The 135,150-nt window shown below is 51.0% G+C and overlaps 9 protein-coding genes and 1 non-coding gene across 19 annotated transcripts; 4 read left to right on the top strand and 6 right to left on the bottom strand.

Moving 5' to 3' along the window:
* Nucleotides 1–8,369: 8,369 nt before the first annotated feature.
* On the bottom strand, nucleotides 8,370–19,830 carry Spint1 (serine peptidase inhibitor, Kunitz type 1). 2 transcript variants are annotated; one of them, XM_070005827.1, is made up of 11 exons: nucleotides 19,600–19,830; nucleotides 18,876–19,403; nucleotides 12,336–12,463; nucleotides 12,004–12,142; nucleotides 11,738–11,908; nucleotides 11,576–11,602; nucleotides 11,204–11,329; nucleotides 11,050–11,100; nucleotides 9,520–9,690; nucleotides 9,294–9,341; nucleotides 8,370–9,108 (listed from the first exon to the last, which is right to left on the bottom strand). In XM_070005827.1, the coding sequence occupies exons 2-11, from the start codon at nucleotides 19,330–19,332 to the stop codon at nucleotides 8,903–8,905; spliced, it is 1,524 nt and encodes a 507-aa protein (XP_069861928.1). In that variant the 5' UTR covers nucleotides 19,333–19,403; nucleotides 19,600–19,830; the 3' UTR covers nucleotides 8,370–8,902. The 2 variants fall into 2 exon arrangements, with proteins under 2 accessions (XP_069861928.1, XP_069861927.1); XM_070005826.1 differs by having other exon boundaries at nucleotides 19,693–19,830.
* Nucleotides 19,831–25,210: 5,380 nt separating this feature from the next.
* On the top strand, nucleotides 25,211–32,733 carry Ppp1r14d (protein phosphatase 1 regulatory inhibitor subunit 14D). Its single transcript, XM_070005824.1, has 4 exons — nucleotides 25,211–25,632; nucleotides 30,496–30,579; nucleotides 31,038–31,070; nucleotides 32,568–32,733. The coding sequence occupies exons 1-4, from the start codon at nucleotides 25,387–25,389 to the stop codon at nucleotides 32,631–32,633; spliced, it is 429 nt and encodes a 142-aa protein (XP_069861925.1). The 5' UTR covers nucleotides 25,211–25,386; the 3' UTR covers nucleotides 32,634–32,733.
* Nucleotides 32,734–34,290: 1,557 nt separating this feature from the next.
* Zfyve19 (zinc finger FYVE-type containing 19) lies at nucleotides 34,291–39,853 on the bottom strand. The gene is made up of 11 exons (XM_070005818.1): nucleotides 39,672–39,853; nucleotides 38,333–38,454; nucleotides 38,068–38,118; nucleotides 37,733–37,851; nucleotides 37,462–37,607; nucleotides 37,126–37,234; nucleotides 36,258–36,467; nucleotides 35,784–35,863; nucleotides 35,095–35,193; nucleotides 34,877–35,013; nucleotides 34,291–34,795 (listed from the first exon to the last, which is right to left on the bottom strand). The coding sequence occupies exons 1-11, from the start codon at nucleotides 39,723–39,725 to the stop codon at nucleotides 34,717–34,719; spliced, it is 1,206 nt and encodes a 401-aa protein (XP_069861919.1). The 5' UTR covers nucleotides 39,726–39,853; the 3' UTR covers nucleotides 34,291–34,716.
* Nucleotides 39,854–40,050: 197 nt separating this feature from the next.
* Dnajc17 (DnaJ heat shock protein family (Hsp40) member C17) lies at nucleotides 40,051–72,796 on the top strand. 2 transcript variants are annotated; one of them, XM_070005820.1, is made up of 11 exons: nucleotides 40,051–40,138; nucleotides 60,707–60,776; nucleotides 61,048–61,082; nucleotides 61,318–61,405; nucleotides 64,224–64,309; nucleotides 64,456–64,552; nucleotides 65,045–65,088; nucleotides 65,781–65,858; nucleotides 66,408–66,488; nucleotides 66,939–67,049; nucleotides 72,620–72,796. In XM_070005820.1, exons 1-11 carry the CDS (start codon nucleotides 40,061–40,063, stop codon nucleotides 72,737–72,739), a joined length of 888 nt encoding a protein of 295 aa, XP_069861921.1. In that variant the 5' UTR covers nucleotides 40,051–40,060; the 3' UTR covers nucleotides 72,740–72,796. The 2 variants fall into 2 exon arrangements, with proteins under 2 accessions (XP_069861921.1, XP_069861920.1); XM_070005819.1 differs by having other exon boundaries at nucleotides 61,048–61,106.
* On the bottom strand, nucleotides 68,176–70,640 carry CUNH15orf62 (chromosome unknown C15orf62 homolog). Its single transcript, XM_070005823.1, has one exon. It carries the CDS (start codon nucleotides 69,996–69,998, stop codon nucleotides 69,471–69,473), a length of 528 nt encoding a protein of 175 aa, XP_069861924.1. The 5' UTR covers nucleotides 69,999–70,640; the 3' UTR covers nucleotides 68,176–69,470.
* Nucleotides 72,797–72,952: 156 nt separating the features above from the next.
* On the bottom strand, nucleotides 72,953–76,372 carry Gchfr (GTP cyclohydrolase I feedback regulator). The gene is made up of 3 exons (XM_070005825.1): nucleotides 76,268–76,372; nucleotides 74,580–74,674; nucleotides 72,953–73,377 (listed from the first exon to the last, which is right to left on the bottom strand). Exons 1-3 carry the CDS (start codon nucleotides 76,301–76,303, stop codon nucleotides 73,254–73,256), a joined length of 255 nt encoding a protein of 84 aa, XP_069861926.1. The 5' UTR covers nucleotides 76,304–76,372; the 3' UTR covers nucleotides 72,953–73,253.
* A 7,146-nt stretch (nucleotides 76,373–83,518) lies between these two features.
* Nucleotides 83,519–89,722, bottom strand: LOC138816214 (endogenous retrovirus group K member 24 Gag polyprotein-like). The gene is made up of 2 exons (XM_070005808.1): nucleotides 89,547–89,722; nucleotides 83,519–89,036 (listed from the first exon to the last, which is right to left on the bottom strand). The coding sequence occupies exon 2, from the start codon at nucleotides 88,780–88,782 to the stop codon at nucleotides 87,220–87,222; it is 1,563 nt and encodes a 520-aa protein (XP_069861909.1). The 5' UTR covers nucleotides 88,783–89,036; nucleotides 89,547–89,722; the 3' UTR covers nucleotides 83,519–87,219.
* On the top strand, nucleotides 89,543–108,107 carry Rmdn3 (regulator of microtubule dynamics 3). 2 transcript variants are annotated; one of them, XM_070005809.1, is made up of 13 exons: nucleotides 89,543–89,628; nucleotides 90,155–90,348; nucleotides 92,622–92,814; nucleotides 94,256–94,399; nucleotides 100,859–101,147; nucleotides 102,135–102,237; nucleotides 104,300–104,360; nucleotides 106,099–106,174; nucleotides 106,330–106,407; nucleotides 106,601–106,699; nucleotides 106,840–106,893; nucleotides 106,991–107,071; nucleotides 107,449–108,107. In XM_070005809.1, the coding sequence occupies exons 2-13, from the start codon at nucleotides 90,162–90,164 to the stop codon at nucleotides 107,500–107,502; spliced, it is 1,419 nt and encodes a 472-aa protein (XP_069861910.1). In that variant the 5' UTR covers nucleotides 89,543–89,628; nucleotides 90,155–90,161; the 3' UTR covers nucleotides 107,503–108,107. The 2 variants fall into 2 exon arrangements, with proteins under 2 accessions (XP_069861910.1, XP_069861911.1); XM_070005810.1 differs by lacking the exon at nucleotides 89,543–89,628 and adding an exon at nucleotides 89,880–89,934.
* Nucleotides 108,108–109,247: 1,140 nt separating this feature from the next.
* On the bottom strand, nucleotides 109,248–133,636 carry Rad51 (RAD51 recombinase). Of its 7 annotated transcripts, none has more exons than XM_070005812.1 (11): nucleotides 132,933–132,982; nucleotides 131,268–131,392; nucleotides 126,592–126,680; nucleotides 124,862–124,999; nucleotides 122,982–123,099; nucleotides 121,140–121,231; nucleotides 114,759–114,853; nucleotides 112,673–112,786; nucleotides 110,822–110,951; nucleotides 110,509–110,630; nucleotides 109,248–109,729 (listed from the first exon to the last, which is right to left on the bottom strand). In XM_070005812.1, the coding sequence occupies exons 3-11, from the start codon at nucleotides 126,676–126,678 to the stop codon at nucleotides 109,606–109,608; spliced, it is 1,020 nt and encodes a 339-aa protein (XP_069861913.1). In that variant the 5' UTR covers nucleotides 126,679–126,680; nucleotides 131,268–131,392; nucleotides 132,933–132,982; the 3' UTR covers nucleotides 109,248–109,605. The 7 variants fall into 7 exon arrangements, with proteins under 7 accessions (XP_069861913.1, XP_069861912.1, XP_069861918.1 ...); XM_070005811.1 differs by lacking the exon at nucleotides 132,933–132,982 and adding an exon at nucleotides 132,805–132,912; XM_070005817.1 differs by lacking the exons at nucleotides 131,268–131,392; nucleotides 132,933–132,982 and adding an exon at nucleotides 133,568–133,636.
* Nucleotides 124,412–124,549, top strand: LOC138816311 (U11 spliceosomal RNA). The gene has a single exon (XR_011368613.1). It is a non-coding gene; the product is annotated as a U11 spliceosomal RNA (small nuclear RNA).
* Nucleotides 133,637–135,150: the final 1,514 nt, after the last annotated feature.

The following is a 135,150-nucleotide window of genomic DNA, read 5'->3' as shown; positions in this document are numbered from 1 at the left end:
TAAGCGTGAGCCACCGGCACCCAGCTTGGGCCTGGGCTTCTGACCCTGAATCCGGGCTACTTCTCAAGGTTTTGCTTCCAGAAATGGGTGTCTTGGAGGGCAAGGCTGGAAGGCCAGGTTTCTGAGACAGACAAGGTTGTCCTTGGCTGGGAAGGGGGCCTGGCAGAGGTCAGCACTGAGCTCTGCTGGTGCAGTGTTCTGGGAGTTTCTCCTGTCACTGGGGCTAGAGGAGGGGCCCATAACTGAGTGACCACAGATTGTCACACTGCATGGGACAACCTGGGCTGGTGGCTACCCGACCCATCACCTCTTTGGAGGTGGATTCAGTTAGTCACCAGCTCCAGGCTTCCTGTACGCTGAGCGGCAATAATATCTCCCTGGGTGTCCAGTAACGAGGGGCAGCAGGCAAAGCCCCTGGGCTCCCCCGGGAGCAGTCATTGGACCTGGCAATGCAGACCACATCCACAGACCCCTGCCTGTGACTCTTCCTCTCTCAGACCCCAGTTCTCCATGGTCTGATTGCATTGTTCCTAGCAGCTTCCTCCACAGGCCCTGGCACCAGCCAGCAGCACCTGTCCCTGTAGGGGTGTCTCGGGAGGGGTGTGTGTGCAGAGATGGCTTCCCTTGTGAAACAGCAGACCTGAGATCTCCTGATCTCAGCCGGCGGGCGGGGGGGGGGGGGGAAGGGGGTGTGCTCCGCTGATGCCCCTACCACGAAGTCTGGGAGACAGCCCCATCCCGACTCGCTGGGTGACTTTAGGCAAATTACTGCCTTCCCTCTTGTCTGGGTTTCTCCCAGATGTGAAGTAGGGCTAATGCTCTCTGCCCCTCCCTGGCTGCCTGAGGACTTGCGGGGATAAGCAGCATAATAGCCAGGAACTGATTTGGAGGAAGCAGCCCAGTGCCAAGTGAGAGGTGCCTGTGTTTACATGGGTGTGGACCTTGGGTTCCCAGCCTCGCAGGCTTGGGACCAGTCCCGACAGCTTCTTGGCTCCTGGCTTCTTCATCCTGCTTTCAGAGAAGGGACAGAAACCAAAGCCCCAGCCTGGCAGTCAGGAAGAGATGCAGAATACTGTTAGGAGTGTAGGAACGTCAGTTTCCTGGTCTGATTGTGATCCTACACCCTGGCTGTGTGATCTTGGGCCAGTCACTGCCCTTCTCAGGGCCTCAACTTCTGACAGCCTCTCCCAATTTCTTTTCTTTTCTTTTCTTTTTTTAAATTTTTTTTGGGTCCGGTTGTGGACCTGAATTCTGGGCCTGGGCGCTGTCCCTCAGCTCTTCAGCTCAAGTCTAGCGCTCTACCACTTGAGCCACTTACAGCTTTTTTCTTTTTGCTTATGTGGTGCTGAGGAATCGAACCCAGGGCCTCAGGCATGCAAGGCAAGCGCTCTACCACTGAGCCACCTTCCCAGCCCCAGCTGGAAATTTCATCTCCAGAGCCTTTAACCAGAGGCTAATGTTATTGTGTGGGAACAGAAAGGATCTTGTCTGGCTTCCAATTGTGATCCTCAGATCTCAGTAACCTGGGCAACTGAGATCACAGCTGTGAGCCACTGGCAGTTGGCTCTTCTTGTTTTTAATATATCATATTTTATATATCATCTTTTTTTTTTTTTTTTTTGTCGGTCTTGGGGCTTGAACTCTGGACCTGGGCGCTGTCCCTCAGCTCTTCAGCTCAAGGCGAGCGCTCTACCACTTGAGCTACAGCGCCACTTCCGGTTTTCTGGTGGTTTATTGGAGATAGGAGTCTCACGGTCTCTCCTGCCCGGGCTGGCTTTGAACCGCGATCCTCAGATCTCAGCCTCCTGAGTAGCTAGGATTACAGGCGTGAGCCACCAGCGCCCGGCTTTATATATCATCTTTACGGCTTCTCTCTTTGGGGCTACAGACTGGCCCATGGCCAGCCTTGTTAACGCAGGACATAAAGTGGTGGCAGGGGGATCTTGTAGAAGAGGGTAAGGAGGTCAAAGCTGACCCCCACCCCCCCGGGAAGTTCATCCACGGGTCAGACACTAATACTTGGTTGGTGTTGAGTTCTCCCTTCCTTCCTCCCCTCTGCCCCCCATCTTCCTCCATTAATGTCCCTTAGCCTAAGCCCAGATAAGCCTCTCCACAGCCCTCCACAGCCCACTGCCATCTCTACAGCCAGTGCAAGGACTCCTCCCACCACGCTGGACTCCATGTCCCCCTTCAAGCCAGCCACCATGGCCAGCTACCTCCTGTGCCCAGCCTGGCAGGCCTCGATGCCTGGGGGTCCCTGGCCTTTGGCCTCATTGCAGCCCACCATGAGTCCTGATGTCCCTTTCCCCATTGTTCCTCCTTCCTGGACTGTCTGCCCGCTGTGTCTCCCACAGCCATTTCATCCAGTCCTCTCATTCACCCTCACATCGCCTCCTCCCAAACCCAGGGGACCTCGCTGGAGTATGCAGGCCTCTGGGGGAGACCAGCAGCGGGGCATAGTTGGAGCCCCCAAATGGCCTATGAGAGGGGAAAAATCCCTTGTGCTTTTACCTCTACCACTTGAGCCACAGCTCCATGTTGGGCTTTTTGGTGCTTAAATGGAGATAAGAGTCTCGAGGACTTTCCTGCCAGGCTGGCTTTAAACAGATCTCCTTCTCTTGAGTAACTGGGATTACAGGTGTGAGCCACCCTACAGGCTTAAAAGAAAATCTTCCTGCTTAGTAGTCATGTTATCTCAGAGTCCACAGGCTCTGTTAAGCTGCTAAAATCCTTCCCTTCTATCAGGCAAGGCATAAGTAAACAACTGAGCTTCCAGGAGACCCCAGTAAAAGGAATCAAACGGGTCTCCATTGGGAACATGGAGGCCCCTGCTTCTCCTGGAACTGCCCCTCCTGCCTCTGTCTGTGGGTGACCCCATCATGTAGCTTGGCTCCCAGGACCTGAGACCTGGAGGCTGTGCTGTCCTAGGGTGCCCCTCCCAAGAGCTCAGGGTCAGCAAGCCTCCCCCAGCACCATGAGCTCCCCTTCCTCTCCATCCCCACCTCTCTGCAGCCCCCCTTCACAGTGAAGGCTCTCTCTCTCTCTCTCTCTCTCTCTCTCTCTCTCTCTCTCTCTCTCTCTCTCTCTCTCTCATACATCTGAATACTTTTATGTTTTGCAGTACTAGGGTTTTGATTCAGAGCCTCAAGCTTAGTAGGCAGATGCTCTACCACTGAACTATGCCTTCAGGGCTTTTTTGTGCTGATCATTTTCTGAAATAGGGTCTGCCTTCCTTCCCAGGCAAGTGCTTGGTCTGTGACCTTCCAATTTTAGGTTTCATACTACAGCTGAGATGAAAGGCACTTCCCACCATGCCCATGTATTGGTTGAGAAGAAGTTTCTGCAACTTTCTCCCTAGGCAGGCCTGGAACTGAGCAGCAGCACCCAGCTTGAGGATTTTTTCTTTTTACAAAAGAAATAGATACTAGTGGAAAAATCAGAGAATGCAAACTAAAGGAGTGCACGGTGGCACACATCTGTAGTCCCAGATGCTTGGGAAGCTCAGACAGGATTGCTCGAACCCAGGAGTAGGGAGGTTAACCTGAGAAGCTGAACAGAACCCTACTCAGTGGGGCTTCTGGGTTTGGGCTTCTAGGTGGGGCTAAGGAACCCCCCTGTTAATTCCCCCCACACCCCAGGGGGAGCTTAAGCCTTCCAAGGCTTTAGAGCCTTGGGTGGGGATGGGAGTGGTTTTTGTGCAATAGAGCTAACCACTCCTAGCTCAGGACTGTTTGTTTAAAGGCATGGATGGCTTTGGTAGAAACTCCTGATTTTGTCAGTTTGTTTAAACTGAGGGGACCAATAGGTTTCAGAGACAAATGCCCACTGGGAAGGCAGGAGAGCTCTACCGTAAGGCTTAATGATAGAAGTACAGCAGTGGCTCAAATTGATAGAGCATTTGCTTTGAGCAAAAGAGCTCAAGGACAGCACTCAGGCCCTGAGTTCAAGCCCCATGACCAAAACAAGCAAAAAGCCCACTGGAAGTGGAGCTTCGACTCAAGTGCTAGAATGCTAGCTTTGAGCAAAAAATGGTGAGGGACAGTGTCAAGGCCCAGAGTTCAAGTGTGCGCACACTCACCAAAACCAAACCAAACAAAAAAAAGCCCACAACTAAATTATTTGTGCAGCTCAGTGACATTAAGTTCGTTCATGTTGTGTAATCATCACTGGCCACATCCAGAACTTCTTTTCACCTGGTAAAATGAAATATTATACACATTAAGCAATCCTCCCCAGCCACCGCCGTACTGCTTTGTGTCTCATTTTGACTACTCTATGTACCTCAGAGAAGTGAAATCATATGATGTGTCTTTTTGTGAGTAGTTTATTACATTTACAGTAATCTCAATGTTTATCTGTCTTAGCATGTCAGGATTGGCCTTTTTTTTTGTCAGTTGTGGGGCTGGGCTTGGTCCTTGAGCTCTTTTGCTCAAAGCTAGTGCTCTATCAATTTGAGCCACAGCTCCACTTCTGGTTTCTTTTTTTTTTTTTTTTTTTGGGGGGGTGCAGTCGTGGGGCCTGAACTCTGGGCCTGGGCGCTGTCCCTCAGCTCTTCAGCTCAAGGCTAGCGCTCTACCACTTGAGCCACAGCGCCACTTCCGGCTTTTTTCTTTTTGCTTATGTGGTGCTGAGGAATTGAACCCAGGGCCTCAGGCATGTAAGGCAAGCGCTCTACCACTGAGCCACCTTCCCAGCCCCTGCACTTCTGGTTTCTGACTGGTTAATTGGAGATAAGCGTCTCTTGGGTGACTTTTCTGGCTGGGCTGGCTTTGAACTGTGATCTTCAGATCACAGCTTCCTGGGTAGGCATGAGCCACTGGTGCTTGGCTAGGATTGCCCTTTTTCGGGGATCAGTTGTGAGGCTTAAACTCTGGGCCTGGGCGCTGTCCCTGAGCTCTTCAGCTCAAGGCAAGAGCTCACCATGTGAGCCACAGCGCCACTTCTGGTTTTCTGGTGGTTAATTGGAAATAAGAGTCTCACAGACTTTCCTGCCTGGGCTGGCTTTGAACCACGATCCTCTGATCTCAGCCTCCTGAATAGCTAGGATGACAGGTGTGAGCCACCAGCACCCAACCCCTAGGGTTCCCCTTTTAAAGAAAGACTAATAGTCCATTGTATGTATTGTATCAGTTTTGTTTTGTTTTGTTTATATATATATTTTTTGGGTCCAGTCGTGGGGCCTGAACTCTGGGCCTGGCCACTGTCCCTCAGCTCTTCAACTCAAGGCAAGCGCTCTACCACTGAGCCACCTTCCCAGCCCCATTTGTATCAGTTTTGTGAGTATAGGCATACCTCATTGAGACCCTTACCCATCTAGTTGATGCCTACTTGGCAAATCCACATCTTAACCTTCTTAATCTTCATGGCTTGACCAGCCTCTGCCACTTTGCCATAGCATCTGCTGGATAATTAGGAAACAGATGTAAATAAGACCCAGCCCTTGGCTCAAGGCCTGTGATGCAGGTGAGGCTGAGGGTAGACTCAGGCCCTGGTGTACATGTGCAGCAGGGCTGTTTGCAGTAGGGCTGCAAACAGTGTAAGCCAATGGACAGGACAACAATGAACTTGGGCTAGAGAGCCAGGAAAACGCTTTGTCACTGGACTGTGCATGGGGTGACATGAGAGCTTTCCAGGGGGCAAAAGGCATAGGAGGTAGAGATGGAGGCAGTGGCCTGTGGGAAGCATGAGGGTAGGCAAGAGAAAGATCAAGTGGGGGACAGAGCAGAAGATGGGGCCGGGGAGGTCCCATAGACAAGCAGCCAGCTCGCGTCCCAAATATTGGTACAGTATTTGCATCGCCTCTCACTGCACTGAAGTGTAAGCTCCAGGAGAGCGGGGGACGCTCCGCCCTCATTCCCACCCCCTGCCACCTGCCTGTGATGGGACTCCCCTTAGGTCCTTGGCAGGTAGAGAACCCAGCTGCCAGGAGTGGCGAGCGCGCCCCCTAGCGTCCACTGCAAGATCATCCCTCCCGCCAAAGCCTGCAGTCATCTAGAGGGCACCTGCCCTGGGAACCCGGCACCGCCTCTCTTGATCCAGCTCCTCCGCAGAGGATGCTTGCTCCAGCTAGCACTTACTTACCAAGCACATACTCCATGCTGGTCACTGTTCTACGGCATAGGGTGACAGAAGGAAAATCCTGGCGCCCCACGAGTGGAGCAAAGAGAGTGAGCCCCACCCTTGCCAGCCACTCAGTCATCACTGAACCACCACCATTCACTGAGGTCACAGAGATGACTAAGATGCCGTCTGTGGCCCCAGGAGCTCACAGCCAGCAGAGAGGAGACGCAAACAGAAAAGGGGTGCGCTGTGCCCAGGGTCCCGCTGACAGGACGGGGGGTGTGGAGCAGGGTGTGCTGGCCACTAGGGCAACCCAGTGGAGACAGAGTGAGCATAGGCAGAGGATGCAAAAGGGGCTCCTGGCAGACACATACCAACACATGACCAACTAAAGGCGGCTGGGCCTGGTGTGCGCGCTGAGCTGGCTTCTTCCATGCAGCGTGTGCGGCTGTGGGTGTCCACTGAGCTGTCCACGCAGGACTTCACATGTGCTTCTTTCTCGGTCACACTGGTTTATGAGCAACCCCATCCTGCTGGGATCCAGACCCAGTCCTCTCTTACCAGCAACTCTTAGGAACTCACCTTAACTGTCAGCTTTCCGGCCTGTAAAAGTGAGGCTCATCACATCACATCCTCCACATAGGGCTGTGTGCTGCTGCCAAGACAGGGGAAGCACTTCATCAGTCCCTCCCATCTGCCTAAATCTTTTTGTTGTTGATCTTGGGTCTTGAGCTTGGGGCCTGCGCACTGTCCCTTAGCTCTTCACCTCACAGCGAGTGCTCCATCACTTGAGCCACAGCTCCACTCCTGGTTTTCAGGTGGTTAATTGGAGATAAAGAGTCTCACTGACTTTCATGCCCAGGCTGGCTTTGAACTGTGATCCTCAGATCCAGTTTACCGGTGGCGTGAACCACCAGTACCCAGCTTCTGCTTAAATCATGACAAAGCCAAATTTCTTCCTTTTTTGTACGTGTGTCCATAGTGGGGCTTGAACTCAGGTCCTGGGCACTGCTCTTGTGTTTTTTGTTGTTGTTGTTGTTGTTTTTTGCTCAAGACTACTAGTGCTCTACCACTTTGAAACACAGGTCTATTTCCAGTTTTCTTGTAGCTAATTGGAGAGAAGAGTCACATGACTGCTGCCCGGGCTGGCTTCAAACCACAATCTTCGTATCTCAGCCTCCTGAGTAGCTAGGATTATAGGCGTGAGCCACCAGCACCCAGCTGACCAGGCCAAACTTCTAATGATTGGCATGTCTGGCCTATAGGAGCTCAGTATGATTTGTTAAATAAACAGATTGATTAGTTTTTTCACCAGTACTATCAGGCAGTTTGAACCAATGTAGGGGAAATAGTTTAGAGTGGGGTGCCTCAATCAGCTTGGGTGGAGAGTGAGACAACACCCCTCCCCTTCCCCCCACTACAGGAGGGGGTCGCTAGGCTTTGAGCAGGCCTGGTGAGAGGCTCCATGGGAAGCAGTTCTACACAGCAGCACCTCAGCCTCCCTGAGCCCCCTGCACCATGGCCCTTACCTTCCCCTCTGGTGGTCAAACCTGGCATTTCTCTCTATCCTCTGGGGCCAGGGCAGTTTCGGGGAAAGGTGGAAAGACCTGCTGAACAGGGTGGCTGCAGTCTGAACCGGTTGGACAGGGCAGTCCCATGCTCCCCCCACTCTCCAGCAACCTGTCCTCTTGGCCAACAGAACCCAGGTAGAAAACCCACAAAACAGGGCTTGGGGGATATAGCTGGGGACGCACTGGCCTAGCTTGTGTGATATCCTGGCTTTCACTCCAGCACTAAAAAGAGAAAAGAACAGGGAAACTAGCTGGACACTGGGGGTTCACACCTATAATCCCAGCTACTCAGGAGGCTGAGACCTGAGGATTGTGATTCAAAGCCAGCCTAGACAGGAAAGTCTGTGAGACTGTGGCTGAAGTGACTCAAGCGGAAGAGCTCTAGCCTTGCATAAAAGAGATTAGGGACAGCGTCCAGGCCCCGAGTTCAAGCCCCATGATCAACAACCACCACAAAAAAGAACAGGGAATGCCGGGCGCTGGTGGCTCACGCCTGTAATCCTAGCTACTCAGGAGGCTGAGATCTGAGGATTGCGGTTCAAAGCCAGCCCGGGCAGGAGAGACTGTGAGACTCCTATCTCCAATAAACCACCAGAAAACCGGAAGTGGTGCTGTAGCTCAAGTGGTAGAGCGCTCGCCTTGAGCTGAAGAGCTGAGGGACAGCGCCCAGGCCCAGAGTTCAAGCCCCACGGCCGACCAAAAAAAAAAAAAAAAAAAGAACAGGGAAATAGAAACCCCTACAAAACAAAACATTTTTATTTATTTTTTATTTCATTTTCATGTTTTTGAGGTGCTGGGGGTGAAACCCAGGACCTCAGAGTTAGGACCCCAGCCCTGAAAAAGCCATTTTCTTACAGCACAAACTACACAGGGAAGTGTTCCCTTTTTTAGCACTGGGCTGTGCAACGTGGGGGGGGGAGAGGGGGCAACGTGTGGAAGGCGTGCAGCTTCTGATGCCACCCGGAGTCCTTTTCCAGTGACATTGGGTGGGGGCGGGTTGCTGTGAACAGGACCCAAGAGTCCACCTTCCTCTGCACCGCAGACAGGCAGTTACTACTATGTACAGTCCTCCAGGCGGGAAGCTTTCCTGTTCCTCCCAGCCAGCCCTTTGTGTCTTTTCCACACACACACAACTTTGCACACACAACTGGCCTGTGCTCAGCTGAGCTGCAGGAGGGCTAGAGCCCTGGCTTCTGAGGGGAGCCGTGCGGGCCTGGGACACAGGCAGGAGTCTGGTCTGAGCCTCTTCCAAGCTGACCAAAGCCCCGGGCTCAGAGGGGCCTTGTGGTGTGGTTATAGACCAGGTGTTCCGTGTCCTCAGTGGTGGAGACGGTGGAGCTGGCCGGGGTAGGGGGAGGGTGGTGGCCGTGTCTGCGGACGCTTTTCCTCTGCTTCTTGAAGCAGCAGTAACCCAGGATGGCTAGCACAACCACGATGCAGGTGACCAGGATTGCGGCCACAGCCACTTCCACAGAGCCTAGGGGAAGAAGGGACCGAGGCAAAGGGAAACACAGAGCTACCCCGCTGCCCTGACCGCTCTCCCCTCGCTGTCCCCTCCTGCCTCATGGATGGCCCCTGGTGGCACCCTCCCTCTCTGTGGGTAACCTGGGCATCCTTCTCAGGCAGTCATGTGGAGGGGTGGCAGGACAGACCAGGACTTACCTATGTTGGGAATGGAACTTTCCCGCCGCAGACCAAACACATCCTTCTCTGCAAAGGGATGGGGAGAAACCAGTGGGCACTCAGGTCCCCAAGACGCACCTGGGCCCAGTGCCCCTGCCCCTCTCTGCCACGCTTTGCCACGGCCCCTGCGGGTACTCTGTACAGAGCAGTGTACGAGGCCTTCCCCACCAGTTAACGCCCCCCCCCCCCCAGCCCTATGGCTCACTGGAGATGCCACTGCAGGACTCGAGACACTGCTGCTCCTCCTTGAAGTTGTTCTTGTTGCCATAGCAACCACCGTAGGTAAAGCGGGCGCAGCGTTCAGTGAAGGGGTTGTAGTACCAGCGTGGGATGTTCTCCTGGCAGAGGCCAGTGTCCGGCAGGTCCACACAGTGCCCTGGGGGTTGGAGGGCAGGAAAAGGGGTGAGTGAACCCTCTGGGCCTCCCTGCCCACCCTATGGGAGGGAGGGCAGCCCTGGAAACTCCTGGTCCATCTCTAGTGCTGCTAGAGACAAGGAAGATAAATTCTGGATAAACCTCAGGCACCACGGGAAGTTACACACACTCAGCTTTCTTTTTCCATTTTAAATCTTCTGACTACGTCACAGTCTGTTTTCTACCACCGGTCAGTCTATTTTCCCCCCTTGTTCTATTTATTGGCTTCTTTCTTTCTCCATTGTAGGCCTTGAACTCAGGGCGTGGGCGTTGTCCCTGAGCCTCTTTGTGCTCAAGGCTAAAGCTCTACCATTTGAGCCACAGTGCCACTTCCAGGTTTTGAGTGGCTAATTGGAGATAAGAGTCTCATGGGGACTCTTCTGCCCAGGCTGGTTTTGATCCACATCCTCAGATCTCAGCCTCCTGAGTAGCTAGGATGACAGGCGTGAGCCACCAGCGCCCGGCTACTGGTTTCTTTCTTGAGACAGGGCCTTACTATGCAGCGTAGGCTGGCCTCAGATGCTCAAACCTCTTGCCTTACTTAGCCTCTGAAGTACTGGTATTATAGAGCAGCCCAATATTGACTTTTGCTAGTTTAAACTCAGGGCTTCAATCTTGCTTAGTTGGAGCTAGACCTCTAGTTCTGGCTTTCTGGTAGTTAACTGGAGGTAAGTCACTGATTTATCTTTCTGAGCTGGCTTTGAACTAAGATTCTCAGAGCTTTGTATATTGAGTCCCCTAGCATTATAGGAATGAGCCACTGGTGCCAGGCTCAGCTAAAATTTATTAATATTGGGGGCTGGGAAAATGGCTCAGTGGGAGAGTGCTCGCCTCCCATGCATGAAGCTCTGAGTTCAATTCCTCAGCACCACATAAGCAGAAAAAAGCCAGAAGTGGCGCTTTGGCTCAAGTGGTAGGGCGCTAGCCTTGAGCTGAAAAGCTGAGGGACAGCACCCAGGCCCAGAGTTCAGGCCCCATGACTGACAAAATTATCAATATTGTTTTGCTATGTTGTTTTATTATTTTCAACTTGTGGCAAGTCACAGTGGTTTTCTACTTAGGACCGATGTTATGATGGTAAACTTCCTTACCACAGTGATGTGGGGGGGTCATAAGGAAGTGATTTAAAGTGTTCAGCTCAGAGGATGAGAGACAAATGCTGGGTGGGAAGCAGAGCCACAGAAGAGCGCCCAGGGGCCAGCCAGGGAGCAGGCTGCTGAGCAGTTCCTGGCCTTGGCTCCTGAAGCATGGCCCGCAGAGCAGCCACGGGGGCTCTGCAGCATGGACGGAGTCAGGATGGCAGCGCTCCTACCTGACTCACCTTTGTCACTGGGGAAGTGGATGCTCTGGAGCTCGTCAAAGCCACTGGTGTCTGCAGGGAGGAAGCCAGAAGCTCAGGCCCACTGTGGGTCTCTTGAGGCGCAGGGCCGGGCCTGTCGCCCCCACCTCCACCCTGGGCTGGGGGGTGGTCTCACATTTTTCACAGGTGGTCTCGTCTGAGCCATCGGGGCAGTCTGCGGTGTCATCACACTCCAGGAAGCTGTCAATGCAGCAGCCATCCCTGCAGCGGAACTGGTTGGGCTGGCAGCTGCCGGAGCACACTGCATGGGGACACAAGGGCTCAGGCACAGAGCGGCTTCAAGGCTCTTCCCAACAGGTGCCTTCCTGGCCCCTTCCACCAGGCCCAGCTTTCCCTGCATGAAAGAAGCTGCGAGGGCCGGTGGGGTGCCTATGGTTCTTGTGCACTGAGGGGAGGGGGCTGGGCAGAGGCAGCTGGTGGGGGCGTGGTCTGGACAGGGCCGGAGACCTGGCAGAGTGGCGGGGATAGAGACAGGAAGAAAGCCCACCTGGATTGCTCCTTTCCATCGAGAGGCCTGGGGAGAGATGAGCAGAGTGAGCAGGGGCGGGGCAGGGAGACACCCACCGCCCACCTCCCAGGCCGGTGATGAGAGGCCACTCCCCCTGGGACCCCACCACGTGAGCCCCAAGGCTGCCCCTCAGAGGCCCACCTTGCACGTCCCGGCAAGCCAGCATGCATTCTTCCTCCCTCAGGTAGTTGTTCTTGTTCCCCAAGCAGCCCCCATAAATGAACCTCTTGCAGATCTGCTCGGTGGGGTCATAGTACCAGCGGGGGAAGGATCCCCGGCACCGCCCCACCTTGTTGGAGGCCAAGCAGTAGTCTGGAGGGAGGAGAGCGTGTGAGGGGGCTGGTGCGACCCATCCGTGGGGGGAGCGGGTGCTCAGGGGCCTCCGGCCCAGCCTCCCCGGCGCTCACCTTCTGTTTGCTTGGGGGACAGCACGGTGATTGTGACGTTGGCCGGACTCTCCGGCTGCGCCGAGTCAGCCAGGGTCAGCTGAAACAGGTAGCTGCCTTCCTTGAGTCCCCACAGCTCCACCTGGTCTGGATTGTTCCTCTACACACAGGACTGGTCATCAGGCGGATAACCAACCACCCCAGCTCCTCCCAGCCACCTGCCTACCCCCTGGGGAGAGGGAGAAGAGCATCTCTCTCCACCCAAGCCACCTGCAGCCATTGTGCAGCATATGGCCCGGGGTTCCCAGGAGGCGGAGGGGACAAGCAATCAGGGAGCCAGCCCAGAGTCTCACCTCTATTCTGACATCTGTGGCCCCCTCCAGAAGGTGCCAGTCGGTGTTGCCCACATCCTTTAGCACCAGAGGTTCCTGGGGCTGTACCTTCAAGTCTATGCCCACCCAGGACCTGGGGATCTGGGACCCTGCGGGGGAAGGTGAGGTAAGGTCAGCTTCCCGTGAGTGGAGGGGGAGAAGAGGGGTGGTGGATTATTGGGCATACCCAGCCCCGCCTGGGGCTCAGCACCCTGCCTGGGCACAGGTAGGAGGGAACGACAAAATCACCATTTTGTTCCCCATTCAGAGACAACCATGTACTTAGTACTTGTTAGGCTGGTGTTCTACCATTGAGCTATGTCTCCAGTCTGGCTTTTTGTTAGCTTTTTTTGTTTGTTTGTTTTTTCTAGTCCTGGGGCTTGAACTTGGCCTGGGTGCTATCCCTGAGTCTCTTTGTGCTCAAGGCAAGCCCTCCATCACTTGAGCCACAGTGCCACTTCCAGATTTTTCGAAACACTTTATTAGAGATAAGAGTCTCACAGACTTTCCACCTTCCCAGCCCTAAGGAAATAATTTTAATTTTGCATTCTACAATACGCAAGTATTTGTGCTAAGAATTTATATAGGTTAAAGTAACAAGACCCTTAGAAATCAAATGAGTGGGGCTGGGAAGGTGGCTCAGCGGTAGAGCGCTTGCCTTGCATGCCTGAAGCTCTGGGTTCGATTCCTCACCACCACATAAGCAAAAAAAAGTCCGAAGTGGCTCAAGTGGTAGAGCACTAGCCTTGAGCTGAAGAGCTGAAGAGACAATGCTCAGGCCTAGAGTTCAGGCCCCACAACCAATTAAAAAAAAAAAAAAAGTCAAATGAGGATGGAGGGAAAAGGGGGTAAAGTGAGAGAAAAAAAGAGGGAGGGGTAACAATGTTCCACAAGAAATATATTATGTACTCATTACCTTACTTATGTAACTGTAACTCCTCTGTATATCACCTTTACAATAGAATTTCAAAAAGTAGTCAAATGAAGAAATGGCTAGGTGCTAACACCTATAATCCTAGCTACTCAGGAGGCTGACATCTGAGGATGTGAGACTTTTTTTTTGGCCAGTCATGGGGCTTGAACTCTGAGCCTGGGCGCTGTCCCTCAGCTCTTCAGCTCAAGGCTAGTGCTCTACCACTTGAGCTACAGCGCCACTTCTGGCTTTTTCTGCTTATGTGATGCTGAGGAATCAAACCCAGGGCCTCATGCATAGGAGGCAAGCGCTCTACCACTGAGCTACCTTTCCAGCCCAGATGTGAGACTCTTATCTCCACTAAACTGGTAGATGCCTTGCATGCACGAGGCCCTAGGTTCGATTCCTTGACTCCACATAAGCAGAAAAAGCCGGAAGTGGCTCTGTGGCTCAAGTGGTAGAACGCTAGTCCTGAGCTGAAGAGCTAAGGGACAGCGCCCAAGCTGAGTTCAGGCTCCACCATCAGCAAAAAAACCCAAAAACCCTCAGGGACAGCGCGCTGGCCCAGAGTTCAAGCCCTGGGACTGACATACAAAAAAAGGAGGAAATATGTAAATGAAACTAAGTACCTCTTGGTGTGGCCTAGATTCCTCTGAGAAGCCTGTCAGAACCAAATCCTCAGAGTCCTTCCCCTCCCTGCCCCCAAGCCAACACAACAGGCCTGGGTACCCCTGGGTAAGTGACTAGGAATCAGTACCTGTGGGTCACCTTAGATTCTGCCTCAGGTTACAAGCGATCCCCAGGGAACCATGCCCTCCGTGGGCCTGACAGCCTGGTCTAGGCTTCCTCCAGGTGAGTTTGGGGTCAAGTGAGCACACACGCATAGCCCTGCCTATAGTGGGATGAATGGTATCCCCAGAAAGATGTCTCCTCAGTAAACCTCTGCTCCCTACAAGCCTTATTTAAAAAGGATCTTTGGGGGCTGGGAAGGTGGCTTAGTGGTAGAGTGCTTGCCTAGCATGCATGAAGCCCTGGGTTCCATTCCTTAACAGAAAAAGCCAGAAGTGGTGCTGTGGCTCAAGTGGTACAGTGCCAGCCTTGAGCAAAAGAAGCTCAGGGATAGCGCCCAGGCCCTGAGTTCAAACCCCAGGACTGGCCAAAAAAAAAAAAAAAAGAGAGGGGAGGGTTGTCTTTGCAGAAGTAATTATGTAAGGGACCCACAGATACGATCATTCTGAATTAGGTACGTAGGCCCTAGATCCAATGACAAATCTCCTTATAAGGAACAGAAGAGGGCTCAGTGTTGAGAGCATTTGCCTCGTGGGTGAGAGTGCACCCCCCATCCTGGGGGAGGGAGAGAAATCAAGAAACAGCCATGTGTGGCACACCTGTAATTATAGGGAAATTATAGAGAGACTGGGGCAGCAAGTGACTCACTCCAAGCCAGCCTGGGCTACATAGGGAGTACCAGGCCAGGTTGGGCTAGAGGTTGAGACCCTGTCTCTAAAAAGCAAATGAAAAAGGGGTGAGGAAGGAAGGTCAGCAGAGACTGAGTGGTGTGGCCTGCCACAAGCTGAGGAACACGGGAGCCACCAGGAGCTGCAAGAGGTGTGAAGGAGCGCCCCCTCTCCCCACCCCCAGAGCCTTTGAAGGCACTATGGCCCCGGTGACACTGATGCAAAACTTCCGGCTTCCAAACTGAGCAAGAATAAAGTCGCTTTTGTTTGATCGTGTTTGGTGATAGGGAAGAACACGGGTGTTGCAGTGGATAGTAGAAACCAGGAGAAAAGGAAGCGAGGAGTTAGAATTTGGTGCACAGTGAGACCAGCCAGCCTAGGACAGAACCTCAAAGCACCCTGCATGGTGTCTGGATATGACACTGAAATGTTTAAAGGCTAGTGGTACAGGTAGACACCCGTGGCTCGAGCCGTGGGGTGGAGTCCGGGACACCTCCATGCACCAGACATTGACCTCACCCCACCCCCCCATGACTGAGCTCCAGGAGTCCTAAGCCAGGGGGCCATGGAGTTCCTGCTCCACACGAGCTTGGACGAGTTTCTGTGTAGCAGCATGGGAGCAAGAGGGCACACTGGGGCAGGAACCCAGAGCAGATGCAACAGGAGTCAGCAGGGAGAACAAAAAGGTGGATGTGAAGAACACCAGGCTGCTGCTCACTTCTCAGAGGAGGCTGTGTGTGTGTAGACACAGAGGGAAGAGCATGGCAAAGGCAGAAGAGAAACGTGACTTAGGGGGAACGTGTGGGCTTATTCCTAGAGACACTGAATCTCAGGCAAGGAGGACCCCACGATCCAGCAGCAGTGGGAGATGGGTATGGGCACCAGAGGCTGGAGCCAGCCCCAAGTGTATTTAGGAAAAGGCTGTATCGCTTGTGTGTACTGGGCACCAGTGTGGGCATTTTCCCTGAAAGGCTGGTCTATGTTAGGAGCTGGCATACTGTGGGGTCTCAGGCTCTGGTTAGCCTCCCCCCCCATCTGTTATATTTTTGAATAGATGAAAGGAAAAACAAAACCAAAAATTATTTGACATGCAAAAGTATGTAAAATAAATTTGGGTGTAGCCCAGAGGTTGAGCACTTGTCAACAGCATGAGGCAATTTCTCTCTCTCTCTCTCTCTCTCTCTCTCTCTCTCACACACACACACACACACACACACACACACACACACACAGAGGTTCCCTCTTCTCCTTAATTTCAAGGTTCCTTACCCCAAAGGCATCCACTTTGACCAGTTTGCGTGTATGTGTGAATATTGTATTTGAATCACAGCATTCCTTCCTTCCTACTCACTCCATGCTGCCCACCTTAGGGTTTGTTATGGTTTATTATTATTCAAGCAGCATCACAGTGTTTGGCTGGATGCCATGTTGAGACTCAGCAATCGATCATGTCCAATTCATTAGTAGGAACAGCGCTACAGGGAGTGGCTGCGAAGCTGTTGTACCCACATGTAAGCCGAGCAGAAAGATGTATTCCTAGGGGGAACCGTGTCCAGGGCGATTCACGCAGACCAAGGCGAGGGAGGGTGGGGTCAAATGTAAAGAGTGCACAAAGAACAGGAGGTTAAGCGATAAGGACAGCCTAAGAGGCTGAGTCACAGGATTCCTCTTTGGTGAGGCAGAGAAAGCAGAGCCAAGGGGGACTCTGGAAAGTGGTCACAGAGAGGAGGAGCCCAGGATGTGAGGTATCAGCTGAGGGGCTGGCAGGGGCGAGGTCTCACAGGCAAACAGGTGTACACAGAGCTACACACTGACAAGAGGGATTCAGGGCAAAGGGAGGAAGTTAGGGCAAAGGGCACAGGGAGAGTAGGAATGGAAAGTGCTGTGTGGTGACAACATAGCCTCAGGCATGGCCTTGATCAGGTGAGAGGACCCCAGGAGGTAGGTCAGGAGGCTGGAGGAGCTGGCTGGACCTTGAGCTGAATCGAGACTCCCCCACCTCAAGGTATGTCTCACCCAGCCCCAGGACCAAGGAGCACAAGCTGCCCTACCACTCCCTTCTTCCCACCCCCAAGAGAGCAAAGGGCTAGAATGGCAATAAAGTCAGCCTCCGGGGCTGCCAGGCCTCACTCAGGACATCTCCAGGGAAACAACAAAGACTCCGCCTCCTGAGCCACTGCGAGGGGGGAGGGCCGGAACTGGGGGACCGGAGGCACAAGCTGCAGGGCCTCCAGCTGCAGGAATCTGGATTGGACTGGCCTAGCCACAGGCTGGGAAAAGGAAACAAACAAAGCAGCCATCCAGGGCAAGTTTTCTCTATCCTACACTAGAATCCACTCATGGCCACCTGTCCCACCTGTCTCATCTCCCCAATTCCGGCCCCAGCCTCCAGCTCGATTCAGTTGACCATGGATGCAGACACAGACAAACAGATGGACGGACGGACGGACGGACGGACGGACGGACGGACACACACAGACAGACAGACAGACAGACAGACACACACACACACACAGAGCTTCCCTCACTTCACAAAACTGCCGCACTGAGATGGCCTAGAATGCTGGGGTTCACCCAACCTTAGCCCCACCTGCTCCTTCCATGCCCCAGGAAATCCCTACTCCACCCTACGTTGGACAAGTGGGCCAGTTCTGGGGGTTGTCAGATGAGGAAGGCTAGACCCAAGGCCAGGTGGCCCTGATCTGGCTCAGCGACCTGACCAGACTTGAGTCTCAGGCTGTGGCCCAGGACTGGGACTCCACGCGCCGTGGAGAGCAGGAAGGGCACTGGCAGGCAGGCAGAGTCATCACCACCTACACTGCCTGCTGCTTCCTGGTGGAACAGGCTCCAGCCCTGGTCCAGGAGGACTCCAAGGCCCCAGGATGGTATCCATCCCTTTCCAGAATCCCCTCCCCCAGACATCCAGGAAGGAAAGCCACAGGAAGGCTAGGAAAAAGGAAGGACCCATAAGCTGGGAGAAGAACTAGTCCAGTAAAAAGCAGAGAGGGAAGTCCCTCCTCAGTTCCCAAATTGAGACCACTTCAGACTCAGCCACAGACAACCCTGACCCTGACTCCCACCCCAATTCAGTTTTCTGTTCTGGGTCAGAGTGCTAGGTTTCTATGAGAAAGGTGGTCCCATGTGAAGGACTTTTTGGGGACACTCCTGTGGGATGAGTCTTACCATTACCCTTTATGGACCTGTTATTCTGGGCAAATTATTTAATAACAATCAGTGCCTTTTCAGAGAGGGCTGGCATGAGGCCCCACCTGGCCAGAGCTGCAGGTGCTGAGGGGAGCAGGGAGGAGTATCTAGTCCTAGGAGGAAAGTGGGTGAGCCCTGGGCCCCCACTTCGCCCAGATCTCTGAAAGTAAACAAAGTGAGCAGACAGCCTGGCTGCCCATCCCGAGCCGAGGCCTGGCCTGGCTCACGTGGACGGGCGCACACACCTGCCTGGCCAGCTGACATCCCTCACCTACCAGACACACATGCCGGCAGGCTGACTCACCCAGCACCCTCCTCACCCCCACCCCAGCGCCTCCAGGCCTATGCCCCACAACACGGCGCCCAGCTCTCCAGGGGCTCGGCCCCAGCCTGGGTTTGCTCTGCAGTCTCTGGAGTCTCTGTGTCATAGTGTGTCCCCCCCCCCCCTCCACCAAGCTGTTGGGAGGGCGGGAGATGTGAACCAGTCCCACACCCGCCACTGGGGAAAGGCTATGGCCAGGTCCACCTGACAAGGCCAGTGCCAGGTCACCAGGCTGCACCCAGCCTGTCGGGGCTCCCACCAGCTCGGGGATTCTCCCTCCACAGTCCTGGGGTTTGAACTCAGGGCCTGGGTGCTGTCCCCTGAGCCTCTCTGTGCTCTAGGCTAGCGCTCTACCACTTGAGCCACGGCGCCACTTCCGGTTTTTCCTGCGTATGGGGTGCTGAGGAATCGAACCCATGCATGCTGGGCAAGCGCTCTACCGCTGGGCCACCTCCCCAGCCCCAGCTGTATTCCTTTGTTTCCCGTTTACATCGCCACTTCCAAGCGGGGGGGGGGGGGGGGGGGGGGGAGGGGAAGGACTCCGGCTCTCCCTCCTCTCCCTGCCGCCCGGGCCGCGGCGGCCCCGTCCATCCCGCACCACCCGCCCCCCCCCCGCCCCTCCTCACCGCCGAAGCCCAGCTTGCGCAGCTCGCGGTAGGCGCGGTACACGTCCTGCGTGAGGTAGTTGATGAAGCCCTCCCGGGCCGCGAACTTGCAGACGAAGTTGTGCTCGTAGAGGCAGTCGAGGAGGAAGCAGGCGGCGATGGCGTCCTCCCCGCCGTCGGCGCGCAGCTCCACCAGCGCCAGGTTGCAGCGCGCGGCGGCGCAGCAGGCGCGCACGCAGTCCCGGCCGCGCCGCACCTCGGGGGACCCCAGGAAGGTGGCGCCGCTGCCGACCGAGGCCTCGATGTCCAGCACGAAGGCGGGCACCCCGGTGGTGAAGCGCTCCAGGCAGGCGGCGCCGCCGGGCAGCTCGGGGGGCGCGGGCGGCAGCCCGGCCCCGGCGCCCCGCAGGCCCAGCGCGCACAGCAGCCATACGGCGACCGTCGAGGTGCGGGCCCCGGCGAGCCGGGCGCCGGCCATCGTCGTCGTCCTCCTCCCCGCCCCCGAGGGGCTCGGCCTCACCGCGCGGACCTCGGGGCTCCTCCGGTGACCTGGGGGGTGCGGTGGGGGGGGACGGGGAGGAGGAGACGCCCGGGTCAGCCGGGGAGGGGAGTGCGGGGATCCCCCCCCACCATGGAACGGGGCGCGCGGGCCCGGCCCCCCAGCGCACCCTCCCGCGACTCCTCCGCGCGCCGCACTCAGGACAGACGGACAGGCGGACGGGACGGACGGACGGAGCTCACGTACCCGGACACACGCACAGGCGCAGGACAAACGGCCAGACATGCTCCAAGCCCGTTCCGCCTCCGCCTCCGCCTCCGCGCGCGCGGCCCCGGTTACCTGCGCAGGTGAGTGCAGTGCGGTGGGGCCGGGCCTGCCGACGATCCGGGCCCGGCTTCCGCCCGTGCCGGCCGCGCAGGGGGGACGCCGCCGCCGCCACCTCCTTCCCCCTCTAGTTTCTGGTGAAACTGAGTCAGTGCGGGCGGGGCGGGGCGCACATTAACCCTTGCGCCGCCGGCCCCGCCCCCGCCCGGTGCGCCCCCACCCGCCCCGCCCCGCCCGGCTTCCGGGCCCGGTGCGCCCGGCCCCGCCCCGCTCTGACCCTGCGGCCGCCGCGGGCCCGGGCGCGGGGGGGGGGGGGCGGGGAGGGGGTCCTGTCCCCGCCTCCGGCGCTCCAGGCCCGGGGGAGGGGGCCCGTCTGAGGGGGCCCTGCGCCCCTAGCCCCGGAGGCCTGGACGCGGCGGGTCTGCGCCCTGGGACGGCCGCCTCGGGCCTCTCTTTCCCGTCCGAGCCCGCAGTCCCTGCCCCGGGCGCCGGGCATGCGGGGAGGGGACGGGAAAGGAGAGAAAAACTGATGGAAAGCGTGATCGCTGCCCCGAGGCAACCCTCGGGACATCATTTCCATTTCTCCGCGGCGGCGGCGGGTCGGGGACGCAGGAGCTGGGGGGCTGCACCTGGAATCTGCTGGGACCTGGGTGCTAGGTGTGCACCACTGGGCAGCCCTCCACAGAGGACCACGGTCAGAAACCAGGCAGGCTGGGCGCCCGTGCCTACGCCTGTCATCCTATCTACCCAGGAGGCTGAGATCTGAAGACCGCGGTTCAAAGCCAGCCCAGGGTGGGCTGGGAAGGTGGCTCAGTGGTAGAGCATTTGCCTTGCATGCCTGAGGCCCTGGGTTCGATTCCTCAGCACCACATAAGCAAAAAGAAAAAAGCCGGAAGTGGCGCTGTGGCTCAAGTGGTAGAGCGCTAGCTTTGAGCTGAAGAGCTGAGGGACAGCGCCCAGGCCCAGAGTTCAGGCCCCACGACCGGACCCAAAAAAAAAAAAAAAAAAAAAAAAGCCAGCCCAGGCAGGAAAGCCCAAGAGACTCTTTACCTTCAGGGAACCACCAGAAAACCGGAAGTGGAGCTGTGGCACCAAGTGGTAGAGCGCTAGCCTGGAGCAGATGGAGGTCAGGGACAGCGCCCAGGCCCTGAGTTCAAACCCTACGACGGCGATTTTCCCTGCGTCCAGTGTTCCCTTGGGTTTGAGACCCTCCCTTGTCTCGTATTAACGTTTGGGGGCCTCACCACTCACAGGTGAGACTCCTCTGGAGCTCACGTTCCCCCACTGTGGTGCCCATGGAGTGCTCCGCGTCAGGAACTGGCCACTCTCTCTCCAGTGACAGGCTCCACATGGTGGCCTGGAGGTTCCAGCACGATGAAGAGGCTGAATTAATGCCCTGCACAAACCATGCACTCCTGGAAGCCTTGCCACTCTTCCTGAAGGAAACCCTTAAACGACTCTTCTGTCCAAGCAGGATTTGCCCTGTGTATGGCACACCTCTCCTCTTCTGATGTCTTTGCTCCTGGCCCAATGGGAATACTCTCCCTTTCTCATCCAACCCCCCTTTAGCAAGGAGGTCTTCCTTCAGGAAGGGCAGCATCCCACCCCACCCCCCAGCTGCCCACATGCAAACTGGGGTATATCTCCTTTTTATGGATTTTCTAGGCTGTTCTGCAGTCTCTCGCATACTGGTGACCGACCCCAATGCTGGAAAGAAGCAAGCAAACATTGGGAAAGAAAGGGTTTGGGCCCATTTGAGTCCTGCTTCCTTTTTACCTAGAGGAGTCTTAATGAAATGGGAGACCAGCCACTTCTGGAAATGTTACAAACACCTACATCAGCTGGGTATCAGTGGCTCACACCTGTGAACCCTAGCTACTCAGGAGGCTGAGAGCTAAGGATCAAGGTTTGAGGCCAGCCTGAGCAGACAAAAGATTATTTCCAATTGTCTTCAGTAAAGCTGGCAGTAGAATGGTGGCTCAAGTGGTAGAGGGTCAGCCATGAACTGAGAAAAGCCAAGTGAGAGCAAGTCCCTGCTTTCCAGGCCCTGTACCAGTACCTAAAACAAAACAGCATTAAAACAAAACAAAACAGGGGCTGGGAAGGTGGCTCAGTGGTAGAGTGCTCGCCTAGCATGCGTGAAGCCTTGGGTTCAATTCCTCAGTACCACATAAACAGAAAAAGCCATAGGTCTTGCTGTGGCTTAAGTGGTAGAGTGCTAGCCTTGAGCAAAAGAAGCCCTGGGACAGGGCCCAGGCCTTGAGTTCCAGCCCCAAGACAGGAAAAAAAACAAAAACAAAAAACAAAAAATAACCCTACATGGACCAGTCACTGAAAAATCCAAACCAAGCACTTCCCACAATTACCCAATGTAATCAAGTCAAGTCAAGCTGAGGAAGTGTGTACTGTGTTTATTCCCACAATGAGTAAACAGACTTGGGTGAACTAACTGAGCAGGTCATCCAGCAGTTAAATGACAGAGCCAGGGCTGGAACCCCGGCAGGTCAATTTCTGTTCCTAAACCCTGGGCAAGGCAGGCTTTCAGGCGCTTCCAGTTCTGATTCTATCTGGAAGTTCCGTTCATACCTCAGATTCAACTTGCCAAAACCATCATTTGTGGGGACACCTGCTGCCACTGTTGGAGCGCGGCTGGTCCCTTCTGAAACCTGAGAGGAACGATGGTTGCCAAGCTGGAGTTTGGAGGTGGGGCCTTTAAGAAGCGATTAGGTCATTACTAAGGATTAATGCCTTTCTCAAGGACTGCATTCATTCTTGAGAGACTGGCTTGGTGATCCCCAGAGCAGGTTATTAGAGAGTAAGGCAGGAACTCCTGGCTTTCTACCTTTTCTGGAAACACCTTCTTCTTCCACCATCCAAGTTGAGATGGAGTTGTAAGAGGCCAGATGGGGTGCCAGATCTTAGACTTGTAGCCGCCAGAGGCACGAGCTAAATGTTCGTTTGTTTTGAGGGTCATGGGACTTGAACTCAGGGCCTGATCACTGTCCCTGAGCTTCTTCTGCTCAAGGCTAGCACTCTACCACTTGAGCCACAGCACCACTTCTGGCTTCTTGTATGTATGTGGTACTGAAGAATCAAACCCAGGGCTTCATGCATGCTAGGCAAGCACTCTACCACTAAGCCACATTTCCAGACCCCTGAGCTATTTTTGCTCAAGTCTAGCACTCTACCATTTCAAGCCACAACTCCACTTTTTTTCTGGTAAGAGTTTCATGGAAGCCGTGGCTCATGCCTGTAATCCTAGCTATTCAGGAGGCTGAGATCTGAGGATCACAGTTCAAAGCCAGCCCGGGAAGGAAAGTCTGTGAGAATCTTATCTCCAATAAACCATTAGAAAACCGGAAGTGGGGGGCTGGCAAGGTGGCTCAGTGGTAGAGCGCTTGCCTTGCATGCATGAGGCCCTGGGTTCGATTCCTCAGCACCACATAAGCAAAAAAAAAAAAAAAAAAAAAAAAGCCAAAGTGGCGGGGCTGGGAAGGTGGCTCAGTGGTAGAGCATTTGCCTTGCAATGCATGAGGCCCTGGGTTCGATTCCCCAGCACCACATAAGCAAAAAGAAAGAAGCCGGAAGTGGCGCTGTGGCTCAAGTGGTAGAGCGCTAGCCTTGAGCTGAAGAGCTGAGGGACAGCGCCCAGGCCCAGAGTTCAGGCCCCATAACCGGACCCAAAAAATAAGTAAATAAATAAAAAGAAATAAAAAGAAAAATAAAAAGAAAACCGGAAGTGGCGTTGTAGCTCAAGCAGTAGAACGTTCACCTTGAGCTGAAGAGCTGAGGGATAGTGCCCAAGCCGAGAGTTCAAGCCCCACGACCAACAAAAAAATAAAGAGTTTCACAGACTTTCTTGCCTGAGCTGGCTTTGAACCGTGATCCTCAGATCTCAGTCTCCTGAGTTGCTAGGATTACAGTTATGGGCCACTGATGCCCAGCAATATATTATTTATGCTGATACTGAGACTTGAACTCAGGATCCCACGTTCTTGCTTGGCTTTCTTTCCTTTTCCTCCGCCTCCTTCTTTCCTCCTCCTCCTCCTCTTCCTCCTCTTCCTCCTCTTCCTCCTCTTCCTCCTCTTCCTCCTCTTCCTCCTCCTCTGGCTCCTCCTCCTCCTCCTCCTCTTCCTCCTTCTGCTGGTACTGAGGCTTGAACTCAAGCCATGGTGCTATTCTTGAGTTTTTTCATTCAAGGCTGGTGCTCTACCACTTGAGCCATAGCTCCATTCAAGGTGTGTGTGTGTGTGTGTGTGTGTGTGTGTGTGTGTGTGTGTGTGTGTGTGTGTGTGTGTGTGTGTGTTTAATTAGAGGTAAGAGTCTATGGACTTTCCTGCTTGGACTGGCTTTGAAGGAACCACGGTCCTCAGATCTCAGTGAGGATTATAGGCGTGAACCACTGGCACCCAGCTTGCTCAGCTTTCTTGATTATGGCTGGTACTCTATCACTTGAGGCATGCCTACAATCACATTTTGCTGTTTAATCGGAGTTGAACTCTTGTTGACCTTTTTTGCCCAGGCTGACTTCTAACCTTGGTTCTCCAAACTCAGCCTCCTGAGTAGCTAGGATTATAGGAATGAATTCCTGGCCCTCCTGGCTACAGCCCCCCTTTTATAAAGGACTAAACAGCATGGTGGGTGTGGTAGTGTATGTCTTTAATCTCAGCACCTAGGATGCAGGTGCAATGAAACAGGTGGATGAAAAGTTCAAGGCTGCCTGGACTATGCAGTGAGACAGTGTCTCAGATAAATTAATTAAAAAAGCTATACACCTGGCATCCTAGCTACTCCGGAAGCTGAGATCTGAGGATCAAGATTCAAAGCCAACCCAGGTAAGAAAGTCCCTGCAAGTGGAGCTGTGGCTCAAAGTGGTAGAGCCAAGTGAAAGAGTTTAGGGTCAACACCCAGCTCCTGAGTTCAAGCCCCATGACTGGGAAAAAAAAAAAAAAAAAGCTTTGTCTGTGTAAACAAATAAATTTAAAACAAACAAACAAAATGCCCTCTGTTTAGAATGCACATATGTCCACACCTGGGCTGAGTCAGGTGGGCAGGATTCCTCCGGAGAGGAAGTAGTTGAATGGGGTAGGGTCACATGAGAACAAACATGGCTTCCAGAGCACTTGGTCTGGGCAACAGGCATGGTAGACCTGGCTTGACAAATTCTCCTTTACAAGCACACAGGCCAGGCTCACAGCACCTCAGCCAGCCACAAAGGGGCATTGCCACTAGGAGCTCTCCAAAGAAGAGACCCTGCCAGCCAGGCACTCGCCTGATAGCTGCAGGTAGGAGGCAGAGGGGTCTCAGGTGAGTGGCTCAGGTCCTGTCCCAGCACCGGCCACGGAGCAGGGAAGGGAGCCCGTCCTCACAGCACCCAGGGCCCCCTCAGCCTCTTCCCAGGCACGGCAGCCTCTTGATCTTTGTTTGCCTGTATTTTATGTTCCTGTGGGCCCAGCCGCTGCTGCCGAAAGGGCGGCTGGGGCCTGACTCTGGAGTGCCACTCACTGGGAGAGAAAAGCCAGCAGCCTGGCTTTCCCAGCACCAGACAAAGGCCTGCCTGTTGATCTTTGACCCCCACCCCTCCTAGGGAGCCTTGGCCCTCCTTCCACCTCCCTGCTTTCCTCCTGGCCTCACCCTCTGTTCTGCCATCCCTCTGCTGCCGCCCACACTGGCATTTTCCCCCGGTGCCCTGCTCAGGCCAACCCTTCCATGCTGTCTCCAAACCCTGCTTCCAGCCCCGACGCGGACAGCCCAGCCAAGAGGGTCCAGTGGGCTTCTGAGAAGAGGAGGAGGACGTCATCCTCAGACTCAGAGTCCAGAACCCACCTGGACCCCTCCAGGTTGCCCAGGTCTCGGAGACCCAGCCGGCTGACAGTGAAGTACGACCGGGGACACCTGCAGCGCTGGCTGGAGCTGGAGCAGTGGGTAGATGCCCAGGTACAGGAGCTCTTCCAGGTAAGTGGCATGGGTGCCCAACGGGGGCGCGAGGCCTGCTCAGAGACCTCCACAGGAGCTGGAGAGCTGATGTGAGGTGTTCCCAGAGACAGCAGACAGAGAGACAGAGAGACAGAGACAAAGACAGAGAAAAAGAGACAGAGATAGAGACAAAGAAAGAGACAGAGATAGAGACAGAGACAAAGACAGAAAGAGTGGGAGAGAGAGAGAGAGAGAGAGAGAGAGAGAGAGAGAGAGAGAGAGAGCGCCTAGAGAGAGACCTTTTCCTGAGGCTGGCCTTTTAACATCCTGAGACTGTCAGCAAATGGGGCTCCCAAGGTCTTATATCTCTTTGGTAGGATTTTTTGAAGCTGTAATGACATAGTTAAAGGGAAATGCTACTATAGGCTAGTTTGCTGTATTTTATGTCTGTCTTTTCTTTTCATTAATTGAAACAAAGTCTCACTGTATCCCCAGGCTGGTTTCCTAACTCTCAATCCTCCTGCCTGAGCCTCCCAAGTGCTGGGATTCCAGGTGTATACCACTACGTCTGACATTTTATGTCTTAATATATTCTTCTAGGCTGTGAATGTGGCCTAGTAGTAGAGTGCTTGCATTGAATGCATGAAGCCCTGGGTTGAATTCCTCAGTACCACGTACACAGAAAAAGCCAGAAGTGGGGCTGTGGCTCAAGTGATAAAGTGCTAGTCTTGAGCAAAAGAAGCTCAAGGACACTGCACAGGCCCTGAGTTCAAGCCCCAGGACTGGATATATATATATATTTCTATATATATTTCTATATATATACATATATATACATATATATGTATATATGCATATATACATATATAAAATAATATATTTTTTTGCTTAGCATATAGACTTGTCTAGAGCCATCTTGTCTAGTACTGTAGCTCTCAGCTCTGTGTAGCAATTAACTTTAATGAATTGGAAATTATGTAAATAGGAAAATTTGGGCCCCTAATCACACTAGCCACATTTTCAAGGGCTCCTGCTCCCATGAATAAATTGTCAGCACAAATGCTGCTGCTTCATTGACAATACCATCCCGTTCTCAGTCTCCTGCCTAGCTGGGATTACAGATCCAGTGCCCACCTAGGCCTGTGATTCTCTTGGGGGAGAGCTGTCAGCCTTTCCTTGGTGGGGGTGGGGAGGAATGCTGGATCATGGCGCAGTGTGTCTGGGAGTCTCCTGTGGCGTTCCAGGCTCATTTGTGGAGGGTAGACAGTGGGCAGAACTGGTGGAGAGGTAGACTTTCTTGACCTCTGTCTGCTCTGACCTCGCAGAGCACCTCTACCCTGCTTCTAGTACTGTTCCAATTGCAGGTTGTTTATTGAACACTTGCATGAAAAGCCTCATATTTCAGACACCTGAGAGCAACTCCGGCCAAGCCTCTGAAGGAGCGGGAAGGTGCACAATAACAAACCCATAACACTGAAAAACAGGCCAGGTGGGGGGACCGCTCCCAGGCCGTGGCGGGCATAAAACGCCCGGGCTGTGGTTGCCATGGCCGCTGCCCAAAGGTGCCAGGTGGCAGTTCCTCTCCCGTCCCTACGCTTCTCACCAGGAAGCGGCTAAGGGCTGAGGAACGCCATGGCAGCCGCTTGTCCTCTGCAGTTCTTCCCTCACCTCCTGCAGGCTCCTCCCCACACGCCGCCTCAGATGGCCCTGGGATGGCTGTGGGCACACGGCACTTGTGTGCTTCAAGTGGGACTCAATGTCCCTTGGTTGGAGGGTCGAGCTTTGTTTCCCTTAGGGACGCAGACCGTCTTGGGGTCTTCACAGAAGCCAAACAAACTCAGGAAAACTGGAGGGAGGTGGCTCAGTGGTAGAGCGCTTGCTTCGCATGCATGAGACCCTGGGTTTGATTCCTCAGCACCACATAAGCAGAAAAAGCCAGAAGTGGTGCTGTGGCTCAAGTGGTAGAGCGCTAGACTTGAGCTGAAGAGCTGAGGGACAGCGCCCAGACCCAGAGTTCAGGCCCCATGACCAAAACAAAACAAAACAAAAAAACAAACTTGGAGGGAAAAGAACTGGGGCTACCATTTGAACCCATATTATGCACATCTGACTGTGATAGCCATCGTATTTAGCATATATGTTGAATATCCCATTAATGGTATAATAATGATTTTGGAGGCAGAACTCATACTTTTTAGAGGCAAAGTTCTAATCTTTATACTTTATTTCTATTATTTTTCTCTGTACTGTTCCTCTTCTTTTTCTCCTTTTTTTTTTTTTTTTCCAATCCTGAGGCTTGGACTCTGGGCCTGTGTGTTGTCCCCGGGCTCTTTTTTTGCTCAAGGCTAGCATTCTACCACTTTTGCCACATGGGCATTTCCAGCTCTTTCTGTGATTAATTGGAGATAAGTATCCCAGGTAGCAGCACCCTGGTGGCTCACATCTCTAATCCTAGCTTCACAGGAGGCTGAGATTTGAGGATCTTGGCTCAAGGCCAACCAGAGCAGGAAATTGTATGACTCTTATCTCTAACAAACTACTCAGAAAAAGCTGGAAGTTGAGCTATGGCTCAAGTGGTAGAGTGCTAGCCTTAAACACAGAGAGACTCCGGAGCAGTGCCTAGGCTGTTCAAGTCTCAGGATTGGAAAGAAAGAAAGAGAGAGAGAGAGAGAGAGAGAGAGAGAGAGAGAGAGAGAGAGAGAGAGAGAGAGAGAGAGAGAGAGAGAGAGAGAGGAAGGAAGGAAATCTTATGAATTTTCCTGCCCAAGCTGACCTCAAAAGGCGATCCTCAGATCTTAGCCTCCTGAGTAGCTAGGATTGTAGGTGTGAGCCACTGGCACCCTCCCTCCCTCCCTCTCTTACAGGGAAGAAAGTCCAACATACACAGATAGTCTAATATAAAAAGATGGATTTATTTGAGGAAGTGAAAAGCTGACCGGCCAGGGATGCAGCTCAGACTCGGGAGCTGACACTGCGACCTTGAGCCGTCCTCAAGCTGGGGTTTTAAAGGCAAAAACACCCTGTGGTTGAGCCTGGCCATAGGCAGGTGGCGATGGCATTGCCAGACACACAGAGAGATTACATAATCGGTGGGCAAACGGTGGGGTCATCTTCCCGTAAGTCTCCCCAAACAGAGGAAGTCCTTTTCAGGAACAAGCTGGTCTGTTACTTTTTGTGTATGTGTGTGTTGTTGTTGTTGTTGGTCGTGGGGCCTGGGCGCTGTCCCTCAGCTCTTCAGCTCAAGGCTAGCGCTCTACCACCTGAGCCTCAGCCCCACTTCTGGCTTTTTCTGCTTATGTGGTGCTGAGGAATCGAACCCAGGACCTCATGCATGTGAGGCAAGCGCTCTACACTGAGCCACCTTCCCAGCCCTCGTCTGTCACATTTTATAATGCAAATGGTCCAGCAAGTCATACAATCTTATTATAGCAAGTAGAGGAACTTCCCAGTTTTAACATTCAGACATCAACATTTTAATTTTTAGTGGGGGTGGGTGGGAGGGAGAAGCTCCTACTATATTAGAGATGGAGTAAGTTTCTTTTCTTTTGGCTCCTCTTAACATCTCCCACCCTTCCTCCCTTCCTTCCTCCTTCTCTCTCTTCCTTCCTTCCCTCCCTCCTCTTTCTCCTTTCTTCCTTTTTCTCTTTCTCCTCTTCTTCTTCCTTCTCCTCCTTCTATAGGGGTTTTACTAAGGAGCCCAGGATGGCCTTGAACTCACGATCCTCCGGCCTTAGCTTCCTTCCAAGCCCATGAAATAGATCACTTTTTAGTAAATGGTTTCTCTTGCTTTTTTCAATCCATGTTGGTTGCATGAATCAGTGCTTCATTCCAGTTATTTATTATTTTTGGCCAGGGGGCTTGAACTCATGGCCTCAGTGCTGTCCCTGAGCTTCTTTTGCTCAAGGCTAGTACTCTACCACTTGAGCCACAGCACCATTTCTGGCTTTCTCTGAGTAGTTTATTGGAGATAAGTGTCTCCTGGACTTGTCCTGCTGGGGCTGGCAAAGATCTCTGCCTATTTAGTAGCTAGGATTATAGGCTATGGGCATTAGCCACCAGGACCCCACCAAACATTCTTTTTTTTTTTGGGTCCGGTCGTGGGGCCTGAACTCTGGGCCTGGGCACTGTCCCTCAGCTCTTCAGCTCAGGGCTAGCGCTCTACCACTTGAGTCACAGCGCTACTTCCAGGTTTTTTCTTTTTGCTTATGTGGTGCTGAGGAATCGAACCCAGGGCCTCATGCATGCGAGGCAAGCGCTCTACCACTGAGCCAAGTTCCCAGCCCATAAATTAATTTTATTTTTTTTTTTTGGGTCCGGTCGTGGGGCCTGAACTCTGGGCCTGGGCACTGTCTTTCAGCTCTTCAGCTCAAGGCTAGCACTCTACCACTTGAGCCACAGCCCCACTTCTGGCTTTTTTCTTTTTGCTTATGTGGTGCTGAAGAATTAAACCTAGGGCCTCAGGCATGCAAGGCAAGCGCTCTACCACTGAGCCACCTTCCCAGCCAAACATTCTTTTTTTAAAGAACTCCAACCCTGGGGCTGGGAAGGTGGCTTAGTGGTAGAGTGCTTGCCTTGCATGCATGAGGCCCTGGGTTGGATTCCTCAGCACCACATAAGCAGAAAAAGCTGGAAGTGGGGCTGAGGCTTAAGTGGTAGAGTGCTCGCCTTGAGCTGAAGAACTGAGGGACAGCGCCCAGGCCCAGAGTTCAGCTCCCATGACTGACAAAAAAAGAACTCCAACCCTTTCATCAAGTAGAACGTATGCCTGTTCTGATTAACAGGCGAGGGCTGAGCAGGGGAAATCAGAGGGAGACAAGGTTGGGATATGTCAGCCCCTGATACAACCTCTGCTCCAGCGCCAGCTGGGCAGACCTATCTGAGCGCCAGTTTCCTCCCAAATAGGACCATCCATCCCCTTCTGAGCCCGAGATTGACCTGGAGGCGCTCATGGAACTCTCCACAGAAGATCAGAAGACTCAGTTGGAGGTAGGTTGGAAGTTTGAGGTCAGGGCTTGGCCACTGGAAGCTGGGTTTAGACCAAGGGAAATCCAAGAACCTGGGATCTCCCTCCTTGGGTGGTAAGGGGAGAAGCATCCAGAGGGGAGAGAATTCTTTTTTTTTTTTTTTTTTTGTCAGTCGTGGGGCTTGAACTCTGGGCCTGGGCACTGTCCTTCAGCTCTTCAGCTCAAGGCTAGCGCTCTGCCACTTGAGCTACAGCGCCACTTCCGGTTTTCTGGTGGTTTATTGGAGATAGGAGTCTCACAGTCTTTACTGCCTGGGCTGGCTTTGAACCGTGATCCTCAGATCTCACCCTCCTGAGTAGCTAGGATTACAGGCGTGAGCCACCAGCGCCCGGCTAGGGGAGAGAATTCTTGGTTGACTAGTGGGGCTTGTGGGATAGCTCTGCGGCTTGGGGAACCTACTCTCTGTTCTCTTCTCCCCAGGCCATTCTTCAAAACTGCCCTCGCCCCACAGAGGTAAGAAAGTTCTGCTGGTCTGGGGGTAAGAGGAGACCCTGAAGAGGAGGGCCTCTAGTGAAGAGGAATATTTGAAAGAGAGGCTTGAGGTCAGACAGGGTGGCTCAAGCCTTTAATCCTTGTTTTTTGGGAGGCAGAGATCATTGGATCATGCTTTGAGGCCAGCCTGGGGAATAAAAAATTCCTAAGACTAGATTTTAAGAAATGTCTGGGCCAGGGGCTGGGAAGGTGGCTCAGTGGTAGAGCGCTTGCCTTGCATGCATGAGGCCCTGGGTTCGATTCCTCAGCACCACATAAGAAAAAGAAAAAAGCTGAAGTGGCGCTGTGGCTCAAGTAGTAGAGTGCTAGCCTTGAGCTGAAGAGCTGAGGGACAGCGCCCAGACCCAGAGTTCAGGCCCCACAACCGGACCCCCCCCCCCAAAAAAAAGAAAAAGAAATGTCTGGGCCAGGCACTGGTGGCTCACACCTGTAATCCTAGCTACTGCTACTAAGGAGGCTGAGATCTGAAGATCACGGTTCAAAGCCAGCATGAGCAGGAAAATCCATAAGAATCTTTTTCTTTTTTTGGGTCCTGTTGTGGAGCCTGAACTCTGGGCCTGGGCGCTATCCCTCAGCTCTTCAGCTCAATGCTAGCGCTCTACCACTTGAGCCACAGCGCCACTTCCGGCTTTTTTTCTTTTTGGTTATGTGGTGCTGAGCAGTCGAACCCAGGGCCTCACCCATGCAAAGCAAGCGCTCCACCAGTGAGCCACATTCCCAGCCCCTTTTCTTTTTTTTTTTTTTTTTGTCAGTCGTGGGGCCTGAACTCTGGGTCTGGGCGCTGTCCCTCAGCTCTTCAGCTCAAGGCTAGTGCTCTACCACTTTAGCCACAGTGCCATTTCTGGCTTTTTCTGCTTTTGTGGTGCTGAGGAATAGAACCCAGGGCCTCATGCATGCAAGGCAAGCACTGAGCCACCTTCCCAGCCGCCCCCCCCACACACACTTTTTGTCAGTTTGGGGGCTTGAACTCTGGGCCTGGGTGCTGTCCTCAGCTCTTCAACTCAAGGCTAGCACTCTACCACTTGAGCCACAGTGCCACTTCTGGTTTTCTGGTGGTTTATTGGAGATAAGAATCTCATGGACTTTCCTGCCCAGGCTGGCTTTGAACTGTGATCCTCAGATCTCAGTCTCCTGAGTAGCTAGGATGACAGGCGTGAGCCACTGGCACCCACTAAGTCTGGGAGACTCTTATCTTTGATTAACCAGTAAAAAGCTGGAAGTGGAGATGTGGCTCAGGTGGTACAACACCTGGTTAGCAAGTGCAAGGCCCTGAATGCAAACTCTAGCACTTTCAAAATTAAATAATAACACAAAAGTTGGCCCTGGATCTTTCTCCTCCCTGGCTCTGAGACAAGATCATAGAGGGATTTAGGAATGGCTGGGGGAAGAGGAAGAGAGAAGTGTGATGGGTGGGCATGGCATGGATTCTTCACCTCACTTTTATCTTTTCTCCTTCAGCCTTTTATCTCTGAGCTGCTCAGTCAACTCAAGAAACTCCGCAGACTCAGCAGGCCTCAGAAGTAGCCTGGAGATTCAACAGCTCGAATACCACCAGGCTTTCCTGGCGGGGTACCAGCTGGGAGGGAAACCGCTGTACAGGATATGGACGGAATGTGGAGGATGAGGAGGGACATTTGTATGTCCTGGAATATGTGCTGTCACAGCTAGATTCGATTGGCTGCGCTTCCGGGAACCATTGGCTATTGTCTAATGCATACCTTGGTAGCAAGTGGATAAAACTTTCAGGAATCCCAGCTAAATAGAATGTTGTACAGATCTGTGTTGAAGGGACAGCCGAAGGGAGAAGGTGAAGTGATACCTTGGAAGACCAATATCTAAGGCACTAGGCAGTACCCGCACACCTCACCCCATCCATCCATCCATCCATCCATCCACTCACCCATACATCTCCTACCCATCTATCCACCCACCCATTCAAATAAGTCTTAAAAATCCAAAAATGAGCCAGGTGCTGGTGGCTCACACCCATAATTCTAGCTACTTGAGAGGCTGAGAAAAATCACTGACAGAAAAATCATGAGACCCTTCTTAAACCACAGCTGGTTGCAATGGTACGAATCTGTCATAGGGCTATGTGGGAGGCTGAGATTGGGAGGTTCGAGGTTCTAGGCTAGCCCAGGCAGAAGTCTGTGAGAATCTTGTCTCCACAGAAGGGAAGCTAGAGGAGGTGGTATATGCCTGTGACTCCTGCTGAGAAGCCTAATAGGCTGATCACTGGTGGGAAATGAGTCCTCAGTTCAAAGTCTCCAGTGATCCCTCACCCCACAAATGGAATTCACAAGGGAAGTTCTCAGCTCTGCTTTAACATCATATTCTAGTAAGGCCCTCAGGCCCAATCTGGCTAAGATACACAGCATCCTGACATCATCAAGAGGAGTCCAAGTGACAAAGATGATTCTGAATCCTGGGGGCATCTGGGAAGGCTAATCCCTCCTCCACACACAACTGATGCAGGTGGCCTCAGGTGGGAGGGGGGGTCTCTCTCCCTCTCTTGGGTTGGCACTAGTGGGGGATGAAAGAACACAGAGGCTGCCAGGCGCTGGTGGCTCACATCTGGAATCCTAGCTACTCAGGAGGCTGAGATCTAAGGATCACAGTTCAAACCCAGTCTGGACAGGAAAGTCTATGAGACTGTTATCTCCAGTAAACCACCAGAAAACCAGAAGTGGTGTTGTAGCTCAAGTGGTAGAGTGCTAGCCTTGAGCTGAAATGCGCAGGGACAGCGCTCAGGCCCAAGTGCAAGCCCCATTATCGGAAAACAAAACAAAACAAAAAACTAGAGGGTATGTAGAGGAGTGTATGTGTCACAGGGCACTGGTCAGGACTTGGGTGAGAGTCTATGGTAGGAGGATTGGGACGGGAGCCCTGAGCGGAGCCCTCCTTGGTGAATAAGGAAGTTGCCTGTGAGTGCAGGAAGCAGTTTGGAGGAATGAATATTCGTATGTACTTTGCATGAGGCCCCTGGGGCGGGTGGGACTGTACCTGCTGGGAGGGGCTAGCGGGATGGCTCAGCCTCTCCTCTCATTCTGGAATTGTGCTTATGGCCTGCTCTGTTCTGCCTTTACCACCTCACAGGGCCAGAGAGGTCTAGAGATCTCAGTGTTCCTCAGTGAAAAATATATGCTTAGCACGTGTGAGGTTCTGGGCTCAAATCCCAATATCACTCAATGAATCAACAGACTTTATTAGATCCATAACATGTCAGGGTAGGGCCCTGGACCTTGAGTCAGGCTGCCGGCTCCTCCTCAGGAACAGCTTCCTCCTTAGGAGCCTTAGGTTCTTTCTGGTCTGGGGACCTGGCTCAAGCGGTAGAGCACCTGATTAGCAAGTATAAGCTCCTGAGTTCAAACTCCAGTGCTGTCTTCCCCATCCTAGCTCTCACTTTCATTCTAGGCTTCTTGGAGAAGGACCTCCTCTGCATCTCTTTCCCTCTGACTTCTCCAGGCATCCTCTCCAAAGGGACACTGAGGCTCAGGCTGTGGTGTGCCTGGTCCGCTGCCCCTGGTTGCTGAGATTGGCTCCGGAGGTAAGAGCCCGGCCCGCAGGCCGCCTGTATCCCTGCCTTCCCTGGAGGGCCAGGTTTCCCTCAGTGCTCATAGCTGTTTTGTGCTGGGTGGTAGGCGGACACTTGGTGCTCTTTAAGCTCAAAGGCATCATGGCCCTCCCTGTAGAGCAAAGGGATGCAGGTCAAGAATCACAGGCAGACCTCCTGCCCCCCGCCCCCCGAACATTCTACCCGCACGCACCGGAAGCAGCGGGCACAGTAGAGGTCTCCGTCGCAGCCAGCGCAGCGCAGTGTAGCGTCCTCATTGCAGATGGAGCACCAGGGCAGCTCCTCCTCCTCACACTCAGGCCTGGGAGCCACAGCCTGGGCCTTCGGGAGCTTGGGAACGTGGGAGCGGTCAGCCAGGCAGGGAGGCAGGCAGGGGGAGGCCCGGAATGTGTGTCTGGGGGCTTTTCTCACCTCAGACTTTGCCGAGAAGGGTTTGGGTCGGGAGTGGGGAGCACGCTCCTCAGGGATGTTGTAACCACTTGCCTCATCCAGGGCAGCTTCTTCAGAGAGCTACGGACAGGCGAAACGGTGCTACTCCCTGCTCCAGGTCAAGCTCCCTGTCCCAGGATTTCTGTGCTCTGGCTTCAGTCTCTCAATTCCTCATTTACCTCTTTTTTTTGGAGGGGTGGGTGGGTGGGAGACTGGTCACATGGCTTGAACTCGGGGCCCAGGCGCTATCCCTCAGCTTTTGTGCTCAAGGCTAGTGTTCTACCACTTTGAACCACAGTACCACTTCCAGCCATTCTGGTGGTTAACTGGAGTAAGAGCCTCACACTTTCCTGTCCAAGCTGGCTTTAAACCTCTATCCTCAGATCTCAGTGCGCGCGCATGTGTGTGTGTGTGTGTGTGTGTGTGTGTGTGTGTGTGTGTGTGTGTGTGTGTGTGTAGCTAGGATTAGGTATGAGCCACTGGTGCCTGGCTTCTAGTTTACCTCCTGCCTGCAGGTGCTGACTTCCCATCTCAAGGGAGCAAGGAACAGTAGGGTCCCAACTAGAACAGGAGCTACAGAATCACTGTCCATCCAGCCCTAGAGTGGAGGCCAGGCGAAGGGGGCCAGCAGTGAGGCAGGGAGGCGTGAATGGTGCCCAAGCCAGGCCCACCTGCTGCATGACTCTCTGGATAGCAGTCTCCTCATCCTCCTCGTCGTCACTGTCTGGAAGGCGACAGTCCTGCAGGGTCACTTGAATAAGGGAGAGAGGGGAATAGGAGGAGTGAGGGTGGGTAGTTTTACCTAATGGCTGTCCATTTGCTTCCACAACTGGCTCATTTCCCAGGAGTGCTTGTTCAGAGCTGAGAAGCCTCCTTACCCACCCTGATCACACCTTGTCCCTCCCTCCCCTACTCCTGCAGGACTGGGCCACCATCACTCAAGCAGCCCTAAGTGTAGAGTAGGAAAAGCAGCCTCAGCATCCCAGGGGATGGAAGGTCCCCCTGCTCTGGGATGGTCATGGCTCATGGCAAGGCTGGACACAGGGACCCCTAGTACCTGCCTCAGCCCTGGCAAGGAAGGTGGCCTAGGGCAGAGACTTGCCTTGGCCAATGGACACCAGTGAGTGGCTGGCTCCACCGTTTACCTTTGTCAGGGTCTTGTCCCCGCAGCACAGCTAGCCGCTTGGCTAGGGCCAGGATACGCTCCTGCCTGGTGTTCTCCTCCCGTAGCTCTACCGCAGCCTGGGCCAGCAGCCTGCTCTTCTCCTCCTCCAGGGACTGGCTGGCCTGCCCCTGGGAATTAGTACATGGGTTCCCAGCACCACCCTGGTTGAGGTCATTCTGGAGGGAGGCAGCTGGTAGGAGTAATGAAGTCAGGGAGGCAGAGGAAGCATTTGAAGATCCCACCCTAGACACCTCTAAGCCCATTCTCAACTGTGTGTGTGTGTGTGTGTGTGTGTGTGTGTGTTTTGTGTGTGTGCCAGTTCTGGGGTTTGAACTTAAGAGCCTGAGCACTGGTTCCTGAGATTTTGTACTCAAGTTTAGCATTCTACCACTTGAGCCACAGCTTTACTTCCAGCTTTTTGGTGGTTAATTAGAAATAAGTCTTATGGACTCAAATCTCAGATCCCAGATCCCAGGCTCCTGAGCAGCTACGATTGTAGGCTTGAGCCACCAGTGCCCAGCTTCTAGTAGAATTTTCTATGAAGAGACCACAATACTTACTATGAGCCAGACACCGTCCCAAGTACTTATTAGATCAGCTAATTTGCTCCTCTGGACTCCCTCACGAGATACCACACATGAAAAAGTGAGGGGCCACAGGCTGTGATAGGACAGGAATCACTGGCTGATTCTACCAAAAAACAGGACCACCAGGACTACACTGGCCCTCTTTGTAGTAAGTAAATGGTACCCGTTTCATATTGATCGCTATAGTCATCTCCCACAGGTGTACACAGTGGAGGAAGAGGCAGGGCGTATGACCCCCAAGGAGTGAAGTGCAGCGGTTACCTGTGCGCCCTTGTTCCAAGCTCTCATCGATAGCCCCCTCAGCCGCCAGCTGTGTTAGCAGATCCTGCGTCTGCTCAGCCATGGTCCTGGTATCTGCTGTCCAGCGTGTCTGTGCAGAGGAGGGCACCTCAGTGGGAGGTGGGAGTGTGGGAAAGGCCACAACCCAAGTCCAGGAGCAGCCTGGGTCAGGGGCGGATGCTGAGAAGTTCTCAAAGCCAGGGGAAAGGGATGAGTTCAAGGCTCGTACAACTGAGTGGACCTGGCAGTCCCCTCGACAGCACCGAGTGTCCCGTGGCCTGCCTGGCAGTGGCTGAAGGCTCAGGCCGCAGCACTCACCGGCTTGGGGGCCTGAGAAGGTGGAACCCTGCCCTGCAGTGCAGCAAGTCGAGTCTCTATCTCCTGGATGGAAGGGGTGGATCCCTGAAATTCATTCTTCAGTGCAGCCAGCCGCGCTTCTATCTCTGCCTGTGAGGGTACTGCCTCTACAATTGGTACGGGGTGAGGGTGAGGGAGAAGCTTGTAAGGGTCACAGAAATCTCAGTCCCAGGAGCCCCAGACAACGTCTGGAGGTCACCCCACCTGACCTCCCCCCCCCTTCCCCACTCACTGGGCTTGTTCTCCTGGTGGAGCCGTGCTAGGCGCTCAGCAATGACTTGGTCTTCTGGAGTCAGTCCTTGGTTCCAGGAAGTCCTAGACTTCTGCTTGATTTCCAAGGCTGCCACACGCCTGGCAGGATATAAGATGTCCCCCATTCAGATTATGCTAGGCAATCTTCACTGGCTGCTGCCCATGTGGTTGATGGGCTGTTTCAGAGCCCAAGAGGGCAGCTGGGGGCCTGAGAGTGGGCATACTCCTGGATCTAGAGTTGGAAGAGAGGCCTACCATGGTGTCCTTGTCTGTTCCCCTTTTCCATTTGTCCTTTTTTTTTTCTTCAGTACTCACTTCTTATAGTTCTGAGGTGGTGACCACTTGGAAGCATTGGTAGAAGACCCTCTAGAGAGAAGAAATTTGGTGTCAGAAGTCCTACTATGGCTGGGCTATAGCTTCGTGGTAGAAGATCTGAGTTAAGATTTCCAGCACCAGGAAAAAAAAAAAAAGTCCTGCTCTCCCACCAGTCAGCCCCCCTTCCCCGCTTCCGTCTGCAAACTGGTGGCAATTATGGCTACTGCCATGCTTGGCTGAACCCGTGTCCGTGCTGGTCTCTCACCTGGTCAGGACCCCGTGGCACTGCTTGCAGACTTTCTGTTGGGTGTTGCCAGCCCGAGGCACCACTGCACTGAAGCTCAGGCAGCCGGAACAGAAGGCCCTGCCACAATTCTTACAGCCATACTACAAGAAACATGAAGCAGGAAGGGTCCCACATCTCACCTCTGCTCCTCTGGGCTCCTCCCAGAGAGTAGACACCGAAGTTGTGAGTAGCTGCTGGGAAGAGCAAGAAGAGTGGGGTCCCTAGGGTCTAGGGAGAACTGGGCAGAGGTTAAAGCATCTCTTGGTATCTAGTCTTTTTTTTTTTTTGTCCATTGTGGGGCTTGAACTCTGGGCCTGGGTGCTGTCCCTGAGCTCTTCAGCTCAAGGGCAGTGCTCTACCACTTGAGCCGCAGGGCCACTTCTGTTTCTCTGGTTGTTAATTGGAGATAAGAGGCTCCTGGGCTGGCTTTGAACCTTGATCCTCAGATCTCAGCATCCTGAGTAACAAGGATTACACACGTGAGCCTTCGGTGCCTGGCTTCATCTAGCCTTTTATTTTAATCAAATAAAACCTCGTGTAACATTAGCATGCTTTCTACTATCTTCAGTTCCCTGCCATGGGAGTGTAGAAGACAGACAGGTAAAGCCCGGTGCTTCAGGCCCTTAACCCTTCAACAAAGGAGAATGGGAGAGTGCATAGCCCATGCCTTCTCTGCTACAGCAGAGATGCTGGACGTCTGGGTGAGGCATAACAATAGCCTCCATTTATTAAGTACTTCCCGCGTGCCAGGCACTAAGCACAGTACTTAAATTTCATCATCTAAATCCATCTCGTTATTTCACTTAACCCAGTTGTTCGTCATTATCCTCCCGATTTTAGCAGCAGGCACATGACCTGCACAACCAAGGTCACCCCATGAATAAGACAGCAGACTCAAATCTGAAGCCTGACCGCCCCCCCCCCCCAACCCAGGCTTCCAAGTTCTTGGTGGTTCAGCCTTTCTACAAGCCATGAATTCATCCCATCGGGTTCCCAGGATCTCCGGGTCACAGAAAGTCTGCGGTTCCTCAAGGGAGGGCGACGTGGGGTGTGGGTAGTGGATGGGGGGGGGTGGGAAGGCGGGTAACGGGGACGGGGCGCCGGGCCGCGCTCACCGGGGGTGGAGGGGGCAGGGCCGGGGCTGGGGGGGGCACACCTGCGCGGCGGGAGAGCTCTCCCCCCGCCACCGCCTCACCGGGAACGGTGACACCACGTTACAGAAATGGAAAACCACCGCAAAGCAGCCGCACAAGCCGGCCGTGCAAATGCGGGGCTGCTCCCTCCGCCCCGGTCTCCCCGCCAGGGAGGGTCCACCCACCTCCTTCTTGAAGAGGGTGAACCTGACAGCGCAGCCGTAGCACCTGCTCTCCATGGCGGCTCCCGGAGCGGCTGGACCCGCAGGGCCGCTTCGGGCAGGCGGGATCGCCCCCCGTGGGCTCCTCACTCAACCCCGCCGCCCTCCACACTCCCACTTCCCAGCTTCCGCGGGGACCCGGGGCTGACGGAGCGCGGCAGAGGCGGGCGCGGGGGCTGCCGGGAGTTGTAGTTCTCTTCTGGCGGCGCGCTACTGCCGAATCACTTAAACTGCACCCAGAACACGTCAATTCCCAAAAGGCTAAGCGCGGATTGGCTGGCTTGGAGCCGGAAGTCCCGTCACACGCTAGGACTCCTGGGAATTGTAGTACAAATCTAGCCGGGACAGGAACCATGGCGGTGGCCAAGGAGCTCTTACAGATGGACCTGTACGCTCTGCTAGGTATTGAGGAGAAGGCGGCGGATAAAGAGGTGAGGGCGGTGGCGAGGAGTGCTGACTTCGAGCGGACTAACGGCCCTCCCTTCCTATCCTGGCGCCTTGCCCGCAGCTCTCTTGGTTCGGCCGGGCTCTGGGCGGGAACGAGGGGCGACCGGACGGTGGGCTTCCAGAACTTTCCTGGGCGGTGTGAGGGCCTCAGGAGGAAGGAAAGCGCAGAGGCCTCCTCGGGCCGGCAGCTGGGCTTTCGCTGTGGTGCCAGTTAGGGAGCGGTCTGGGCTAGCCTGAGCGGGAAGCTGGCTTCGTCTGCCTGGCTGCCTCAGTGCGCCTGCGCAGCCTCAGTCTGGGATTCCCGCGACCTGACTGACGACCTGCCCCTCCCCTCCCCTTCCCTCCCCTCCCCTCCCCTCCCCTCCCCTCCCCTCCTCTCCCTTCCCCTCCCCTCCCCTCCCCTCCCCTCCATTTATTTATTTATTTATTTATTTCAAATGCTAAGTCTATTTTACAGGCAGATTTCTGAGGTTACTTCTAATTTGGGAAATGTAGGAAAATAAAGGTGCTTTTTTTATTTTTTATTTTTTGCCATAACTAGAATTCATGTTTTCTATTCGGACGATGAGTTCATAAGGATGAACTCGATGCAGAAGTCGCAGTTGCTAAAATTCATCGTGAGTCTAAGAATTGTTGGTTGCACCTTCTGTGTGTTGAAGATGGATAGCAATCATGACTGGAACGCTGGGCAGTTTTGGGAATTAAAACAATTTTAAAAAATTATTTACTTTTTATACCAATGCTGGTGCTCGAACTCAGCATTTAGCTGCTGTCCCTGAGCTTTTGTGTTCAAGGCTACCACTCTACCACTTGAGCTGCAGCTCCACTTCTGGCTTTTTTGGTACTTAATTGGAAATAAGAGTCTCAAGGGCCGGGTGCTGGTGGCTCACGCCTGTAATCCTAGCTACTCAGGAGGCTGAGATCAAAGCCAGCCCGGGCAGGAGAGACTGTGAGACTCCTATCTCCAATAAACCACCAGAAAACCGGAAGTGGCGCTGTAGCTCAAGTGGTAGAGCGCTCGCTGAAGAGCTGAGGGACAGCGCCCAGGCCCAGAGTTCAAGCCCCACGACTGACAAAAAAAAAAAAAAAAAAAAGAGTCTCAAGGATTTTCCTGCTTAGGCTGGCTGTGAACCAAGATCTTCATTCAGATCTCAGCCTCCTGAGTAACTAGAATTACTGTCATGAGCCACCAGCTCCTAGCCAATTTTGGGAATTGTGCATAGGCCTTTGTGCTCACTGGCAGTTATAGTGAAGAAACTGCACTTCTGAGTCAGACTGCCTGTGGACTGGCTCCATAACTTATCTAGTTGGTGGCTCTGAGAAAGTGTGTAACTTTTCAGTGCCTTGATTTCCCAAAATGCAATATGAGAATGTTGACTGCCCTCTTCCTTTGCCTGCATTGTGAGGCCTGATCCATCGAAGCACTAAGCTCTTAGCAACGCCTGACACAGAGTGAGCACTCACAGTGTGGTAACTCTTTTCATGTCATAGGAAGGTTTTAGTTTCACTCACTCATTCATTCATTCATTTGTGCTGCTACTGGGTTTGAATTTAGGGCCTGGGACCTGTCCTTGAGCTTTTTCTCTCAAGGCTGGGACTTTCCCATTTGAACCACAGCTCTACTTCTGGCTTTTTGGTGGTTAATTGAAGATAACAGTTTCATGGACTTTCCTGCCTGGGCTGGCTTTGGACTGATACTCAGATCCTCAGATCTCAAACTCTTGAGTAGCTAGGCTTTTTTTTTTTAATTTATTTTTTATTTTTTATTTTTTATATTTTATTTTATTTTATTTGAGAACATACTGTACAGAGGGGTTACAATTACATGGGCAGGATAATGCATACATTTCTTACCATAGTTAGGCTTTTTTAAAATTTTAATTTGTTGTTGGGGCTTGAATTCTGGGCCTGCGCGCTGTCCTTCAACTCTTCAGCTCAAGGCTAGTGCTCTACCACTTGAGCCATAGAGCCACTTTGGTTTTCTAGTGGTTAAATTGGACATAAGGGTCTCATGGATGTTACACTGGGCTGGCTTTGAACTGCGATCCTCAGATCTCAGCCTCCTGAGTAGCTAGGATTATAGGCATGAGCACCCCACTTTTTAAAACTTTTTAAAGGGGAGTTACCAGGATTTTGAATTCAGGATATCACATTTGCTGGACAAAAGTGTCTGTGCCTCCATTTCTCTGTGTGTGTGTGTGTGTGTGTGTGTGTGTGTGTGTGTGTGTGTGTGTGTGTGTGTGTGTGTGTGTGTGTGTTGTGGGGCTTTAACTCTGATCAAGTGTCTACGCCTCCATTTCTCTGTGCGTGTGTGTGTGTGTGTGTGTGTGTGTGTGTGTGTGTGTGTGTGTGTTGTGGGGCTTTAACTCTGGCCCTGGGTGCTGGCCCTCAGCTCTTCAGCTCAAGGCTCTACCATTGAGCCACAGTGCCACTTCCTGTTTCTTTCCTGCTCTGGCTGGCTTTGAACCTTGATCCTTAGATCTCAGCTTCCTGAGTAGGATTACAGGCGTGAGCCACCCGCGCGCGCCCGGCTTCGATTTTGTTGTCGTTGTTGTTTGTCTCATTATGTAGCCTAGGTTGCCTTGAGATCCTCACCTCAGACTTCTGAATATAGCACCGTACCTGGCTTTTTTTGCATTATAAAGTCAGATGTAAATCACCCACAACTTGAGGGTAAGGGTGTCCTCCACACTTAACCTTCTAACTCATTACAGTCCTGATAGATCAGTGCTGATTCACCTAACAACCAGTAATTCTCATTTGAGGTAGGAGCCAGGGGAGAAAGAGATAGGGAATCGGTAGAACAAAAGTGAGGGTTGCCAGAGTTCACTATTTAATTCAAATTAGAGTCATGGAGTTCATGGCCAGTCCATGTGGGTGTGGTAGGACTTGAGGACTAAATAAAGTATCACTTTTTTCTTGGAACTCACACAGTATAGTAAGCATTGAACTCAGAAATAAACTGAAAGACATTCAATAAACATATGAGGGCTGGGCGCTGGTGGCTAATGCCTGTAATCCTGGCTATTCAGAAGGCTGAGATCTGAGGATGACTGTTCAGAGCCAGCCCAGGCTGGATGTTCATGAGACTCTCTTTGTTTGGTTGGCTATAGGGCTTGAACTCAGGGCCTGGGCATAGCTCCACTTGTGGTTTTCTGGTGGTTAATTGGATATGAGAGTCTTGTGAACTTTCTTGCCTAGGCTGTCTTTGAATCTCAGTCCTCAGATTTTAGCCTCCGGAGTAGCTGGGATTACAGGCATGAGCTGTAGATGCCCAGTTCTTGAGATTATCTGTAATTAACCAGAAAAAAGCTTGAAGTAGAGCTGTGGTGGTAGAGCATCCGAGGAAAGTGAAAAAGCTAAGGGATAGTGCTCAGGTTCCTGAGTTCAAGCACAGTACAAACACACATACACACCAAATTGTATGCAGGGACAAGCCGTGGGAATGAAGAGAAAGACCTGATTTTTATGTTTCGGGATAGGGGATGACTTCCTGAGGAGGTGCTTTTGTTCAAGACCTCAGGGAAGGAAAGATCTGTAACTGCAGAATCACAGAGACTATTTACAGCCTCGGCTGCTTTTATCAAGCCAGAGAGGCTGTGAAATGCATCCATCTAATGTGTGCTCATTTAGTGAGTGAGCAGGCCCATACTCGAGCCCAGTTCAAATTCTTTCCAGTCTATATGTGCCTTTCTTTTTTGTCTGTAGCAGCCTTGTTAAGCAGGTGCTTAAATTGTGTGTGTGTGGGGGGGCTTTTCTGTTTATGTGGTGCTAAGGAATCGAACCCAGGGTTTCATGTATGCTGGGCAAACACTTTACCATTAAGCCATATTCAGCCCCCTTCTCCCTTCCCCCCTGAGTTTTTTTTGGTAAAAGCTAGTGCTTTACCACTTGAGCCACAGCTTCACTGCTGGCATTTTGGTGGTTAATTAGAAATAACAGTCTCACAGACTTTAGTGTTTTTTTTTTTTTTTTTTTGTCGGCCGTGGGGCTTGAACTCTGGGCCTGGGCGCTGTCCCTCAGCTCTTCAGCTCAAGGCGAGCGCTCTACCACTTGAGCTACAGCGCCACTTCCGGTTTTCTGGTGGTTTATTGGAGATAGGAGTCTCACAGTCTCTCCTGCCTGGGCTGGCTTTGAACCGCGATCCTCAGATCTCAGCCTCCTGAGTAGCTAGGATTACAGGCGTGAGCCACCAGCGCCCGGCGACTTTAGTGTTTTTGCTGGTCTTGGGACTTGAACTGGGCTGGCTATTGTCTCTGAGCTTTCTTGTTCAAGGCTAATATTCTACCAATTGAGCCACAGCTCCACTTCTAGCTTTGTGGTGTTTAATTGGAGATAAGAGTCACATAGACTCTTTAAGGGCTGGCTTCAAACTTTGATCATCAGATCTAAGCCTGTAAGTAGTGAGGATTACAGGCATCTGCTACTGAGCTTTTTTGCTCAAGCCTAGAATGCTGTCACTCGATCCACTCTTCTACTTCCAGCTTTTTGGTAGTTAATTAGAGATAAGAGGTTTACAAGCTCTTCCTGGGACTGGCTTCAAACTGCAGTTCCCAGATTTTAGACTCAGGGCCTGGGCGCTGTCCTTGAGCTTTTTCACTCAAGGCTAGTGTTCTGTCACTTTGAGCCACAATACCACTTTCAGTTTTTCTGGTGATTAACTGGAGATAAGAGTCTCACAGCCTTTCTTGCTCAGGCTGGCTTCAAGCTGGGATCCTCAGATCTTGCCTCCTGAGTAGCTTGGATTACAGGAGTAAGCCACTGGTGCTGGCTGTCTCAGAACTTTTGTGCTCAAGAATAGTGCTCCACCACTTGAATCATAGCTCTACTTGTGGCTTTTTTTTTTTTTTTTGGTTGGTTGTGGGGCTTGAACTCTGTCCCTATGCTCTTCAGCTCAAGGTGAGCACTCTACCGCTTGAGCCACAGCAGGACTAACGGTTTTCTAGTGGTTCTATTGGAGGTGAGAGTCTCATGGACTTTCTTGCCCGGGCTGGCTTTGAACTGTGATCCTCAGATCTCAGCCTCCTGAGTAGCTAAGATTACAGACATGAGCCATCGGCACCCGGCGACTTGTGGCTTTTTATAGTTAATTGGAGATGAAAGTCTTACGGATTTTCCTGCCTGGTTGGCTTCGAATCATGATTCTCAGATCTCAGCCACATTTTTTTGCCAGTCTTGGATCTTGAGCTCAGGGCCTGGGCACTGACCCTGAGCTTCTTTTTGCTTAAGGTTAGCACTCTACCACTTGAGCCACAGTGCTACTTCTGGCCTTTTCTGTTTATGTGGTACTGAGGAATTGAACCCAGGGCTTCATGCATTCTGGGCAAGCACATACCCAGCTCCTCAGATCAGCCTTCTGAGTAGTTATGATTACAGGTGTAAGCTACCTGTGCCTGGCTTTTTTTTTTTTTTTGTCAGTTGTGGGGCTTGAACTCTGGACCTGGGCACTGTCCCTGAGCTCTTCAGCTCTACTGCTTGAGCTTAATTAGAGATAAGAGTCCAGGCTGGAAAGGTGGTTCTGTGTAGAGTGCTTGCCTTGCATTCATGAGGCCCTGGGTTTGATTCCTCAGCACCACATAGCAGAAAAAGTAGGAGTGGTGCTGCTGCTTAAGTATAAAAGGGCTAGCCTTGAGCTGAAGAGCTGAGGGACAGTGCCCAGGCCCAGAGTTCAGGCCCCACAACGGACCAAAAAAAAAAAAAAAAAGTCTCATCTTTCCTGCCCAGGTTGGCTTTGAACCGTGATCCTCAGATCTCAGCCTCCTGAGTAGCTAGAATGAACAGATGTGAGCTACCGGCATCCAGTTAATTTTGATTTTTGAGACAGGATTCTTGTTGTATTCCCCACATTAGCCTTAAGCTTGTGATTCTATCAGCTTCCCAAGTGCAGGGATCACAAGTATGAGCTACTGTATCCAATTGATTAACTTTTTGAAAACCTAAGTTTTTTGTCTGTTATCAGGAAAGCAGCCAGGGAAACGGTGCATTTTTCAGGGAAGGAAGTTATAGCATTTAGGTTTAAGGAAAAAGCGGGGGGGGGGGGGGTAACATCATTGAACTTAGGGCCTGGGTGCTGACTCTGATCTCTTTTGTTCAAGGCTAGTGCTCTACCACATTTGAACCACTGTTCCACTTCTGGATTTTTTAGTAATTGGAGATAAGAGTCTCATTTTGCTGCCCAAGCATGCTTTGAACCAAAGTCTTCAGATCTCAGCCTTCTGGGTAGCTAGGATTATGGGTGTGAGACACACCAGCACTCAGCTAAGGAAAGGGTTTTATTAAATGTATGTTAGCTAATACATTTATTTAAACTATACATTGCTTTTTTTTTTTTTTTGCCAGTCCTGGGGCTCGAACTCAGGGCCTGAGCATTGTTCCTGAGCTGCTTTTGCTCAAGGCTAGCACTCTTAACACTTGAACCACAGCTTCACTTCCGGCTTTTTCTGTTTATATGGCACTGAGAAATCAAACCCAGGGCTTTGTGCATACTAGGCAAGCACTCTACCACTAAGCCGCTTTCCCAGACCTTTATTTACTTACTTATTTTAAAAATTTTATAGTACTGGCATTGAAACTCAGGCCCTTAAGCTTACTAGGTAGGGACTCTTTTTATTTACTTTTTTTGTTGTTGTTGTTGGTTGTGGGGCTAGAACTCTGAACCTGAGCGCTGTACCTGAGCTCTTCAACTTAAGGGGAGCACTCTACCACTTGAGCCACAGCTCCACTTCCGGTTTTTTGGTGGTTAATTGGAGATAAGAGTCTCACAGACTCTCCTTCCTGGGCTGGCTTTGAACTGTGATCCTCAGACCTCAGCCTCCTGAGTAGCTAGGATGACAGGCCCAGTGGGGGCCCTGGCTGGGCAGGTGCTTTGTCCCTTACATCCTAGCTCTTTTTTGCTTTTAGCTATTTTTGTTAGACTCTTGTGTTTTTGCCTGGGACCAGCCTTGGAACACCATTCTACCTAAACCTCCCATGTAGCTTGGATTACAAGCAGATACTACCATGCCTGGCTTGTTTGTTGAGATGGGGGATGGGGGGAAGTACCTCACTATCTTTTTATTTTCTGCCTCCCAAGTAGCTGAGATTATAGGTGTGAATTATTGTGCCTAGCCATAAATTATGTATACCTCTTATGTGTAAGAATGTGACACATCAGGGGCTGGGAAGGTGGCTCAGTGGTAGAGCACTTGCCTTGCATGCTCGAGGCCCTGGGTTCGATTCCTCAGCACCACATAAGAAAAAAGCCGGAAGTGGTGCTATGGCTCAAGTGGTAGAGTGCTAGCCTTGAGCTGAAGAGCTGAGGGACAGCGCCCAGGCCCAGAGTTCAGGCCCCATGACCGGACCCAAAAAAAAAAAAAAAAAAAGAATGTGACACATCAACATTGTTTCTTAAAAACTGAAGGACAGAAAACAGAAAAGCTTGAAAGCGCAGCTTGAGATGAAGGTATAGCAATCAAAGTGCCTTACAGAGCTGGGGGCTGGCAGCTCATGCCTGTAATCCCAGCTACTCAGACATTAAGAGCAGAAGAATCAATTAAAGGCCAGCCTGGACAAAAAAGTCTGTGAGATCCTATTTAAAAAAATAAAATAAAATAATTAAAATTTACAAACCCAGGAAAATAGTAAATCAAAACAGAACCTGAAAGCTGCAAGTGTGGCTTGTTTGGCTGAAGCCGGCCCAGCAAGCACAAGGTTCTAAGTTCAAACCTGTACCAAACAGAAAGGCATTGGGGCATCACCTAGAGTTTGTTGAAGTTGTTGCAGATGAACCAGGTTGTTTTCCAGATTCATCTGGAAAGGTGTTGTTTGGTCCCGTAGGTCCTGTCTTTGGGGGCATCTCAGGACCATTTCTGCTTTTGGAGATCGGGACTCAAACTCTGCTCCTGATGCTTTTGCTTATTGGCTGGCACTCTACCACCTGAGCCACGCCTCCAACCCCAAAAGGCTTGGTTCTCCTCCTCCCCCACCCCTCCCCCCGCCCCGCTCTGTCTGTCTGAGTTTGAGGTGTGCCTGGCTGTGTGTCTGCCAGTGAGGAGCCCTGTGCAGTCTGCTCTCTGCAGACCAGGTGCCGAGACCTGGGGACGGTGTGCCTGGCCTCCATGTCCTCCCGTTTCTGAGGTGGTTCGCTCACCCCTTGCTCACGCCGCTCACCCCTTGCTCACGCCGCTCACTCCTTGCTCACGCCGTCTGGCTTGAAGCTCTGGAGTTTTGAAGTTACTTGGCTGTGCGCTAAGTTAAAAGGAGTGATTCATTTCTGTTTGTACACTGTAAGCTATTTATTAGCATTCAAGATAATACTTCACATTTATATGATACCCAAGTGCTTTCACATAAATTATCTCATTTGATGTGCTCTTCAAAACAGGGCCGTGAGGTAGGCCAGAACTATTAGCTCCAGTTTATAGATGAGAAAACCGAGACTCAAAGAGTTTAATTGATTTGGCCAGCTAAAGTAGCTAGTAAACGCACAACCCCTGCCCAGACCTGAATTTCCTATTCTTCTTTCAGAGCCTTTTGCATGACCTGCTCTTCTGAGTAATTAGGGCAGCTAGATGGCCCGTGGGCCCCGAGAGCCGCAGACTCTGGTAGTGGCACAGGTAGATTTCACTCCGTGGGTAACGCTGCCTGACCTGGGCAAACCCAGCTGGCCTGGACTGGGATAGAAAGCGGGAGGAGTGTGTTACAGTTAATGTTAAGACTGCACAGTAGCCCAGCACTGGTGGCTTACGCCTGTAATCCTGGCTACTTAGGAGGCTGAGATCTGAGGATCACAGTTCAAAGCCAGCCCGGGCAAGGAAAGTCTGTGAGACTTTTATCTCCAATAAACCACTTGAAAACTGGAAGTGGCGCTGTGGCTCAAGCGGTAGAGTGCTCGCCTTGAGCTGAAGAGCACAGGGACAGCCCCCAGGCCCCGAGTTCAAGCCCCACGACCCAAAAGAAAAAAAAACAAAAACCTGCACAGTAAACTTCCCAGTCGGGCTAACGCAGCATTCGTCATATTTCTATGGGAATGGCTGCTTTCCCTAACTTTCCTGCTCCTGTGTAGTGCTGTTTACTTTCTTTAAACTGCAGTACATCTTTTTACTAACATGCATGTGGTAGTAAAGGAAACAAGAGCATGATGGTGACAGGGAGCACAGTGTTCCCGGGGGGGCGGCAGAGACTGGGTAATAGCAGGCAGTGGGCAAATCCAGGGGGTGGAAATCTACAACCCGAGAGAAGACTGAGAAAGGATTTAGGGTCTGAGCCTGAGATCGGGGTGCTTAGGACAAGGATGAGCAGGAGGTGAGACCCTAGAGAGAGTACTGGAAGTGAAGACTACAGTGGAGGCCAGATTCTGGGGGAGGGAGGCACTCCAGCAGCACTTAGGGATGGCCTGAGGACCCAGATCCCATGCGTCACAGGGGCCAGGCTTTGGGAGAAGCTTGCCAGACCCAGAACCTACTCCACGCGTTCCTGGCAGACTGTACGTGGAGCACGGTTCGCGGCTTGAGAGATGGTGTGCCACCCCTCTCCCCCCTGCCCAGAGTCAGGCTCACATTTGGGGTCATTGAGCTGAAGGGGATGGTCAGGGGGTGGCTGCCTCCCTGCTCTTTGTCTAACTTGGGCTGGGCCCACAGTCTCTAAAGTGCCCTGGTATTTGGGGATTTCTTGGAAGTATTGTCTCAGCGTGGGCCACAGATCGACAGGAGTGAAAGTGACTGTGTTTCAGGCAAAAGACCCTTAGATAAGTGCCCAGCTCTGTGTTCCCTTCTTGCCCGTGACTTTAGACAGTCCCATAACCTCTGGTGCTCCTGGAGGAGATGTCTGCCTCTCCCAGCCTGCGCTGGTGACTGCCTGGCCTCTGATTCCGGCAGTTCTCAGTCTGCCGGGGCCTGGCATGAATTCAGGATGATTCATTCACTGGATGCTGTGACTTTCCTGTCCCTGTGGTCACTCACATAGGGCTGCCTCCCTGTGTGTCCTTATCTGAGTCCAACCTATCTGCCTGACTTAAGAACTGGGCCTCAATGCACCTCTTACTTACCTGGCTCCAAGTTGTATTACAAGAAAGGACAGCAGCCTTTAAAAAAATAATGATCTCTTCTTTGTAGGGCACCTTTCTTTTAAGTTAATGATGGCTGTTTTCTATTTATTGGCTCCCTCAGCCCTTGCTTTTCTGAGTGAGTCACGAGTTTCTTCCTGCTGCCCTGGGGCAGAGCTCTGTGGAGGTGGCCAGGACCCGCCAGCCCCCTGCTCTGGACTCTAGTTACGGAGCAAGCGGTGGAACCAGTTCTGGAGCTGGGGGGTGGTGGGAGGCCGGCTGGTTGGCAGGTAACCCATTGCTCCAGGACCCTCAGTGATGTGATGTCCCAATGTTTAGTTCCCACTGTGTGTGTCCTGAAGGTCTGTTTTAGTGAGTTCCTCCCTTTTGCAGTCTTGGTGTTTCCAGTGGAGATTTTAGCAGCTAGAGTAGGGATGGTGAAGTAGGGTCAGAACAGCACCCATTTCCTTCTCCTCAGTGTACCTGACATACTTACGGATTCTAGTTACGTTTTTGTTGAGAGCAGATAAACAGTCGTCCCTTTTACTCAACAGCTATTTGTTTATCTGTGTGCCGTGGGACTTGAACTCGACCAAGGTACTGTCCCTGAGCTTTTGTGCTCAAGGCTCGCACTCTACCACTTTGAGCCACAGCGCCACTTCTAGTTTTTCTTTTTTTGTCAGTCATGGGGCTTGAACTCTGGGCCTGGGCGCTTTCCTTGTGCTCTTCAGCTCAAGGCGAGCGCTCTACCGCTTGAGCCACAGCACCACTTCCGGTTTTCTGGTGGTTTATTGGAGATAAGAGTCTCATGGACTTTCCTGCCCCGGTTGGCTTTGAACTGCGATCCTAGATCTTAGCCTCCTGAGTAGCTAGGATTACAGGCATGAGCCAACGGCACCCGGCTCTACTTCCAGTTTTATGGTAGTTAAGTGGAGAGAAGAGTCTCAAAGACTTTGCTGCCTGGGCTGGCTTCAAACCGTGATCCTCATATCATCCTCTAGAGTAGCTAGGATTGCAGGCCTGAGCCACCCCTGCCTGGCTTCAACAAATATTTACTGTCTGCCTACTGTCAGATGCTATTCAGTGCCTTTTTCTGAAACTTGGGGAGAGCAAAACTCCAGGCTCTTAAGCAAAGTCTTTAATGTGTTTCCAGTGGCTGGCCCATAGGCATATGAGACTATTGAATCATTTGATACATGACTGGACAGACAGACATGTGTGCTTCATATTGGCTGCCTGTGGCCATATGCCTGTGTTGAAAATTTTGTATGCCCGTGAATGATGTTATAAATACCCACGTGGCCCTTGGCAGAAAAAAAAAGATTCTTACCCCTCCAAAGAGAACCCGTGTGCTGTCACCCAGAGAAGAAACAGATTAGAAGCACATCTAGTCTGGCACAGTCTAGGAGAGGCTGACTAGCAAAGCTGTAGGAAGACGGTGAAAAGGAGTAGAATTTTAGATCGTTGCCACGCCACGATGCTCAGCAAAGCCTGACTTGGCTCTCAGAAGTGCTGGACAGTGTTAGAACATTCAGTAGTTGAGCTTGTGAGGCCTGGAAGACAGACTAAACTCACCTAGTGTCCTAGGGAAAAGAGGGTGCTGACAGGTGGTGAGGTTTTAGAAAGATGCCAGCAGAAAGAACAACCTCTGTGAGTCGGTTTTGCTGTACGTCTTCGGAGGTCTTGTCATTGTGGTGCTGTGCCTTGGAGAAGCCTGGTCGTCTGGAAGCCATGGTCTGGCCTGGTGGCCAGCGCTCACCCATCATCCTAGCTACTCAAGAGGCTGAGAGCTGGAGGAAAACGATTCACATTCTGCTCAGACAGAAAAGTTTGCCAGATTCCATCTCCAAATAACGAGAAAAGAGCAGGGCTCAAATGGGAGAGTGCCAGCCTAGTAAGTGTGAGGACCTGAGTTCAAACCCCAGTGCCGTGGGACTGGAAGCGAGGCTGAGTAGTAGAGTGCCAGCCATGAGCGTGGAAAAGCTGAGTAAGAGTGTGAGGCCCTGAGTTCAAGCCCCAGCACAGGCAAAACAAGCAAGCAAGCAAGTAAACACAGCTCCTTTTTGTGAAATCTGAGGAGTTCAAGCGCTTCCCCGTGCTAGAAGACCAGAGGAGTTAGGTGACACTTGCAGAGGAAGCTGAAGAGTTGCGAGAGTTGGGGGCAGTGTGGAAGCGTCAGCAAGCCCACCTCAGTGGCCCTGCAGACACAGCTCCTATTGGCGCGTCCAGCCTGGACTCCTGGGCTCCCAGGTCAACCTCCATTCTTTATATTGCATTTCTTGGTTTTCTTGAAACTTCCTCTTCTTTCCAATTAGATCATGATTTTAAAAAAATGGGCTGGTGGTGTGGTTCAGTGGTAGAGTACTTGCCTAACAAAGGCAAGGCCCTTGCTCAGTACCACCAGAAAAAATAAAGAATACTGTTTCACCTTTTTTTCCTATGATTTCCTTCCCTCCCTCCCTCCCTCCCTCCCTCCCTCCCTCTCTCCCTCTCTCCCTCCCTCTTTTCCTTCTTTCCTTTTTTGTAATACTGGGGTTGTGTGTACTAGGGAAGTGCCCTTAATTTTTAATTTTTAATTTTTTGGCTTCTGGTACTGGGGCTTGAACTCAGGACCTGCTCTCTCACTTGGCTGATGCTCTTCTTTTTCTTCTTTTACTTCTACTTATTTTGGTGTTGTATTGGGACTTAAGCTCAAGGCCTGGGTACTGTCTCTTAGTTGCTTTTTCATTCTTTCTTTTTCAAGGTTGGTGCACTACCACTTAAACCACAACTCCACTTCTAGTTTTTTGGTGGCTAATTGGAGATAAGACTCAAGTCATTCCTGCATGGGCTGGCTTTAAACCTCAGTCTTCAGATTGCAGTCTTTTGAGTAGCTAGAATTACAGACAAGTACACCTGGTTGATCCCACTTTTTTTGGGGGGGGTCGGTCCTGGGGCTTGAACTCTGGGGCCTGGGTGCTGGCCCTCAGCTCTTCAGCTCAAGATTAGCACTCTACCACTTGAACCACAGTGCTGCTTCCGGTTTTCTGGTAGTTAACTGGAGATAAGAGACTTTCCTGCCCAGGCTGGCTTTGAATCACCATCCTTAGATCTCAGCCTCCTGAGTATCTAGGATTATAGGCATGAGCCACTGGTGCCCTGCTGGCCCCATTCTTTTGTGTGTGTGTGGAGGGGGGGGGGTCCTGCGGCTTGAACTCAGGGCCTGGGTGCTGTCTCTGTGCTCTTTTGTTCAACACCAAGCACTCTACCACTTGAGCCACAGCTCCATTTCTGGTTTTTTGCTGGTTAATTGGAGTCTCGTGCACTTTCTTGCCCAGGCTGGCTTGGAACTGTGATCCTCAGATCTCAGCCTGTTAAGTAGCAAGGATGACAGGCATGAGCACCTGAATCCAGCCTCCTAACCTGCTCATAAGGCAGGGTTATTTCCTAATAAACAATATTGAGACCGCAGGCTTTTGAAAAAAGCCTTCTTTAGAATAGTTGTATTTATCTGAGGAGAAATCTTCAGGAAATAGTCACTCCAGGAAGGCTGAACAAAGCTGGAAAGCCAGTTTGTAACCAAAGCATTCAACTCCAAGCCAGTTGGTTGAAAGTCAGAGCTGGCTGTCCAGGCTCAAACCGAGAATGGCCCTGCCCAGAGCAGGCTTAGCAACTAAATATAGCAGTAACTAGTTAATCAAGATGGATGTACTTGACCAACATTCTTAGGTCGGTGGAATTGTGGTTTGTGGCCATGCTGTCTACCCAGCCATGCTCTTTGAATGAGTATATCAGAGACCTGGAGGCCAATCAAAGACTAAATTTTAGAACTGCCCCTAGCAGACTTGAAACTAACACTGTTCACCTAAAGAATTTGAATGGGGAGCTGGGAAGGTGGCTCAGTGGTAGAGCACTTGCCTTGCATGCATGAGGCCCTGGGTTCGATTCCTCAGCACCACATAAGCAGAAAAAAAAAAGCTGGAAGTGGCGCTGTGGCTCAAGTGGTAGAGTGCTAGCCTTGAGCTGAAGAGCTGAGGGACAGCGCCCAGAGTTCAGGCCTGATGACAGGACCCTCCCCCCCCCAAAAAAAAAAAGAATTTGAATGGGGCTGAGCTTGAACCAAAAGAGCTGACAGTTGTATTTTCACATTTTACAATATAAAAGAAAACTGTCCTTTTGTTGGCCTGCTCCTCCTCCAAACAATTTTCTTGATAAGAAAGGGCATCTGTGGCTCACACCTGTAATCCTAACTACTTAGGAGGCTGAGTTCTGAGGATCTTGGTTCAAAACCAGCCTGGGCAGGAAAGTCCAAACTAGCCTGGGCAGGAAAGTCCGTGAGACTCTTATCTCCAGTTAACCACCAGAAAACCAGAAGTGGTGCTGTGAGTAGTAGAGTGCTTGCCTTGAGCTGAAGAGCTCAGAGACAGCGTCTAGGCCCAGATTCAAGCCCTACAATCAACCAAAAAAAAAAAAAGAAGAAAAAAAAAGAAGAGGAATGAGAAACTCCATTAGCAGAGGCCTCTAACAAGGTGTCCTTTTTTTTGTTGTTGTTTTTGGTTGTGGGGCCTGAACTCGGCCTGATCGCTGTTCCTCAGCTCCTCAACTCAAGGCTAGTGCTCTACCACTTCTGCTTTTTCTGCTTATATGGTGCTAAGGAATTGAATCCAGGGCCTCATGCATGCAAGGCAAGCGCTCTACCACTGAGCCACCTTCCCAGCCCCTTTCCCCCCTTTTTTTAAAGCTTAGAATAAGATTCATAAAGGCAGCAACACCGCCTTGTGCTGTACTCGTGGCTTCCCTTACCAGGACCCTGATGAACCTCTCCCTTCTCCTTAAAAAAAAGGAGAAAAGCCATAACACACTCTCAAAAACAACAGAACAGAATGAAGCGTAGCCCTGGTGGTGTAGCAGGGCGCAGAGCCACTTCCAAGAAAATGAACAGGTGCCACATCTAGTCTGCTCACTGGTTCTTGTCACTCTCTCTGTCTTCTGCTACCCCTCTCAGATTTACAAAAAAAGACCTATGAACGGGACTTGGAAAGTGGCTCAGTGGTAGAGTGCTTGCCTTGCATGCATGAAGCCCTGGGTTTGATTCCTCAGCACCACATAAACAGAAAAAACCAGAAGTGGCGCTGTGGCTCAAATGGTAGAGTGCTAGCCCTGAGCTGAAGAGCTGAGAGACAGCTCCCAGGCCCAGAGTTCAGGCCCCACGACCGAGGGAAAAGAAAAAAAAAAAGACATGGACAACTTTAAAGGAGTTCTATGACCTTGGCAATGGCGGTGGCTCACGCCTGTAATTCTAGCTCCTCAGGAAGTTGAGAGCTGAGGATCACAGCTTGAAGCCAGCCCAGGCAGGAAAGTCCATGAAATTCTTACCTCCCATAAACCAGCAAAAGAGCCAGAAGTGGAGCTGTAGTGCAAGTAGTAGAATGCCAGGCCAGAGTTCAAGCATCAGTATGGCACAACAGCAGTAATGAAAGCCCCACGACACAAAAGAAGTGAAAGAAACTGTCTTGCAGGGTGTCCTGTGCTGCAGGCAGGCTGTCAGCCCTGTGCTGACAGCTCCCCTCAGGCTGAAGCTGTAGATGCTGGGGAGACCCATCACCTTGGAGATTAGCCCCTTCTCTTGGTCTTTTCTCCTCCCTCGCCCATCTCAAGTGAGGCCAGAACCCCCCCATCCCGGCTCCATGAGTGTGCAGGGGAAAGTGTGGGGGCACCACCATGAAGTCAATCTCAGAGCCTTGAAGAGAAGGCTGGCAGGTGGAGAAAAACATCTGTTTTAACTTTATCTTTTGTATTTTACTTATTGGAAAAAGCAAATGAGATCATAATAAATTTAAAGATGTTCATAAAGGTCTGAAAAGGAAATGGAAATGAGGCCACAGAAGAATTGAAAAAGAGCAAAAGGGATCCTTAATCTGGAGAGTAGAGATGGCGTTGTAAATTTAAGATTGTTTAGAAAGTTACCACCTCCCTTCCCTTATTATTGTGTGTGTGTGTATATACAAATACAGATACATCAATATATATTTTAGGTGCTGGGGTTTGAACTCAAGGCCTCATGTTTGCTATGCAGGTGCTGTACCACTGTGCTGTGCCATCGTTGTAACTTTTTAAAAATGCGTATGTGCTGGGCCTGGGGCTTGAATTCAGGGCCTAGGTGCTGTCCCTGAGCTTTTTGCCCAGTGCTAATACTGTACCTCTTGAGCTTTTGGTGATTAATAATTGGAGTCTTGTGGATTTTCCTGCCCTGGCTGGCTTTGGGGTCCGGTTCTGGGGCCTGAACTCTGGGCCTGGGCGCTGTTCCTCAGCTCTTCAGCTCAAGGCTAGCGCTCTACCACTTGAGCCACAGTGCCACTTCCGGCTTTTTTTTTTTTTTTTGTCGGCTGTGGGGCTTGAACTCTGGGCCTGGGCGCTGTCCCTCAGCTCTTCACCTCAAGGCGAGCACTCTACCACTTGAGCTACAGCACCACTTCCGGTTTTCTGGTGGTTTATTGGAGATCGGAGTCTCATGGTCTCTCCTGCTCGGGCTGGCTTTGAACCGAGATCCTCAGATCTCAGCCTCCTGAGTAGGTAGGATTACAGGCGTGAGCTACCAGTGCCCGGCTTTTTTTCTTTTTGCTTATGTGGTGCTGAGGAATCAAACCTAGGGCCTCAGGCATGCAAGGCAAGCACTCTACCACTGAGCCACTTCCCAGCCCCATGGCTTTGAACTGTGATCCTCAGATTTTAGCTCCTGAATAGTTAGGATTATAGGTGTGAGATGAGTTCACAGGTACTCAGTTTATTGTAAATTTTTTTTTTGCCAGTCCTGGAGCTTGAACTCAGGACCTGAGCACTGTCCCTGAGCTTTTGTTCAAGGCTAGCACTCTACCCCTTGAGCCACAGCGCCACTTCCGGCTTTTTCTGTGTATGTGGTACTAAGGAATTGAACCCAGGACTTCATACATTCTAAGCCACATTTCCCAGCCCTCATTGTAACTTTTTTAGCAGTGGAAAAAGGTAGGGCAGTGAGTCGGCAGGCCAGGTGAACACAGGTAGGCAATTAGAAAGGTGAGGATATAAGGAAATGAGTCTGCACACTTACAGTCCCTGCCCAAGGCCTGTGCTGGAAGGAGTTATTCCTGCCTCTGAGCTCAGTCAGAAACACCAGACTGGGTTTAGATTGCTTTGGCAGGTGCAGGTGTGGACTGGCATGGCCCAGTAGGTGGCAGCACAACTCCAAAGACGGGCTTGTAGGCTAGGTGCCTGACTCTCGAGGGAGGAGTTCAATCAGACACCTGCCAAGCAGGCTCTCCCCTGGTGAGATGCTGGCTGCTTGTCTCTGAAGGCCCGTGTTTAGCATGCTTGGTTGTAGAAGTATTTACCTTCCATCTGTGAATCCTGGAAAGCCAGTCTGCTTAGCTGTTCTACCCGGGAATTTGCACAGCGGTTAACTTGCACAGATCGTCAGAGCCAGAGGGGAAGTGGTGTTGTGGCTCAAGTGGTAGAGTGCTCACCTTGAGCTGAAGAGCTGAGGGACAGCGGCCAGCCCAGAATTTAAGCCCCATGACCGACAGAAGAAGGAGGAGAAGGAGAAGAAGGAGGAGAGGCAGAAGCCTAAAAAGCAGAGGCATGGCTCCAGAAAAAAGGATGAGGATAATATTTTACAGCTGTAATCCCAGCTCCTTAGAAGGTGGGAGATTAAGAGGATCATGATTTAGGAGAAAAATCAAGGGAGACTCCATTGTTTTTTTGTTTTGTTTTGTTTTTTTTGTCGGTCATGGGGCTTGAACTCTGGGCCTGGGCGCTGTCCCTCAGCTCTTCAGCTCAAGGCGAGCGCTCTACCACTTGAGCTACAGCGCCACTTCCAGTTTTCTGGTGGTTTATTGGAGATAGGAGTCTCACGGTCTTTCCTGCCCGGGCTGGCTTTGAACCGAGATCCTCAGATCTCAGCCTCCTGAGTAGCTAGGATTACAGGCGTGAGTCACCAGCGCCTGGCGGGAGACTCCATTGTAACCAACACACAAGTGGTGTCTATGGCTATGGTGCCAGCCAAGGGGAAAATTGTGATCTGAGGCTGAGTCTGGGCAAGAAACTGGAGACCCTGTCTGAAAAATAACTAAGGCAAAAGGAAAAGTAAAAATATGAAAATGGGGCTGAGAAGGTGGCTCCATGGTAGAGCGCTTACCTCGCATACATGAGGCCCTGGGTTTGATTCCTTAGCACCACATAAGCAAAAAGGAAAAAAGCCAAAAGTTGCACTGTTGGTAGGTTGCTAGCCTTGAGCTGAATTGCTGAGGGACAGTACCCAGGCCCAGAGTTCAGCCCCTGCTACTGACCAAAAAAAGAAAAAAAGAAGGGCTGGGAAGGTGGCTCAGTGGTACAGCGCTTGCCTTGCATGCATGAGGCCCTGGGTTCGATTCCTCAGCACCATAAGCAAAAAGAAAAAAGCCGGAAGTGGCACTGTGGCTCAAGTGGTAGAGCGCTAGCCTTGAGCTGAAGAGCTGAGGGACAGCGCCCAGGCCCAGAGTTCAGGCCCCACGACTGGACCACCCCCCCAAAAAAAAAAAAGAAAAAAAGAAAAAAGACTGTGAAAATAAGCTGGGTGCCTATGACTCATGCCTATAATCTTAGCTACTCAGAGGCTGAGATCTGAGGATCACAGTTCAAAGCCAGCCCAGGCCTGAAAGTCCATGAGATTTTTTTTTTTTTTGTCCAGTCGTGGGCCTGAACTCTGGGCCTGGGCGCTGTCCCTCAGCTCTTCAGCTCAAGGCTAGCGCTCTACCACTTGAGCCACAGCGCCACTTCTGGCTTTTTTTCTTTTTGCTTATGTGGTGCTGGGGAATCGAACCCACGGCTTCAGGCATGCAAGGCAAGCACTCTACCACTGAGCCACCTTCCCAGCCCCATTCCATGAGATTCTTATCTCCAATAAACTACTCAAAAAAAGCTGGAAGTGGTGCTATGGCTTAAGTGGTGAAGTGCTAGCCTTGAGCAAAAGAAGCTCAGGGATAGCACCCAGGCTATCCAGAGTTTGAGCCCTAGGACTGGCAAAAAGTTAATGAAAGTAAAACAGATACTCTATAGATGGTGGTATATACCTGTAATTCTAGCTTCTAAGGAAGCCAAGGAAGGGGGACTGCAAATTCAAGGCTTAGCATGGGATAGACTGAGACCCCATCATAGAGGGAAAACAGAAAGAGAAAAGAAGTATCAAGAATGTTAGAGAGATAGAAAGCTGAAAACAAAGTCGTCCATCCCTTCCTCACCAAGGTAAACCCTGCTGACAATCTTAAAAGAAGATAATAAAAGAAGGCCAGTTTGAGGTCTTGATGTGGAACTTGTGGCTTCTACAAAAGTGTAGAATAAAAAGTAAATCCTTCCTTCTTCACCTCTGCCCTTTCCAATGGATAGCACAGCTGATTTCTCACATACTTATTTACTTTTGTTTTTAACCTCCCAGAGGCTGTTCCCAAGGCTGCCTCGGGTACTTTGCTTCCATTACCCTCAGGGCTCCGCTCTGAGTCGAGACCTGGATTGTCATACTTTTGGGCTATTTTGGAGACAGGGTTTTGCTGTGTAACGCAGCTGGCCTGTCTCATAATCCTCCTGCCTGCTCTGTCTTGTCACCACTGGGTGGCAAGCTATGGGATGTTGTTGTTTTTTGTTGTCATGGCCCTTGAACTCCAGACCTGGGCGCTGTCCCTCAGCTCTTCAGCTCAAGCGCTCTGCCGCTTGAGCCACAGCTCCACTTCCGGTTTTCTGGTGGTTCATTGGAGATAAGAGTCTCATGGACTTTCTTGCCTGGTCTGGCTTTGAACTGGGATCCTCAGATCTCAGCCTTCTGAGTGGCTAGGATTACAAGTGTGAGCCACCAGCACCCGGCTTATGGAATGTTTTTGATGGACCTGCCCAGTGTGTGTCTAGTGTAAATGGTGCTACAGTGTGTGTCTTTGAGCGTTCATGTCAGCATATGGCTGCAAGTCCAAGTATCCAGGGTTGGGGCACAGGAAAGGGTGTGTTAAATTCTATGGCTGGGCTGGGAAGGTGGCTCAGTGGTAGAGCGCTTGCCTTGCATGCATGAGGCCCTGGGTTCGATTCCTCAGCACCACATAAGCAGGAAATAAAAGCCGGAAGTGGCACTGTGGCTCAAGTGGTAGAGCGCTAGCCTTTAGCTGAAGAGCTGAGGGACAGTGCCCAGGCCCAGAGTTCAGGCCCCACAACTGACCAAAGAATAAATATTCCATGGCTAAGTTTTCCTTCAGAAGCATCTCCCTCCTTCTTTGCGAACCCAGAGTGTAGACAGCAGCAGTTGCAGGGTCTGCAGCGACTGGCACACGGCTCCGCTGTCAGGAGCCCTTGTGAGTGGCACTTGTGAGATTTGCACTCCGCAGGCGCTACGTGATCCTGCCCAGCGCTGAGTGGCAGTGGCCAGCTCCCTCTGTGGCCTCTGCCCACTTTGGGCAAATCTCCACAGTGGCTGTGAAGAGGGGCCAGCAGCCTCCCTGTTGGCAGGGTTGGTCTCTGGGGCGGGAGCGAATGACCGCATCTCGTGTCTCCTGACGCCCAGGTGAAGAAGGCATACCGGCAGAAGGCCCTCTCCTGCCACCCGGATAAGAATCCAGATAACCCCAGAGCAGGTGAGGCTCTCACAAGGCCATGGGCGGTTTTGGATCTACGCTGCGCACGTGAGTGCTGTGCGTGCAGATGCACAGGCTCTGCTCTGAGCAGAGGGTTCCGGGGGGCACGGCACGTGTCAGGGTTCCTCATGCACTTGCCTTGCCTTTCCGCCTCATCACTGACGGCTTTTTCTGCCCAGTGTAACGGATGTAAAGTCCTTCTTAGAGGAAGCACCTATCACCACGTCTCACTTTACGTTTCTCTTTTTGTTTTTTTCTTCCCTCTGTTCAGCTGAACTCTTCCACCAGCTTTCCCAGGCCTTGGAGGTACTGACTGATGCTGCAGCCCGGGTAAGGGTGCTCTTTGAGCGGGGTAGCCCCTGTGGTGGGGACCACTGCCGCCTCGTGTGGCAGGGCTCTGTCCTGGCTGCGTAGGCCCCGCAGCCCCAGTCACCAGGCCGCTGGCTGCCCTCATGGCTCGGCTGGGAGGCGGGAGCAGGAGGGGCGCTGAGGCGCCGTCCTTTTCGCTGACCCTCTGCTCTGTGTTTCTTCCTCCTGCCAGGCCACCTATGACAAGGTCAGAAAAGCCAAGAAGCAGGCAGCAGAGCGGACCCAGAAACTTGATGAGAAAAGGAAGAAAGTGAAGCTTGGTAGGTGCGCGTGCAGCGCTGCCTAGCCTCTGCCGTCCCTCACCTTCCCTCTGGGTGGCTCAGCTTTCTCCAAGCCTTTGAGAGCCCTCGGCTCGGGCTCTGGCGGTGTCTGAGGTGCTGGGGGCAGGAGAGTCTCAGGAGTCCCAGCAGGTACTGTGAAGGTGTACAGATCTGCTGGCGCCGGTTCATCCAGTGTGAATGAAATTGGTCGTTTCTTTTCTTTTGGGGTCCGGTCGTAGTGCTTGAACTCTGGGCCTGGGCACTGTCCCTCAGCTCTTCAGCTCAAGGCTAGCGCTCTACCACTTGAGCCACAGCACCACTTCCGGCTTTTTTCTTTTTGCTTATGTGGTGCTGAGGAATCGAACCCAGGGCCTCAGGCATGCAAGGCAAGCTCTCTACCACTGAGCCACCTTCCCAGCCCCTGGTCGTTTATTTTCTGTGCCAGGCTGGGACTTGCGGTTCATCCCTGCCTACAGCTTTCACTTAGAGAAGCTCCCTCAGAAGAGCTCCGGAGATCTACTCCCTTTTTCTTTTTCTTTTTTTTTTTTTTTTGTCGGTCGTGGGGATTGAACTCTGGGCCTGGACGCTGTCCCTCAGCTCTTCAGCTCAAGGCGAGCGCTCTACCACTTGAGCTACAGCGCCACTTCCGGTTTTCTGGTGGTTTATTGGAGATAGGAGTCTCATGGTCTCTCCTGCCCGGGCTGGCTTTGAACCGCGATCCTCAGATCTCAGCCTCCTGAGTAGGTAGGATTACAGGCGTGAGCCACCGGCGCCCGGCCTACTCCCTTTTTCTAGCTGCTTTATTTCCAGGCGTTCTTTGCAGACCATAATGTCTGCAATCTGAAGAATGTGATTTTTTTTTACTTTCTTTGTTGTTGTTGTTGCTGTCGGTTGTGGGGTCTGTACTCGGCCTGGGCTCTGTCCCTCAGCTCTTTAGCTCAAGGTGAGCACTCTACCACTTGAGCCACAGCGCCACTTGTGGCTAACTGGAGACAAGAATCTCACAGACTTTCCTGCCTGGGCTGGCTTTGAACCGTGTTCCTCAGATCTCAGCCTCCTGAGCAGCTAGGATTACAGGCGTGAGCCACCAGCTCCTGGCTCTCTGAGCTGTTTTTGTTCAAGGCCAGTTCTCTACCACTTTGAGCCACAGTGATACTTCTGGTTTTCTAGTGCATGTGAGCCACCCATGCCTGGCTGTAAATTAATTTTCAAACATTTGCATCAACTCAATAAGGTTGATCTAGGCATTCTATATTCAAATTTCTCTCTCTCCCGCTGCTTTTTTTTTTCTTCTTTTTTTCTTCTTGCCAGTCCTGGGGCTTGAACTCAGGGCCTGGGCACTGTTCCTGAGCTTCTTTTGCTCAAGGATATCACTCTACCACTTGAGCCACAACCTCACTTCTGACCTTTTCTGTGTATGTAGTACTGAGGAATCGAACCCAGGGCTTCATGCATGCTAGGCGAGCACTCCACAACTAGGCCACATTCCCAGCCCGTTCCTCCCCACCTCCCCCCCCCATCAGATATTTTAATTTGTACCAATTTTGTCCCAGTGCTTCCAGGAGAGTTGGGTAGAGCGCTGGTAGAGCGCTTGCTTAGCGTGCACAAGACCCTGGGTTTGATTCCAGCGCTGAAGGGGGTAGAGAAAGAAAACAGCAAGTCCCAGGTTTGAGATACAGGTTTGTCATAGCGGCTGGCCTTCAGCAAGTTTCCTTTGGGAGTTGAGCAAGGCTCGTGACCTAGCTGATGTCCCATTCGAATCTGCCCGTCTCTGGAGGAGCCACTGCAGCCGGGCAGCGGGGCTGGGGAAGGGGGATGGAGGGCGCTGGCAGGGAGCTCAGCAGACAGAATCTAGTCAAAGTCCAGGCAGGTCTAGGTCAGGTTGTGACTCCAAACCACAGGGAGGGAGGCCAACAGCTCCACCCACAGGCCTCCCTGATACAGCCCTGGGCTGTTGGCACAGGCACTATCTGCCTGTGCTGAGGGCAGGGAAGGAACCTGCTCCGGCAGTGTGAGCTGTTTACTTCCTCCAAACGCCTGCTTCCATCTCTTCCGTGGCATGGTCCTTGTGACCTTTGTCAGTGGAAAATAACTTCAGGCAAACAGGCCCTGTGGAGGGCTGAGGAGCTACTGTGTGCTGTCCTTTTTCTTTTTGTAACTAGGGCTTGAGCTCAAGGACTCATGTCCGCTAGGTAGGCCCTCTGCCACTGAACCACACCACCTCCAGTCCTTTTTGTTTGTTTGTTTGTTTTGTCAGTTGTGGGGCTTGGACTGTGGGCTTGGGTGCTGTCCCTGCGCTCTTCAGCTCAAGGCGAGAGCTGTACTGCATGGGCCACAGCGCCACTTCTGGTTTTCTAGTGGCTTATTAGAGATAAGAGTCTCACAGCCTTTCCTGCCCGGGCTGGCTTTGAATCGTGATCCTCAGAGCTCAGCCTCCTGAGTGGCTAGGATTACAGGTGTGAGGCACCAGCACCTGGCAAAGGACTGCTTATTTCTGAGATAGGGTTTCATTTCTTGCTTGAGTGTGTGCCAGGACTATGATCTGCCTACTTACGCTTCCCACAAAGCCAGAATGGACAGGTGTGTGTCATAGCATTTGTTCTTGGTCAAGAAGGAGTCTCAAACTGTTTTGTTTGGACTGGCCTCAAACCACAATCCTTCCTGTCTCAGCCTCCCAAGTAGCTAGGATTACAGGCATGAACCACCAGTGCCTAGCTAAAGTGTCATCCTCTTTGAGACTTTGTGGGAACTTGGGTGGACTGAGGTCATACAGGAACTGTGACAACTAGCAATTGAGCCGTGTCTCTCTTGTGCCTAGACCTGGAAGCGCGGGAACGCCAAGCCCAGGCTCAGGGGAGTGAGGAGGAAGAGGAAAGCCGAGGTGCCAGCACTCTGGAGCAGGAGGTGAGCATCCGGGCGGTCTGCAGGGGAGGCGGGAGGAGGGTGATGGTCACCGTGGAGAAGGCTGGCTCTACCTTCCTTCTGTAGGAGTGAGCCAGCCTGAACTGGATCTGCACAGGATTGTCACCCCTCCGTCTCCTGCTCTGCAGATCGCACGCCTGCGGGAAGAGGGTTCCCGGCAGCTGGAGGAGCAGCAGCGGCTGATCCAGGAGCAGATCCGTCAGGACCGCGAGCAGAGGCTAAGCGGTGCGTCCTCACCCACGGTGACCGCACTGGCGCTTGGTGGCGCCTCTGAAGGCTTCTGCCCCCCAGAACCCCGTGGCACCACGAGAATGCCACCTGCTCCTTCCCACCAGTTGTCTGCAGGGCCTGGATGCCTTTTACTTCACCTGGGGACATGCTGCATTGGTCTTAGTCCCAAGCAAGATAGTTCTCTTTTGGAGCAGACGACGGTGTCAGGAAGACTGAGGCGCTTAGCGTAGTGGAACTGTAGGCTGCCATCAGCACATCTGGCCCGTAGGAGGTGTTCCCAGCCCTTGGCTTAGAGAGAGCTCACAGGTGGCTTTCTGGAGATATCCGGCAGGCCTCTCTTCCCCACCAGGCCCCTCCGCGGGGTAGGGCAGGGCAGACGTTGCCCGTCGTCAAGAGTAACCTTTTTTAGGACTGCCAAGGTGTTTGTCCTTTGAGAGAATCTTGGCCCCCCTCATTCTACCTTTCTTCTTTTCCCAATCTTTCTAGGAAAGGCAGAAAATACAGAAAGCAAAGGAACCCCCAAACTGAAGGTGAGTCTTGGAGGACTCTGGGCTTCCTCACAACTCTTGTCTCAGCCAGCACAGACACTTCCTGTGGCTCCATCTTTTTTGTTGCTCTTGTTGGTTGTGGGATTTGAGCTCGAGGCCTGGATGCTGTCCCTCAGTTTGTTTTGCTCAAGGCTAGTTAGTGTCCTACCATTTTGAGCCACAGCTCAAATGGTTCTACCTTAAAGTCACTCTGGTCTCCAAGGAAGCCAGTGTAACTCCCATCCTTTCCACACTCCCGGGCCTGCAAACCAGGCTGCTCCCAGAACCTGCCACGGGGGTGGCAGGCCTTGACAAAGCAGAGTACCTCCCGGGGTGGGAAGCATCGCTGGGGGTGAGCCGGCTGCCCCGCCTCCCCATTAGGACGTGTTAGCAGTGTTCCTAGATCACAGGTGCTTGGAGGAGCAGAGGGGCCTGCTCACACTGGCAAGCGCAGTTGTCTGGGCCTGGGCGCTGTCCCTCAGCTCTTCCGCTCACGGCTAGTGCTCTACACTTGAGCCGCAGCGCCACTTCTGGCTTTTTCTGCTTATGTGGTACTGAGGAATGGAACCCAGGGCCTCATGCATGCGAGGCAAACACTCTACCACTGAGCCACCTTCCCAGCCCTGCTGTCTTAATTTTTTTTTTTTTTTTTTTTGTCAGTCATGGGGCTTGAACCTGCCGTCTTTCTTTTTCAGCTAAAATGGAAATGCCAGAAAGAGGATGAGTCCCAAGGCGGCTACTCCCAAGATGTCCTCCTACAGCTTTTGAAAAAGGTCTGCGCCAGGCTTCTGGGCTGAGCTGTGGCCTCTGCCTGCGCTCCTCTGTGCAGGACTGTCATGCTCCGGACTTCCCCTCTCATCTCTACCTTCTTGTTTTTTGTGTTGTTTTCTTGCTTCGTAGACACCTTAGAGACTTCTCCCTGGGCCGTGTCCTCTGTCACTGGAGCGGACATGTCCAGCCTGTTTCCTCCTTTGATGCCCAAGTGTAGCCCTTACCTTTATAAGCACCAGGCTTGGCTACACCAGTTCTAGGAGAGAAGGTGGGGGAGGGAGGCTTGAGATCCCCCTCCTCTTCCCTGCCTTCAGCCAGCTGGAGCAGCTGTGCCAGCCTAGGTCCCCAGTGAGTTCTTTGCTCATTTCTCCTTGGCTGTCTTGCATTCCTACAAGCAACCTTTCTTTTCCATCTCTGATCTCACTTCTCTGGTCCCCGAGCAGTAGAAAGGTAACCCTGGGCTGAAATGCCCCAGTAGGCCCAGGGCAGCCAATACAAGCTGGCCAATCAGAGGGCCAGCCAGGCTTACCAAGACCCTTCTTGTCCCACAGTATGGCGAAGTTCTCAACCTGGTGCTTTCCAGGAAGAAGGCAGGCACCGCGGTAGTGGAGTTTGCAACGGTCAAGGCTGCGGTGAGTCCTACATGGGGCTTGCGGGGCCCTGGCAGCCCTGGCACGCTAGGGCAGGAACTCTGTTGTTAAGTCCACACTTTGAGGAGGTCTCCCAGCCAGCTCTCAGTCAGCATTTCTACATAGGTCCTCTGACCCCCAGGGCGGGTGGGGATAGTGCACTGACTTGAATTCAGGCTGCCTGCACTCCACACTTCCATCCTGTGTCTGTCTAGGTAGGAGCCCTAGCAGTGCCTTCCCACCCGCAGCACTCTCATTCCCCAAGCTGAGGGCACACCCACCACCGTTCTCCCAGGAGGAGAGTCAGCCGTTTCCACCTTGCTGCCGTCCTCAGCGCCGCACGGGGGAGTAGGACGCTAGCTCCTTTCTTTGGGGAGGTGGGGGGGTATAGAGGGAAGCTCCCTTATAGCTGACAGATGGACAGGACCAAAGTGTGGATGTTCTGCTTGGCAGGAGCTGGCTGTCCAGAATGAAGTGGGCCTGGTGGACAATCCACTGAAGATTTCCTGGTTAGAAGGTCAGCCCCGGGGCACTGCAGGCCCCAGCCACTCAGGACAATCAAAGGTAAGAAGCCAGGTGTCACCAGCTGGGCCTGACTAGCGCTCAGGTCCTTCTGTGTGAGAGCGTCTCAGGCTCTCCCCTCCCAAGTCTAGGTGGACACAAGTGGAGTGGGGTTGACAGCCCACACAGGAAGACCCAGAGGGACCCTCTCCCCTGTGATTTTATTTATTTTCTGGTGCTGGAGAGCAAATCCAGGGCCTCCTACTTGCTAAGCTACTGCTGGTGTACTCCCAGCCCTTCACAGTATCCTAAGTACTTCCCTTATCCTGTACTTGGGGAGCCTCTGTCCCCTTCCCAGGAGCCCCTGCTACTGGTTGAAGCACTGGAGCTTATACAGCACAGTGCTAAGGAAAGAGTCAGGTGCTGGGGACAGATTTGTCCTTACAAGCTCTTTGTTTTTCAAAATATATCTCTTAGCTTCCCACACAGAGATTAAGTATGAAAAAGCAATATCTCTAGAAATAATATGACCTCCCGCGGAGCCAAGTCTGGGTAACCCCTCAAGGAGAAGTATGTACCTTCCAGCTGGGCTGGCCCCGTGCTACCTCTAGGATAACTGTGTTCCCCCTGTCCCTCAGGCCTGCATGCAGAGGGCAGGTTGCAGGGCTTCTGGCTGTGTATGCCCCAGGACTGATCGCTTTAGCAGGGGCAGGAGCCCACTTCTGTGTTACGTCACAGCCCTTCACTGGCTTAGCAAGACCTGTGCTCACCTACCTGTCCTGCCTCTGCCTGAGGTGTGGACAGAGAAGGACCATGAAGTATTCTAAATAGTCTAAATCAGAACCTTGATTAAGAAGAGACCTCAGGGTGGGCACCTGTGGCTCCTGCCTGTAATCCTAGCTACTCAGGAGGCTGAGATCTGAGGATCGCATTTCAAAGCCAGCCCAGGGAGGAAAGTCCGTGAGACTCTTATCTCCAATAAACCACCAGAAAACCGGAAGTGGTGCTGTGGCTGTAGTGGTAGAGCACTCTCCTTGAGATGAAGAGCGGAGGGACAGCGCCCAGGCCCAGAGTTCAAGCCCCACGACCGACACAAACAAGCAAACAACAAAAACAGAAGAGACCTCAGTCTCTCACCTTAACATAGTATTTCAGACCCCCAAGTAACACTGCATATGTTGTGTTAAAAAGAACTTTATTACATCCTCTGTGTATAGAGGAGTCTTTCAGCTTAGTTCCTCCATTGAGGAACAAGAGGGGCTGCAGAGGCCACGTGTGCCACAGCTCCATCTCCCCTTCCATTCTTGGGTAGGCTGAGGGTCGGAATCACATAGTCCAATCAAGTGCTGTGGCTCTGGTTTCAGATCTGGCCAGGCCGCAGGACAGGGCAATAGCACAGCTGGTAGCCTTGGCCCAGGGGGCGGCCTGGTTGGCAGCCTCCTCGTCAGAGGTTTGAGTTAGGCAGAACTCCCTAGTCCCAGTAGAAGATTCCAGAGGCCAGCTCTCACTAAATCCTTCCTCTCACTCAATCCTCCCCTTTTCTAGATGAAGTCCTCCCCTCTTCTGGACAGAAAGTCCTCCCATCTTCTGGGCAGGAAGTCCTCCCTCTTTTGGACAGGAAGTTCTCTTTTCTTCTGGACAGGAAATCTACTACTATTTTCACAGCATTTCCTAAAGACTGGGGTCACTAATAGTGCTAGATAGACCCAAAGTGCCGTGGCTTTGCAGGCTGGGGCCTTGCTGGTAGCTGGCGGTCAGTCCTGCAGCTGCTCCGTCCAGCGGGGCTGAGCAGCCAAGTGGGCAAGTTGAAGCGCTTGTGGCCTCCTTTCTGCTGATGGTGTGTTTAGCCTGTTCCTTTGCCTCCGAATCTCTCCCACTGTCGTGCCCTGTCAGTCCCTTTCCCCGCTGTCCACTGATGGCTCCAGAAACACCAGTGTTGCTCAGTGATGCCGGTCTCATGCTGTGCTGTGAGTGGGCGGCACCGGCGAGGCCTTGGTCCAGTGTGCCTCGTGTCATGAGGCCTGGGTTTGTTTTATTACTTGCATTGAACTGGCACTTAAGCATCTAGTGTAGCAAGTGGCGACTGGCTTGGGCTGTTTCCCCGTTCTCTCAGCACCCCCTTCCTGGCGGCCTGGGTTGGACCCCGTCTTCCAAGTGCTGGGACCTGTTACTAGTGGCTTTTAAGAGGCTGGCGCAGGCACGGCGTTCTGCCCACACTGTCCTCCTACACTCTGACTCGCCCTCTCCTCCTCTGCGGGCCTCTGCCTGGCTCCTGTGGTTCAGGGTGTGGCCTCCCTTTCCTGGCCTCGCCAGCTTCCTTCCGGGCTACTGCCAGAAAGGATCCCCAGCATTCCCAGTTGGGGTGAGGTGGAGAGCCATGGGTCTCTGCCCCTGTCTGGTCCTTAATCCCCTGCTGTACCTTCCTTCCCGGGTCCCCAGGCTTTGTTCCTCCTGTCACCCCAACTTCGCCCGCCCTCACCACACTCAGCAGCGGGGCTCGCTGGGGAACTGCTCCTGCAGCATCTGTAGAACTTCCTCCAACAGTGAGATCCCCAGGTCCACTTTGAAGGAGACGAAGGGGTCACCGAGGTCGGGAGCAGGTGTCCTCAGGCAGGCGGGTGTGGCTGAAAGGTCCTCCTCGGAGAAGTGGTGGAACGGGCCCGCCAGGGACAGCGCGGAGGGCAGGGTGGCGGCGTAGGCAGCAGTGTAGGGGGCTGGGGGCTCCAGGATGTTGGGGCAGCTGGAGCTTTCTCGGTACAGACGAGGGGGCTTGGGAGGAGCCAGCAAGGTGGCCCGGGGCTGTTCATCCCCCCACAAGGGCAGACGCCGGCCATCTGGCCTCCCCTGCAGTTCGCGGATGACCTCGCGGTTGCTGTACTCCTCATGGTCGCCGCCCGCAGTGCTGGCCTGGCTGAGCACGCTGCCCTGCCGCCGCAGGTGCCGGGACCGCCCCAGGGTCAGCCGCTTGAAGAAGGAGGCATTGCGGAAGGAGCCTTTCCTCCAGGTCTCCATGTGCCCTGGGGAGGCAGCGGACAGGCCTGTCCTCTCAGAAGCCCCGCACAGGTGTCCCAGAGCAACTAGTGACCATTGGTCCCTAGTGGATGCCAGGAATCGGGGAGAGAGCCCTGGCAGGGGCTAGAAGCAGCCCTGGGTCTCTGCTCAGCCAAGTCCTCGGGCCTGGAAGAGGGAGCTCCCCAGGGATCCTGTGGCCTGGTTACTTCACAGGACGTGGAAAAACCCCAGAGGAAAAAAGCACACTTACGAGGTGGAGCGGGGCCGCGGGGCAGCAGAGCTGGCTCCTGGCTGGCCGGGGGTCCCTGCGCTCGGCCTCCACGCGCTTGCTCCTAGGCAGGAGGCAGAGGCCCCCACTGGCTGTCGTCTCTGGCTGCTCCTGGCCCTGGGCCTCTGTCTAGGCCAGCGGAGGACTGCGCCCGCCCGGCTGCCGCTGTGTGGGACTGATGAGTGGCGTGGCTGTGGTGCCAGCGTGCGGCAGCAATGTGTTTGTTTCCAGCTGACTCAGTCAGGTGGGAAGCTGGGTTTCACGCTGTGAGGTCATTGCAGCATCCGCGGGCTGGGCAGCTGTGACCCACACCCCAGGGCAGTCGGGAGCTTTGGATTCCTCCTAGGACTGGTCTGGGGCAGCCTGGTTGGTGTGTCACCACGGGGGGGGGGGGAGGGGGGAGCCCCAGCACTCAAGGGCCCTGCGCCCAGCCTCCAGTGTGTCTGGGAGGAGCAGCGAAGTGGGAGCTAATTGAAAGGCAGGCTGAAAGGCAGGCGTGTGGAACAATTGTTGGGAAGGAAGAGACCTGCTGCTGGTGGGGTGACTCAGCCCTGGGGCTAGTGACAGGGCTTATTAGCACAGCCTGCCGGAATGGGGGGGCGGGGTGTTGAGGGGGAGCAGCCCCATGCCTGTGAAGGGCCTGCTCCTCCCAGGGCTGGCAGGGGCATGCCAAGGGCAGCTCCAGGTTCTCCTGGCAGAGCAGCGTGGCCTCCCTGCCCTCACCTCCAGGCTGGCTGCTGCCTCCTCCTCCTCCTCTACCTGGAGGGACTCCAGGCAGGAGTAGAGCAATTAGGGCCAGAGTCCTGCTCCCCCTCTGGCTGCGGGGGCCCTGTTCAGAGCCCTTTTTCTGCAGAGGGGGCTAGCCATACCAGAGATGTCCTGGGGGCCTGGCTGAGGGCCACTCAGGAGCCAGGGTAGGGGTAGGCTGGGCTGTGCAGGTGAGGATCTGAGCAGCACTTTCTGTTGTTCTTTACCCCCTCCTTCAAACCAGTTGGCCTGGACTTGGCTACTTCATGCCAGCCACTCCCCTGTTCCTCCCCATCTCAGCCCCTGGCCTCCTCCTGGCCTGTCCGATGAGCGTCAGCCAGATGGAGAGCCCCAGAGCAGGGCTGCACAGTTCTGCTACAGACAGGCCATGGCATCTGCACCCCCTCTGTCCAGTTGACCACAGGAAGGGCTCCCGGCTTCTGCTGCTCCAGACCTATCAGAGCGAGCGTGGGATCGGCAGCTCAGGGCTCTGCTGGGTGCAGCCATTGTGGCGGTGATTACTCTTGTGATGATTATTTTGTGTGTGTGTGTGTGTGTGTGTGTGTGTGTGCGCGCGCGCGCGCTCCAGACTTGGGGTTTCAATGCAGAGCCTGGGTCCTGTCCCTGAGCTTTTTTGCTCAAAGTTAGCACGCTACTTTTCAACCATAGCTCCACTTTGGCTTTTTTTTTTTTTTTTTCCGGTTGTGGGTCTTGAACTCGGGGCCTGGGCACTGTCTGTCAGCTCTTCAGCTGAAGGCGAGCACTCTACCACTTGAGCCATAGCGTCACTTCTGGTTTTCTGAGTCATTTATTGAAGGAGTCTCTCAGATGGGGCTGCCTGGGCTGGCTTTGAACCAGGATCCTCAGATCTTAGCCTCCTGAGTAGCTATGATTACAGGCGTGAGCTACCAAGCCTGGCTCTTTTTCTTTTTCTTTTTGTCAGTTGTGGGGCCTGAACTCTAGGCGCTGTCCCTTAGCTCTTCAGCTCAAGGCTAGCACTCCACCACTTGAGCCTCAGCCCCATTTCCGGCTTTTTCTGCTTATGTGGTGCTGAGGAATCGAACTGAGGGCCTCATGCGTGCAAGCACTCTATCACTGAGCCACCTTCCCAGCACCATGCCTGGCTTTCTTGTGGTTAAGCTAGCCCTCCGTATTCCCCCATGCTGTACAGGGCTCCCTTCTCCAGCGTGCTCAGGAGCCAGGCCTGAGCCAGACCCAGGGAAGCAGGCAGCTACAAGAGGGCAGAGCCTCTGGACCCTGCACCTTACAGCCTCCACTAGAAACCAAGCACATGCCCGAGTAGAGGGAAGGAGAGTCAGAGACAGGGTGGAGAGGAAATGAAGGGAGACAGTCGCTAGGGCAGGGGAAATGATTCATTCACAAGGAAGTGTGAAGTGCTCCGTAGATGTCAGGGGCTGAATGAGTGGTGGGCACCAGAGATGGGTGAGCCAACCAGGAGAGGCCCATCTGGAGAGCTGGAGGGAGAAGTGGAGGTTCTGGTCCTTCCTCCTTGACCTTTATTATCTACCCAGGCCCTGTCCCCAGTTTGTGGTCTGTGAGGCCGTGCTCTGTGGCTCTGACCCTTCCTGTTCCCTGTGTCCCCCAGGGCTCAGTGCTGTCCGAGAGGGACTACGAGAGCCTTGTCATGATGCGTATGCGCCAGGCTGCCGAGCGCCAGCAGCTCATCGCCCGGATGCAGCAGGAAGATGAGGGGCAGCCCACGTAGCCTGGCTCCGGCCCTCCATCCTACAGCCCCTTTCTTAAACAGCACCAATAAACTTTTGAAAAAGCCTCTACCTCATTAAGAGTTCCTTCCACCTAGGTGTAGGGTCCTAGACTCATAAGGCTCCTCCCAGGCCCTCACCCCCTCCCCAGGAGGAGACAGATCCCCAGCAATGTCACACTTGGCAAGTCACTTGCAGAAGCCGAACAGAGGAGGGACCATGAATCAGAGCCTTTTATTGGCTTAGGCAGGCTCTGCAGGCCCCGCCTGGCTGATCGTGAGGCTGTCCTCCCCAGATGCGGAATCTGGCTGGGGTGCTCTTGTCCTGGGGCCAGGCCTGCAGCCAGGGGGCAGCTGGGAGCAGTGGGAAGGACCTGCCCTCCTCTACACCCTGGAGCAGGACTTCTGAGGGCCACTCACTGCCCATCTGTGCTGGGCCAAGGGGGTGACAATTTGGGAAGAGACAACAGGACAGCCAATGGAACAGGACTTGAGGGACCAGGTCCATGGCAGTGGGTCACTCCTTGTGCAGGCACCACACCAGTGTCTGGCCCACCCCTGTCATGCTGAGCACACGGAAGCCCCTGCGCTCCAGCTTGTCCAGGACAATGCGTGGCGGATCGTTGACGTAGTATTCATAGCTGCAAAGACACCGGGGTGGAGGTGAGGGACAGAGCAGCCCCCGCAGCCTCCCCCCCCCACCTCCTCCCCAGCTATTTGGGCAGCAGCACAGGCCCCCTTCCAGGCTGTCCTGCAGCCCTGGGGCTACAGGGTTGGCTCCTGGCTCCTGGCGTAAGGAATGCTTGTTTGTTCCTTCTTGCAGGTTTTGGGCTTGAATCCAAGCCTGGGTGCTGTTCCTGAGCTTTTGTGCTCAAGGATAGCACACTACCACTTTGAGCCACAGTGCCACTTCTGGTTTCCTGGTGGTTAGTTGAAGGTGAGAACTTCATGGACTTTCCTTCCCCGGGCTGGCTTCAAATGGCAATCCTCAGATCTCAGCCTCCTGAGTAGCTTTTTCAGGTTTATTGGGTGTTGAAATGCCATGAAACAAAAGGGCTTGATACCCAAAACCTGGAATTCCTTTTGGGAGGAGAGCGGAGTAGTCCTGGGATTTGAACTTAGGACTTCATGCTGACTGAGCCTGGCAGTCTTATTTCATTTTCAGATAGGGTCTTGTGTTTTTGCTCAAAGCCAGCCTCAGACCTCTATCCTAGTATGCGCACCACTGTGCCTTGCTTAGTAGTTGAGATGGCCTTGGGTAGGTTTTGTTTTGCCCAGATTGGCCTCAAACCATGGTCCTCCTACTCTGTCTCCTGTGTAGCTAGTATTACAGGTGTAATCCATCAAGCCTGGCCCAAGCTAACATCCTGAGGCAAATGCCTTGTGTGCACATCATGGTGTTGGCTTCTGCCCTCCCTCCACCCCTAACCCAAGGGTCTCGGATAGGTTCATCTCCCTTAACCCCTTCCATTTGAACTGGAACTCATGTGGCAAGTCTTCTCAGTATCCCCCAACCTGTGTGGCCCGCTATTCTCTCCCACTACTGGCTAGGAAGGTCAAGGGAGCGGTATGGTCTCTGTGTAGACGCGGAGGTGGGATGATGGATGTCAAGGGAGTGGCTGATTGCCCAGGCAGCGAGCTGGGTCCTGCTGTTTTTCAGCCCTTTAACATGGAGACCTCTCGGCCGGGCTGGATCGGTGGGCCTAGTACTGAGGGGAGAGGCCAGGGACACAGTCCTCTAGGGAGTCCTCGACCCATGTGGCTATCTGTCCTGGGTTCTTTGGCCCTTGGGCAGAACTGGGGAGGGTGGGGGAATGGAGGTGCTAAGGAAAACCTTACTCACAAATTATTTCCAAGCACACTTCTCTTGGAGGCCCCCAGATGCTGCATCAGCTCAGGATCCGAGTACTCATCGCCCACCATGGTAGGACCCACCTCCTGCAAGGTAAGTAAGCCATAGAGGCTGCCGGGCGGGGTCTGTGGAGGCATGCAAAGCTGGGAAGGTGGTCCCTGACTCCCCTAAGCAGAGTGGGACATGGCACTCAGGAGGACTGAGAGTTCAAGGCCACCCTGGGCTACACGGTGAGACCTATCTCAAAAAATAAAACCCCAAAAGACCACACCCCAAAACTACTAGAGCTTTATAAAGGGATCTTGTTTGGCAATAAAAACGATTATTATGGCTTATGGCTGCACCCAGGAGACATCCTGGTTAGAAGCTGTTTTGGGTTTGTGGCAGCGGCTCAAATAGAACAGCAAGTTCAAACCCCACGACCACTAAGTTATTTATTTATTTTTTTGTCGGTCGTGGGGCCTGAACTCTGGGCCTGGGCGCTGTCTCTCAGCTCTTCAGCTCAAGACTAGTGCTCTACCACTTGAGCCACAGTGCCACTTCCAGCTTTTTCTGTTTATGTGGTGCTGAGGACTCGAACTCAGGGCCTCATGCATGCAAGGCAAGCACTCTACCACTGAGCCACCTTCCCAGCCCTAAGATAAATTCAAAACAACAAAAAACATTTGGAGGAATTGCAGGGTGTGGGGGAAGGGCCCAAAACCATCTGAACAGCCACAGGTGAGGGGGTCGTGAACCACTGCCCCTCCTGTTCAGGGGTGAACGCCCGCGCCCGGCTCCACATCCACAGCCCACCGGCCCCAGAGCCAGCCCTTCCCAGAGCCTGCCCCGTCCCAGAACAAGCCCGTCCCAGGGCCCAGAGCCTGACCGTCCCAGAGCCCACCTGTCCCAGAGCCCGCCGGTCCCAGAACCCACCTGTCCCAGAACCCACCTGTCCCAGAGCCAGCCCCTCCCAGAGCCCACCTGTCCCAGAACCCGCCCCGTCCCAGGCCCTGCCCCGTCCCAGACTTGGCCCCGTCCCAGAGCCCACCTGTCCCAGAGCCAGCCCGTCCCAGAGCCCACCTGTCCCAGAACAAGCCCGTCCCAGAGCCCACCTGTCCCAAAACAAGCCCGTCCCAGAGCCCACCTGTCCCAGAACAAGCCCGTCCCAGAGCCCACCTGTCCCAAAACAAGCCCGTCCCAGAGCCCGCCCCGTCCCAGGCCCTGCCCCGTCCCAGACTTCGCCCCGTCCCAGACTTCGCCCCGCCCCCGAACCCGCCCCGTCCCCGAGCCCAGCGCAGTCTCAGCTGTGGGCTCCGCGCCCATCGCCCTGGCGCTGGGGCCCAGGGGGGCAGGGGGTCCGGAGGGCCGCGCTGGCCGGGGGGGGGGTGGCGCGGGGGTCGGGGCCCGCGCTCGGACCGGGCCGGGCGGTCACGTCCCAGAGTCGAATGGGACGCCCCGAGTTTTCTGGATGGAGCTTTGGCCCCTTCCCGGGGTCCCCCGCCCTCGGATGTCCCAGGCCAGCACCCCGCTCCCGCCCCTCCGCCCCCACCCCCCCGCTGGGCCCCACCTGGGCTCGGGCGCAGCCGGCCGGGGTCGCGGGCGGGCGGGCGGGCTGGGCGGGCTCGTCCCGGGCGCCCGCTCCCGCCGCCCGCCGTCCCGCGGGGCGGCACAGCCGGGCCGGGCCGGCGCCCACTCACCATGCGGATCTGCGTGCTGATGAGCAGGTAGGGCATGGCGCGGCGCGGCGCGGCGCGGCCCGGTCCCGTTACTCCGCGGTCTGCAGCCGCCGCGGCCGGCCTCCAATCCCCAGCGCGCGGCGTGACGCGCCCGGACCCGCCCCCGGAGCCCGGACCCGCCCCCTCCCCCCCCCCCCCGGCGCCCGGACCCGCCCCCTGGCGCCCGGCCCCGGCCCGCGCCTCCCGTTCCCCGGGGCGCCAGGTCCGTGCCCGCCGGGCCGCCCGGCGCCGGGTCCGAAGTTTGCGGGGCTCCTCAGCCCGCCCGTCCCCCCGGCGGGGCGCAGAGTGACCCGGCTCCAGCACACCCGCCCGGGGACCCGGCAGCCCGCTTCCGAGAGGAGCGCTGGGGACGCCCGCGGTCAGCCCTCGGAGCGGAGCCTGGGACGCCGCCACGGCGCCATCGGTGCTGCACCTTCGCCCTCCTGTGACCCCACAGGTTGAGTGAGTGTGTGCGAGCTGCGCGCGGCCGGGCGCGGTGACCCGGGACGGCGGAACGGCCCCCCCACGCCTGCCCCCCAACGCCTGCCCCCCACCTGCCCCCCCACACCTGCTCCCCCAACGCCTGCCCCCCCAACACCTGCTCCCCAACACCTGCCCCCAACACCTGCCCCCCAACACCTGCCCCCACATCTGCCCCCCCAACGCCTGCCCCCCACACCTGCTCCTCCAACGCCTGCCCCCCACACCTGTCCCCCCACACCTGCTCCCCCAACGCCTGCCCCCCACACCTGTCCCCCCACACCTGCTCCCCCAACGCCTGCCCCCCCACACCTGTCCCCCAACACCTGCCCCCCCCACACCAGCTCCCCCAACGCCTGTCCCCCCACACCTGCCCCCCCACACCTGCTCCCCCAACGCCTGCCCCCCACACCTGCTCCCCCCACGCCTGCCCCCCCACACCTGCCCCCCCACCTGTCCCCCAACACCTGCCCCCCCCACACCTGCCCCCCCAACATCTGTGGCCTACGAGAGAACGTCCCCACCCGAGTCATCGAGCTCAAGGCCGGGCGTCCACGCCCGCACCGGGAAGCATCCGAACCCAGCTTCTCCACATTCCCGTCCGCCTCGGTTGTGAGTAGTTCCCTAAAAAGCAAAGCAAAACAACAACGCCCTGCAGCCTCCCTCCCCTGTCTGGAAGCAGCGGCCCTTCCCTCCGGGGCAGGCCCAGGGTGCTCTCTGCCTTCTGCACCTTCACCGAGGCCGGAGAGCCGTAATCAATAAATGTCGTAAGTAAATAAAGGGGTTACCATGTGGCTTGCCACACACAAGATCTTTTTCTTTTTTCTTTTTGAGACAGCAGTTTTACAGTGTAGCAAAGGTGTAAGGCCAGGCGCTGGGATTACAGACCTGCACCACCACACCAGACTAGGTTTGCATTTTCCCTCCACCTTTTCGTGACTACAGCTTCCATTGTATTCATCTACCATAAACTTTTAGTCTAGTCTACTTTTGGTGTTTATAGAGGCTTCCAGCCTTTGGCTAATTATCAGGCTGCTATGAATATTCTTTTTTTTTTTTGGGGGGGTCCGGTCGTGGGGCCTGAACTCTGGGCCTGGGAGCTGTCCCTCAGCTCTTCAACTCAAGGCTAGCGCTCTACCACTTGAGCCACAGCACCACTTCCAGCTTTTTTCTATTTGCTTATGTGGTGCTGAGAAATTGAACCCAGGGCCTCATGCATGCAAGGCAAGCGCTCTACCACTGAGCCACCTTCCCAGCCCCTGCTATGAATATTCTTGTACACACACCTGATGTATAGGAGTGAATTTTTCAGCATTTTGTTTGTTGTTTGTTCAAGGCTAGCTTTGAACTCACAATCCTCCAGCCTCAACCTCCTGAGTGACCCATGTCACTGTGCCTTTTTAGATCTTTACAGATGCAGGGCATGATTCTTTTGTCAGTTTTAACAAATGCTGCTAAGCATGACTTTACCCTATCCCTGCAGCCAAACAGTTCATTTGGCACCAGAGTAGGACCAGAAGACAACAAATTAAAGTTCAATAGTGAAGCACCAGTGGTTCACACCTGTAATCCTAGCTACTCAGGAGGCTGAGATCTGAGGATCACCAGCTGGGGTAGGAAAGTCTGTGAAACACTTATCTCCAATTAACCATCAGAAAACTGGAAGTGAGGCTGTGGCTCAAAGTTGTAGCATGCTAGATTTGAGCAAAAGAGTTCAGGAACAAGCCTGGCACTGGTGGCTCATGCCTGTAATCCTAGCTACTCAGGAGGCTGAGATCTGAGAATCACGGTTCAAAGCCAGCCTGGGCAGGAAAGTCCGTGAGACTCTCATCTCTAATAAACCACTAGAAAACTGGAAGTGGTGTGGTAGCTCAAGCGGTAGAGGGCTTGCCTTGAACTGAAGAGCACAGGGACAGTGCCTAAGCCCAGAGTTCAAGCCCCACAACCAAACCAAAAAAAAAAAAAAAAATCAAAAAACAAAAAACAAAGAGTTCAGGGATAGCCCCCAAGTTCAAGCCCCATGACCAACCAAAAGAAAGCACAAATTCATGCATACTAGGCAAGCACTCTACCACCAAACCACATTCCCAGACCCCCCCCCATTTATTTAAATAAAGCTCACAAGTATGTAAAACTAAACAATACAGTGAGAATAAAAACTGCCAAATATGGGGCTGGGAATGTGGCTTAGTGGTACAGTGCTTGCCTAGCATGCATGAAGCCTTGGGTTCCATTCCTCAGTGCCCACATAAACAGAAATAGGCAGAAGTGGCCCTGTGACTCCAGTGGTATAGTGTTAGCCTTGAACAAAAGAAGCTTAGGGACAGTGCCCACGCCCTGAGTTCAAGCACCAGGACTGGCAAAACAAACCAAACTGCCAAATAATCCAAGTTTAGAAAGTATAAACATAAAAAAATTTATTTGGGGTCTTAGGGATTGCAAAATTGAGATACAGTTCAGATAGCCCTGAACTCGTGTCTGAAGAAGGCTGGGAGAGTGGAGCTTCCAGTCGCAAATGCTCTTACAACGTAATTGCATTAGACAACTTCACAGTACTTGAATGAAATCCCTGAGACAATTAACTGGTAGAGAGGAAAGGATCAGCACAGTGGAGGCTGAGGCAGGAGGAGGATGATTTCCAGGCCAGTGTGGGCTACATACCGACACCCTGTCTCAAACAGGATTCAGCTTGGCTTATAGTGAGGAAGTTTTCACTCCAAGATTGGGCAACTAGGCAGCACCAAAGAGACTGGGGATCGACAATGCCCTTGGCTCACCTCTAACAACTAGAGACCTCTCATGAGGCCTGACACTTAGATGCCACCTTCCTGACCAAACCTGTATCCTGTGGGCATATGGTAACACTCATCCAAACCTTAGTGGATTGTTTAGAGAGACACTCCTACTGAAGCTAGGTAAGAATGCAAGCACTAGTCGCCAGGGCCCACAATGACCAGCAGAAGCTAAAGAATGTGTAAAGCAACTGTTTATTTTATTTTTGCCAGTCCTCGTGCTTGACCTCAGGGCCTGGGCGCTGTCCCTGAGCTTGTTTTTGCTCAAGGCTAGCACTCTACCACTTGAGTCACAGTGCCACTTCCGGTCTTTTCTGTTTATGTGATACTGAGGAATCAAACCCAAGGCTTCATGCATGCTAGACAAGCACTCTACCATTAAGCCACATCCCCAGCCAAGCAACTGTTTATAAAGCAAGAGTCTGACAACCTCCTGTTGAGCATCTTGAATCCAGATGCACTTCATAATCACCTGGTCCTTCTAGAAGCCTGCAGCCAAAGGGTGATGGAGATTGCATTCTTAGGCCTGATCTCTTTGTGACCTTCTGACTGCAGCGTATGTGTGTGTGTGTGTGTGTGTGAGTGAGAGAGAGAGAGAGAGAGAGAGAGAGAGAGAGAGAGAGAGAGAGAGAAGAGAGAGAGTGTTGTGGGGCTTGATCTCCATCTAGGTGCTGTCCTTGAACACTTTTGCTCTACCACTTTGAGCCACATGCCACTTAGATTGTCTGGTGGCTAATTGGAGCTAAGAGTCTTATGGTCTTTCCTTCCTGGGCTGGTTTCAAGTAGTGATCTTCAGATCTCAGCCTCCTGAGTAGCTAGAATTATAGATGTGAGCTACCAATGCCTGGTTCTGACTGCATTTTTTGTTGTTGTTATTGGTTGTGGGGCTTGAACTCTGGGCGCTGTCCCTCAGCTCTTCAGCTCAAGCTTTTTCTGCTTATGTGGTGCTGAGGAATCAAGTCCAGGGCCTCATGCATATAAAGCAAGCACTCTACCACTGAGCACCTTCCCAGCTCCTGACTGCATTTTTAAAGTCTACCTTCCACCTTCTCCTTTGTTTTTTTTTTTTTTTTTTTTGTGGCACTGGGGACTGAACTGAGGACCTGAAGATATACTCTTATCATTGAGCCATGCTTCCAACCCCCCCCCCTTTCTTTTCTTTCTTTCTTTCTTTCTTTTTTTGTCTGTCGTGGGGCTTGAACTCTGCCTGGGCTCTTCAGCTCAAGGTGAGTGCTCTATGGCTTGAGCCACAGTGCCACTTCTGGTTTTCTAGTGGTTGATTGGAGATAAGAATCTCATGGATGTTCCTGCCCGGGCTGACTTTGAACCATGATCCTCAGATTTCAGCCTCCTGAGTAGCTAGGATTACAGGCGTGAGCCACCGGTGCCTGGCGACCCCCCCCCCTTTTTTTTTTTTTTTTTTTTTTGTTGGTCATGTTGCTTGAACTCAGGGCCTGAGCACTGTCCTTGAGCTTTTTTGCTCAAGTAGTGCTCTACCGCTCTGAGGCACAGCACCACTTCCAGTTTTCTGGTGGTTAATTGGAGATAATATTCTCACGGAGAGTTTCCTGCCTGGGCTGGCTTTGTACCTCGATCCTCAGATCTCAGCCTCCTGAGTAGCTAGGATGACAGGCCTGAGCCACTGGCACCCAGCCCAAGCCCCTTTTTAGCCACCAGTTTTTTAGGTATCATCTTGCTTTATGCCTTGGCGGGTCTGGGGCATGACATGCCTACTGATACCTCTGTATGACTGGGGATTATGACCCGGGCCACTCTAGGCAGCCATTGTGCTTTTGTGGTGGTTGGGAGAAGAGCAGGTTGCCACTGCCCATGCTAATCATTGGTTGGGATGGTCTGGCAAACTTAGGTCCCGACTGCCTTGGCTCTAACTATCCCCCATCCCCATCTCATGACTCCAGGCTCAAGTCACCTCGTCTGATGCCTGTCTCCCTTTTTTATTCTTTTTTTTTTGAGACTAGGTCTTGTTACGTTGTCTACGCTGGCCTGGATTCAGTGGTCCTTCCTGTGGGTGGTGCATGTCCAGCTACTCAGGAGGCACAGATGGGAGATTGTCGGTAAATCCAGCCTGGACAAAACCAAGAGACCCGGTCTGAAAAATAACTACAACAAAAAGGGCTGGGAGTATAGCTCAGGTGGTAGAGCACCTACCTATCTACTGTGAAGCTCTGAGTTCAACCCCAGTAGCACAGAAAAAAAAAAAGAGAAAGAGAAATGAATAAAGGAAGGATGGGCTGGGAAGGGGGCTCAGTGGTAGAGCACTTGCCTTGCATGCATGAGGCCCTGGGTTTGATTCCTTAGCTCCACATAAGCAGAAAAAAAGCCAGAAGTTGCGCTGTGGCTCAAGTGGTAGAGCGCTAGCCTTGAGCTGAAGAGCTGAGGGACAGCGCCCAGGCCCAGAGTTCAGGCCCCACGACCGACCAAAACAAAAACAAGGAAGAAAGAAAACAAAGGAGGGAATGGTAAACATAATATCCAGGTAGCTGAGAGAGGGAAATGGACAGGGTAGAGTGGCTCCAAGGACTTTGTTTTTTATTACACCAGTAAGTAAGTAAGTTATGAGTGTTTTGTTTTTGTTTTTTTGGTTGTGGGGCCTGAACTCTGGGCCTGGGCGCTGTCCCTCAGCGCTTCAGCTCAAGGCTAGCGCTCTACCACATGAGCCACAGTGCCACTTCCAGCTTTTTCTGCCTATGTGGTGCTGAGGAATCGAACCCAGGGCCTCATGCATGCAAGGCAAGCACTCTACCACTGAGCCACCTTTCCAGTCCCTAACCAAATGTTTTATAAGAGCAATTTTTAAGATAAGAATTTTTTTTAATTTTGGTGTCAGGAGCCTTTGGATATGAAGGGTGGGAAGGCCACTACTTCAAGGCATTTAACTACCAGACTTGCCCGCCTCTAGGCAGAGGGCAGGCAGGTGTCTTGGGCCTGGTGTGTGCTTTGTTTGCAGATCACAGCACAGCACATCTCTCAGATACCAAGACTTTATTGCATTTGTAAAACTGGTCTATATCCAGCCTAAGATAGAGACCTCCAGCCAAAGCAAGGCACCCCCTGCTGCCGCGGGGCAGCCTCCAGCCTGCCAGATAACATCTTTAATATCTAGGGGGAAATGAAGCCTCTCGCTTTGGGTGCACATCTCTCCTATGAGGACAGACATTCTGTAACCCAGCTTCTCCTGTCTGAGAACTTCTTTCCCTCCTCCCACTTTTTCCAATTTAGTTTTATTTGTTAAAGTACCAGCAGATATACAAAGGGATTCATTCCGATACTTGTACACAAGTATACAATGTATCCCTTACCCAATCCTCCTCCTTCCTTTTCATCAAGTTTCATCGTTTTTCTTCCACACATACCAATAAACTACCTGATCATGTCCATCCTCATTCACCCTTTAATCCTTCACTCTCCCTCTACTTCAACAGCCGGTTTTACTTTCCTGTCATGCTTTCCTGTTTGTTTTTACTGTGTATCAAGTGCACCAAGGTTGTCACTGTGATTCTACACATTTGTATATATATATATTTTTTGGTGCATCTTGGGGCTTGAACTCATGGCCTGGGCTGTCCCTGAACTTTTGTGCTTAAGGCGTTTTCTACCACATTGATTCACAGCTCCCCTTCTGGCTTTGTGATTAATTGGAAGTAAGAGTCTCATGGACTTTTCTGCCCAGGCTTATAATACTCAGGTTTCAGCCTCTTGAGTAGCTAGGATTACAGGCATGAGCCCCGGGTGTCGGCTTTACATTTTCTGTTTCCATGTCCTACTGATCATTAGCTTTCACTGAGCTTCCTTGTGCTGTTTCCAGGCAGCCTCTCTGGACTGCTCTTGGTCCTTTGTCCGCCCCTCGAAAGACTGATGGGGTCCGAGGAAAGGTAAGTGCGCTGCTCCCCCATTCCCTAGCCTCCCTTAGCCCCAGAGACAAATGCAGCGGGGAGTCAAGTCAAGCAAGAACTCGTTTATTACCACACAGCAAGCACTTTTTAAAGCAAAAAACCATGGCATGGGAGGAAAAGGAACCAGCCAATCACTGTAGGGGTCACCCTGTCATGTGCCTAAGCATTCTATACTTACCCTGCTGTCCACAAGCTTACCTCACATCCCCACCTACACAGTAATAAACGCCTGCCCCACCACAGTTAGAAATGTCCAAAGCAGTTCGATTACTTCCGGGGCATATATAAACGTCAGTATCTCATAAGGTTGCCCTCTTTAAAACATGGGAGCAGCCTGGGTATTGGGGGTCCCACACATGAGGCATGGTGCATCCTCATGGGCTCCCAACACTCAGGCCGTCCTTGGTGAAGTGGGGTCCAATCTCCAACATCCCAGGATCCTCTAGCCAGATCACAGAGGTCAAAATGAAGGTCAGCGCTGATCACTGCCCAGGCTACCCGTTGAGGTTGGTGTGGATTCCATAGGGCCATTGCGGGGACTGGGAGGGTCAGGACAGCCAACAGCTGGAGTATCACCATCTGCAATTGTTAGGGAACACAAGAGCTTCTCAAGGGTTGGTTGCCCTTGGGCTGGTTAGTAGTTATCTTTGGTTCCTGGCCAGGATCCAAATGGGGGCTGTCTCCCCTATGGGAAAAATGCATCCAAATCCCCTTCCCATGGTAACTAGGGGGTCAGATCCTCTCCATTGTTGTGTTAGGGGGTCCTTCCACCTGACTTTCACTTGGGGCTTAGGGTTTAGTTGTCCCCAGTGCTTCTGAAATCTGGATTCAGTTGCCTCTTTTGAAAAATTTAAAATGTTAATGGTAAATGAAGCTATCTGTAACTGTATATGGGGGTTAACTCACCCTTTTTGTTTTAATAATTGTTCCTTCAGACATTGGTGATTTCTTTCTATAATTGCTTAGCCTTGGGGATTATAGGGAATTCCTGTAGTATGAGTAATATGCCATCTATCAAAAAACTCTGACATTGCTTTACTAACAAAACAGGGTCCATTATAGGTGGACCCAAGGTGGCAAAGCATTGAAGAAAGTGTGCTTGTGAATGTTTAGTTTTTCTCCTGTATGTGCTGTGGCCCAGCATGCTCCTGAGTAGGTATCTATAGAGACATAGATATAGCATATATATTTAAACTTACGAAAGGCTGGGAAATGAACACCTGTTTGCCAGAGGACGTTAGGTTTAAGGCCTTTGGGATCTACCCCTCGTGGTTGTAACGGGGTACTTTTAAGAAGGGCTGGCATGTTTTGCAGGTATGTACTATCCTTTTGAGGTCCTTTACAGGAATCTGAGGAAATCTATGTTGAAGACCTCTCCAATTAATGTGGGTTAAATCATGTAAACAGGTGGCCTCTTGTAATGTTAATGCTTGTGGGCCAGTAGCTAACTGGTCTGCCCAATTATTGCCTAGGGATAAAAACCCAGGAAGTTTTGAATGCCCTCTCAAATGTTGAATATGAATAGGGGCTCCCCTCCTTCTAACAAAACACACAGATCCCTCGGTACAGTATTTTCACAATAAAAAGAAATTTTGTTCATCATGAAAAAAAAAACACCCACACAGATCTTAAAGCGTGCAAAACTCAAAATCAGTTGTAGTACATTTTCTAAATTAAGACAATAAATTCAGCCTGAGGCTTGAAGGGGACCAAACAGCAACCTAGTCCTGCGACCTTCCTCGCCTCACAGGGAGGGGGCATAGCAGGTCTGTGACCGAGCCTAGCTGGAGGCTGGAACTTTTATTCCCGAGATGTTTGAATAAATAACAAAACCAACACAAAAACCAAGGATTCACATTTAAAACTGGTACCAATTCTAAAACAGGACAAAAAACAACAACCAAAGGCTGAGTTGGGGACTAATGCGCCCCCAGTTCATCCCTACCAGAACTCTGTGCTGTTCCCACTCAGCAAGCTGAATCCAGAGTCTGCTGAGTGAGCTTCCACTCACCCAGAACTTCCCCACCTCAGAAAACATAGAACAGAAAACACACCAAAGTAAACAAGACAGACAAGTAGCCACAAAGACAAGTTGTAGTAGGAAGACCCCTACTCAGGCAGGCAAGCCCGCCTAGTCGTCAGGAGTGACAGAGCCCACTGCAACAAAGTTGTCAGTAAGAAAACAACTTTCTTGAGAAGGTTCCTGTTAGGTTTTTAAAAAGAGGTAGCCGAGTAAGAACAGCACCACGCACATGGTATTCAGGTAAGGGGTAGGTTTATTCAGTAGACCTGCTGGGACCAGACAAGGTTGGCACTCCATGCGGCTGGCAAGAGAGCGTCTGGCCCCGGGTTAGGCCTTATATAGGGTAGGGGGCGGGGAAACGTGTGTCCAGGTAAAAGGAAGTGGGATCAGGTGGGAGAAAGGTGTGGCCACATCGGGCTAAGATGTGAGCTCAGCAGATGCAGATGTGACCTCTTCCAGGTGTCCCAGTTGCCTAGGTAACGCAGGTACTGGGTGAGGTCTGTTCCCCGTCCAAGAATGGACCTTACAGTGGGACGTGTTCCCACACTGACTGGCCAGGGCCGCAGCACAGGCTTGGGAGCTGATACTGCGACCCTCCCAGTGGCCCACCTTTGGTTTTTAAAGGCAAAATTCACAAGGTCAAGCCTGGTCACGCAGGTGACCAATGAGATTGTCACACACCCAAAAGATTGCACAGTCATACTAGACCACATGCAGGTGGCCAATGAGGTTACAGTTTGTCACATTATGGCTGTTTAAACCAGCCTATCACTTTTGGTTTAAATGACTCATGAATTCAATGGTAAGGCAGAGCTTACAGTAAACATACACAAAGGAGGAGTTTAGTGGACTTTGCCATAAGCACGTGAAAAAGGCAGAGTTTATGGTAAGCTGGCGTTGTTGCCAGTCTGAGCCAGATTACAACCTGTTTTAATGGTCAGTCCTTAATGGAACAATTAAGGTGGGTTAGGTTGTTAAGGGGAGGGGTACCTAGAGGTATTCTTTCCATTCCAGGAACTGGGCTGGTTGGAGCCAAGGTCTAGTTAACCTTGTTTTAAGGTTTTCTAAAATCCCTAAAACAAAGGCAAAGCCTGGAAAGAAGCTGTACCGGCTCAAGTCTCCTCTCAGGGCCTACTTCAAAGGCAAACTTCTCGCAGTCATCCGGATGCAGGGGGATAGAAAAAAAAACAATCTAAAACAATCTTTAACATCAATCACAGCCAAAGTATATTCTGCAGGTGTAGCGGGAATCCAGGGCATGCCTCTTAGGGGCGTTCCTACTAGCTCCACGCTTTCAGTTATCTTACCTAGATCTTGGAGCGTGAGCCAGGCCCCTGGATGCTTTTTGGATAACAAATACAGGGGTGTTCCAAGGACTCTTAGAAGGACGTGTGTGCCCAAGGTTTATCCGTTCCTCCAAAAGGTGGAGGGCTACAAGTTTGGGTGGGGTCAATGGCCACTGCTCCACCCAAATAGAGCTTCCCAGTTTCCACCTGATGGGAGGTACTGGGGGGCGTGGCCTTTAGGATTGGGGGTGCACCTGAGTGGGTTCCTTATGTTCCTCTCTGTAATTATCTAAGTTAAAAAAAATCCTTTTCCTTAACTCCCTCTAGATCCCATTGAAGACTTTGTGCTTCTTCTTCATCTAGGATATCACCATAGGATGCTCAATGACCCGTAGCGAGCACGGCATCCATTTGTCTTAGCATATCTTGCCTTAGTAAATTAGTGGTGAGGGCGTATCTTTCCCTGTTCTCTATATGGGCTAGTCCATGTCATAAGGGCAGCCGTCTCTTTGGACTGGGAGTTGTCCCCTACCCCCAATATCGGGGGCCCGGGTGAAAGCTTCCAGTCCAAGGGCACTTCCTCCTCCCTGAGTATGGTTCGATCTGCCCTCGCATCAATTAAACAGTGAAACCTCTTCCCGTCTATAAAAATACTCATTTTAGGGCGGAGTCCATCCACCAGGGGGAAGGTCCAATGGACCTGGGTCGCCCTGCCACGAGGCTGCCTGGGCCTCACAGCAGAGGGGGTTCCTCCTTGAGTTAACGGGGCTGGAGGATGCCCCTCCCCTAATTTAAAGGCTTCCCATCTAAATGAAATTGGGATCGACAATCCTTTTTCCAATGGTACCCCTTCCTGCACCTGGGGCAGGGTGTAGGGGGCGGTTTGGACCCCCCAGGCAGGTTGGCGGGGGGATTGTTGTGGACAGTCCCTCTTAAAGTGGCCCTCCTGTCCACATTTAAAACAAGTCCCTCTCCCCAATGGCCTTGAGGTTCCTTGGCCCTGGGCTGCCAGCGCCTGGGTGATAGCCTCAGCCATTGCAGATGTCTGAGCCTGTAAAGCTAATGCTAGTGATTGGGAAACCAGTAGCTTTACAAACTGATCCCGGAGGTCCCCTGCCGGCAGCTTGCGGTTAATACTCTGTTGGACTCGGTCTATGAAATCAGGTAGAGGCTCACCTGGTTTTTGTCTCACTCCTGCTATGGGGGACTCAGTGGGCCATTCATCCAGTTTGTACCACGCGGCAAGTCCTGCCTGCCTCACCTGGTCACGGTACGGGCCAGTTATAGCAGCCTGTTCGACGCCAGTGGAGTACCCTTCCCCCGTCCCTGCTAACATGGCGTAAGTAATAGATATCGTGGGTTGAGCCTGCTGGTTATTTTCTGCCCGCACTCTGCATTCCTCCTCAAAGAAGGCACACCATTTAATAAACTGAGAACTGGTGAGGACGGCTTTGGCCGCATCTCGCCAGTCCTTAGGGACACATGGGTGATAGGCAATATCCTGTAATAGGGTCTGGGCCCAAGGAGAGTTTGGGCCATCATCTGCCACCGCCTTGCGGAGCTCTTTAAGATCCTTAGCTTCCCACGTATACCATTCCAAGGGTCTGTTAGCTCCTGGTGCCAGATTGACCGGATACGCTTGGGGAAGTGAATCCTGTGGCCTAGGGTTTGGGCTCCTGGGTGACCCCTCCTTTACAGGGTAGGCCTCTGCATAGGTTACTTCCCCAGCCCTCGGCCCCTCCGTGGAAGGTCGGTAGGGGTCCAGGTCTGGCAGGTCCCTGTGTAAGGCTGCGTAGGGTACCGAACCTTCCCCCTTTTTGGGGCCATAGGGTGGGGGCCTAGGACCGCCAGGGGCACCCAAGTCAGGGGGGGTAATCTTCACCCTCGTTTTGACTTCCACTGTGTGTGCTTCTGTCTGATCAGTGTGTTCTTGGTCAAATTTGGCCCATTCCTTTTCCTCCCCACTTCCCAAGTCCTCCTTCTGCGAGATAAAATTACCCATACTATACTGAGGGTTTCACTTACCCTGAGAGACCGCTTAGCCTCGGCCAACATATTTTCCTTTCGGGCCCCACGTTGGACACCAGATGTTAGGTCTTCCTCCGGCCCGCGGAAGAAGGACCGAGGAAAGCACCTGCTCACCTGTTCCCCTCCCTTAGCCTGAGAGGCAATCAGAGGCTGTGGGGAGTCAAGTCAAGCAGGAACTCAGAGATTACCACACAGCAAGCACTTTTCAAAGCAAAAAAACCGCAAGGCCTGGAAGGGAGGAAAAGGAACCAACCAATCACTGTAGAGGTCACCCTATCACGTGCTGAAGTTTTCTATACTCTGCCGTTCACGCACTGACGCCTAGTTGCGGTATCCAATCAGAGTAACAGGAACAATCAGGCTCTGCCCACTAACTCCCGCCCAGCGCCATCTTCGCTGCCCACGTGCCCCACCGACTGCTCCGCCCCAGGGCTGCGCGGGCCCGGGAGGGGGGCGGGCAGGTGAATCTGGGTGCGCGGTCCCGTCCCGCAGCGGCCCCGTGGGGACACGAGTCATAATGCAAACCGATGCAAGTCGTGAGGGCCGGAGGAGCGGAGCCCGCGCGCTCCGCGGTGCCGGGGAGGGGCGGCCGCAGAGGGCTCGCGAGGGAAGGGGCAGAGTTTCCTCCCCTTCAACTCCGGGCCTCGGCCTCGGGCTCCTCCCTTCGGCTCCCGCCCGAGCCCGGCTTTCCTGATGGTTAGAGATCGGACTCTGGCCAGACTTTCCCGCCCCGGTTACCTTCCCCCGGCGTCCTCCGGGCCGCGGCCTCCCGAAGCAGCTGGGATTGGCAAGCCGTGCGTAGCAGCGGCGGGAGCAGCGGGTAGGCGGGCGTGGCGGGGAGGGGACGGGCCCTGGGCTGCCGACGCCGCGAGCGGCCCCGGGGCGCCTGCTTTCCCCGCGGTTGTCGGGGTCGGGATTCCCTTCCCAGCGCGGGCTGCCCTGGCCCCGCCCCTCCCGCCGGGCCCCGCCCCTCCCGCCGGGCCCCGCCCCTCTGGCGACTCCGTGAGGTCATCGTAGCGCGTCTCCTGGAGTGGCGCCCAGGCGCCGCTTAGTGACGTCGGCTCATTGACAGCGTGGGGCGGCGCCGGCGGCGGCGGCGGCTGCTGCCATGGTGGCTGGCGGCCGGGTACGGGTTTGCGTGGTCTCCCGGCGGGCCGGGGCGGCCGCGGGGGAGGCCCGGACGGCGGGCCTGACGGGGTCCCGGGCCGGGCGGGCGGGCGGCGCGGCGGTCAGGGCCGGGGCCGCGCGGGGTGGAGGCCGGCGGGGGCCGCGGCGCGGGAGGCCGGGCGGCCCGGGGGCCCGGCGGGCCCTGCTCACCGCCGTCCCTTCCCGGCGTGCCCGTGCAGGTGCGCCATGTCTAGACTGGGGGTCCTGGGCGGCGCCCGCGCCGGGCTGGGGCTGTTGCTGGGCACCGCCGCCGGCCTCGGCTTCCTGTGCCTCTTCTACGGCCAGCGGTGGCGACGGACCCAGCGCCATGGCCGGAACCAGAGCCTGCCCAACTCCCTGGACCACGCGCCAACGCCGGAGTCCGGCCGCCAAGGTGAGGGGGAGGCGGCGGGGCGAGAGCAGAGCCAGCTCCGTGTGCCTTCTCTGCCCGCTGTGGTTCCAGGGGAGGGGACGGAACACCTGGGGCGCTCTCGGCGTTAGCTCTGGCCACAGCGAGCGACCACAACAGGTCTCGCAGGGATGGAAGCACGAGGCTCACGTCTTGAATTCCGTGCTAGAGTTGGAAGGGAGTTTGGACACCCATCCGACGTTGCCGCTGTTTTCCTAATCTTTATGAGCAAACAGATTCAGAGGGATTGTGTAACTTTTCTGAGGTGGTCACAGAAGTGGCAAGGTTGGGTCTGGTCCCCTGGTCCAGTGTGCGTAACGCTGCACGGCGTGGTGTAGCCTCAGCGGCAGTGAGTTGTGCTTTTTGCTTCCTAACACCTGCAGGTTTACTCCTCCGACCAAATCATCTAGGGCTTGCTGAAGCCATTGCTCCTAGATGATCTCATTTCATGTTAATTGGAAATGAGTGTGTCCTCTAGCTACCTGTTTTAGGAGTTCTGGAAGATTCTTCCCAGAGTTAATCACGTCTGATTGCAGCAGGCTGTTAGCCTTTGACATGGTGATGACATGGTATGGCAGGTGTGCGGTCTTTCTGTGTATTCATTTGTAATTTTTTTAAGAAGTGGTCTACAGAGGTTAGGGGAAAGTGGCCACATTCCCATCTTTCTTGCTCTACTTTTTTTTTTTTTTGCCAGTCATGGGGCTTGAACTCAGGGCCTGTCCCTGAGCTTCTTTTGCTCAAGGCTAAGACTCTACCATTGAGCCACAGCACCACTTCTGGCTTTTTCCGTTTATGTGATACTGAGGAATCGAACCTAGGGCTTCATGCATGCTAAGCAAGCAGTCTGTTATGAAGCCACATTCCTAGCCATTGCTTTACATTCTTGAACACTGTTGGAAATGTACTGTGGTTGGGCCAAATTACCCATAACTGAGGAAGTTATGCTGCGTGTTCTGTTTCTGCCTTGCCTGTGCGTTCTTCAGCTCATGTCACTGTTAGAACACACATAGAACCCAGTTCAGGTAGGATGGGTGATGAGCTTCTGGGGTCTGACTGGGCTTTTTCCAGTGCTGCTCCTTTTCCTTTTTCCTGTCCCTGATATAACCGAATGAAGTTCTCAAGAGAAGTGGAGTTTCCTTTACTATTTGTGAAGTGAGGTCAGAATTTGACGGAATTGATGGGCTCAAACTGGTAATTTTAGCTTTTCTTTCAGGAAGTTGAGATCTGCAGATTGTAACTCAAAGTTAGCTGAGATGGAAAGTCCAGGAGACATTTAACTCTAGGTAACCAGCAAAAAGTCAAAAGTGGAGCTGTGGTTCAAATGCTAGACTGCCTGTCTTAAGTTCAAGTCCCAGTTAGAAAGGAAAAAGAATTTGAAGTTGGGCAGGAGGCTGAGATCTGAGTATCACAGGATGAAGTCAGCCCTGACAAGCAAGTCCATGAGGCTTTTTTTTTTTCCTCTACCAGTACTGGGGCCTGAACTCAGGGCCCGGGCACTGTTTCTGAGTTGCTTTTGTTCAAGGCTAGCACTCTACCATTTGAGCCACAATGCCTTTTCCATTTTATGGGGTACTAATGAATCGAACCCAGGGCTTCATGCATGCTAGGCAAGCACTTCCACTAAACCACATTCCCAGCCCCTCCATGAGACTCTTATCTGCAGTTGACCATCAAAAGCTGGAAATTGACCTGTGGCTCAAGAGTGTTAGTCTCGAACACAAAAGTTCAGGGACAACTTCAAGGCCCTTAGTTCAAGCTCTAGGACCAGCGTGTGCATGAATACACACACACACACACACAATTGAGTACCCTGTTTTACTGTGTTGTTGATACACACACACACACAATTGAGTACCCTGTTTTACTGTGTTGTTGATACACACACACACAATTGAGTACCCTGTTTTACTGTGTTGTTGATATTGACTGCCTGGTTTGGGCACTCTAATGTTACTCCTGGGCGGCTCTCTTGCCTTCTGGGCACTGCATCCTGCAAGCATTTTACATTATCTGTGGTGTGCAGCGTGACTTCAGCGCTGTACAGCGAGCAATTCTCAGAAAAGATTGGAACCTTAGTGTTTTTCTGGTTACTTTGAACTTGTTATCACAAATTGTGGTCTTGAGTATATGGTATCTGAGCCTCAGGGTTTTCTCTATAAATTGAACTCCAGTGAAAAAGGAGTATTCTAGAATTGTAGGTGTGAGAACTCCCCAGTGTATCTCATGGGTATCTGTGTCTCCTGTCCCCTGTCCTTCAGTGATGCGGTCACGAGCCATCCCAGGGGAGGCTGGAGATGCTGCGGTGCTGCCCAGCCTTCCACAGGAAGGGCAGGAGAAGGTGCTGGACCGCCTGGACTTCGTGCTGACTAGTCTTGTGGCACTGCGGCGGGAGGTGGAGGAGTTGAGAAGCAGCCTGCAAGGGCTTGCTGGGGAGATTGTTGGGGAGGTCCGGTGAGTAGTGCAGCTTCCTCCCTGTTACTCCTCCCCCTATCCCCTCCTCTTCCTTCCACTAATGCTTTTTCCACGGTTTGGGGCTTTGCTGTCTTTTTTTTCTGCTAGTCCTGAGGCTTGAACTCAGGACCTGAGCAATGTCCTTGAGATTCTTTTGCTCAAGGCTAGCACTGTACCACTTGAGCCACAGCGCCACTTCTGGCTTCTTCTGTTTATGTGATGCTGTGGAACCCAGGGCTTCATGCATGCTAGGCAAGCTCTCTACCACTAAGCCACATTTCCAGCTCTTGCTGTCTGTCTGTAAGAAAGAAGACAGGGTGTGTGTGTGTGTGTGTGTGTGTGTGTGTGTGTGTGTGTGTGTGTGTGTGTGTGTGTGTGTGTGTGTGTGTGTGTGTGTGTGTGTGTGTGTGTGTGTGTGTGTGTGTGTGTGTGTGCATGTGTGTGCATGTGTGTGCATGTGTGCATGTGTGCAGTAGGGCTTGAACTCAGGCCTGGTGCTCAAGGCTAGAGCTCTACCACTTGAGCCATAGCTCTTCTTTCAGCTTCTTTTGTCAGTTAATTGAGATGAGTCTCGTGGACTTTCTTGCCTGGGCTGGCTTTGAACTGCTTTCTTTGGATCTCAGCCTCCTGATTACAGGCCTGAGCTACTGCCACCCAGCTTCCACTGAAAAGCCAGATCTATAGTTTCTGACTTAATGTTGGAGGAAGCTGCTGTTTGGCTCCTTATCTTGTACCAGCTCCTGGCTGTGTCCAGGTCCTGTTGGTCTGTTTTACCAGATGGAACTCCTCGTTCTGCCCAATCTAGTTGGCCAAGCTGCCTGTGCCCGGGGGGATACTTTGTGCTCTCCTGACGGTGGAGACCAGAGGCTTTTTTGGCCTCTGACTGTTTTGGCTCCTTTCTTATTTTCTTATTTTATTGTTATTTTAGAGGTGATAAACAGCAGGGTTACCTTTGCACATGTCAGGTGTAAGTACATTTATTTCTTTGTGGTTATGTTTCCTTGTCATCCCCTCCCTCCCATCTCTGCCCATGAGTTGTTTGGTTCACTTTCCACGATGTCCGGAGCCGGTGGGCTCTGCTGCTGCCCTCTTCCTTCCCCCGACTTTCCCTAGATGTGCATGTGTATACACCGTGTAGAAGGGAAAGAACACAGAGTCATCTAAAAAGACAAATGAAGAAGCAGTCCTTCGTTTTCTTATCTTTGGAGATTAGTTCAGGGTTCAGCGTGTATATTATATACATATGAAAAGGTGCTTGGGTGTTACAATTTGGTGCTCTTCTCTTTTGGTCTCTATGTAAATGGGTGTCTAGGATCCTGTATACTAGGCCATATCCCATTGCGTTTTAAATCTGACTTGTGCATATTGTGCATACGGCTCCTTTAATGAGGGGGAGCAGTCAGAGTGAGGGGAAAGACAGCTGATGAAGCCTGTGTTCCAGATCGCACATGGAAGAGCACCAGAGAGTGGCGCGGCGGCGCAGGTTCCCATTTGCGCGGGAGAGGAGTGACTCCACCGGCTCCAGCTCCATCTACTTCACAGCCTCCTCGGGAGCCGTGTTCACGGACGCGGAGAGCGAAGGGGGGTGAGTCATCTGGCTCAGGCAGGCGGGGCTGCAGGCAGCTGTGTTGGCCAAAGTAGTATTTGTCAGTGGAAAATTCAAAGTAAGCTGCTGTAAACACTTACTGGAGCATGATCAGGGTGTGAGTAAATCAGCTGAAGTAACACCTCTATATTTCATTCAGACAACTAGAAATGTTAGCAATGGTGCGTGTATTATTTTCCACGTCACTTTTGTTGTTTGTTCTGTTTATTTGAGAGAGAGCCTCACACATAGACCAGTCTGGCTTTTTTTTTTTTTGTAGGTCATGGTGTTGAACTCTGCTGTCCCTGAGCTGTTTTGCTTAAGGCTAGCATTTTGCCCCTTTAAGATAAAGCATTATTTCAGGTTTTCTGGTAATTCTCTCCAGGCTGGCTTTGAGCCGTGATCCTCAGATCTCAGCTCCTTGAGTAGCTGGAATTATAGGTGTGAGCCACCAATGCCTAGCTAACAGCCTGGCTTTGAACTTACTATATAACCCAGCCTGCTCTCAAACTCATGTTTCTTTTGCCTTAGCCTCTCTAAGGAAAGGCAGATGAGCGCTGACACATCTGCTTTCATTGGATATGAGGAGAACAATGTACACTTTGGCTGGGCACATCTGAGCAGTCTCCACACCGTGGCTATTGTGAAACTGGATGTTCCCATGTCTTTACCACATCCTGACTTGTAATGACCTGGGTAGGAGTGCTGTGGCTGGGATGTAGGGAAGTTCTACCTTGATTTTTTTGAGGAACCTCCCAACTGCCTTACAGAGTGGTTATACTAGTTTAGTTTACATTCCCACCAGTGCAATAGGGTTCCTTTTCCCCTACATCCCAGCCAATATTTATTGATGTGTACATCCACAATGTTGGCTAATCCAACTGGGGTGAGATGGAATCTCGAGTCGTGTTAATTTCCTTTATGATCAGGGATAGTAAACATTACTTCATGTGTTTCCTTGCCATTCTTCTGAAATCTCTCTAGCTCCTTTGCCCACTTACTGATTGGTTTATTAGTTTGGAGCAGTTTATTTTGAGCTCCTTGTATATTTTGTATAGTAGGCTTTTGTTGGATGTATTGCTGGTAAGGCTCTTCTCCCAGTCTGTTGGTGTCTTTTCTAGTTTAGTAACTATGTCCTTTGCTATATGCACTGCTTCTTACTGAGCGGCCCCTATCTAAAACAGGTAAAGTCTTGATAAAGAATCTTTAGTCCTTTATTTGTTACTCTGTTGCCTGGGCTGTCAGACCCCTAGTATCTGCACAGTTCATGAGCGAGCAGAGGCTGGGAATGTGGCTTAGTGGTAGATTGCTTGCCTAGCATGCATGAAGCCCTGGGTTCAATTCCTCAGTACCACATAAAGCCAGAAAGGGTGCTGTGGCTCAAGTGGTAGAGTGCTAGCCTTGAGCAAAAGAAGCTCAGGGACAGTGTCCAGGCCCTGAGTTCAAGCCCCAGGACTGGCAACAAAACAAAACACAACAACAAAAAAAACCTAGCAGAAATGGTTGCTTGTTAACATACTTTATCTAGAGCTTTGGGCCCAAGGCACTTCCTTAGCCTATGTCTGAGGAGTGGGCAAAAGTAAAACGGTCATTTGATGATTCTGGATGTCAGAGTTTAAAGTAGTCGTGGGCAAAGATGATGTTCCAGTTCTAGGTACCAGGTACTGTGCTGCATGTTTGTGATCTCAGCACTGGACAGTGTGTTCAAGGCCAGTCCACACTGTCTGAAAACAAAAACAAAACACATTAAAATCTCTGGCATCAGCGAGAGCCAGTGTAGGAACTAAACTGCTTGCTGCTTAGGTTGCTTGCTCAGTCTTCAAAGGCCACAAGGAGTGTGTGATTGTGGGTGGGGATGGGGGTGGGCAGCCAGCTGTGGTGCCTAAAGTGTAGCTAGTGTTGCCAGTTACAGCTGCAGCAGGTGCAGCCATGACCCAGCCTGGGGCACCTAAATGCTGGTATGGTGCAAGACTGCTTTCCCAGCTGCTATCTGGGGCAGTGGCACGGAGAGTCTTCATCTTGACAGCTGCCATATAGGTCAAGGGGAGATTCGGGAGGAGGCCACAGGCTGAAATGGCTTCACGCATTTGGGCTGGGGGGAGGGGAGTGCTTCATTTAAGGATGGAGGGAAGAGATCTACGGTCCTGGTCTACTGGAAGCTGATTCCCGAGTTCTGAAATTGGCTGTGGCAGAGGTGGGACCATTGTGCAGCTTGTAAGCTTGGTCCCTCATTCAGCCTTACGTCCAACAGAGCTTGCCTGACCGCGGCTGACCTGAGGAAGGGGTGGTAAGGAGGGAGACCCCCACAGGGGCCCTAGAGACACCCCTGAGAAGGCTAGCGCCAGTCTACCTGCCCGTGGGATCCGCACGGGACTCCAGGGCCTCTGCCCTCTCAAGCATGCCCCACCTCAGTGCGAAGTCCCTCCCTCCCTCCCTCCCTCCCTCCCTCCCTCCCTCCCTCCCTCCTGAGCCTCTCAGGGTCACTCCTGGTCATCCCCAAATGCCCAGGCTCAGCCCCTTTGATGGGGCCTGGGGGTTGACAGAAACCTGCTCTTCAGGAGACAGGACGTGGGCAGCAGCAGCACACAGTGGGGCCGCGCGGTCTTCTGCTCTAGGAACATAAATTATGTTCCTCTTGATTGCCTGCAAGTCCCAAGGGCCTGTTCCAGAGAACCTGCTAGTCCCTGACCTTAACAGCCTGGGGCTTGTTAAGCAAACAGCTCCTCCCCTCCTCGGTGATGTCCACTAGCTGGGAAAGGCGCAAGGTGAGAGGATGGCGCAGGAATTCTTTGTCAGTCTCACAAGCCAGCTGGTGGGGCAGGAGCTCTGGTGGGGGTGAGGGGCAAGGTGCCCCTGGGCTAGCCTTGCTGGAGCCCGGTGCTCCCCACTCTACAAGGCTCCTCCTCACCTCTGCTGCTCCTCTGGCTTTGACCTTTAGCCTTGGGGGCGGGACACCACTAAGGCTCTCTCCTCCTGGCTCTGCTCCAGCGGGTGAGGGCGTTGCTCCCTCCCTGGGAATGCCAGAGGCAGAGACCGAAGGAGACCAGCTCAGCACCAGATAAATCACTTATTCCTTTGTCGGCGACTGGCCGGGGAAGGCGCCCTCCTCCTTCGGGCAGGAACTGTCCAAGCTCAGACTCAGGTGGTTTTCCCCAGGGTGTCCCTGTGTGAGACCTTAGGCCACCTTCCTCTGTCCCTTTGATTTCTAAACTGTTTACAGCAAATTGCTATGAGAAATACACTTTGATGACCTCTTTAAAGACCAGTACAAGTTCTTGGAGATGTTTCAGGGACCTTTTTCAGATTGAGAAGTTCCTGGAGGAAGCAGCTTAAACTGGGCTTGACCGAGGGGCAGATCTGCTGTCACGTGGCTCCCCCTGGACCCGTCCGCTGTCTGGCTCCTGCCGAGGACCTCGGCCTGTCTCCCTGGCCTTTGGCCCTCCTCGCCCATCTGCTTAGCACCGCCTCCTGTCATCTTCCATCCTGAGAGCAGAAGGTTCACCCTAACAGCTGCCACACCTTCTCGGTGCCATTTGTAATGTCATACATAGGCCGGACAAAGTTGATTATTAATAGCCATGGGCCACAGGCAGCTGAAGAGAGCCAGGAAGCATACATCTGTCCCATCATGTCCCCAATGGTTTTTTATTATAAAGGTGATGTACAGAGGGGTCACTGTTACGTAAGTCAGGTAAAGAGCACATTTCCTTTTGGATAATGTCACTCCTTCCCTCACTGTCTCCCAGTTTTTCCCTTCCATCTCCACCCACAAGTTGTATAATTGATTTTCAACGTAGTGTCCAGTGAGTACCACCGCTGCACCTGTTCACCCTCTGCCTCTCCATTTCTGTGCCTCCCCTTGCCTTCGCAGCTCTACCACCTGAGCCACAGCACCACTTGCAGCTTTTTCTTTTTTTTTTTTTTGTCGGTCGTGGGGCTTGAACTCTGGGCCTGGGCGCTGTCCCTCAGCTCTTCAGCTCAAAGCGAGCGCTCTACCACTTGAGCTACAGCGCCACTTCCGGTTTTCTGGTGGTTTATTGGAGATAGGAGTCTCACGGTCTCTCCTGCCCGGGCTGGCTTTGAACCGCGATCCTCAGATCTCAGCCTCCTGAGTAGCTAGGATTACAGGCATGAGCCACCAGCGCCCGGCTTGCAGCTTTTTCTTATGTGGTGCTGAGGAATCAAACCCAAGGCCTCATGCATGCAAGGCAAACACTCTACTACTGAGCCACCTTCCCAGCCCCACATCCCCCTCGCCTTCTCAAAGACAGATAAATGAACAAACAAGACACAAAACCAGCAACAAAGAAAAAAACTCGTTTCCATTTCCTGGACTTCATTTCGATAAATCGTATTTTGGATGATGAGAGGCACACAGGCATGTGCCTTTGTGTTCCTCTCCTGAGCATCCTCATTTGGTCCCACTGTGTGCAGGTGTCTAGAGTCCTGCATCATTTATTAAGTCCCGGTGTATTTTAGATCTCGTTTCCACACTTGAGAGAAAATATGAACTGTTTGTCTCTCTGCTCTTGGCTTACCTTACTTAACATGATTTGTTCTAGTTCCGTTTCCCTGCAAATGATACATTATTTCTAATGGCACATCCTTTATGGCCAGGGATGAGCATTTTGTGTTGCTTTTTGCCATTCTTAGCTCCTTTGCTCATTTAATGATTGGCTTATTAGGCATGGGAGGGGTTAGTTGAGCTCCTGTATATATTATATGCTTGATCCAATGTATTGCTGGTGAACCTTTTCTCCCAGTCAGTCTGCTGGCTGTCTTTCTAGTTTAGTAACTATGTACTTTGTTGTGCAGAAATTTTTTTTTTTTGGGTCCAGTCATGGGGCCTGAACTCTGGGCCTGGGCGCTGTCCCTCAGCTCTTCAGCTCAAGGCAAGTGCTCTACCACTTGAGCCACAGCACCACTTCTGTCTTTTTTTTTTTTCTTTTCCTGCTTACGTGGTGCTAAGGAATCAAACCCAGGGCCTCATGCATGCAAGGCAAGCGCTCTACCACTGAGCCACCTTCCCAGCCCTGTGCATTAAGTTTTTAGTGTGATAAAATCCCATCTGTCTAGTCTCTCCTAACTGTTGTACCTCTGACTCTTTTCAAAAAGTTTCTGCTTATACCTGTGAGTTCTAGTATTTCTCCTACTCTCTGTTGCAGTAATTTCAAAGTTTCAGGTCTGATATGGAGGTCTTTGACCCACTTTGGGTTGATAGGTGGATTTTTTTTTTTTTTTTGGTTGCAGTATTGGGATTGAATTTAGGGTATTGGGATGATAAGAGCTCCTAGTCAAACAGCCAGAGAGTTAGTAGTAGGGTTTGAACTCTACCTCATGCTTGTTAGGCACTCTGCTACTTGAGTCCCACACCCTCTGCCCTTTCTTGGGGGGGGGGGGGACACGGGGGTATTAGAGCTTGAACTCAAGGCCTCAAAATGTTGCTTTGCTTTTTTTTGGATGAAAGTTGGCTCTCTACCACTTGAATAACACCTCTATTTCTGGATTTTTGGTGGGATTTGGAGATACCTCTTTTGTTTGTCTCCTTGGGGTTTTATTTTGTTTTTTTTTCCAGTCCTGGGGCTTGAACTCGGCCTAGGCGCTGTCCTTGAGCTTCTTTTGCTCAAGGCTAGCACTCTACCACTTGAGCCACAGTGCCACTTCTGGCTTTTCCTGTTTATGTGGTACTGAGGAATCGAACCCAGGGCTTCATGCATGCTAGGCAAGCACTCCACCACTAAGCCACATTCCCAGCCCCTTGGGTTGACTTCTAAACTTTTGATTCTCAGATCTTAGCCTCTTGAGTACCTGGGTTTACAGGTATGAGCCACTAGCAACAAGTTCTTTTTGTTTTTTGCCAGTCATGGGATTTGTGCTTGGGCTGGGCGCTGTCAGATCTTTTGCTCAAAGCTAGTGCTCTACCACTTTGCGCCACAGCTCCACCTTCTGGTTTTCTGGTGATTAATTGGTGATGAGTCTCACGGGGACTTTTCTGCCTACCTGGCTTCAAACTGATCCTCATATTTCAACCTCTTGAATAGCTAGGATCACAGGTGTGCATTGCCGCTCCCTGGCTCTTTCTTTTTTTGAAGTATCTCACAATATAGCCCAGATTGGTCTTTTTATGGTCATGGGGCTTGAACTCTGGGCCTGGGTGCTGTCCCTGAGCTCTTCAGTTCAAGGCAAGCGCTCTACCCCTTGAGCCACAGCACCACTTTGGCTTTTTTTATGTGGTGCCGAGGAATCGAATCCAGGGCCTCAGGCATGCAAGGCAAGCACTTTACCACTGAGCCATCTTCCCAGCCCCAGGATTGTCTCTTTTGAAGACTAGCCATAAGTGATGAGATTTTTACTTGGACAACAATGCTGAGTCCCTCTTTGTGCACAAAGGGCAGACAGATGGGGCTTTGAACAGAGAGGTTCCCTTCTGTAAGCCTACCATTTACAATTCTCCGCCAGTTACACCACTGCCAATGCCGAGTCCGACTACGAGCACGACTCTGACAAGGAGAGTGAGGACGAGGAAGATGAAGCGAGCTGTGAGACCGTGAAAATGGGAAGAAAAGATTCTTTGGACTTGGAGACAGAGGCAGCTTCAAGACCAGCGTCTGGCTCCCTGGAGGCCGGAGCCGCCGCCTCCGGCCCTGAGGAGGTGCGGCTGCTCCTGCAGCAGGCAGATGAGCTGCACCAGGGCGGCACGCAGAGCAAGCGTGACGGCTTCCAGCTGCTGCTCAACAACAAGCTGGCGGTGAGCCTGCCCTCCCTCCTCCGTCCTCCCCCTCCCCATGTGGCTCCTGCCTCCTTTCCTGCAGTGCAGCATGGGAAGGGAAGTGGGGATGGGATCGAGGGTTCTGTGTGTGCCCAGACCTCAGGCTACGTGTCCCACCGGCCCCAGGCGGCTCCTCCATGCCCGCGGAACTTCTCAGAGCTGCTCCTGTATGTCGGGGATGTGGGAGGGACAGACATTTCCATCTGCCCATCATCTCTTTTCTTGACGCAGAGCCTTGCTTACCTGCCCTACTTAAATGTTTGTCACAAACGACCATCTTACAAGTCAACCACAAAATGTGTGCTTACCCTCCCCAGAACTACAATTTGCCTTTTTTTGTAGTTTCACGTTTTGGTTGGGGAAGGGGCCTTGGGTGCTGACTCGAGTTGTTCTGCTCTAGTGCTTTACCACTTGAGCCCCTGCTATGCTCCCAACTTTTTGTGCTTAACTGGGGATTAGTCTTAGAACTTCCCTGTCCAGGTTGCTTTGAACGATGATGCTCAGGTCTCAGCCTCCTGCGTAGTTAGGATCATAGGTGTGAGCTATCAGTGCGTGGCCTGTTTCACACTTGTGTGTGTGTGTGTCTGCACCAGCACACACAGGTACTGGGGCTTGAACTCAGTCTGGGTGGCGTCCCTTAGCCTTTCCACTCAAGGCTGGCACTCCACCACTTGAGCCACACCTCCAAAAGTTGCGTATTTTTCCTGTGTCTGGAGGGCATCTGCTGGGCCTCGCATCTTGGAGTTGACCTTTCCTCCTGGCGGAATTAGGACAGAATGTCCTCACCCTGCATTGTGCAAACTGCCGGCTACAGATGCCATAGTTAGCTGGAGGTGGCACACTGGCGTAGGAAGGCCGTGTGCAGGAGTTGGCCTTGTGTCAATTTTAAAGCTAAACTAGGGAGAGGGGAAGGCCAGGCCCTCATTCTTCATGGCTGAGGGACCTGCCTTTCTCTTTGTTCTGCAGTATGGAAGCCATCAGGACTTTCTCTGGCGCCTGGCCCGGGCCTACAGTGACATGTGTGAGCTCACTGATGAAGTGAGTGAGAAGAAGTCATATGCCCTTGGTGGTAAGTACCTGTGGCGGAGGCCCAGCCAGATGCCAGCTGTCTGGGCAGTGTAGCTGTTCTCTTCTCAGCATGGTGGACTGCTTACTTAGGTTGTGCTGAGCCCTGGGTTCCCCCTCAAAGAAAAAGCAGCAGCAACACCAGCAGCAGCAGCAGCCTGCTTCTCTGCGTGTTGCTATAACACAGGAGGACGTTTTTCATACTCGTGTCATGGTAGGATTAAAGTTTTTTCCTGTCGTCACGGGCTTGAACCTCTGGGCCTAGGTGCTGTTCCTCAGCTCACTTCCAGTTTTCTGGTGGTTTATTGAAGATGAGTCTCAGACTTTCCTGCCTGGGCTGGCTTTGAACTGTGATCCTCAGATCTCAGCCTCCTGAGTAGCTAGGATGACAGGTATGAGCCACCAGCATCTGGCCTAGGACTAATCTTTGATTCTTACTACCCAACCATAATGGGTTACAAGGCCTACCTCCTGAAACAGAATTCCAGCTGAGTTAGAGCCTACGCGGCAGGTGTTCTGAGTGTAGAGTCCTCATTATACGCGGTGACAAGCATTTGGGTGATTGCTGCTATTTCTTAGGTCCCTACCCTCAAGGGTGGGGTGGGCCTGGGTTCAGCCTGGCCTGTCATGTGGTCATGTAAACTTGTTAACAAGCAGCCCTGCCTACACAGAAGATTCCAGATAACCAGCAAAATATAGCCTGGAAATGTGGCTGATGAGGTAGAGCAATTAGCCATGAGCAAATTAAGGGAGAGTGTGAGGCTCCGAGTTCACGCCCTAGTACCAGAACCAGAAAGTATCTCCAGTATGTAACACTGCCCAGCCACCCCTGGACACATCTGCTGCCAGGCACCCGGGGAGCGCCATGACCCAAAGGAAGCTGATTCACTGCTCTGAGCTTTGAACTAGATGGTAATTGGAGAACATTTCGAGGTCATTCCTCCAACAAAATTCTCTGGGGGTTTGATCTTGTGGGCACCCATGGATTGTTATGAGGCCATAACAGCAAAGAGGTGGGCTGCTCCACAGGTGCTGGTGGGCAAGGCGTCTGTATGGCGGTGAATGGTGGTGAATCAGCGTGAGCCTGGCCACAGCAGTGCACATGGTGAAGGAGGTGGCAGTGTAGAGTGTGTGTGTGTGTGTGTGTGTGTGTGAGAGGCTCTGGCAGGCTCCACGGTGGTGCTGGAGGTTCAGTGCTGTAGGCAGTGTGTGTTTTCAAGACAGCAAAGGGTGTAGCTGCAGGTTTTTGGAGCTGGTGACTGACAAGGTTGTAGCGTGCTGCACTCCTCACTGGATCTTGCTGCTTTACAGCCTACCGCCCCAACCCACTCAACGTTCCTCCACTTAACTGCTCTGCAGTGTGTTTTCTGTGACAAGTGGGCACCACTCGAGTTCGGTTAGGAGCTTTTCACATGTCTCAACTTGGCTCCTCTGTCCATCTTGCCAAGACCAAATAAAAACCAGAAATACCTAAAATTTTATGCAAAATAGGGTTCCCCAGAGAATAAAGTTTGCAGGGGGATGGTTCCTATTGGTTTTTATGTTTGAAATGCTAACATTTGTTTCAAGTATATTAGGTGACCATGAACCGAGTGAGGTAGTGTATGCCTATAAGCTCAGTACTTGGAACGTGAAGGCCGGAGGATCTTAACTTTGAGGTCAGTATAGGCTGTAGGTAACAAGAGTGTAAAAGAATAAAGCCCAAGTGCTGACAAAGGTGTGTTCAAGTTCACAAACAAGTCTCAACTTGGGTTAGGCTTGGTCATTCTTAGGTGCTAGTGGTACACACCTAGAACCTAGCTACTCAGGAGGCTGAGGTTTTTGAGGGTCACCATTTGAAGTCGGCCCAGGCAGGAAAGTGCATGAGACTCTTAACCACCACTTAGCCACCAAAAAGCCAGAAGTGTAGCTATGGAGTGAAGTGGTTGAACACCAGCCTTCAGCAATAAAGTGCCCAGGACCCAAGTTCAGCCCTAGGACCAGCAGAGGGAAAAGTCTTCCTCTAGTGCTTCTGGGAAGTGTGAATGGGAGGTCACGTCAACACCGGCTCTTCCTTTTCCTTCCAGGGAAAGAAGAAGCAGAGGCTGCTCTGGAGAAGGGGGACGAGAGTGCTGAAAGTCACCAGTGGTGAGTAACAGCACCCGTAGAGCACTGGTGGGGGCCAGGGGAGAGCGCTCTCGTCTGAGTTTCTGCACACCACCAGCTCCTACCCATCAGGCTTTTCCTTCTGGGGGGGCCAGTGAGGAGTGCAGGTACCTCTGAAGTCATGCTAGCCACTGAACGTGGAGGCTTCTGGGGGAGGGCGCTCACTCCGGCCCTGCCCAGGCTCTTCTCCAGCTATGGTCTGGCTAGTGGTGGACCTTGGCTTCGGTGCTTGGTTTGCATGGGGGAGCAGCGTGAGCTCGCCCTCAAAGCAGTGGGGGTTTTGTGGTCTCCTGGGCCCTGCTCTCTGCAGCTCAGGTTTAGGTTACTTCAGTTCTCTGCGAGGCTTCTCCCCAGGGGGCACATTAAGTCCTAGGAAGTCCAGTTTCCCGTTAGCTCTTAGGTGTTCCTAGGAGCAACCATTTCAGGAAAACACGGAAATAAACCTCTACGAGTGTCTGAGACACACGGGAAAACAATCTGGGCTTGATAGATGCTTACCTAATGACACCTTTGCTTCTTGGAAATGGCAGTGGTAAAGCGTGGTCAGGTTCTGGCTGGCCTGAGAATTGAATTCCTTGCACCAGGTAGTTTACTACTTAGTTACATTCCCAGTACTTTTTTTCTTTTTGTCAGTTGTGGGGCTGGAACTCTTGTGGGGCTGGGCGCTGTCCCTCAGCTCTTCAGCTCAGGGCTAGAGCTCTACCATTTGAGCTACAGCGCCACTTCTGGTAGTTTATTGGAGATGAGTTTCATGGACTTTCCTGGCTGGGCTGGCTTCAAACTGTGATCCTCAGATCTCATCCTCCTGAGTAGCTAGGATTACAGGTGTGAGCCACTGGCGCCCGGCCGTTCCCAGTTCTTTATTTTTGCCTGTCGTGGACCTGAACTCTGGGCCTAGACGCTGTCTCTCAGCTCTTCAGCTCAAGGCAAACACTCTACCACTTGAGCCACAGCACCACTTCTGGCTTTTTCTGTTTATGTGGTGCTGGGGAATTGACCCCAGGGCCTCATACATATAAGGCAAGCACTCTACCACTGAGCCACCTTCCCAGCCCCCCAGTTCTTTAAACATGTTTTTACATAGGCCTTACAAAGTTGCATGAGCTGACCTGAACTTTTGTGACTTAAGACCACCATGTCCAGTGGCTTTTTCTTGTAAGTGGTGCTGAGGATGGGGATGAGGTCAGTGCTTCACATGTGCTAGGCAAGTGCTGTACCCCGATAAGGTTTTATGAAGACATTTCAGGAGGTGGCTGGCTTGTGCCCCTGGCTGGCAGGATATGGAGAGAAGTGCTATTGGTTCAGGTTAAAACAATTCCTGCAGCCTCCCACCCAAGGTGAACCGTGAGCGTGCTGTCCCTAGTCTTGCACACCAGCTTCTCAGGTCTCTCATACTTGATGTGGATCAGTAGTGAAGTCTTGCTTTTTACATTTTAGAACCCAGGGCCCCATGTATGCTTGGCAGGTACTCTGCCACTTGAGCGACACTCCTCTGCATTTCCAAATCTTCATGACAACCTGTGGCTACTGTTATGGGAAAAGGGACATTTGGACTGAGACCTTGCCTGTGGGTGGAGCAAGTGTTTTTTTTTCCCGCTGGGGGGCAGGAGGAGCTTTTTTTTTTTTGCAGGAGGTGAGTATGGAGGGGCAGCTGGGCCTCGCAGGTCGCAGGGACGCTGCCCCAGTGCTGGCCCTCAGCTGGCTGCTGCTTCCCCTGTAGGTTTGCAGTGCTTTGTGGTCAGCTGGCTGAGCATGAGGGCATCCAGAGGCGCATCCAGAGTGGCTTTAGCTTCAAGGTGAGCGCAGGCGCCTCCTCCCCTCAGGGCTAACCCAGGCACCCCGCTCTCCCTCTCCCTTGCTTACAATGGCTTCTCACATCCTCAGCATCTTGTTCATGAAGCTCTCTCTTCCTGAGACACTCTGCACTCACGTTGGTTTTCTTTTCCCTCAGGAACACGTTGACAAAGCCATTGCTCTGCAGCCAGAGAACCCCAGGGCTCACTTCCTTCTTGGCAGGTGGTGCTATCAGGTGAGACAATACAGGGCCACACAATAGTCCTGCCTGCTCGCTCACGCCTGACTGGTCGCTCCCCATCATTTTTTAGATAGGGTTCCACAATGTGATCCAGGCTGACTTTTCTCCTTCCTGAGGGCTGGGATGGAAGGTGTGAACACCAAGCCTGCCTATTGTTCTTATTCACACTTTAATCTTTTGGTGACAGGTCTCTCATTTAAGCTGGCTAGAAAAAAAAACTGCAACAGCCTTGTTTGAAAGTCCTCTTAGTGCCAGTGTGCAGGACGCCCTGCAGAGCTTCCTGAAGGTACTGGGGATGGGCGGGCGGGCAGCAGTCAGAAGTGCCAGGGTAACCTTGCTCCTCCTAAGGACATTTACTGGGACCCTTAAATATGGAAAAAATGAGAACTTACTAAGAAATGGACTCACAAAATATCTCCCTCCAAGGCTGAAGAACTATGGCCAGGATTTTCCAAAGCAGGAAGAGTGTATATTTCTAAGGTAAACCTGAACATACCCATCTTAGAAACATTTTCTCTGAGAATGAGACGACTTAGGACAGTGTGCATCCTGAGGTTTCATTGTCCTCTCTCCTCAGTGCTATAGGGAGTTAGGAAAAAACTCCGAAGCTAGAAGGTGGATGAAGCTGGCCTTGGAGTTGCCTGACGTCACTAAAGAGGTAAGAATTCCTTTAAGGAAGAAAGGCCTGGAATGCACAACTTAGACAGGTACACCCCCATGCTGGGCCTGGGCACTGTCCCTCAGCTCTTGGCTAGCGCTCTACCACTTGAGCCACAGCACCACTTCTGGCTTTTTTCGTTTTGCTTATGTGGTGCTGAGGAATCGAACTCAGGGCCTCAGGCATGCAAGGCAAGCGCTCTACCACTGAGCCACCTTCCCAGCCCCCTGGCAATACTTTTTCAGGAAGGATTTTACCCTTTCAATCATCTTCAGGATATCCTTAGAAACTAAGGATTGTAGATAAACTGTTGAGAAACCAAAGGAAAGGCTAGTTCTGATTTTCAGTATTGGATTTGTTCTCTTTGTCTTCCCTAGGATTCAGCTTTCCAGAAGGACCTGGAAGAACTGGCAGTTATTTTAGGAGAATAATCTCACACTTCATGGCTTTCAGATGACTTAAGGGACCATGACTTAAGGGGGGGGAAAAATCAAAAGCTTTATTCCATTGACCTTGCGGCATAAGGAAACCAAGCAAGGCTGGTTCAGGCAGTGTCCTGACCCCTGGTCTGCTTGCTATGCTGCCTACTACTGCCCTAACCTGTCTTGTCCATCAATTAACTTATTCTAATCTCTTACCTGAAACTTGGGAAACATGGCTCGGGTTTCTTCTGTTTTTCCCTTTAAGTGAATCAAGATTTAATCTAGCACTGTCCTAGGGTTTAAGTGTGGGTACAGGCCGTAAAGATAAGAGGATGATGTGAACGTCAGTTACAGAAATACTCTAAAATTACACTACTGGGACAAAAAGCCAGGGGCCAGAGCATCTGCTGCCCCTGAGCACCTATCATGTGGACGATCTGTGTTCCTGGGCTGAGGGATGGACCACTTACTTGACTTGCAGAGAGTTCTAGCAGCTTTTGGAATGACAGCAATGGGTTTATGATACTGTGAAACAATGATCTGAAGAGGTACCTGGAATATATTTTGGTATAAAATATACTTGAAATAAAATCAGATTGTAACTACATTCTCTACTTTGCTATCTAAAGAACCTCGTTTATTTTATTTTGCTGAACACATGAAAATCTGGAGTAGGAAGCCCTTGGTTCTTAGGACTAGCCTTGTGCCAGTTCTTAAATTCTTTTTTTTTTTTTTTTTTTGGTCCAGTTGTGGGGCCTGAACTCTGGGCTTGGGCACTGTCCCTCAGCTCTTCAGCTCAAGGCTAGCGCTCTACCACTTGAGCCATAGCGCCACTTCCGGCTTTTTGCTTATGTGGTGCTGAGGAATCGAACCCAAGGCCTCATGCATGCAAGGCAAGCACTCTTACCACTGAGCCACCTTCTCAGCCCCAGTTCTTAAATTCTTAAAGTCAGGGAAAAGAACTTCTTTTAAAACAAAGCTGTATTATATTGACTAGAATCCTGTCTGCTTACCTGCAGTGAGACCACTATTGTAGCTGCAGAGACTTATTTGGTGTTTTTCCTCACAGTTCTAGCCGAGATACTCTTTGAAACTGGAAGCACTGGTTAAAATTTATCACAAATCCCTAAGGGCCACAGAAAAGCCACTGGCCATGGGCTAACAGAACTGCAACCAAGTTTGTACTAGTAACTCCTCTAAACTGCCTTATTAGCGGCCTCACAAGGAACATGCTTGCTTAGCCTCCTTAAACTTTTTTTTTTTGTGAATCACAGGGACTGGGCATTGCCCCTGAGCTGCTTTCCCTCAAAGCCAACACATTACCACTTTGAGGCCACAGTACCACTTCCGGTTTTCCTGCCCCAGCCAGTTTTGAACCATGATCCTCAGATCTCACCAGTGACCAGCCAAAAAACAAACACTTTTTTTTTTTTTTTGGGTCCGGTCATGGGGCCTGAACTCTGGGCCTGGGCACTGTCCCTCAGCTCTTCAACTCAAGGCTAGCGCTCTACCACTTGAGCCACAGCGCCACCTCTGGCTTTTTTCTTTTTTCTTATATTGTGCTGAGGAATGGAACCCAGGGCCTCAGGCATGCAAGGCAAGGGCTCTACCACTGAGCCACCTTCCCAGTCCCAAAAAACAAATTTTTATGAGTGTTAAAACACACACCCACACCCACCAGAACACCTAACCTCTAAAACCTGCTTCTGGTTAAAGTCTTACTGACAAAACAATCTGTGAAGAGGCCTGTTAGCTTGGTTTTAGAGCCTCGGGAAGACATTTTATTTTACTATTATTCAGAAGTCAAAGTAGAGCCAGCTCTCCTCAGCTTTGGTTCTGGAGAAATTCTTACTTCTACTTATTTCACAATCTTTTGTGTAGTTGGTGCGCTATGTCAAAGGTAAATAATCCCAAGAAATTACAAAGAAGGAAGAAAACATCAATCAGGTCAAGTACTAACCTGTCTGTTTACACCATCAGAAAACCAGATACAATAGCTGCTTTCCCAGAAGGCAAGTGTTGACAGTCCAACAAGAAGCGGTGTGAGGCGCACCGCAGGGCCTTTCTCAGGCTGCGCAGTACTGAAGTTCATCGCAGAAATAAAGTGGTGACTCAGTCTTTGGCATCTCCTACTCCGTCAGCATTGATGGCAAACATAGCTTCAGCTTCAGGAAGACAGGGAGAGTCGTAGATTTTGCAGATTCTGGTTTCCCCTCTTCCTTTCCTCAGGTACAATCTAAGCCAAAGACAGACCGAGACAACGAGTTATTAAATAGTTCCATTCCTGGCAGCTAACTTTTTAGATATCCCTCACATGCTACAAGGATAATGGGATCTTTCTTGGTATACTTACGTGCATTTCTAATCTGGAAGAATCCATTTTAGCCCAGAAGCCCCTTAGTGGAATGCTCATATTCAAATTTTTTTTTTTTAAAGGATCAGGGATTTTGTTTCTTTTTGGCCAGTTCTGTGGCTTGAACTCAGGCCCTTGAGCTTCTTTTTTGCTAAGGCCAGCACTCTACCACCTGAGCCACAGCTCCAGCTGAGGGGGTAAACGTTTATGTGGCACTGAGGAATCGATCCCCAGGCTCCATGCATGCTTGGCAAGCACTCACTCTACCACTAAGCCAGATTCCCAGCCCAGGGATATTCTTTCCTATACAATTGTTCAGGAAGCTGGGATAAGTTGCATCACTATTTTTGTGCTGACACTGAAGGTTGAACTCCCAAGCTCTCAGTGTTTTTTGTCCATGTGTGGCTTCCACTTTCAGCTTTTTGGGGATAAAAATCTCAAGGATTTGTCTTCCTGTGCTGGCTTCAAACCAGAGAGCTGATCACAGCCTCCCAAGACCTAGGATTGATAGGTGCAAGCCACTAGCACCCAGCTTCACTTAACGCCTATTCCATATAATCAGAGCATGAGCAACTCAGGGAGAGTTCCTAAGTGCCCTGTTACACACAGCACCTTCAGCAGGACATAAATGGAACACTTTTCATCTACTGTGATCACCTCACCTGGTTGTTGATGCATGGGCAATGATGTTTCCTCCAATAGGTTTCTTGGGATCAGCAGCAAACATGGCTGCTCCATCCACTTGGGCTACTACCTGGTTGGTGATTACGACTGCTACACCAAACTGTTGAGGGAGAGAGACGGTCAGTTTCACAAACCTCAATGCTGTCACCACTTCACCCACAAAGAAAGTAACGACTGCTTCTCTTTTCCTCCTCCCTTGTCTAAACTCTCTAATGTCCATACCGCTTACCAAGACTTCTGGAATGTACAGCCATTGCAAACAGGTGATCTTTATCCCTCCCTGCAGCTTACCTCATCAGCAAGTCGCAGAAGCATCCTCAGAAACCTGGCCAAGTGCATCTGCCTGGCTGAGAGCTCTCCTCGACCTGAGTAGTCTGTTCTATACAGGGCGGTGGCACTGTCTACAATAAGCAATGCATACCTACAGAGAACAAGAATTCTCTGAGACCAGTTTCTTGCCAATAGTCTTATCAGATTCTGCTCCTTCCTCACTACCCTAAAATTTCATATAGTTTTACTTTAATGTAGATGTTTTATTCCTAGCAATTCAGGAGGCTGAGATCTGAAGATCACAGAAAAGTCCGAGAGTTTTATTTCCACTACCAAAAAATAAAAAATAAAAAATAAGAAAAAGCCAAAAGTGAAACTGTGGCTCGTAGTAGAGCACTAGTCTTGAGCAAAAAAGGTCAGGGACAGCACCCAGGCTCTGAGTTCAAGCCCCAGGACTGGCACTGAAAATAAATTCATACAGGAATGGGAGATGAGGCTCAAGTGGTACAGCACCAGCCGTGTGAAAGCAGAGCAACAATGGGAAAGAACCTCTGTGTTCAAGTAACAGTACTAACAACAACAAAACTCTACAGCATTCACAGGTGAGGCATTATTTTTGTTGGCAGAGCTGATGACAAGGTCTCAACAGGAAAGTGATCCAGCACTGTGCCCCATCTCCAGCCCAGCTTGTGTGTGCGCAGATGCACACGCTGGAGCCCCTGCTTCCACCACGATTGCCAACCCAAGATAAACAGTCTAGATGGAGCCAGGGCACCGGTAGCTCATGCCTGTAATCCTAGCTACTCAAGGAGGCTGACTTATCTCCAATAAACTACCCAGAAAAGCTGGAAGTGGCTCTGTAACTCAAGTGGTAGAGCACTAGCTTTGAGTAGAGACACTCAGGGACAGCACTCAGGTCCTGAATATGAGCCCCAGGACCGGCAAAAAAAACAAAACAAAACTTGATGGATTTGTTTACCTGGCCTGGATCCAAAAAAATGATCCTCAGATCTCAGCCTTCTAAGCAGTTAGAATTACAGGTACAGCCATTACAGCTTGATTCTGGCTTTTTTTTACCACTGACTTGCCCCAAATGACAGAACAAGGGTATCAAGATAAAAACTAAAACTTAGTACCCACCCCTTTCTTCTCCCTATTTTTCGTCAGTTGTGGGGCTTGAACTCAGGGCTGTCCCTGAGCACTTTTGCTCAAGGTTAGAGCCCTACCACTTTGAGTCACAGCTGCACTTACAGTTTTCTAGTTGTTAACTGGAGCTAAGAGTTTCACAGACTTTCCTGCCTGGGCTGGTGGTTAACTGTGATCCTCAGATCTCAGCCTCCTGAGCAGCTAGTCTAACAGGTGTGAGCCAGCCACCAGGCCCAACTTACCTCCCCTTGTGTCCTAATACCGAGCACAAACCCTAGCTTGGTCAGCTAGTATTCACTTGAACCATACCTCCAGCTCAATTTTTTGCTGGCTAACTGGAAATTGGACTCTTTCTGCTTATGCTAATTTCAAATGGCAGTCTTCCAGGTCTTAGCCTCCTGTGTAGTTATATTATCAAGTTTCAGGGAAAGGCCAGGTTGCTGGTGGCTCATGCCTATAATCCTAGCTGCTTAGGAGACCAAGATCTGAGGACGGTGGTTCAAAGCCAGATGGGGCAGGAAAGACAAAGACTCTCATCACTAAACTACCAAAACATCTGGGAATGGAGCGGTGGCTCAAAGTGGAAAAGCACTAACCATGAGCAAAAGAAGCTCAGAGATACTACCCAGACCCCCTGAGTTCAAGCCGCACAACCAACTCAAAAAAAAGATTCAGGGAAAGAACTCAATATATCAATACATTTTGTGACTTCTCGTAAGTACATACCTAGATTCCACCATCATGGCCGACGCTTGATAAAGGAGCTGTGTCTGGTGGTCTGTGTTGAACCCTCGGGCATATGCTACGTTATCCAGGACATCACTGCCAGAGAGACCATATCTAGAAGAGAACACACAAAGCTTGTGTCTGGGTGGGTACAAGGAAGCAGAGAGTAGCTGTAACTTCTATAGGAAGTTTAGGCAAAGGTGACAGGAACAACTACTTTTGAGTACCTCTCTCTACCTGACAATTCTAGGATAAATCTGATTTATGCTTTGCTGACTCGAACTAGAATGAAACCTAATTAGAAATGATATTCTAGAAAAGCCAAGGACAATTAGGAAAAGCAAAATAGGAACAAAACCTTTTATAGACTAGAATTCACTGTATGTATATATGTACATATGTACAGTACATGGATATCCTACTACATTTGCACTTTACTAGATCAGTTTGCAGCCACCCTGGGCAGGAAAGTCCCAGAGACTCTTACCAGTAGCTAGAAGTGAAGGTGTGGCTCAAGTAATACAGCACTAGCCTAAAAAAGCTAAGAGACAGCACAAAGGCCCCAAGTTCAAGTCCCAGTATACCTGAAATACTCACTATACTACTGTTTCCAGAAACTCTGAGATATTTAAATTTCATTCAGTAAAGAATATAAATGCTTGCTGTTATATAAAAGAACCAGGGTTGGGTGTTGGTGGCTCATGCCTGTAATCCTAGCTACTCAGGAGGCTGAGATCTGAGGATTGTGGTTCAAACCCCGGGCAAAAAGTCTGAGACTCTTGTCTTCAATAAACCACCAGAAAACCAGAAGTGGTGCTGTGGCTCAAGTGGTAGAGTGCTTGCCTCGAGTTGAAGAGCTGAGGGACAGCACCCAGGCTGAGTTCAAGCCCTAGGACCAACCAAAAATAAAAATATTAAAAAAAAAAAATCGGAGCCTAGGGGTAGTTGTGAGGTAGGGCACTTGGCTGGCAGATGCTCTAGCACGAAGTGTGTCTGCAGGCCTGGGTGATCATCTCTAGCTCACTGATTGAAGAGAGGAGATCTGCATTACCAAAATTAAGGGCAAAACAGTCCAGGCGTCACTATTAACAATGAGGCTACAGATTTCCCATAGACACCAGCAGGGACGTCACAGCTGCTCCACCCTTACTGAAGGTGAGATAATGGTCCCAACACTGTTCTTCACACTGGTGTTTCACATATTTGGCGGCTTTGGTGTTAGATGTGTGTATTTGCAATTTTCCTATGTGTTTGCTGGTACTAGGGCTACAACTCAGGTCTCTGCTTGTTTTTTTTGGTTCTTGGCTGACACTCTACTACTTGAGATTTTGCTAATCAGGATCTCAAGGATTTGTCTGCCAGGGCTGGCTTCAAATCTCCTCTCTCAGATCTCAAGTCTGCCGAGTAGCTGGGATTATACATTCTTTTATTAATTGATTTGTCTTTGAATGTAAAATGTTTTTCTAGATGGTAACAGTTAGATCTTGTTTTGTATCCAGTCTAGTAACTCAAGAGATTATTGATCAAAGGTGAGGTTAGGCCAGGTGGCTAGACCACATGCTGGTGTCTCTTCCCTATAATCCTCAGGAGCCTGAGATCTGAGAATTTAAGGTTCTTTAAACCAGCTTGGGGAAGCAGCGCTGTGGTTCAAAGTGGTGGAGCACTAGCCTTGAGTGAAAAAGCTCAGGACAGATCCCAGGCCCTGACTTCAAGCACAAGCACAAGCACCAGCACCAGCAGCACCAGCACCACCAGCAGCACCAGCACCAGCACCAGCAGCACCAGCACCACCACCACCACCACGAAAACCCAGCTTGGTCAGACAAATCTTTGATACTCCAGCTCATCAGCACTAAGCTGGAAGTGGAGAAGTGATAAAAGGCAAGCCATGAGCTCACAAGTACACCATGAGCAAGAGACCCTGAGTTCAAGCCCCAGCACTGGCACCATAAAGGTCTTCACTATAAAGAAATCACTCCGTAACTTTCTGATGTAGAATAATGCATGAGATTTTTACAGCCAAACCAATCTTAGGGATTACTACACTGACGGGTGAAGCAATCTCTCATCTAATTTAGTAACCTACCTCTCAGCCACTGCTAGCAGTCGTTCTGGCCTAAAGGTACCTTCCGTGTCAATATACATGGCCTTTCCTTCACCTCCACCACGGTCAATGGGAAGCTAGAGAAAAAGGAACAGTAGAAACAGTCACTTGTGACATAGTTGACCCAAGCCCTCATAATAAGGCCATAATTCCTCCATTCCCAGTAAAAAGAAAGCAAGTAACAATCAAACAAAAAGAGGCATTCAGTTAGAAATATACCTTAGTACCAGGCATGAAGCACAATGTATCTCATAGTACCTACAGCTGGCCTGGTCAAAGATGGACCACTTAGCAATCCCATCCAAAGATCAAGATAAAATTCAACAGAAAACCGATCAAGAATACAAATATGTAAAAGACCATTTATTTTAGGTTTAACCAAAAAGGTATGCTAATCTAATCATTAATTTTAGCCTGTCTATAAACTTCACTTTATTAAGCAAAGCATTCCTGAGTGCTCATAAAGAGATTTGCCAATGCCCCAAAAACATTTGTAGCAAATTTAGAGGAAAAACAACAACAAAAGGTTATTTCCTCCAAATAGTATATTAGATGTAAAAATGAAGAAAAGGAAAACATTATTTCTTCTTTCTTTCCTCAGTTCGTTGGGCTTGAACTCAGGGCATGGGCGCTATCCCTAAGCTTCTTTTGTTCAAGGCTAGCACTCTAGCTCCTGAGCCACAGCACCACTTCCAGCTTTTTCAGTTTATGTGTACTGAGGAATCAAGCCCAGGGCTTCATGCGTGCTAGGCAAGCACTCTACCACTGAGCCACATTCCCAGCCCTGAAAGGCTATACATTTCATATCGATCTTTTAGTTCACCTTCAAATTTTGAAGATTCTAAAGGATTTTTCTACTCTAGAAATCTACTTTGGAGCCATAATTCATTTTTACATTTTGTTGGGAGGGAAGGGGAGGGAAGGGGGAAGGGGGTCGGTCGTGAGCTTCAACTGTGGGCCTGGGCGCTGTTCTTCAGCTCTTCACTCTACCACTTGAGCCACAGTGCCACTACCAGTTTTCTGGTGGTTTAGTAGAGATAAGAGTTTGACTGACTTTCCTGCCTGGGCTGGCTTTGAACCACAACCCTCAGATCTCAGCCTCCTGAATAGCTTGGATTACAGGTATGAGCCACTAGGCACTATCTTTAGAGCCTGTTTTAAAAAAACAAAACACTAGGGCTAGGAAATTGGATCAGCAGTAGTGTGCTTGCCTCGCATGCATGAGGCCCTGGGTTGATTCCTCAGTACCACATAAGCAGAAAAAAGCCAAAAGTGGTGCTGTGGCTCAAGAGGTAGGGCGCTAGCCTGGAGCTGAAGAGTTGAGGGACAGCACCCAGGCCTAGAGTTCAAGCCCCACAACTGACAAAAAAAAAAAGGGAATGGAAAACTCTTCTTTACAACTCAGTATCCCTGAATTAATCTATTTTATATTGTTCATTTCCATCTAAAAAACATATGTGAGGCTGGGAAGGTGGCTCAGTGATAGAGTGCTTGCCTTGAATGCACGAGGTCCTGGATTTGATTCTTCAGTACCACATAAGAAGAAAAGCCGAAGTGGCACTGTGGCTCAAATGGTAGAGCGCTAGCCTTGAGCTGAAGAGCTGAGAGACAGCGCCCAGGCCCAGAGTTCAGGCCCCACGACTGGCAAAAAAAAATAAAATAAAAATGAAAAACGTATGTGTATGTGTGTATGGTTTCACTTCTGCAAACAGTTAAATTATGAGATTATTTTAAAATAATTTAAAATGAAAATAATTCATATAAAGCTCTCTTTCACTTGAGCCATAGCTCTACTTCACAGATGTCTCCCAAGTGCATTCCTCAGATCTCAGCCTCCTGAGTACAGGTGATGCACGGGTGTCCAGCTCAAAACTTAAACTTTTAACCAGGAATAGCAGTACAACACCTGCATTCCTAGCGCTCGGCAGAAGTTCAAGAGTTTACTACCGGTGTGGACTACATCGTGCAACATTGTCTCATTAAATGTGACCTTTAAAACAGAAATGCTTCCTTCCATGTTTTACAGGGATTCCTAGAGACTGTTTAGGATATAGCACATTATCCTCACTTCCATGACAATTTAGCACATCACAGTGGTGCTGTGAAGTTGTATAAATAGAATCCTAACCTGAGAATGTAGTAATCACATAATCCTCTTTAACAAGGCAAAATCTCAAATGAAGCTTTATATAGTAACATTCTCAGGTGCTGAAAACTAGATCGTTGGGGCTTTTTTTAAAGACTGGTAATTCATTCATAATAGAAAGGATTACATTCCACCAGTCTTAAGAGCTGGAACCAGAGATACAGAGAGAATATTAGATTTAAGTACTCTAAATATTACCTACTCTCCCTGTCCAGCTTTTCTCATTTATAATGAAACCTCACTCACTGTGCATTAGACCTCTAATAAGTTATAATGCTGTAAGTTATAACTCTAAGTAAGTTATATAATGTTGAACATACACAATTAGGTTTCAAAAATGAGTAGCTAATGCTTGTTCAAAGTACTAGAATTATTTTATACGAAGTTTTAAAACCACATGCTTTTTGGGCGTGCAGGCGGAAGATTGAATTAGAAGCCAGTCTGGGGCTGGGAAGGTGGCTCAGTGGTAGAGCTCTTGCCTTGTATGCATGAGGCCCTGGGTTCAATCCTCAGCACCACATAAGCAGAAAAAGCTGGAAGTGGCGCTGTGGCTCAAGTGGTAGAGCAATAGCCTTGAGCTGAAGAGCTGAGGGACAGAGCCCAGGCCCAGAGTTCAGGCCCCACGACCAGCCAAAACAAAAACAAAAACAAACAAACAAAAAAGAAGCCAGCCTGGGTTACACAGGAAGTCTGTCAGGTTTTTTGTTTTTGTCAGTCTTGGGGCGTGAACTCAGAGCCACAGCACCACTTCCAGCCTTTTCTATTTTTTTTTTTGGTTGGTCGTGGGGCTTGAACTCTGGGCCTGGGCGCTATCCCTCAGCTCTTCAGCTCAAGGCGAGCGCTCTACCACTTGAGCTACAGCGCCACTTCCGGTTTTCTGGTGGTTTATTGGAGATAGGAGTCTCACAGTCTTTCCTGCCCGGGCTGGCTTTGAACCGCGATCCTCAGATCTCAGCCTCCTGAGTAGCTAGGATTACAGGCGTGAGCCACCAGCGCCCGGCTCCAGCCTTTTCTATTTATGTGGTACTGAAGAATCAAACCCCGGACCTCATGCATGCTAGGCAAGCATTCAACCACTAAGCCACATTCCCAACCCTCAGGTTTTTTTAAAACTAGACTTAAGAGCCAAACTTTAAACAAGACACACATGGTCTCTGGCACAAAATTGAATGGTTTTCTGCTCATTTTTGTATCTTTATAGTGGTTTGAGGCAAGGTTTACAGCACAGGCTAGCCTCTCCCCACGGACCTCCTGCTTTCCTCTTGAGTGCTGGCATTAGAAGTATGCATTGCTATGTCTGTCCTGGGGCTTGAACTCAGGGCCTGGGTACTGTCTCTGAATTTCTTTTGCCTAAGGTTAACACCTAGGCCCTGAGTTCAAGGCGCAGAACTGGCGTAAAAGTCATGCTTTTTGACATATCTTCTTTTACCTATTAATATAGGAATACATTAATATTGCAAAAACAATTAGGGACCAGGCACTAGTGGCTCACACCTGCAATTCTAGCTACGCAGGAGGCTGAGATCTAAGGATCACAGTTCAAAGCCAGCTCAGGCAAGAAAAGTCTGTCTCTTACCTCCAATTAACCACCAGAAAATGAGAAATAGCACTATAGCTCAAAGTGTTAGAGCACTAGGCTTGAGCAAAAGAGCTCAAGGACAGCGCCCGGCCCTAAGCCCCATGACTGACACTGACATACTGACGCACTGACACACACACACACTCACACAAGGGGATAAAGTACAATTTAAGAAGATATTATGAAGCCGGGCGCTGGTGGCTCACGCCTGTAATCCTAGCTACTCAGGAGGCTGAGATCTGAGGATCGCGGTTCAAAGCCAGCCTGGGCAGGAGAGACCGTGAGACTCCTATCTCCAATAAACCACCAGAAAACCGGAAGTGGCGCTGTAGCTGAAGTAGTAGAGCGCTCGCCTTGAGCTGAAGAGCTGAGGGACAGCGCCCAGGCCCAGAGTTCAAGCCCCATGACCGACAAAAAAAAAAAAAAAAAAAAAAAAAAAAAAAAAAAAAAAAGAAGATATTATGAAAAATGGTCCTTGTCTTATAAGGAAAAAACACAAAAGCAAAAATTTGTATTTGTCATCAAACTATCATACTGAAAAAGTTGGCTTCATTTCAGTGTATCCTTAGGTACTTTTTTTTTTAGCACTGACTTTATTAGTGTTATAGAGGTGATGTACAGGGGGATTAGAATTACATGGTAATAAGTACATTTCCTTTCGTACAGTATCTTCTGTTTATTTTCTTACAGTCCTTTGGTGCCTTTGTGGTAAGAGAATTTGCTTAGCATGAGTGAAGCCCTGCTAGATGAAAACAATGCCCCTTCAAAAAAACAAACAAACATACACATACACTTTAGAAGAAAAATTTGTTCCAGTACTGGAGCTTGAACCAGACCTTGCGCTTTCATTGACTTTGTTGCTAAAGCCTAGTGCTCTACCACTCAAGCCATACCTCCATTTTTGGCTTTTTGCTGAAGATAACAAACCTCAGGGACTTTCCTCCCCAGGCTGGCTTCAAATTGCAACTCTCGTAGCCTCCTGGGCAGCTAGGATTACAAGTATGGGCCAAGAGCCCTTTGCCCAAAATATTTCAACAAAAAGTTGCAGGTTCCAGGTCAGCTGAGGACTGGCCACTGACAATGTCAGGGTCCACTCAGAAAAAGGAGAGTGCCCTGCAGAGCCCTGGTAGAAACTGCCAAGCAGGGAAGCATTCGTGGGTTTTGTCTTCTGCATCTTTTCTCACTTTTCCGGAGGTTTCTCTCTTCTGTGTGATTTAGCCCCACGTCCCTCCACACTGTTACATCAGCCTGTCAAAGCTGACAGTGTCAGCACCTCAGGAAGCTGGAGCATGAACATGATCTTAGGCCAAGAGCGTAAGTTCAACCTGGGCAACGTAGATCCCTTATGAAACCATGAAAGACCAATGCTAGATGGTGTAAGGATATGGCACAGTAGAGAAGGCATGATGGGAAATATAGTGAGACCCCAGGTTCAATCCTTAGCACCACAGATGCATACACAAATTCAACAATCACTCCTAGGCATTTTTCAGAGTTCTAAAACCATTTTTTAGAGATGTTCACCCCCACTCTATCATATCTAAATTTGAAGTTCAGCCAGGCAGTGGTGGATCACATCTGTAATTCTAGCCACTCAGCAGGCTGAAATGGGAAGACCTCAAGTGTCAAGCCAGCCTGGGTTACACAGACTCTCTCAAAAGCAAAAAACTAAAAACAAAACAGGACTATTTTGAGTATTTACTGAATGCCAAGTACTGACTTACCCTCTAGTAATACAGCAGAAAACAAGCTCAAAGTCTTATGAAGGTTCTAAGACCATGGGCTTTGATTTGATTTCTGTATGTTACTTATATATACTTTCTATATTTTTATCAAGCAGCTACATAACCAGAGTGTCTATTTCCTAGTCCATGAACAGTGGTATAAGTAAAAGATGAAGAATTGGACAGGCCCAGAGAAGGCATGTTTCCTAACTATATTGGAATCTGTAGAGAGGAGGCAGGAGAGAGTAAGACCACCACACAGGTACAGAAAAGAAAGGGACATTTCCCCATTGTAATTCGAGATAAGATGGGCATAAATGCAGATGGATTTATGGATTTGATGTGAAGAGTGAAGTATGAAAAGGAATATAAAATCTGAAGTCAGAAGACAAATATGAGACGTTTGTCTCAATAGGAAAGTCTACCTAGAGGGAAAAACGTAATGAGAAGGTGCTGAAGGCTAATTTAGAGACTGTCATTGAATTTATGGGAATAAATTCAGTCTGGAAATCTAGCTCATTGGTAGAGTATTTCCCTAGCATGCTTGAGGTCCTGGTTTAGTCCTCGGCCTTGAAAATGTGTTACCAATCAGTTTCCCAGCAAGGTTTTTCTTAAATATGACCAGGGTCTTATCTTCTTAGTATAGGCACTAAGGAGACAAGGTTCATCTAAGGCTGACATCTCTTCAAGTGAGTATCTGAGTGATTTCTAACCTTTAACAGTGAAGCATGTAAGAGGGTGAACCAACGAGGCAAGTCAGGTGAAGTAAGAGAAGGCCTAGGAATATAAGTATTAGAATCTATGTTATAACTAGCTATAGGAGTCTCAGGAGGGAGAAAGTGCCTTGAATGTCATCCTAACAGGTGCTTGTGAACAACAGGACCCATCTACCCCTGCTCCAGCTTCTGGCTCACCTGACAGGTGACTGCCAGCGTGTGACAGATCTGGGTCTTCCCAGTTCGGAACTCTCCAAACATCTCTGTGATAGATCCAGTCTCAATTCCACCTAAAAACAAAATAAGCACTTTTTAGTACAACGTATTGAGAAACTATAAAATAACAGCAATGTTCTTGAGACTATCAGAAAGACATTTTGAGGGGCTGAGAATGTAACTTAGTGGTAGAGTGGTTGCCTAGCATGCATGAAGCCCTGGGTTCGATTCTTCAGTACCACATACACAGAAAAGGCCAGAAGTGGCGCAGTTGCCCAGATGGTAGAGTGCTAGCCTTGAGCAAAAGCAGCTCAGGGACAATGCTCAGGCCCTGAGAAGTTCAAGCCCCAGGACTCGCCAAAAAAAAATTATTTTGAAATAATGATTTAGAGAACGTTACCAAGAAACAAAGAAATGTACCAGAGATTCAGTGCTAGTCACCAGCTTACACAATGTTCAGATTGTCTTTCTACAATATGTGTGTTAGTACTACTATCAGAAAATTGGCAAGAGAGGGCTGTGCATGTGGCTCAGAGATAGGGGTAGGTAGCCAAAAACAAATTTTAAGCTGGGTGTGTTGTTCACACCTGTAAGTCAAGTATCTGAGAAGCAGAGGCAGGAAGAGTAAGAAGTCAAGGCCAACTGAGGCTAGGCTCAAAAAAAAAAAAAAAAAAAAAAAAAAAAAAAAAAAAAAAAAAAAGCAGGTTGTGCAGCAGTGGCTTAAATCTGTAATCTACTAAAGAAGCTGGAGTCTGAGAAATGCCTTCCCAAACCAGCCTGGTCAGCAAAGTCTGAGACTCTTTAACTCCAATTAAGCACCAAAAAGCCAAAAGTGGAGCTGTAGTTCTAACCTTGAGCAAAAAGAGCTTAGGGACTGCACCCTAGGGCCTGCACATCCCCCGCCCCAACACACAACAGAATCCAAAGCTGGGCACTGGTGGCTCACGCCTGCAATCTTAGCTACTCAGGAGGCTGAGATCTGAGGACTGGGGTCAAAGTCAGCAAAGGCAGAAAGTCTGTGAGACCCAAGAAAACAGGAAGTGGTGCTGCTGTTCAAAGTGATAGATCACTAGCCTTGAGAAAAAAGAACTCAAGAGACAATGCCTAGGTCCTGAGTTCAAGCCCCACAACTGACCCCCCCCCCCCGCAAAAAAAACCCACAAAAACAAACCAGAAAGGACAAATGGTTAAATAACTAGGAAAGCACCTATCATAAATTAATACTTCCAAAGATAGAAAGTCTTGGACTCTTTTGTACTATACAATGAACAGTGTTCAAAGATGGAAAGACCTAGGGTTGAGTGCAGGAGCCCTGAGTTTATTCACCAGAAACACACACACAAGTTTATTCACCAGAAACACACACACACACACACACACACACACACACACACACACACACACACACACACACACACACACACACACACACACACACACACACACACACACACACACACACGAGACACTGTCAACCTTGCAGTATAGGAGGCTATACTCAACATCAAGTCCCTTTATTCACCAGAAACACACACACAAGTTTATTCACCAGAAACACACACACACACACACACACACACACACACACACACACACACACACACACACACACACACACACACACACACACACGAGACACTGTCAACCTTGCAGTATAGGAGGCTATACTCAACATCAAGTCCCTGTAGTAGTCTTCCTACATCAAGGCTCACACTGCCCTTACTTTAACTGTAACCACACGGAACTCCTACACAAACATTGTTTGTTCTATGCCTGCACGCTTGGCTAACTAGAGTTTATAACATAGGATAGGGACTACTATACCTTGAAGTAGTTTGTCAAGCTCTTTGGAGCCAGTAGTAATCTGGATGATCTCAGACCGCCTCTGGTGGAATTCAGTTGCAGTGGTAAAACCCATCGGAACTAATTTAGCTGCCTCAGCCTAGGGGAAAAAAGTCAACTGAACAAGTTCTCAGAAGAAATACTAATGACTAATAGACTTATGAAATATTCAACACTCTCAGCCATAAAGGAAGTATAAATCTATACCACCCTTGTCAGAATGGCAGCCATTAAAAACAGCAACCAAAACAAATGATGAGGGCTGGGAAGGTGGCTCAGTGGTAGAGGGCTTACCTTGCATGCCTGAGGCCCTGGGTTCAATTCCTCAGCACCACACAAGCAAAAAGAAAAAAGCTGGAAGTGGCGCTGTGGCTCAAGTGGTAGAGCACTAGCCTTGAGCTGAAGAGCTGAGGGATAGCGCCCAGGCCCAGAGTTCAGGCCCCACGACCAGACCCAAAAAAACAAAAAACAAAACACAAATGATGACAAGGGTGTGGGGGAAAGAGGATTCTCTTCTACCTGTTGGTGTTGCATTAGTAATCTAGACAACCCATATTGAAATCAGTACAGCAGGTCCTTAAAAGACTAAAATTAGACCTTCCCTATGACCCACTTAAACCAGGATTGAGCATATATCCCAAGCAGACTGAATGAATACACAAAAAAGACACCTGCATATCCATGTTCATTGCAGCACCATTCATAACAGCCAAGTGATGGCATTAAGCCATCATTAAAAAATGAATGGATAAAGACTTAGTACATATATACTATATACATATTTACTATGGACTTTTACTCAGATACAAAAATTAAAGCTTATTATTGAAGGAAAATAGATGTAATTAAGATCTTAACTGAGTGACAAGCCAAACTCAAACCATGAGGCATCATGCTTTCACGCATGTGGAAGCTAGAACTAAAAAACATACTTGTGGCCTGGGAATGTGGCTTAGGGTAAAGTGCTTGTCTAGCATGCCTGAAGCCCTGGGTTCAATTCCTCAATACCATATACACAGAAAAAGCCAGAAGTGGTGCTGAGGCTCAAGTGGTAGAGGGCTAGCCTTGAGCAAAAGAAGCTCAGAGACAGTGCCCAGGCCCTGAATTCAAACCCCAGGACTGGCAAAAAAAAAAAAAAAAAAGATTTTCAAAATGATTTCTCTTTAAAATTTCTTATCACAATAATTTAATTCAGAATCAATTAAGATCAAATTTTAAATTCATAAGTCAAATCATATTCATGCAACTAAAATTAAATATATATCCAGGTTCTGTGGACTCATGCTTGCAATCCTAGCTAATTCAGGAAACTAAGATCTGAGGATCATGGTTCAAAGCCAGCCTTGGTGGGAAAATTCAAGACACTATCTTTAAATAACCAGCAAAAACTAGAACTAAAAATGTGGCTCAAAAAAAAGGGCTTCTGCTGTGAGTGGCACACGCAGGGCAACTTGATTGCTCTGCGTGCAGAATCGACATCAAGAGATTTCGGAGGCATAATCTTTTGAATTTTTTGGTACCTGGGCAGCTAGTGATCGTTGGGCCCGGCGGGAGGGGAGAGGGGCCGGAATGTGGCTTAGTGATACAGTGCTTGCCTAGCATGCATGAAGCCTTGGATTTGATTCCTGAGCACCACAGAAATAGAAAAGCCAGAAGTGGCACTGTGGCTCAAGTGGTAGAGTGCTAGCCTTGAGCAAAAGCAGCTCAGGGACAGTACCCAGGCTGAGTTCAAACCCCAGGACTGGCAAAAAAAAAAAAAAAAAAAAAAGTGAGGATGACAGGAAAATGAAGAATAAAATAACTACCTTCCAACCTTTTGTATGATTCCCATTAATTCTCCTAGGTCACCAAGTGGTACTCACCAGAATCTTATCAGCTTTGGCCTCACTAATCCCCTTAATATTTATGAGCTCCTTCTTAGGCGCATAGGCCACAGCCTCCACGGTGTGGAAGCCAGCTTCTTCCAATTTCTTCACATCATTGGCATTTATGCCACATTGCTAGAAGAAAAGAAAATCACATATAAATGTATCTTATCTGACACAGATACTATGTGGTCTATTTCAGAGGTATTTAGAGAATTATGCCCTAAAGCTCTAAGAAGTGTGCTCACATGAGGCATTAGCAAATGATTAGCGTTTTCATTATTGAAAACAGAAGGTAAGCAAGGTGCTGGTGGCTCACGCCTGTAATCCTACTCAGGAAGCTGAGATATGAGGACTGAGGTTCAAAGCCAGCCCAGGCAGGAAAGGCCATGAGACTCTCATCTCCAATAAAGCACCAGAAAACTGAAGTGGTGCTGTGGCTCAAGTGGTAGAGCACTAGCCTTGAGCTGAAGAGCGGAGGGACAGCACTCAGGCCCAGAGCCCAAGACCCACGACTGACAAAAACTAAAATAAGATTTAAAAGCGAAACTAGGTATTTTTTGTTTTTTGTGTCAGTCCTGAGGCCTGAACTCAGTCCCCTGGTGCTGTCCTTGGACTTGCCTCCTGAGTAGCTAGGATTACAGGTGTGAGAAATGGGCACCTGGCAAAAACCAGTAGTTTTAACCTAATGTTATACCATGCATGTGAAAATGGACTCTTATTAGGAATTCAAGGGTGGCACTCTACCACCTGAGCCACAGCTGCATTTCCAGCTTTTTGCTGGTTATTTGGAGGTAAAGAGTCTTGAGGAGTTTCCTTCCCAAGGCTGGCTTTATAATCCCCAGATTTTAGTTCTGTGTACCTAAGATTATAGATGAGAGCCACTAGCACCTGGCTCACTTTTTTGATGGTGTATCACAATACCCTTTGATACTACTACTGTAGCTACTGTAAACCAGTGTTTTATCCAACCCTCTCTACATCAAGCACAAAGAAAATGTTATTTTACACTATGCTGGCACAGAAGGCTGCTCTGGAGCTAAGAAAAGCAAAATTTTGGTACATAAATACCTCCTTCCCTCTTCTCCCCTTTTAGAATGAAGACTAGATGGCTCTTGCTTTAACAAGGATTTGGTGGTACCTGCCTGTAATCCCAACTACTGGGGATGCTGAGGAAAGAGGGTCAAAACTTTGAGCAGAAAAAGCCATGAAATTCTCATCTTCAATTAACTTGCAAAAAATGCCAGAAATTGTTGGGCACCAGTATCTCACGCCAGTAATCCTAGCTACTTAGGAGTCTGAGATCTGAGAATTGTAGTTTGAAGTCAGCCCAGGCAGGAAAGTCCACAAGAGTCTTATCGCCAATTAATCACAGAAAAAGCTGGAAGTATACTGTAGCTCAAGAAGTAGATTGCTAGCCTTGAGCAAAAGGAACTTACAGACAGTGGCCTAGGCCCAGAGTTAAAGGCCCAGGACTGGCCAAAAAAAAAAGCCAGAAGTGGAGTGTGGCTCAAGTGGTAGAGTGCCAGCCTTGAGTTTAAGCCCCAATATCAACACTCATACCAAAAAGGAGTGCGAGAGAGCTAGCTAAACACAGCAATAATCCTACACCTTTTGCATAGGAGCCGTGATAACGTCCTTAAACCAAAATTTGAGTTTTAGTAAATCTATAGTTTATGTAAAGTTAATAGTCTTTATAATTGAAAAATTAGCAACTAAGGACATACCTCCAACCGTGAAATAGGCTGTGGTCCAAAGCTTTCTTCATCAACTGAAGCATCTGCATTTGCTTCCAGCTGCATCTGCATAGCCATTACTGAAAAATACAGAGATGCTGTGGGGTAATTACAGAGCAGCAAACACCTCTGCAACCAAGCTCTGAAAAATTGTTAACTGCCCACCTGATGTGAGAGTTTCCCATCAACCATTCTACTAACCATGGAAAATTATAAAACAGAATTAGGATGGGGCTGTGGCAAAAGCAGAGCATCTGCGTAGGTGAAGCGATATGTTCTAACCCAAGCACTGGAAAAAATAAAGTCTATATTGAAAGTTACAAATTTCTTTCCTCATCATTAATTAGTTCCCAGAATACAGTTGAACAGCTATTAAATTAGAACCAGCAGATTAAGTGTAAATAAGCAACCTAGACACACATTCAAGTATTTAGGACAATGTTGATATGTTATTTGCAAAATACCTTATCATTTGTAAAGGAAATGCACATCTCAGATTTGGGTACTGGTGGCAGGGGTTTGGAGTGAAGAACCTGGGAACAAATTCCCAAGAGAGTACAGTGCATCATAAATTTTTGGTGTCACCACTGGCCTACCCCCAGTAGGAAAAAGCAAACTTCTAACCAGCTTTCCTTTAGATTACCTATTTGGAAAGCTAGCTAATTGTATCTCTTAAGAACAGACCATTCTGCATCTTAGAATACTTAATGGGACTAGTTATGTTCTCTGTTCTGCTTTATATTCCTCTAGGGTAGAGACCTTGATTCCTTTTTCTTTTTAAATTACGATTCCTATTGTTATTAAGTGGTTGTACAAAGGGATTACAATTCCGTATGTCAGATTCTCAGTCAGTGTCACCTCTTCCTTCTCTCCCATTTCCCCCCTTCCACTCCTACCTTCAAGTTACATAGCTCATTTTAACATGACGTACATGTAATACAATGACTGCATTGCTCACCCTCCCTCCATTCCAGTCTCCTCCCGTTGCTCACTCCCCAGAACATGTTCCTACTTCCTCATGTTTACTTTGATGAACAGTTTTTTAGTTGTTCAGGAGTTACTTTTCAGATTCTTCTCCTAAGTGTTCCCTCCTTAACTCTGTGTGTGAATGCACTGAGCCCTATGTATGTTATCCTCATAGCTGTATTTTAGATCTAGCTTCAATATGAGAGAAAATGTGTCATTTGTCTCTCTGAGCCTGGCTTACATAGCATGATTTGTTCTAGGTCCATCCATTTCCCTGCAAAAGACATATTATTCTTTCTAGTGGATGAGGATAATTCCATTGTGAATATATACCATATTTTCTCAATCCACTCATCTGTTTTAGGATGGCTGGGCTGTTTCTGTAACTTGGTATTATGAATATTACAGCAATGAATATGGATATGCAAGTGTCTTTAATGTATAACTTGTAATGCTCTGGGTAGATGCCCAGAATGGTATCACTGGATCAGAGGGTAGTTCTATGTTCAGTTTGAGTGCTTTTTTCTCTTTTTTTTTTTTTTTTTTTTGCCAGTTGTGGGGCCTGAACTCTGGGTGCTGTCCCTCAGCTCTTCAGCTCAAGGCTAGCGCTCTACCACTTGAACCACAGCGCCACTTCCGGCTTTTTCTGCATATGTGATGCTGAGTAATCGAACCCAGGGCCTCGTGCATGCAAGGCAAGCCCTCTACCACTGAGCCACCTTCCCAGCCCTGTTCAGTTTATTTGAGGACTCTCCAAACAGCCTTCCAGAGTGGTTGTAAATTTACATTTCCACTAGAAGTGTAACAGGACTCCTTTTCCCAAACATAATAAAGGCTATATATAACAGTCTCACAGCTATTATCATACTAAATGGTGAAAACCTCAAAACCAAAACCAATTCCTCTAAAATAAGGGAGACAAGAATGTCTATACTCTCCACTCTTTTTCAATATTATTCTGGAATTCATAGCCAGAACAATAAGGCAAGAAAAAGACATAAAAAGGATTCAAAGTTGGGCCCCAGTGGCTCATACTTGTATTCCTAACCACTCACTCAGAAGGCTGAGATCTGAAGATCACGGTTTGAAGCCAGCTGGGGCAGGAAAGCCTGTGTGACTCTGATCACAAAAATGCCAGAAATGGGAAGTGATGCTGTGGCTCACGTAGTAAAGCGCTAGCCTTAAGCTGAAGAGCTAAGAGACAGCGCCCAGAGTTCAAGCCCCACAATCGACCCCCCCCCCCAAAAAAAAAGCCAGAAATTGAGCTGTGACACAAGTGGTAGAGTGCTAGCCTTAAGCAAAAGAAGCTCAGGGACAGTGTCCAGGCCCTGAGTTCAAGCCCCAACACCAGCACAAAAGAAAAAGAAAAACCACCTCAAACTATCCCTATTTGCAACTGACAGCAAAAGACATAAAGGACATAATTACTAAACTAAAAAAGATATCCTGAGCCAGACACCAGTGGCTCATGCCTGTAATCCTAGTCAGCAGGTTGAGATCTGAGTATTACAGTTCAAAGCCAGCATACAGAAAAGTCCTTGAGACTCTTACTTCCAATTAATCATCAAAAAGCCAAAAGTAGAGCTGTGAATCTTTTGGTAGACTACCAGCCTTGAGCAAAAAAGCTCAGGGACAATACTCAGGGCCATTAGGTCAAGCCCTAGGAAGGAGACACAAACCACAGACAGACACACAAAAGACTTCCTACAGAGTGGGAGATCTTTACCAGCTATGTTCATCTAACAAGGTTCTAATATCCAGAATATACAAGGAGCTCAAGAAATTAAATCTCCCCCAAATCAATAACCCAACTTAAATAGGCAAAGGAGCTAAAGAGAGACTCCTCAGAAGAAAGGCCAATAAGCACAAAAAGAAATGCTCGATGTTCCTGGTCATAAAGGAAATGCAAATCTAAAAAGCTTGGCCAACATTGAGAATGGGAACAACAAATATCAGAGACATAAAAGAGAAAAAGGAATGCTATTACTAGCACTGCTGGTGAGAATGTAATCTAGCATAACCATTTTGGAAGGGGGTTTCCCTTTGGGCTGGGAATGTGGTTCAGTGGTAGAGCGCTTGCCTAGCATGCACGAAGCCCTGGGTTTGATTCCTCAGTACCACATAAACAAAAAAAGCTAAGTGGTGCTGTGGCTCAAGTAGTAGGTAGAGTGCTAGTTTTGAGTAAAAGAAGCTCATGGACAGGGCCCAGGCCCTAAGTTCAAAGCCGCAGGACTGGCCAAAAAGAAAAAAAAAAGGACAAATTCTTCCTTGGGAGAGTCCCTTGACTCAATTCTAAGGACCCAAAAGCAAAAATACCTATAACTTCTAGTTTGTCTATGTATTGTATTTGTTTTAACATGATTTCCATAGTCCCTCTAAAGGTCTTAAAAAAGGGCAATAAATGGTATAAACTCATGACTAACAGGTCTATCTAGAATGCTATAAATTAATATACTTGATTGCAGGTGGGTTTTTTTTTTTTTGCGGGGGGTCCAGTCATGGGGCCTGAACTCTGTCCCTCAGCTCTTCAGCTCAAGGCTAGTGCTCTACCACTTGAGCCACAGCTCCACTTCCGGCTTTTTTCTTTTTGCTTATGTGGTGCTGAGGAATCGAACCCAGGGCCTCATGCATGCAAGGCAAGCGCTCTACCACTGAACCACCTTCCCAGCCCTGCAGGTGTTATTTTTGTGCATTGACCCCATCAGGCAATGGGCAAAGACCTCATTTACTCCTGGAATTCCAGTAAAGCAATTAAGTTATTGTGGATGATTTTCATTTTTGAGCTCAATTTTAATGCATGTTTTACAGGTCCAAAATAAAGCTTACAGTTGTGTGCCAATGTCTAATGCTAAACAGGAGACTAAGATCTGAGTATGTGGTTTGAAGCCAGCTGGGCCAAGAAAGTGTGTGAGACTCTTCAATTAATGACAGAAAAAGCCAGAAGTGAAGGTGTGGCTCAAGTGGCAGAGCACTAGCTAGCCTTGAACAAAAAAGCTCAGAGATAGCACACAGGTTCACAGCTCAAGCTCCAAAACCAGTGCAAAAAAAAAAAAACAAAACCTATCTAAAGGTTTTTCTAAGGTCAAGGTTAATGCATTTGCACTCAGCTCTCTGTGACTATGGAAATAACTGCTTGTGTGCTACTGAGCTTGTCAATCTTAGAATACTGAACAGTATCTAAGTCACAGTTCATTTAAGTGTCTGGATTGTATGTCACTCTTTGAAATAGTCGCCTTGGACTGGGAATGTGGCCTAGTGGTAGAGTGCTTGCCTAGCATGCATGAACCCCTGGGTTTGATTCCTCAGTACCACATAAACAGAAAAAAACATAAGTGGTGCTGTGACTCTAGTGGTGGAGTGCTAGCCTTGAGCAAAAAATAAGCGCAAAGACAGTGCCCAAGCCCTGAGTTCAAGTGGCAGGACTGGCCAAAAAAAAAAAAAAAAAAGAAATAGTTGCCTTGTAAATGAGTATGTAAAAATGTAATTTTTAATGTTAATTGTTGCTACATATCTGTTCCAAGCATATAAGTCTTCTGGGATACATAACGAAGGAAGACAATATGCCAAGCAAATACCCTCTCAACTAATATTATACCAAGCAAACTTATGTGCCTGTGCTCCTAATGGTAATGAGAAAAGCTTAATAGTACTAACAATGCTGCCAATTTTAATATCCTACATGCCACATGCACTATAAATACCTGATTGTAATCAGAGTAAGTCTCCAGCTTTGAGTAGAGGCTCCTCTCCACAGATTTTTCTCCCCAATAAACCTGTGGTAGTGTTGAATCTTCTATTTTCTATGCCTTTTTGAACTTAACACACACTACAGAAGAAAATATGTTAGCCAAGGAAGACTTTTTTTAGGGGGGTGGGGAGTGCGGGAGGGGGAGGTGATGTCAGTCTCATGGGGCTTGAACTCAGGGCTGGGCACTCTCGGAGCTTTTTTGGTCAAGGCTAGCACCCAACCACTTTGAGCCACAGTTCCACTTCTGGCTTTCAAGTGGTTAATTGGAGACAAAGAGTCTCCAGCTGGCTTAGAACCAGCTAAGATCCTCAGACTTCAGCCTCCTAGGTACCTAGGATTACAGGTGTGAGCCACCGGCATCCTGGAAGACTTTTAAGAGTAAGTTTTCAGCCACATGGCCTTTCCTGCTCCAGATGGCTTAGAACCAGCTAAAATCCTCAGACTTCAGCCTCCTAGGTACCTAGGATTACAGGTGTGAGCCACCGGCACTCTGGAAGACTTTTAAGAGTAAGTTTTCAGTTTTCAGCCACTGGCAGCTGGCCTGACTATTTTTGATTCTGGAGATGGAATTCAGGCCCTTGAATATGTTAAGCAGTTGCTCAAACCCTAGATCAAGTTAAATTCAAAAGTCCCCCCCCCCCAAAAAAAACACAAACAATTAAAAGGCTGGAGTTATAGCTCAGCTATGGAACACCTGGCCTCATAAGCACAAAGCCTTGAGTTCAAATCCCAGTACCAAATTTTAAAAAGTCAGTATTACAAGCATGAAAAGTCATATCACAACCAAAAAATAGGTGAGATTTTGTTGTTGTTGTTGGTCATGGGGCTTGAACTCTGGGCCTGGGTGCTGTCCCTCAGCTCTTCAGCTCAAGGCTAGCGCTCTACCACTTGAGCCAATACTCCACTTAAGGTTTTCTGAGTGGCTTATTGGAGAATCTCTCAGCCTTTCATTGCCCAGGCTGGCTTTGAACTATGATCCTCAGATCTCAGCCAGGATCCTGAAGTAGGTAAGATTACTAGGGCGAGCCACTACTCCCAAAAGTTAAGAGTTTTTAACAGGTACTTCGGGAGAGAAGATATCATATGGCCAACAAAAGCACGACCTTATCAACAACTCCGAAAATTTAAGCCCTCTAGAACAGTTAAAATTAAAAAGAAAAACAAAGTCATGGCAGGTATGAGCAACAAACTACTCCACAGCTCCGCTGGAATGAAACCCCAAACAAGCAGCACCTGGTAGGATTTCGAATTCAAGGCCAGTTTGGACTACATAGGGACACCGTCACAAGACAAGCATTAGGAAAACAAACAAAAACCAACAAGAGGCAAAGTTGGTTGCTGCTGTTAGAATTCCATAGTGACTTTACCATTGGGAAAGGAGAAAAGATTAGCCAACGGGGGCTCCTGGGGTGCTGACAACATTGCATTTCTTTCCTGCGTGGAGAGCACACAGACACACGTCTTTTAAAGGTAATTTTCGGAGCCCTTACACTTGTAATGATGCACGTCACACTCCACACATTTATTGGGAGTAAGGCTGCGGGGCCAGGCCAGCCTGCTCCTCCCAATCCCCCCGCCTCCGCCAACTGGGGTTACACGCTTGGGCCGCACGACTGACCCCCTTCAGAACTGTCTCCCCCGATAATTGGCACCGGGCAAGCAACACCAGCTTCCCCCGGGGCCGGCGCCGCCGGAGCGGGGCCGCGGCCTCACCGCGCGCACGGGGCCCGCCCGCGTCTCCGCTTCCCCGCCGGCCGAGGTCGGCAGGGTGGGGTCGCCTTCCGGGCGCCCACAACGAACTCCGGGGGGGCCGTTAGGGGCGGTTGGGTGTGGGCGGGCCCCTCGCTGCCCCGCCGCCTCCGGGGTTCTCGGCTGGAGCAGGGGGGGGACCCTGCCTGAGGGCCTCGGCGCGGCCCGGGCCGACGCGGGGACGGGCGGCGAGCGCGGACGCCGCCCGCGCCACTCACCTGGGCCTGCAGCGCGCCCGGCTCCGCGCGCCCCGTCTGCGGTCCCCGGCTTGAGCCCGCTCCGCCGGCCCCGCGCGCCCCGCTCCTAACGACGCCGTCCGCAACTCCAGCTCGGCTCCGGCGCCGCCTTCCCGCCTCGGCGCGCGACTTTCGGAAATCCCGCCAAACTCCACGGCCCTTCGCGCCTGCGCCCCCGTGACGTCACCACGCCCTGCCCGGGCACGCCTTCTCGCCACTTCCGCCTCGCTCGCCGGCCCGACGGTGAGCCCGAGGAATTGGAGCCTACCTGGGATCGCGAGGGACGTTCCTCCTCTCCCACTGAGATGCCTTCTCCTCAGGAAAAACAGGCCGAGGACTACCAGTCCCAGGAGGGACTGCGGTTGGCCCCGGGACTACATTTCCCAGAATGGACCGCTGCAAGCGCCCGGTCCCGCCCCGCCGGGCTCCGCCCCGCCCCGCCAGGCCCCGCCCCGCCGCCGGGGCCGCTCGTAGACTGTCTGGTCGCTGGCTGCGCTCCGAGCCGCGGGCAGGGACCCGCTCGCTCCGTGCGGATCTACGGACCCCGGCGAAGGAGGACGGACGTTTGCTAAGTAAATTAGATTGCGGTGTACCTGAACGCCGGGCGCGGGGCTCGGCAGCAGGACGGACCGGGACCAGCACGCGGCTTTGACGGCTTCGCGTTCAGCCTTCAACTCCCACAACGTTCGTGAGAAGGGAAAACAAAGCAGACGAGGAAACAGCAAGGGGGCACCCGGCGGGAGGCCGCGAGCTGCGGCTCGGGGCTCGGGGTTCGAGGCCCGCCCGGCCCGCGTGCGGAGCGCCAGTCCTGACTTGAGCCCAGGGCCCCGGGGCGGGCCGGGGAGAGGCCCCAGTGTGGGTTTTGCTGCTTATTTCCTCGTCTGTACCTTGCAGACGTGGTGGACTCCTGCGCTGGAGTGCCTGGCAGGACGGAAGGGAACTGTCCGACCTCATTTCTCTTGGCCACTCCTGGAGCTTGAACTCAGGGCCGGGGCGCTGCCCCTGAGCCTCTACCACCTGAGCCACAGCGCCACTTCCGGCTTTTTTTCTGTTTAGGTGGTACTCAGGAATCGAACCCAGGGCTTCATGCGTGCTAGGCAAGCACGCTACCACTAAGCCACATCCCCAGCCCCCCAACCTCATTCTTTTGCTTTCGTTTTGGTTTCCAGTGCTAGGCTGACCCCAGGACCTCATTCATTCTAGGCAAGCGCTTACTATTAAGCTATACTTCCACAACCTACTTGCATGTGGACACAGTTTTCCCAGCATCATTTATTGAAACATGATTTTTTGAGGTCATGAAAATCTAAAATTAGTTGTGGAAATAGTTATGCACATCTGTGAATATACTAGAAAACCATTCAATTGAGTATTTTCAACGGTGAATTTTACAACATATATGTTGTATTTCAATAACGCTGACAAAAAAAAGAGAAAAAAAGCCTCCAGATTATTGGTCCCTGATCCCTACAGCTAGATGTTTGTTAATTTCCATCCATGCTAGGAATAGGATCCAGACCCTTGCTATTGCTAGGCAAGTACCAGTGTACTCTATCGTGCCCAGCTCGAGGTCTTGCTAACTCCCCCATGATGGCCTCAAATCCTCCTTATAATCACCTCTTCAGTAGCTGTGATTACAAGCATGAGCCATTACCCAGCTTTAGAAGGAAGTTTCTATGGTAAAAATTCAAAAGATCTACATGATCTTTTATTTTTTATTTTCTGGAGGTGTGGATTTGAACTCGTGCACTCTTGCTCTCTCATGGCTAGAGTTCTACCTCTTGCACCAGGCCTCCAGTTCAACTTTTCTGGTTAATTGGAGATATGAGTCTCATGGACCTTTCTGCTTGC

The sequence above is a fragment of the Dipodomys merriami genome, unplaced genomic scaffold, assembly GCF_024711535.1.
Source record: "Dipodomys merriami isolate MVZ:Mamm:240054 unplaced genomic scaffold, mDipMer1.0.p SCAF_69, whole genome shotgun sequence".
Classification (NCBI taxonomy): Eukaryota; Metazoa; Chordata; class Mammalia; order Rodentia; family Heteromyidae; genus Dipodomys; species Dipodomys merriami.
The sequence above is the reverse complement of the archived record's forward strand: the minus strand, read 5'-3'. Positions and strand labels throughout refer to the sequence as shown.

What these genes read in the sequence shown, in the direction of transcription:
- LOC138816214 (XM_070005808.1), bottom strand. Translation starts at nt 88,782, where the DNA reads ATGGGTAATTTTATCTCGCAGAAGGAGGACTTGGGAAGTGGGGAGGAA.
- Gchfr (XM_070005825.1), bottom strand. Translation starts at nt 76,303, where the DNA reads ATGCCCTACCTGCTCATCAGCACGCAGATCCGCATG. An exon ending in TCAGCACGCAGATCCGCATG is followed by an intron (nt 74,675 to 76,267) that starts GTGAGTGGGCGC and finishes CTTACCTTGCAG; the next exon opens with GAGGTGGGTCCTACCATGGT. An exon ending in AGTGTGCTTGGAAATAATTT is followed by an intron (nt 73,378 to 74,579) that starts GTGAGTAAGGTT and finishes GTGTCTTTGCAG; the next exon opens with CTATGAATACTACGTCAACG.
- Dnajc17 (XM_070005819.1), top strand. Translation starts at nt 40,061, where the DNA reads ATGGCGGTGGCCAAGGAGCTCTTACAGATGGACCTGTACGCTCTGCTA. An exon ending in AGAAGGCGGCGGATAAAGAG is followed by an intron (nt 40,139 to 60,706) that starts GTGAGGGCGGTG and finishes CCTGACGCCCAG; the next exon opens with GTGAAGAAGGCATACCGGCA. An exon ending in GCCACTCAGGACAATCAAAG is followed by an intron (nt 67,050 to 72,619) that starts GTAAGAAGCCAG and finishes TGTGTCCCCCAG; the next exon opens with GGCTCAGTGCTGTCCGAGAG.
- CUNH15orf62 (XM_070005823.1), bottom strand. Translation starts at nt 69,998, where the DNA reads ATGGAGACCTGGAGGAAAGGCTCCTTCCGCAATGCCTCCTTCTTCAAG.
- Rad51 (XM_070005817.1), bottom strand. Translation starts at nt 126,678, where the DNA reads ATGGCTATGCAGATGCAGCTGGAAGCAAATGCAGATGCTTCAGTTGAT. An exon ending in AGCCTATTTCACGGTTGGAG is followed by an intron (nt 125,000 to 126,591) that starts GTATGTCCTTAG and finishes CTTTTCTTCTAG; the next exon opens with CAATGTGGCATAAATGCCAA. An exon ending in GCCATGATGGTGGAATCTAG is followed by an intron (nt 110,952 to 112,672) that starts GTATGTACTTAC and finishes TGTTCTCTGTAG; the next exon opens with GTATGCATTGCTTATTGTAG.
- Rmdn3 (XM_070005809.1), top strand. Translation starts at nt 90,162, where the DNA reads ATGTCTAGACTGGGGGTCCTGGGCGGCGCCCGCGCCGGGCTGGGGCTG. An exon ending in TGCTCAACAACAAGCTGGCG is followed by an intron (nt 101,148 to 102,134) that starts GTGAGCCTGCCC and finishes TTTGTTCTGCAG; the next exon opens with TATGGAAGCCATCAGGACTT. An exon ending in CCCTGCAGAGCTTCCTGAAG is followed by an intron (nt 106,700 to 106,839) that starts GTACTGGGGATG and finishes TCTCCCTCCAAG; the next exon opens with GCTGAAGAACTATGGCCAGG.
- Ppp1r14d (XM_070005824.1), top strand. Translation starts at nt 25,387, where the DNA reads ATGCTGTCTCCAAACCCTGCTTCCAGCCCCGACGCGGACAGCCCAGCC. An exon ending in AGGTACAGGAGCTCTTCCAG is followed by an intron (nt 25,633 to 30,495) that starts GTAAGTGGCATG and finishes CCTCCCAAATAG; the next exon opens with GACCATCCATCCCCTTCTGA. An exon ending in ACTGCCCTCGCCCCACAGAG is followed by an intron (nt 31,071 to 32,567) that starts GTAAGAAAGTTC and finishes TTTCTCCTTCAG; the next exon opens with CCTTTTATCTCTGAGCTGCT.
- Spint1 (XM_070005827.1), bottom strand. Translation starts at nt 19,332, where the DNA reads ATGGCCGGCGCCCGGCTCGCCGGGGCCCGCACCTCGACGGTCGCCGTA. An exon ending in GGCTTGCCGGGACGTGCAAG is followed by an intron (nt 11,603 to 11,737) that starts GTGGGCCTCTGA and finishes ATCTCTCCCCAG; the next exon opens with GCCTCTCGATGGAAAGGAGC. An exon ending in GATGGAAAGGAGCAATCCAG is followed by an intron (nt 11,330 to 11,575) that starts GTGGGCTTTCTT and finishes GTCCCCATGCAG; the next exon opens with TGTGCTCCGGCAGCTGCCAG.
- Zfyve19 (XM_070005818.1), bottom strand. Translation starts at nt 39,725, where the DNA reads ATGGAGAGCAGGTGCTACGGCTGCGCTGTCAGGTTCACCCTCTTCAAG. An exon ending in CTTCTCAGGCCCCCAAGCCG is followed by an intron (nt 37,235 to 37,461) that starts GTGAGTGCTGCG and finishes TCCTCTGCACAG; the next exon opens with ACACGCTGGACAGCAGATAC. An exon ending in TCCAGAGAGTCATGCAGCAG is followed by an intron (nt 35,194 to 35,783) that starts GTGGGCCTGGCT and finishes GCCTGTCCGTAG; the next exon opens with CTCTCTGAAGAAGCTGCCCT.